Source organism: Chionomys nivalis, chromosome 18, assembly GCF_950005125.1.
Source record: "Chionomys nivalis chromosome 18, mChiNiv1.1, whole genome shotgun sequence".
Lineage (NCBI taxonomy): Eukaryota > Metazoa > Chordata > Mammalia > Rodentia > Cricetidae > Chionomys > Chionomys nivalis.
This window is the reverse complement of record NC_080103.1, coordinates 5,503,948-5,629,202: the sequence shown is the minus strand read 5'-3', so window position 1 is coordinate 5,629,202 and position 125,255 is coordinate 5,503,948. Positions and strand designations below refer to the sequence as shown.

Sequence of the window (125,255 nt, the reverse complement as noted above, 5' to 3'; positions counted from 1 at the left end):
AACCCATTTCTATTAGTCCATGCATTGCCACATGACCGTGGTGTTACCTCATTTTCTACGTGTCTTGTTTCCTTGGCAGCTAGCTGGAGTCTGATCTGACTTTGCCTTCTTTTTCTCTGTATCTCTGCTCAGATTACCCGCCTGGCTTTACTCTGCTAAGCCATTGACTTAAACAACTTTATTCATTAGCAAATACAAACAACACACACACACAGAACATCCCACATAACTTTATCCACCTCATTGGCCCAAAAATGACTATTTTAAGCCAGAAGTGGTGACACGCATCATAATCCCAGCATTCAAGAGGCTAAAGCAAGAGGAATGCAGTAAGCTGGAGCCAGCCTCAGCTATCCAGTAAAACTGCTTTCAAAAGCAAAAAGAAAAAACAAAATTAATACTTTATGAAAGGAAATTCTTCATTGAGTGCAGTGGTCGGCAATGCCTTAAAAAATAAGAGCATCCTCCTTTACTTACTTCTTATAGCTTTGGTTGTGAGTCTTTAATGGATGAGCCATCTGTCCAACCCTCCTTGATTTACTTCTGCATCTGATATCTAAAACTGCTTATGACTCTTAGACTCTAACTACATTTGGGGTGGGGGTTGAGACAGGGTTTCTCTGTATAGCTGTGGCTGTCCTGAAACTTGCTCTGTAGACCAGGCTGGTTTCCAACTCAGAGATCCGCCTGCCTCTGCCTCTCAAGTGCTGGGATTAAAAGTGTGTACCACCACTACCCTGCTCTAACTACATTCTTTTTTAAAAAACATGTTTTATTGATTATTTGGGAATTTTAACCATGCACTCCAGTCACACTCACTTCCCAGTTCTTTTAGGCCCTCCCTTTACCCTTGTGACCTCCTACACAAAAAGAAGAAGAAGAAAAAGTAGTAGAAGAAGAACAACAAACTCCCATAAGTCTAATTTGAGTTTCCCATATGTTCACTGGTGCATGGTTAAACCCCAGTAGCCATCCCTGTAGAGAAAACAGAAACCTTCCCCACTGGCACCCCACCAGAAGCCTTCAATTGTGGAGAGCTACACTTTAGTATCCTTATCACAATTATTAAGAGTTCTCTTAACCAGGGAGTGGTGGCACACACCTTTAATCCCAGCACTCAAGAGGCAGAGACAGGCGGATCTCCGTAAGTTTGAGGCCAGCCTAGTCTACAAAGCGAGTTCCAGGACAGCCAGGACTGTTGCACAGAGAAACCTTGTCTTGAAACAAACAAACAAACAAACAAAAACAAAAAAGAGTTATCTTCAATGGTTTCCTGTCTAGGCTGTTACTTTTTGGGGTTGGGGTGGAATGGTGGTCGTTGCAGAAACCTTCTATGTTATGGAATGTTACTTTAACTAGGCAAAGATATGCTACATTTGTTCATGCTACATTTGTTTAGCTATGTAAAGATGTATTATATTTGTTTAATTATGTAAAGATGTGTTGTGGTTTCTCCTTGCCTGCATAAGTCATCTGATAGGTCTAATACAAAAATGAACCCCCAATAGCTAGGTAGTAGTGGGATAGCTGGGGCTGGTAGGCAGACAGAATATGTAGAAGGAGGAATCTACACTCAAGGGGAAGGAGAAGAGAACAAGGAAAAAAGAGAAGAAGATGCTGGCCAATTAGCATTTATTGAAAACATAATTGACAGAATATAGACAATTGTCCCTCACCACTTCCCCCTCTTTTAAAAAAAATAACAAGGGGGCTGGAGAGATGGCTTAGTGGTTAAGAGCATTGCCTGCTCTTCCAAATGTCCTGAGTTCAATTCCCAGCAACCACATGGTGGCTCACAACCATCTGTAATGAGGTCTGGTGCCCTCTTCTGGCCTGCAGGCATATACAGACACAATATATTGTATACGTAATAAATAAATAAATATTTAAAAAAAAAAGAACAAGAATGTTACAAACTGCAGGCTTTAGAAAAAAAACAAGAATATCCATAGTTCATTTCTTGGGGAATGTGGGCATAGTTTTCCAGGCTACTTCTTGCTGATTGGTGGTGTTGATAATCTTATGGGGACCTAAAGAAAATTTAGATTTTTTTTTTTGAGACAGGGTTTCTCTGCAGCTTTGGAGCCTGTCCTGGAACTAGCTTAGCTCTTGTAGACCAGGTTGGTCTTGAACTCACAAAGATCCGCCTGCCTCTGCCTCCTAAGTACTGGGATTAAAGGTGTGTACCACCACCACCTGGTAAAAATTTAGAATTATGATCAAGTCCTGACTGGAGTATCCTGTGAGTCTTGATCATCTCAGGCAGCAGTCTTGAATCTGTTCTGGGTGTAGAACTCAGACATCCGGGCCATCTGTTCCTACTGGAGATTTCTCAGGTGATCTTCCTTGATCAAACCTGATTTTTCTTAAATCAGAATGAATCCACAGCCTCTCATTTCCTGTGGAAACAAAAGCAAAACCTCTTATCCAAAGTAACATACCTTTTGACTTCAATTTTGAAGTCAATGTATTTTCAAAATACCTATCTTGGATTAATTTAGCAGGATTTATAAACAAATATCTTTTAGCAGCTGTTGCTCCTTCCTCAGCATTCAAACAATTCAAAGAGAGCATAATAACACACAGTATCAAGATTCTCTGTGTATTTTTTATCTTTATGTGGCTTTATTTTAACCTTTATTTCTTTTATTTTTACTTTTTAGACAAGTTCTCTGTATATCTTTGGCTATTCTGGAACTCCCTCTGTAGACCAGGCTATCTTTGAACTCACAGAGATCCACCTGCCTCTGCCTCCCAAGCATTGGGATTAAAGTGTTTGCCACCACATCTTGAACTCACAGAGGTCTGCCTGCCTTTGTCTACAAGTGTTGAGATTAAAGGTGTACCACCACATCCAACTACTCTCTTTCTTTTTTTATTTCAAGGACTTTAACCTTTAGCCTGCATATATTTTTAACACACTGTAAAACATTTAGAGGTTTTCTTCATCTTTGACTCTCTCTTTATATCTTTCATTTTTCTGACCACATGAGTCTTTAATTTGCTAAGCAATATGAAGAGGATTAAAGCTGTGGCTTTGACAGCTAGATCCAGCCCATTCCTTAGCTTTCTGAAATTCCAGGCTATGGCAGAGGTACCTGCCAGAACCATGTTTATTGCCACAACATTTCAAGGTCCTTGCCAGCAAGCAAGCTGCAACAGTGTGTCCACAAACAACATTCAAATGCTCTCTTTGTAGCCGGACCTCCTGCTTCAAAGAGTCAGAGTTTGCACTGGCAGGATGGCCCAGAAAGCAGGCATTTTAAAACAGCGCTTTTTTCCTGCTATCACTGAAAACCAAAAAGCATGCGGTCAGCTTTTATCAACACCATTTAAGTGTTTCGTGGCAGGACCTCTTAAAGAGCTGCAGGGTTTTGCAGCTAAAGCTGAGTCAGGAAGCCTCTCTTAAATGAGAGCACTTTCCTCTAGCAAGCAGAGCAGACCTGAGAAAGTGCTGCTACCAAGAAGCCATGCTTTACTCTATTCTTTTCTGTCTAGAATTACTTCCCAAGCTCTCTCAGATTTTTTGTGGATATAGTTGTCCACATGGGCGCCATTTGTTGACTGAGTTTTCTGTTCTGCCCAGTTCCCACAGTCATTAGGTCCCCTGCAAAAAAAAAAAAAATCACACAGAAGTTTATATTAATGACAAACTGATTGGCCCATTAGCTCAGACTTCTCTTCTTATAACTCTTATAACTTATATTAACCCATTATTCTTTTTTTCTTTTCTTTTTTTTTCTTTTTCTTTTTTTTTTTTTTTTTTGTTTTTGTTTTTCAAAACAGGGTTTCTCTGTAGCTTTGGAGTCTGTCCTGGAAGTAGTTCTTGTAGACCAGGTTGGCCTCAAACTCATAGAAATCCTCCTGCCTCTGCCTCCTGAGTTCTGGGATTAAAGGCGTGTACCATTCTGCCTGGCCTAACCCATTATTCTTATCTATGTTAGCCACCTGGCTCAGTACCTTTTTTGGTGGGGCAGGTCACATCTTTTTTTCTTCTGGGTCTGGGCAGGACTGTAGAGGAATGGGCTTCCTCCTTCCCAGAATTCTCCTATTTTCATTGACCTGCCTTTATTTCCTGTCTGGTTGTCCCACCTATATTTCCTGCCTGGCTACTGGCCAATCAGCATTTATTTAAAACATAATTGACAGAATATAGACAATTGTCCCGCACCAGAGATAAATCCCAGTGCCACTGCCAGTGGCCCCTCAGTCTGCCCCAGACATACAACTGTCAACCACATTCAGAGGGACTAGTTTGATCCTATGCTTGTTTCTTTTCATTCCAGCTGGAGTTGGTGAGCTCCTGTTAGCTCAGGTAAACTGTTTCAGTGGATGAACCTTCATGGTCTTGACCTCTTTGCTCATATTCTCACTCCTTCTACTCTTCAACTGGACCTTGGGAGCTCAGTCCAGTGCTCTGATGTGGGTCTCTGCCTGTTTCCATCTGTTGTTGAATGAAGGTTCTATAGTGATATTTAAGATAATCATCAGTCTGACTACAGGACAAGGCCAGTTCAGGCACCCTCTCCTCTATTGCTTAGGGTCTTAGCAGGGGTCATCCTTGTGGATTCCTGGGAATTTTTCTAGAGCCAGGTTTGTATTTTGAAAATACCTTGACTTCAAAATTGAAGTCAAAAGGTATGTTACTTTGGAGAAGAGGTTTTGCTTTTGTTTCCACAGGAAATGAGAGGCTGTGGATTCATTCCAGGTTAAGGAAAATCAGGTTTGATCAAGGAAGATCCCCTGAGAAATGGATGGCCCAGAAGTCTGAGTTCTACATCCAGAACAGATTCAAGATTGCTGCCTGATAAGATCAAGCCTCACCGGATGCTCCAGTCAGGACTTGATTATAATTCAAAATTTTCTTTAGGTCCCCATAAGATTATCAGTGCCCCCAATCAGCAGGAAGTAGCCTAAAAAGCTATGCCCACTTTCCCAAAAACTGGATTATGGATATTTGCCTTTGTTTAGAATGTTGGTTACAAGTTGTTATGGATAATGGTCTGGAGTAAAGCTAAACAAAGGAAATTTGATTCAGAGTTTAAAAAAAGGTGGGAGGAGTGCTGTGGTACAATGGTTTGTACCCTATCAATTGTATTTTAATAAAACGCTGATTGGCCACTAGCCAGGCAGGAAGTATAGGCAGGACAACCAGGCAGGAAGTAGAGGCGGGGTGATGAGAACAGGAGAATTCTGGGAGAGGAAAGCTCAGTCTGTGGTCATGACCCAGCCATAGAGCAAGCAAGATATGACTGCCTTGCCAAAAAAGGTACCAAGCCATGTGGCTAACATAGACAAGAATAATGGGCTAATATAAGTTATAAATGTTAATAAAAAGCCTGAGCTAATGGGCCAATCAGTTTATATTAAAAAAACCAACAACAACAAAGAAATGAGCCTAAGCTAAGGCCGAGCATTCATAACTAATAACAAGTCTCTGTGTCATGGTTTGGGAGCTGTTGGTGGCCTAAAAAGAAAGTTACACCTCTATGTCCTACTTTCTCAACTGTGAGTCTGCAGTCTTTGATGCTACTGTAAAAGTAGCATCCCTGCCAGGCAGTGGTGGCACACACCTTTAATCCCAGCACTAGGGAGGCAAAGGTAGGTGGATCTCTGAGTTCGAGGCCAGCCTGGTCAGTTCCAGGACAGCCAAGATTGCATAGAGAAATCCTGTCTTGAAAAACAAAAGTCAGAAGAAAGAAACAGGCAGGTTCTTCCATCTGCCAAGCCTGTGCTAGGCCAACATCCCATTACCACCTGGAGACCAGAGATGGAGAGAGGAGGCCCAGAAAACAGCTCCCAACTGTGTACGCACTTGATCCTACATTTGTTGTGACTGTCTGGGGATTGCAGCACCAACAGCCAAGATGGACAGAGAAAGGTAGCAGGTGAGTTGAGTCTGTGGACAGGATAACTAGAGGCAACAAGAAGCCAGGCATGAAGCTCTAAGTCACAAGGCCTAGGCTTTGACTGTTGGGAACAGATACTTTGAGCACTTCCCACTGGGACAGAGAAGGTAGAGGTGTGAGGACATACACCTCCTAGAGTGGAGGCTCTGAGTTTTGACACTGGAGAGTCCTTACCAGACCCTGGCCGTGGCCAGAGGGAGAGGGCAGGGCTTGCTAGGCTGCAAGGAGTAATAACAGTCTACCCTGGTTCCTGGAATCAGGGGTGTGGACACGGCAAGGGACGGGAGACACGGGATGACCGCTAGCGCATGTTTCATGGGTTAAAGCCGCAGTTAGGTGACAGATGACGGTGGCTGAAGAACTCTGATCCTCGGCCTCTGCCTCTGAGTGCCGGGGATTGTGGGCAGGCATGTCTGGCTTCTGTTCTGACTTCCATAGTAATGGACTCAGGATATGTGGACAAAGCCAACAGTCAAAGCTGGTACATTTCTCTGCTTACATAATCCTCTGTAACTCCTTACAAACTGGGGATCTGATGGATGCCCTCTTCTGGTCTCTACAGGTACTAGGAACATACGTGGTGTACAGATTAACATGCAGACAAAACACATACACATAAATAAATGAAATGAAAAAAAAAAACCATTCATGTTATGGCCCAGTATCATCCTGTTGTAAACATAGACTACGTGTTTCCACGTTCGTGGACATCATGGGTTTCTGTTTTGACCGTTGAGCAACACTGCTTTGGGCAATCTTGTGCAAGTTAGTGTGTCTAGGTTTTCAGTCCTCTCAGGCATATACCTAGAGGTGTTGTTTGGTCATATGATGACTGACTCCACGTTTAGTCATGAGAGGAACTTCCACTGTTTGGGGCCATTTTGTATTCCCACCAGCAGTGGCTAAGTGTTCCCCTTTTGCACTTTTATTGGGTTGTTTTTGTTTGTTGGTGCTACAGAACCAGGGCCTTGAGCCAGCAAAGCACACCCTCTCCTGCTGAGTGTCCCCAGCTCCTATCTGACTGAGCTTGGCTTCCCACCCGACTTTTAGAGTGTAGCTATCTGAAAACCTCTAATTGCTACTGCACATCACTTCAAAGTTAATGAAGTTCTGTTCAGTATGACCATTTTATATGTCATAAAACTATAAAGTTCATTTAAGAAAGGCACTTCTGATATTGGTTAACTAATTTTTAAATAATGATCAATGCAAATTTTTTCTTTTGGTCTGGCGGGTATTCTTGTTTTTGAAGCTGGGTCCTGGCAGTCTGGAATGGCTGCGGCCTTGAGCGCTGGCATTAGAGGCTTGTATCGTCACACCCCTCTCCTTTGTTCATCTTGCTGGTATGGTAGGAACTGGCAAAACCACTGTTTGGAAAGTCGAAACTGGGAGATGCGGAGTTTAAAGTCATCCTCAACCACACTGTGAAGTCAAGGCCAGTCTGGGTTATACAACACCTCATCTCAAAAACTCATAAATAAATATTAGAAAATAAAGGGTTTTTTTTTCCTACAAGGGGAAATGATGATAAAAACTAGAGAGTAAATGCCACCCAACTTCTACTGTTTGCTGGAATGATTTTTTAAATTACTTTCTTTATTCTGTATTTATTCAGACTGGCATTTATTGAACATTTATTGAATGATGCCAGGACTGAGCTGGCCATGTTTCCAGTCATTTTCTAGAGACTCCTTACAGCACGTCCATGAAGGGAAGAGCCCTGACGATTTCTGCTTTGCAGACAGGAAAGTAAGGCTTACTGAGAGTCAGAGACGGATAGGCACGCCATGCAGAGTGAGGTTGGGTATTTATTTAGTGGGCTATGGAAGGGAAGGGGAAAGGGGAAAAGAAGGGAGAGAGAAGGGGGATGAGGAGAAAGAGGCAGAGAGAGAGAGAAAGAGAGGAGGGCAGGAGAGGAAGGAGGGAGAGGAGAGGAGCCACGGCAGCAGGGACCTCTTTGAGAGAGAGATGGAAAGGAAGGAACTCAGGCTGGAAGCAGAAGGAAGATCTGTTTGCCTCAGAGGCCTCTTGTTTCTTCCTCTCAAGGGCTAGGGTTACAGGTGTGAGGACCATGTCTGGTGTTCCTTTGTTGTTGGTTTGTTTGTTTGTTTGTTTTCAAGATAGGGTTTCTCTGTAGCCTTGGCTGTCCTGAAACTCACTCTGTAAACTATGCTGGCTTCCAACTCACAGAGATCTGCCTGCCTCTGCTTCCTGAGTACTGGGATTAAAGGTGTGAGACCCCCACCACCCGGCTTGTTGTTCTTTTCTAAGATAGGGTCTCACTGTGTAGCCAGAATATTTGGCCCTTTAAGAGGTCGGGGAAATCTATAAGCAAGTTTTGCTTGAGCAGTAAGTCCATCTATGTTTAAGTTTAAGTGTGATGCTTGGCTACAGCTAAAACCTTAACAGTCCAGGTCATCCAGCTACATAGTGCGACCCTGTTTCAAACAAAATAAAATGATAACAACATAACATTCCATAATTATTATGGGAGGATCTTTATAACAACATAACATTCTATATTATGGGGGGTGGGGTGCTTATAACTTCTTTTTGAGAAAGGTCTTAGCAGCCCCGTCTCGGGGTGGCCTCGGCTGGCGATGGTAGAATATGGGTCAAGATTGTTGAGAAGGCTACAGCCTCCATTGCGAGCTTGAGTCTCCTCGGCAGGCACTTGGAGCTCCTCTGCTTATGGGGTACTGCCCCCATATTTGTCTACACTGTCCCCTCCCAGGGAGAAACCCCAGAGAGGCTGTACCTCCTGTGCAGGGGCCGACCGCAGCATCAGATACCAGGGGACAGTTCCTCGGTACCATCTGGTCCCTGTGACAGAGAAAACACTGTCCCTAGCCAAGAATGGACCCGGACTGGAGGTCAGTGTGTGCTGTTATCAGAGCTCAGATCAGTTCTGCAGGAGGGCGTGGGGAAGAGATTTATTTAAAAAACAAAAAACTGGTGGAGTAGGGAGTGGTAATGCATACTTCTAACCCCAGGAGGGCCAAGTGGAGGCAGGATCTTGAATCAAAAAGAGCTCAAGGGCTGGACAGTGGTGGACGCAGGCCTTTAATCCCAGCACTTGGGAGGCAGATCTCTGTTAGTTCAAGACTAGCGTGGTCTACAAGAGCTGGTTTCTTGAAAAAACAAAAGCAACAACAACAAAGAGCTCAAGGCCAGCCTCAGCTACAGGAGAACCTGCTGCAAAAATAAACAAATAACAACAAAACTAAAGAACAACAACAACAACAAACAAAACACTGAAGACAGCACACCCACCTCCAGCCGGGACAGCTGGGATCTTACATCTATTGTCCACACTATCCCCTTTGCCATCTTTAGTTCACCTCTGGGATCTCAGTTTTCTTGTCTAGAAAGCAAGAGAAGTGGAGCCCATGACTACAAAGGAGCTTAGTTAGCCAGACCTGGGGTAAGCAACCTGAAGTCCCACCCCTGGGGAGGGAGCGGCGGTAGGGCTGCAAATTTGAGCCTGCCTGGGCTACCTGGTCCTGTTCTGTCCCTAAAAAGCAGGTTAATCTATTCAGGTCAAAGGTAAGAGAGGGCTTGCTTGCTGGTTGTCCGCCAGGGCCTTTCCCTCTAGGGGACAAGCAGGGTAACTGCAGCGACACTGAGGCTGGGGACCTGAAGAGGCCAGTGTTCCTAACTCAAGTCTGCCACTGCACAATCCCTTCCAGCCTGTGCAGCCCGTCAGTGTCTACTGTGATGGGGTAGACAAAGTTGGTCCTGGGTCTGCTGAGACCTCTCTCAGTGAGAGTCCTGGGCCAGACCTCAGCCACAGTTGACAGAGGTGAAATAACTTCACCTCTCTGAGCCTATTTGGCATGCAACAATGTTTCCTAGCTCTTAGGGCTGAGAATTTCCAAGGCGTTTGGTTGTGTTCTTGAGAGAATGTGCCGAGAGGAGCCTGGTTCAGATGTGAAGTCTTCCGTTCCTTTGCTGAAGCCGTAGTGGCTTGTCTGAATGCCCTGTTCTTCAGCCTCGGCTGCCACTCAGCTGCTTCCTGGAAGCCAGATGCCTCCATTCCCAAGTTGAGATTTGCCTGCTGTTTCTGCCACAACACCCATAGGGGCTCTTCCTGGGGCTGGCCGTCACACAAGAGGGGCTCCTAACTCAGTCTGATCTGGAGTGGGAGGTTGGGAGATTGGGGGAGTTGTCAGCAAGGCCAACACCCACAGATATGTTTTCTTCCCTGCTTATCAGTGTTTGTCCTGTCAACCTGGAATGTTGGCTCACAAACTGAACCTCCACTAAGTGTGGAGTTCAGGCAGGCCTACAGGAGATCCGAGTCCCGAGGAATCTCTTTTCTCACCTAGGACAAAGTGTGTTAGGCCCTGGTCAGCGAAAGGATGCAGGGTGGCAGAAACAAAGTCACGTGGGGCTTGGGAGGAGCACAGGGACCTGGGACCTAGTTTACCCTGTGGATGACAGGTGTTTTCTTGAGAAGACAGCCAAGCCCAGGCTTGAGGTGCCTGCACCACCTGGAACCACGGTCGGGCAAGGGTCTGGACATTAAAGAACACACAGGGACATGGGTCACTCTTGAAACAAGAATGCCAATTTTATTGTGTTCCAGGGCAGCTTATATGGGGCTCTCCTTGACTAATGGCCACGTCGGGATTTTTCAGATGCAAGCCCACCAGAAGCCACTCCCCTGCCATCAGGAACTCATGAGGGTCTTGTGCTCAGAGCAGCTGCAAGCACAGGACAACAAACCATTCACTCCAGCAGGCAAGGGGTCATAGAAAATTTAGGCTCTGAGGGTCCACAGTCCCCAACACAGGCTTGACTCTTTTTTCTTTCCTTCTTTCTTTCTTTCTTTCTTTCTTTCTTTCTTTCTTTCTTTCTTTCTTTCTTCTCCTTCCTTCCTTCCTTCCTTTTTTTACTGACTATGTAGATCAGGTTGGCCTCAAACTTGGGGAAATCCTCGCCCTCCCTCCTGAATATTGGAAATACATGTGCTCACAGCCACGCTTGCCTTTTTTTGTTTTTTTTTTAAAAAAATAGGGTCTTTTTTAAAAAAAATATTTATTTACTTATTATGTATACAATATTCTGTCTGTGTGTATGCCTGCAGTCCAGAAGAGGGCACCAGACCTCATTACAGATGGTTTTGAGCCACCATGTGGTTGCTGGGAATTGAACTCAGGACCTTTGGAAAAGCAGGCAATGCTCTTAACCTTTAAGCCATCTCTCCAGCCCCCTTAAATAGGGTCTTGTTCAGCTTGGCCTTGCCATGTTTCCCCCTCAACCTCTTAAGCACTAGGATTACAAGCATCCACCAGCACGTCTGTCGGAGGTGAGTGTTAAGGCTGAGTAAGGTGTAAGGCAAAGGGAGGGAGGGCCTGGCCAAAGGAAAAGCTTGAACAAGATGTGCAGATAAGAAGCCATGAGCAATACTGTAGTAACTTAAGTACATGCATGGCTTTGGTGCAGGAAAGAGTGGGAAAGTGACGGTGGTCTCACCTGGATGACCTCAACCTCACTATGTAGGCCATGTTGTCCTCGAACTCACAGAGATCTGCTTGCCTCTGCCTCCCAAGTGCTGGGATTAAAGGCAGGAGCTATCCTACCTGGCTTTGAAACATATTGCAAGATCTTCCTTTAGAAGTCAGTAAGGCTCAAGGAGATTAATGATAATTTGCCCAGATCCTGCTTGACTGTAGAACACAGTGCCCACCCCCCACTCCCTACCCCTTCCTAGGATCAAGACAGGGGGAAGCCACTTGGGCACAGATGCCAGGCCATTCCTGAGATGCTTGTTCTTGCCTTCAACATTCCTTTGTTATACTTTCCTATCTGGGCTGGCAGAGTCTGCAGCCTTCCTGCCTCAGACCAGCAACTTGTCTCTCCACAATTATTTTCAGGTCTCCATGTCCCACAGAAAGGAAGGGGCCACCACAATGAGAGCCTGCTGGAAATTAATTTTATTTTTGAGATAGGGAACATGTCAACTATGCTTGCCTCGAACTCTGGATCTTCCTGCTTCAGCCTCCAGAGTGCTGGGACTACAGGCCAGTATACCACCATGGCAGGCATGCCACCACACCCACCTGCAACCCATTTCTACCGGCGGGAAGAGAAGGCTTGCTTGGGTTTTGTTTGTTTGTTTTGCATTGTTTTTAAGACAGGGTCTCATTTGCTGTGTAGACTGGGCTGGCCTTGAACTCACAGATATCCACTTGCCTTTGCTTCCCAAGTACTTGCACTATCACAGGGAGAGGAGGACATGACTGAAACAAGGGCCATCCAATCCAGTCCCATTGTCCTGGGCATGGATTTGGTTCTGCCATTGCTTAAGCGTGCTTCACATCGACAGTGTGAATACATAGGTCTGAGGCCTCATATTGGATGTTGTCCTGCCTTATGTCTTATTTAGGGGTTCAATAAGGACACACCCGTTCCAATTGCCCCATGGATTCTAGTCAGTCTGAAGCCCAAAGTGGAAGAGCACATGATAGCACACAGGTGCAAGTCCAGGGATCTCTTGTCTAAATTTTATTTTCACTGTTTTTTCTTCCCTCCGCATTTGCATGTGAAGCTGTCCTGTGGCTTCAAGCTCTGTGGGGAACCTTGCCGGTACTGGTAAATACAATGCGCCAGTTCCTCTCTGTCCAGTCAAGTCGAGAGGGAAGCCAAGGCCCGACTCATTGAGTACTTGGAGTTCAGATACTTAGAGATGGTGTCTCCAGGAATCTTCATCATGGGCTTTTAAAAAAATCTCTATCTTCATGGGCCTAAGTAAAACAAAGCAAAGCAAAAACAAACAACAACAACTACAATTCTATCTAACAGGTGAGAAAACTGAGACGCCCGGATTCGGAATTGTAATCTTGAGGATGGTGGTCCAGGTCTGTTTCGGACTCCAAAGCTCACACTGCTTGGCTGCTTCTGCAGCAGCCTTCAAAGGGCTGCTGGAAGGCGAGAGGAAACCTTTTCCTCAGATAGGTTTCGGATGCCTAAGTCTTCCATCAGACCAATTAAATCACAGCCTCTGAGGTCGACGCAAACATCGGTGTCTTTCCGGACTCCCCATAGAGATTGTGAAAGCACGGGGAGGTGGGTGCTGCCCTGCACTCTACTTTAACCGCCAGAGGCACTTAACCTCCAGAGTTCTGTTAAGGAAAGCAAAACCTAAACCCCGAGAGCTATTTCCCCTGCGCTCAGCGTCACGAGCTGGGGAGGGGCCCTGGTGGGGGTCCCTCGCCGGCTCGGCTCAGGTGTGGCGTGGCTGCAGGAAGTTACCCCCTTTGGTAGCCCGGAGCACTGGGCGGTTGCGCCATCCAGCCCGGCTTTCGTAACAGCGAGCCGGGGCTGCCAAGAGGAGCTTCTGCACCGGTTCCTCAAATGTTTCGCGGTTGCCAGGACGGCCCGCTGCTCCGCGTCACGTGCGAGTGGGAAGTCGCGGCGACACCGAGCTGAGCCGCGCCGGGCCGAGCGCTCGCTCGCAGTCGGAGCTGAGTGCGGAGCCCAAGGCGGACGGCTACAGCTCTCAGGGCCCCAGCCGTCCCCACCCCCGGCCCCCCTCCCTCGGCCTCCTCCCCCAGTCCGGGCTGCCGAGCCGCCCGGCGCAGAAGGAAGCATGCTGACCGTCGGCTGCGCGCTGCTGGCCGCCCTGCTGGCCGCGCCCGCGGTCGCGCTGGTCCTCGGGAGCTGCCGCCCGCTGGGTAAGACATCCTGGATCGGGCAGAGGGGTGTGTGACATGGGCTCGTTCCGTGGGCAGCGAGAGCCCACGCGGACACAGGGTGCCCGCCCGGGGTTGGCCCACCTGTGCGGACGCGGTGGTGGTTCGCGCGCCCCCTGCTGCGTCTAGCACCTTTGGCTGCCCGCTCCTGTCTGGGCAGTTGCCTAAAGTCTGACTGTGTACAGGACTGTGTTTTCCCGAAACCTGACTCTGGTGTCTGGTTCCCAGTGTCCCCATGTGTCTTACTCAGTTGCATCCCGGGTCACTCCGAAGGGAGTAGTCCCTCTGGAGAGTTCTTTGTGCCACTAGCTCCGTCCTCTTTAGCTGTGGCACCTCGCTTGACTCCCAGTGCCACTGCTTGTCGTGTCGTGTGTACTGACAGTGACCTGATTGTGAAGGGTCTGACATCATGGGTCTGAGTCACGGGTGCTCCCGCTTCACTCCTTAGCCAGTACTAGCCCTAGCACGCAGAATGCCAACACCCACCCCCACCCCAATCCTGTGAGTCTGACAGCAAGGGATGTGGGACCTTTTGGAGCTGTGCACCCACCCACCCCCACCCCTCCCCCGCCCCATCCCTTCCGGATAAGCGGGTAGACCAGGCACAGGGTAGGGGCACTGTGCTACTGTGCTCGCTTCGTGGCACTCTGGCTCTAGGGTCTAGGCCTTTCTGTGGGCTCTGGCTTCAGGCCTAGCGGCCTGCCTGATGTCTTCTGGAGGAACTGGTCGACTGTCTCTCTACTCGTTATTTTAGGGGCTGAGGCCTTCTGCGAGGCGAGGACATGGAGTCAAGGGTCACTGGGGAGATTTCCCCTGTGCTGGTTGTGGAGACAGTGACTGGAGGACATACTGTTAGTTCGTTCTCTCTCTCTCCCTCTGTCTGTCTGTCTGTTTCTCTTTCTCAAGGCAGAACTTCACATGCTGGGCTTGACACCACTGCCTATATTTTTTTCTTTCTTTTTCGGCCAGACTGGCCTCAAACTTGTGTCCCTCCTGCCTCCATCTCCCGAGTGCTGGGATTTAAAGGCATGTTACACCTTTAAATCTACACATATTTTTAATCCTTTACTGAATTGACATAAAGCTTTGAGAGGAGCCAGAGGTGCAGAAGGTGCGTCGGGAAGCTGTCAGGCCAGTTGTTGGATCCCCAGCCCTTCACGATTCAGCATTCCCTAGGTACCTAATACTTCTCACTGTTGAGCTAGACCAGCAGACAGAGCCGAGGGCATCTGGGGCAAGCTGACCATCACTCTCATCTGGCGGGATTCTGGGGCAGAAGGCACCGATGGAAGAGAAGGTCCCCACTTGGCTTCTCCTAGTGCCAGCTAGGATTGAGGCCTTCTCTTCCGTCCTGGTCTTGGGAGAGCAGGAGTGGGCCCCTCTGCCTGCCTCAGTTTCTATTTCCTTGCCCACCCCAGCACCACACCATTCCCCTTTGTTCATGATGAGTCGCAAGGCACTTGGGGGCCGAGTTCTGTTTTCCTGTGGTTCGGAAAGGACCCCCAAGGGTGGGGTATCTTCTGACCTGAACAGCCTTTAGGAGGCAGAACTGGGAGTCTGGGGAGGAAGTGAAAGCTCCCATCTCAGAAGGAAAATGCAGAGAAGTACCAGCCCGTCTCCTACACCCACACTTGCACAGTACAGACCGGAGTGACAATCAAGAAACAAGCATCAAACAGGAAGTGTGAAGCAGATGACTGGGATGTTTGGCTTTGGAGAAGTGAGGCCAGCTGGGGCTGGCTCACAGGGGAAACCCATCGGTGGGATCCGGTCTCCCTGCTAGGGCCTGCCAGAACGCCTCAGGTGTCCTGCTACCTAGGTAAGGTCCTGGAGCACCTGGGATTGAGACTTCCACGAAGGTCAACATTCTAGGGGCTGCTGGCTAAGGACAGTCTGGGTATGGGTGGTTTCAGTTCCCCTTTCCTTCTACAGGGCAGGAAAACACACAGGCGCATAGAGGCCTAAGTATCTAAGCCACCTCCCGACTTCTGAATTCCCTTTGGAATTCCTCTTTCTGTCCATAAAACCCACCTGCACTCCTATCAGTGTTTTTTCTGAAGAATACTATTTTGTCTAGCCTTGGATTTTGACTAGGAAGGATGAACTTTTGTAAAAATGACAATTGAAACTTTGTTGTTGTTGTTGTTTTGGTGTTGTGAGGTAAGGTTTCTCTGTATAACCCTGGCTGTCCTGGAACTCACTGTGTAGACCAGGCTAGCCCCGAATTCAGATATCCACCTGCATCTGCCTCTGCTTCCTGAGTGCTGGGATCAAAGTTGTGCACCACTATACACAACCCAAAATGACGATTCTTGATCCTTGACCATTCATTAAGCTTGTATCAGAGTATCAGAGAGTAAGCTCTAGATTTTTAAAAATCAAACTGTTGCTCGTGATTCACTGCCAGGGTTGAGAACATTTGCCTGCATGGTTGAAGAGCTGAGTAAAGGCTCCCCTCCCTCAGAAGCCTCTCCCCACTTTGGCTCTCCCCTTGTTTATTCACTGGTGCACACACTTTGGATTCCCTTTAAAGCCCTTGGGGACTGTGTGCGATCCGTCATTCAGACTCCACCCTAAAAGGATCCTGAACACAGCCAAGAGCAAATCCTGGAGAGAGATGGTTCAGTCTCTGACTTGAGCACTGGGTACCAACTCTCCAGGGACACTGTCTCAGGAGGCAGCTAGACAGAGGGACCATCTCTGACTGGGACCCGAGGGCAACAAGAGCCTGCCTGTTCTCTGCCTCATCTGACCCTCATCAGACTGTAGACAAGTGTGGCCCTTGCTGTGTTACATAAGCAAAGTAACCCCAGAGTTCTGGCTGCAAACACATGTTCCCTCCCTCTGCAAGCCTTTCATCTGTCCCTGCAGGCCTGAGCGCCACAAACCCAGTCACCAGATTGAATCAAGGGCTAAAACTGTCTCAGATGGGCCAGTGGCCATTGATAGCTATTACAGTCTAAGTTGATAGAAAAGTCAAATGGGCAGGTGGAATGGCTCAGTAGGAGAGAAAAGCACTTGCTAGCAAGCCTGATGATCCAGGGACCCAGAAGGTAGCATTACTCCCAAGGGCTGTTTCGCTGGCTTCCACATGGGTACTGTGGCTTGCTAATGCACATAAACAAACAATAAATAAATGTAATTTTTAAAAAAGCTAATGAATAGTGGCATATTCCCTTAGACCCGGTACTCAGGAGGCAGAGGCACGTGGATCTCTGTGAGTTTGAGGTCAGCCTGATCTACAAAAATTCAAGAAAGAGAAAAAGTGATCTCTAGATGTGCTTGATGGTGCAATTCTAGCATATAGGAAGTCGATGCAAGAGGATTGCAAGTTCTAGTCCAACCTAAGCTACAGAGACAGAAACGGGGGTGGGGTAGGGAGAGGATCCTTAAAATAAAAAACAAAACAGAACAAGCCTGGACTTCTTCACCACCAGTCATTTTCAGTGTTGTGGCTAGCGGAGGCTAGCGGTGGCCAGCATGGCTTTGCGGGGCTGCTCTTGAGCATACCCATAATCAAGGAAAGTGGACCAGACAGTGCGGGCTAGAGAGCTGTGCGGGGTCTTCCACAGCTCTTTGCTGCTCTTGTCCTTCGTCCTTGACCCTGTCGCTCCTCCACTTGAACTCTCTGTTTTTGTGATGGCCGAGGCTTTGGAGCCAGGCAGATGTCACCCCACGATAACTGTATGTGGCTTTAAGGTTTGTTTATTTTTATTTTGTGTGTATGAGTGTTTTGACTGCATGTATATCTGTGTATACACGAGTGCCCTGATAGGCCGGAAGTGGGTGCTGGATCCCCTGTAGCTAGACTGACAGACAGTTGTGGGCCCTCTGGGAAAGTATCTAGTACTCTAAGCCACTGGACTGCCTCTCCAGCCTGAGACTTTGTGTTTTCATCTAGGAAAAATAAAGATAGGGAGATAGATAAAATTGGACTCGGAGAGGTCTGGAGGGATGCTCAACACTTAAGATCACCTGTTGCTCTTGCAGAGGACCAGGGTTTGGTTCCCACCACCCACATGGTTCATATTTATCTGTAACTCCAGAATCCAGGGGATCCAGTGCCCTCTTCTGATCTTCTCAGGCACCAGGCATGTATACGGCGTGAATACATACACACAGGCAAAGCATTCATACATGTAAAATAAAATAAATCTTAAAAACAGTGAAAAATGGGTTGTAAACCTGGGTGTGTTGTGAATGCTTTCAACCCTAGCATGTAGGAGGCAGAGGCAAGGCCGGCTTGGTCTACACAGTGAAATCCTGTCTCAAAATGGCTTACAGATTTGGCCTGCAGATTCTGCATCCTGACAACCCATGTTGAAGGTACCAGAGAGAGAAAAAAACTGTATGTTCAGGATGTACACGGACTTTTTCTCTTATTATTCTTTAAAGAGCACATGATGCCCACTGTTGCCCTGGCATTTACACTGTATTAGGCAGAGTAAGCACTTGAGAAATGATGGGGAAATAAGAGGATGTGCCGGCTACCCATAGTGACTGCGTCATTTTGTAGGAGGTCAAGAGCATCCTTGTGTTTTGGTATCTGGGAGAATGATGCTGTCCTGAGGCATCACTGTGGCAGTCCTGAGGACCACTGCTACCTTGCAGGTGGCTATGAGGATTAAGTGGGCTAAGTCAGGTGCTACACAGTGTCCAGAACAGTCTCTGGTACAGAGTGAATGCCCAAATGTGTGTGACTAAGGATCCATTTAGTCTTGAAATGTAGTTTGAATTCCTACTGAGTTGCAGTAACTATTGTAAGAAGTAAGATAGAGCAGTGAACAAGACAGACAGACACTCCTGGCTCACTGGAGCAGCCTCCTGGCAGAGTGACATGGGATGAAAGTGGCAGTGACTAATGTGGAGGGCAGAGCTGTGGGACTGTGCATGGCAGGTAGGTATAGGATGGATGCAGAACTGGTACTTTAATAGGAGTCCCCTGACAACATATCTCAGTGGATGCCAGAAGGAAGTAGGGAGCTATTTAGAGACTGTGTGCATCCCCCCAGACACCAAGATCCAGAATCTTGAGTCAAGTCTTGATTTCTATTTTATTCATTTATATGTTTTGCCTGCATGTATGTCTGTGCTACAGTGGCACGCATGGTGCTCAAAGAGGCCAGAAGGGGCCATCGGAGCCTGTCAAGGACCGGCCTCGACAAAAATACTTCTTACCAGGGTCGGGGCGTGGGAATTGAAGAAATAAGTAAAGAATATAAAGACGTATAAAAAATAACAGGACAGAAACCATAGAAAGTATCGGGAGGGCATTCCAGTGACTGAAATCCTGAAATTCACCCCCCCGTTTATTTTTCCACAGCTTTTATATTCAACATAAACCGGGGTGGGAGTGGGTGGGGGGTAACAAAAGACTTTATTAACATACTACAAAGGATAACTCAGGCAGTCAATGGCTCTATCACTCTGAGACATCAAGTCATTAGCGTTCTATTGTCTAGGTAACAAAGGTGTTCTAGGTCACAGAGTCTGAAGACCGGCCTTCCCTAGGTGACCTCATAGTAAAGAAGGAGCAGAAGTGTGTTTGCACATCCCTGACCTCCTATCGGGAGGGTACAGACTTGCTAGAATGAGCTCTCTTAATTTCAAAAGAACTGAGCAATTGCCTCCTGAGTTGGGATCTGCAACTGTGCTTGTCAATGGCCAGACCATCAGACAAGGTGGAAATGGGCCTGCATTTTTCGGCCTCCACAGGAGCCTCTGGAACTGCAGTTACAGATGACTATGAGCCATAGGTGCTAGGAATTAAATCCTGCTCCTCTGAAAAAACTCCCTCTTTTTAGAGACAAGGTCTCACAATGCAACCCTGGCTGTCCTGGAACTCTCTGTGTAGACCAGGCTGACCTCAAGCTCACAGAGATCCTCCTGCCTCTGCTTCCCGAGTGCTAGGACTAAGTGGATTTGGGAGGAACTCTGATCAGGGAGCTATCTCTCTAGTTCCAGCTTTAGCTGAACTCTCTCCACTCTGCCTGTCCCTTGCCAGCTCTGCCTGGTGGCTTCTAGCCAGTGTGCTCCAGAGGCCCCGAATGCAAGCTGTCTCCCCAGCGCCTGCTCCTTCCCCACCTCCTTCCAGAGAACCATTATTTGGTCTTCCGATAGTGGCTACAGTAACTGTGGCGATTTCATTCAAGAAACTGTCAGACCCTTGCACACAGCGTGACTTTAGGGGAGTGGAGCAGCAGCCAGCTCTTGCCTGGGCAGGGTAGCTACAACGGCAGGCACTGTAGGGTGAGTGGATCGGAGGCACTGAGACGCCTATAGCAAGCCAGGAAAGGACGCGGAACCAGGGCTGGTGCTCTACCTTTGCCATCTCAGTACTTGGGAGATAGAGGCAGAAGTGCAAAGCCTGTGAAGGCTACATGAGACCCCCGTGGTGAGGTGGGGAGAGATTGGGGGTGAGGGAACGACTGTGGATACTGAGAAGGAGTCGGCAGCTTGGGAAGGAAACCTGAACTTGAGAGCTGGCTACAGGCAGGTTCCTCCTCTCCCCACTTCCTTTTTCTCCCCCCCCCCCACCCCCACAGACTGGTCCCGAACTCACACAGATCTGCCTCTGCCTCCTGAGTGTTGAGATTACATGTGGGCAGACTCTAAACTTTTAGACTTGCCCAGCTACACCTGGATGACAGTGGAAAGAAGATGGTCCAGGGGCCTGAGCTGGGAGGCACTGGGGTTTCCTGTTCAGAGGAGACAAGATTAGGGAAGACGGAGAGCAGGAGGACAGTGTGCCCAGGAGTGGAGTACTTATCATTCGATACGCCTGGAAAACCAGGCAGGATGACCCGGGCTTGACCAGTGGATTTAAGAGCAGGTAGGACATTGGTGGTGACTTCAGCCTGTAGGGCTTTGGAGGCATGGTGGGGACCAAAGACAGGCAAAGAGACAACAGCTGATCTGGCCAGCTCTTGAGATCTCAGAGAGTACTTGTTGACTAAAGTAGACAGGAGTTTTAAACAGACTGTTGAAATGTGTGTGCTTGTACAAGTTGATAGTAAAGATCTAGAGACCATGTAGTAAAGACAGGTGGGCAGTGTCCTTGAATATGCAGGAAGGAGAGACCCACCCAGAGAGACTAAGAAACTGACCCACAGTTATACAGCAAGGATGTGACAGACCAAGGTATGTGTGCTGCAGGCAGATTGACAAGCACATGTGTGTACATGCGTGTGGAGAGCATACACAACACACATGTGAAAGAAGTCGCAGACATTAGATGTCTTCCTCTAATGTTCTCCAGCTTAGTTCTTTTGAGACAGGCTCTCTCAGACTTAGCGCTTCCCAGCTGAATAGACCTGGCTGGCAGCAAGCGTAGGGAGTCTGCTTGCCTTCGCCCTAGCCCCTGTACCTTCTCTTGGATTACAGACGCATACCCTGTGCCCAGCTTTTTACGTGAGTGCTGGGGACCTGAAGTCCCGCTTGTGAACCAGTTTTACTGACTGAGCCCCAATCCCCCTTTTATTGTATGTATTTGTCAACAATCCTGGGACACAGGGACAAGGTCACCTCTCTTCCCGGTGTCCTCATTCTATACTGACTAGTGTAACCAATGTCCCCTTCCTCCCTTCCTGCCCCTAGAAGTTTCCACTGCCTTCTAAGAGCTGAAGAATACTCCAGGCCATGGTGGTATTAGCCAACCCAGTGTAGTCTCTCTCTCTCTCTCTCTCTCTCTCTCTCTCTCTCTCTCTCTCTCTCTCTCTCTCTCTCCTCTCTCTCTCCCCCGCCCCCAGCCACCACCCCCTTAGTATCCTGTCACACCACTTTATCTCTCTCTTCCATCTCCTGAGTTTTAGGCTCGGCCATCCAGGAGCCTCTGGGGACATCACTTCATACCTTCCAAGACACAACAGTACTTTCTGATACAGACAAGGCTGCGGGCTCAGCGGCTGCTGATCTTAGAATCCTGTTCTGGTAGGAGGCGGAAGGCCACGGTGTGAAGGCTTTGTCACACAGTGGGAAAGAGGCAGAAGTACAGGAGATGGTCATGGCGGCTCACAGCAGCTCACATTGGTGGGATCAGGTGTGTTGTGAGGGCAGAGGGCTTCACCTCAGACATCGGTTGCTATCCTCACAGTAGCCATTCAAAGTGACAGCAGTCGTGGTTTCCGCTCTGAGCGGGAAGAGCCGTGTGTCCTTGCTGTGGAAACCAGGACAGCCTTGAACTTGCGATGATCCTCCTGTGCTTCCTAAATCTGGGGTTACAGATGTGCACCACCTAAACAGCCTTATTTGTTTATTCTCCTTGGCCATTTCATTATATGACTATACCCACCTTATTTGCCCGTCCCCTCTGCAGATGGAAACTGGGGCCTTGCTCACTTAGGACAAACACTTTGCCAACTGAGCTTTGTCCCCACACTTATTTCCTTTGGTAGACACCATACCACACCCCACCTCGCTGCTGCGGACAGTGTTGTGGGGAATAACTTTGGCAGCCTTCATTCTTCAGAAGCACATCCACAGGATAAAGTCCTCCAGGGTCAAATGCCATGAGTTTTGTAATTTGAGGGAGGGGAAGTTGTGCCAATTTATATTCCAGCAAAATACAAGCCTATGTCTGCACACTTGCCAGAATGCCATTAAAGTGACCCCAGCCAGGTATGGTGGGGCACGCCTTTAATCCCAGCACTCAGGAGGCAGAGACAGGCGGATCTCTGTGATTTTGAGACCAGCCTGGTCTACAGAGTGAATTCCAAGCCAGCAGTCTACATGGAGACCCTGTCTGAACAAAACAAAACAATAAAATCAAATAAACAAATGAAAAATGACCTCTGCAAAGAACAGTGTATCTGTGTAGGGTTAATTTGCACACAGCTTCTCCGAGTGAGGCTGGATGGGTATTTCTCTCTGAAACAGGCATTTAGTAATTTGCATAATCTGCCTATTTATACTGTTCATTTTTTACTGAGCTGTTGATCTTTCTCATATTGTTTACTGACGCTCTTACTATAAAAAAGAAATTAGTCTTATACCATTGGTAAATAGTGTTCTAGTTTGTCTTCTATTGTTTTGATAGTGAAATTGATTTTTTATACATGTTTGTTTTGCTTTGTTTTATTTTGTTTTTGAAACAAGGTCTTGCTGTGTAGCCCAGGCTGGCTTCAAATTCCCAAGCCTCCTATTTCAACCTCCTGAGTACTGAGATTACAGGAATATTTTCAGCAAGAGATTTTTTTTTAAAGCTGCAGCTGAATTTATATGGTCTCTGAGTTTTGTATCGTATTTAGTGAGGTCTTTGTGCCAATATCATCTTGAAAGGTTATTCTTTTACTTTTATGAGTTTAAAAATTAAAAAAGTTGAGCTGGGCGGTAGTGGCACATGCCTTTAATCCCAGCACCACACGGGAGGCAGAGGCAGGCAGATCTCTGCAGATCTCTGTGAGTTCGAGCCCAGCCTGGTCTACAAGAGCTAGTTCCAGGACAGGCTCCAAAGCTACAAAGAAACCCTGTCTCGAAAAACCACACACACACACACACACACACACACACACACACAATCACATATATACTCCTAGGACTTGGGAAACAGGATTGCTGGGAGTTCAAGGCCAGTCAAGTTAAAGTGTAAGACCCTGTCTCCGAAAACCTAACACACACACACACACACACACACACACACACTTATTTTAAAGGGACTGGAGAGATGGCTTAGTGGTTAAAAGAACGTACTGCTCTTGCAGAGGACCCAAGTTGCCAGTACCCGTGACTGGTGGCTCACATCTGCCTATAATGCTAATTTCAGGGGATCTGACCAGTGTCCTCTCTGGAGTCTGTGGGCACCTGTACTCGTGAGCATGCATCACACACACACTCAGACACACAAATACACAATTTTCTAAAAAATCTTAAAGAAAGAAAAGAATTTAGAGCCGTTGAGATAGCTCAGTGGGTAAAGGTACCAGAGACACAAACCTGGTGACTTGAGTTTGATCCTCCGAGCCCACATAGAAGTGGACAGAGAGAACCAACTTCACAAGAGTTGTCCTCTGACTTCCATACATGTACAATGGCAGCCACACACCAATGTCAGGCACCCCTCATACACATAATAAGAAAATGCATTTAAACCAGGCGGTGGTGGCACACACCCGAGGCCAGCCTGGTCTACAAGAGGCTCCAAAGCTACAGAGAAACCCTGTCTCGAAAAACCAAAAAAAAAAAAAAAAAGAAAGAAAATGCATTGAAAATAATAATGTTTGATTAATTTTGAATTAATCAAAGAATGACGTGTGAGGTTTGCCGTTTTTCCAGTTGTCACTGATATCCTTTTATTGTTTATTGACTATGCCGCTTTTCCTCCACTGGTTTGAATTAGTTAATTGCTGTACTGGGGATTAAGCTTTACAAACACTAGACAAGTGCTCTCTCTCTGAGATACAGTTCTTCTCTTTTGATCCCTCCCTCCCTGCCTCCCTCTCTTCCTTTCTCTCGTTTAAGACAAGCTGTCATGTAGCACAGGCTGGCCTGGAACTTGAGGTATCCCCTTAACCACTTTTAAGTGAGCCTTTCAGTAGCACACAGTAACACCCCACCCCCGTGCTGGCGTTGAACCCGGAGATTTGGTATTTTGAGCATGCCGGACAAGTGATCTGCCGTTGATCTATAACCTCAGCATTGAGTTCTGTGTTTCTCATCACTTCCGCAGTTTAGGTCTCCAGTCACGTGACACGGCCACACTTTTAATTGTTATGCCGCTATAGATTGGGCAGGATTACTCTCAATCTCACTTTTTCTTTTTCAAATTTCCTGGCCATCTGAACTTGTTTACTTTTCCATGTGAACTTTGTAATCAACTTGCCTACTTAACTACCTTTTTAAAATGTCCTGTGTGTCCTCTCCACCCACCCCCACAGGATTTCATTCTGTAGCCCTAGCTTGTCACACACTGTAGAGCCAATGCAGGAGCACGTGACTATAATCTCAGCACTCAGGAGATGGGGACAGAGGATCAGGAGTTTAAGGTCATCTTTAGCTGCATAGCAAGGCCAACATGAAATCCTCGATGTCTAAACAGACAGAGAACTTACTTTATAGACTGACCATGCTATCCTTGTTCCTTTGCTGGCTTTAGGGAAAGCGTGTGGCCACAGTCCGCCTTTTTATTAGTATAAACGTTGGAGCTCAAGGAGCATTACTGTTCTGTAATGCAATGTTCTTGCTTTTGGAGCCCCGCTGGGACTTATCATAAAGAGGCTGAGTTGGGGCCGCAGAGCCGGACACCTCAATTCCACCAACAGCAGGTGTCCCACTGTTCCTTTCTGGTGACGGGGAGTGGGTGTGTGCACATAAACTCACACGTAGAGTGAGGGACATAGGGTGTGGTGGGGACTTGGAAACCTGTATGCAGCTGTGTGGTGGTGGTGAGTTAGGATTCTGGAAGAGCAGAAATCCAGCTGTTCTTGAATCCTCACAGATGTACTCACAGAACCACGCAGAACCAAAGGTAGCTGCAGAAGCACCTGAGGGTTGGGGGAGGAGCCCTTTTGTGTTTTTTTAAGGACTGGATCTCACACTGTAATCCATGCTGCTTTGGCCTCCTAAGTGCTGCTGTTATAAATGCGATCCTTTGTTGTTGTTTAAGTGTGTGTGTGTTTGTTGTGTGGTAGATGTTACTGTAGGTGTGTGCACATATGTGTGCAGAAATGTGTACAGTTGTGCATGTAAAAGATGGACTGGTATGTGTCTTTCCTCAATGATTTTACACATTTACTATTATTATTATTTCAGTTTTTTGAGATAGGATTTATCTGCATAGCCCTGGCTGTCCTGGAAACAGCTTTGTAGATCAGGCTAACCTCAAACTCAGAGATCCGCCTGCCTCTGCCTCCCGAGTGCTGCACTACCACGCCTGGCTGATTTTGCACCTTTTTTGAGGTGGTGGTTCACTGAACCCAAACTCAGTTCTGCTGGGCTGACTGGGCCCATGAGCTTCAGGTATCCCCCACCCAGTGCTGGGGTTGCAGGTACATGTCACCTTGCTGGCTTTTTATGTCGCTTCTGGGGATCGAAACTCATGTCCTTATGCAAACACTTTACTGATTGAGCCATCTTCCTGACCCCAAGGCTTTTTCTTGTGCCCCCCAATATTGTTCTTTATTGAAGACCTACAACCTGGTGACCTTTTGTTTCCTTCTTTTTTTTTTAAAATACTTTTTAAATATTTATTTATTATGTATACAGTATTCTGTCTGCGTGTATGCCTGAAGGCCAGAAGAGGGCACCAGACCCCATTACAGATGGTTGTGAGCCACCATGTGGTTGTTGGGAATTGAACTCAGGACCTTTGGAAGAGCAGGCAATGCTCTTAACCTCTGAGCCATCTCTCCAGCCCTTCCTTCTTTTCTTTTTATGAAATAACAGGAAGAAAGGGAAATGCCCGGTGTATATCTATCTTGCAATGGGGTTGGATCGGAGGGGACTCTGGAGATGGACACTGAGCTGTGGCTCCCTCTGTCCTTGTAGCATCTTGGGGAAACAACAACAGGCCCCAGGTCAGCAGACCAAGGGAGCTGGGCAGAGGCTCCACCTTCAGATCAATGGAGGTTATGGAGTGTCACAGCCACCGTGCTCAGAAACACTGCTAACTCCCTTGTTTGGAGACTGTGGATGGAGCACAGCCGGGCCTGCAGAGGCTCCGTAGAAGGGAGGGCCACTGAGGGAAGGGGCTGTTGTTGGTCTTTCTTTTGGGACCTCCAACTCTCAAATAATGACAGAGACTTCTTATTAATTGTAAAAGCTCGGCCTTAGCTTAGGCTCATCCCCAACTAAGTTAATGTATAACTTAAATTAACCTGTCTCTCTTAATCTACATTCTGCCACGTGGCTCATTACCTCTTCTCCATTATGTACTTCTGACTTTCCATGTGTCTCACTGGTGAATCCACCTCTTTTCATCCCCGAGTTCCTATCTCTGACCAGATGTCCTGCCTATTCTCTCCTGCCCAGCTATTGGCTGCTCAGCACTTTATTAAACCAAGTGCCTTCGGCAGGCAAGGTAAAACAGCAACACATCTTCATGCAGTATGGTAAAATATCCCACAACATGGTGAGGACGTTTTATCTGTGACTTTGCCTATGTTCCTTCCTAAATAGGTTCCATCTGGCAGCCCATTAGAAGGCCTCTGTCCTTGATGAGGACCCAACTGTCCCCAGCACAGTGTGTTGTGGTCAGTGTCTATCTTAGCCACCACCACCTTCTTTTAAAAAAAAATTATTTTTAGTTTATGTATATGAGTGCTTTGCCTGCAGGCCAAAAGAGGGCATCAAGTCCTATTAAGGATGGTTGTGAGCCACCATGTGGTTACTAGGAATTAAACTCAGGACCTCTGGAAGAGCAGCCAGTGCTCTTAACCTCTGAACCATCTCTCCAGCCCTCCATCACCACCTTCTAAGGCTGCTTGGCTATTATCCTTCCTAACCTTGGGCCCAGGGTTTTCCAGGACCACACACTGGACAGAAATCCACAGCCATTGTGTAACTCCATCCTGGATGTTACAAGAGTTTTGTTTTTTGACAGTCCCATGCTGTGTATTTTCTGAGCTGGACTGAGTGTTATTGTCAGCCTACAGGACTACTCTGTGGGGTCCGTGGGGCCCTGGAGGTGAGGGGAGCCTGCAACCCTGAGGGAGCTTTCTGGAGCTGATGGGAGACAAAGCCCTTCAGCAGAAACTGCAGTCTGAGCAGAGACTTCCCCTTCAAGGGCACTCCTATCTCTAGAGCTGGCTTCCTCTTTCCAAAAGGGGTGGGTGTGGGGGCTGGGGGGGTGGGGTTGGTGGATTTACCTTGGGATGGCCTTAGGGAGGTACATAAGGTTCCTCCTTACCACTTTCTTCCCACCCTCCAGAAATCTGAAAACCCTGACTTGTCAGAATTGGAAGAGCCCTTTAATGTACTGCTGGGAAGGCTGACAGGGACCGAGGCCCGGGAACCTGTGAAAGCTGAGAGCTGTCGCCGGGTGGACGTGGACCGAGAGCTGCGAGCCCAGGACTTAGTTTTAACCACGCTGAGACTTCTGGGTCTGACTCTCTGTGGAGCGAGCAGCAGGCCTCCTTAGGCCTTGAGTGGTGCCTGTCCCAGCATCTGCTTCCTGATGCAGCTCCTCCCCACAGTGGCTTTCTAGACAAAGTCCCCAGAGGCCCTGTGAGGGGGAAGTAGTGCCAGGGCCTCCCCTGGCCTCTGAGTTCTTCATCCCTTAATATGCCTCAGGTGGGGATGTGGCAGCGACTGCTCTCCTCAGATATCTTTCCTCTAGTTAGTTCATAGTCTTGGAGAGATAGCCTGCCCAGACCTTCCTGGCCTGGGGCCTTGTGATTTTCTCTGATGAAGCCTGGGAGGACCCAGTGTTTTTCTGTTTTGGAGCTGGTCACACCGTGGGCCTGAGTCAGAACCCACCCAGAGTTACTTTTCGGTGGGACCAGAGGAGTTTCTCTCACAGGCCTCCCTCCCATGGGGGTATGGTCCACTGGGTAGATGGGAGGAAGGCCTAGCCAGCCAAGGTAAATACTGACTCTGCCAAACACAAGGCAAATACAAGCAGGTACAAGGAGTACAGCCCATTAGTGGGCAGCAGGGCTGGTGTCCTGCCAGAAGCCATTCATTTGAGAAGCATCTGGGAGCTGACTCAGGTCGGGGGTATGAACTATGACACAGAGCCTGGAAGTATTGTCTGGCTGTGATCTGTGGGCCATAAAAGCCTCTCTTGGCATGTGTGTCTTAGAGAAATCAAGAGGCGCAGGTGTGGGGCAACTAGGTCGAGCAGGAGATCCAGAGGTAGAAGGGGGGGGGGCATCGCACAGTCGCTGTTAGTACAGGGCAGGGAGAGAGAGCCTGAGCCCCACTCCAGGGTCCGCTTGGTGTGGCGCACAAAAGGCCTCCCCCACCAGCTTCCTTAGAACTCAGGCCTGCACAGATGCCGAAGCTGGGAAGGTGTGAGGAGAGCTGACAGGGGAGGGGAGATTAGGGGTGTGTGTGTTGGGGTCAGAGAGAAGCCCCTGGGGTACGGTGGGAGGATGACTGCCCCCCCATGCCTAGTGTGTATGTCCCGCTCACTAGCAGTGGGATGATTTGGGGCCAATTCCTTAATCCTATTTCATTTTTTGAGACAGGTCCTAACTATGTTTCCCAGCCTGGACTTAAACTCGTAATTCTCCTCCCTGGGCCTCCTGAGTGTTGGGTTTATACGCTGTACTATTCCTTGCTTGGTTCCTTACCTTCTCTGATCCTCGCTGCCTCAACAGTGTGACCAGGGATGGGGATGGTATGGATGGCACCCCCTTGCCCTACAGGCCTTCTGAGAGCTCGGAGAAACACCCAGCATGCAGCGAATATTCCATAAAGATGGCTTAAATGTCATCACGCCGAAAGATGGGTGATGGGTTCTAGCCTTAGTGTGAAAAATGCAAGGACAGATGGGAACACTGTGGGAGGGGGTGTGTGCCTAACCCCTTGAGACCTAAGTTTGCATTTGCTTCTGCTTGAACGTGAGTTGCCCACAGCCTGCTGGCACCCCAGTCACCTACCAACTCCTCCACTCCTACCTTCCTTTTATTTTTTTTTTCTGTTGCTCTGACCCTTTTCCTTTTTTTGTTTTGATTGAAAAAAGAATGTTTTCATACAATATATCTGATCATGCTTTTCCTCTTTCCGGGCCACTTTCAGATCCTCCTACCCACCTAACTCCCTTTTTTCTCCTCCCTCCTTAAAAAGCAAATCACCTGCCAGGTGGTGGTAGCCTTTAATCCCAGCACTGGGGAGGAAGAGGCAGACGGATCTCTCCGACTTCGAGGCCAGCCTGGTCTACAGAGTGAATTCCAGGACAGCCAGGGCTACACAGAGAACCCTGTCACAAACAAACAAACAAATACACACACAAACAAAAGCCAAGAAAGCCCAAACAAACAAAACAAATAACCAAGAAAACAAAACAAAAACAATGCACACTCAAAATCTCAAAAACACAAAATCAGAAACCAAATATGGAAGCATGAAACCAATAAGAAACAAAACAAAGCCAAAAACCTCAAGCAGAGCTAACTATGTAAGACAAAGAGTTCATCTTGTGTTATCTTGTTTTTTTTTTTTTTTTTTTTTTTTTTTTTTTTTTTTGGTTTTTTGAGACAGGGTTTCTCTGTGATTTTGGAGCCTGTCCTGGAACTAGCTCTTGTAGACCAGGCTGGTCTCGAACTCACAAAGATCCGCCTGCCTCTGCCTCCCAAGTGCTGGGATTAAAGGCGTGCGCCACCACCGCCCGGCTCGAGACAGGGTTTCTCTGTGGTTTTGGAGCCTGTCCTGGAACTAGCTCTTGTAGACCAGGCTGGTCTTGAACTCACAGAGATCCGCCTGCCTCTGCCTCCCAAGTGCTGGGATTAAAGGCGTGCACCACCACCGCCGGGCCTCATCTTGTGTTATCTATTGCTGAGCGTGGACCTGTCCTGAGGTGTGGTTAATATCCCAACGAGACTCCCCTGGAGAAGACTAGTTTTTCCTTTGCAAGAGGGTACCGGAGGCAGGAGTCCGGTCCACTTTCCCCTCCCAGCACTCCAGCACTGGGACCTATCAGGCTTGGCCCCATGCTGGCCTGTGCCTGCTGCCGCAGTCTCCGTGAGTTCAGCAGTGCCTCAGTCCGCTGTGTCCAGACTGCACTGTCTCCTTGGAGTTATCTGTCCCCTCCGGCTCTTCCCCTCTCCACTTCCTTTCTGCACAGCTCCCTGAGCCCGGAGGGGAGGGCTTTCATGAAGGTGTCCCATTTAGGACCGACTGCTCCAAAGTCTCTCACTCTCTGACGCTGTCCAGTTGTGCGCCCACGCCCTGCAGATCAAATGCTTTAGTGCCTCTAGAGGACTTTCAGTGTTGGGTCCCACACCCAAGAGGCTGGAGGCCACCCAGGGCTGCCTGAGGTGGGGCAGTGGGATGGGATTAGCAGGCACATGCTAAGCCCTTGTCCTCCGTGACAGGCCGGCAGTCGGTTTACTGCTTACATAAACAGGGTCAGGAAGCTGAACTTGTTTTTACTGGCAAGAGCAGCTGTAGCTTCGGGAGAAATTGAGAAATATGTCGTCGTGTGCATACTTCTCTCTGGCTATTGACATTTGCAAGTTTACAGGAGCGGGGACGAGGAGCGGGGCAAGAGCACCAGCAGAGCTCTGGCTTTCTGGAACCAGACCTGAGGTCGTGCTGCAGGAGAACTCCACTTTCCAGAGCTGGGGTGTCGGTGTGGTGGTGGGGCTAGTGCCCCAGAGAGTAGGCTGATGGAGGCCACACAGGTCTGGTTCCAGAGGAAATTTCCCTGCTCTAGAGCTGTCCAGGGAGGGAAAAGTATCATTCTGAGGCCCCTGGGGTGACCTGACCATCAACCATCCCCCGACCCAGTGGTCACCTGAAAACCATCCACAGATGAAGTGTATGTTTCAAGTTGGGCATTGCCCATGGGAAACAGAGCTGCTTCCTGCCCTCTGGGAAGGGATGGGTACCAGACTTCAGGAGAGGAACTCCCGGAGGCCTCCTGACCACAGTCTGAACTCATTTTGCTCAAAGAAGGCAAGTGGGTCCTGCCAGGAGTACCCACACTCCCTGTAACTCATGGGTACTACATGCTTATAACTTCAGCCCCTTGAAGTCTGAGGCAGGAGGATGACTATCACTTTGGGGACAGCAGCTTAGTCTTTATGAGTTCTAAGTCAACCAGAGACACATAACAAGAACCTGTTTCAAAAATGGGCAAGGCCAGGCAAGGCACTATGGAAGCCTAACTCCAACCAGCCAGCCGGCAGCTAAGCTTACGGCTAGGTCAAACACCCAGTGCCCCTGACGGGCAAGGCCACACTCTGGGAGATTGGCAGGGGCATTCTGCCTTCTTTCCTGATTTTACTCCCAACTTCTGTCTTTCTGTCCTCCCTGCAATGTCTTGTCAAGTGTCAAGAGCCTGGGATGAAGGGTCCCTTTCTGCATGTGACACACCTTGGCAAGCCCAGGAAGACCACTCCTTGGCTGCTTCTCCTTCCTCCTGCCTGTGGTACTCGCGATGCTCTAGGAGCTGGGTGTGGGGAGCTGGTTACTTCTCAAGGTTATTGAAGAAACAGGAAAAAAAAATGTGGCTGCTGGCGTGTGAGGCAGGATGGCACCAAGCTTGAACGTTTTGTATCTTAGCCGGGGCGTCCTTGCCAGCAGGGCCAGTGCTGAGCCTCTTGGAGGCTACTTACGCACCCCACTCCCCGTTCCCTGTGGGGCTCCCTTGCTTCCTTGCTGTATAAGGAAGCTTCAGACCCCAGCCACCCCCAGGACTCACACTGCTTAGATGTACTGTTTCTTTCTGTGAGCTGATATTCTGGCGTCTGCTTATCAAACTCCTGGCGATTTCTCAAGTTTCTCTTTGCCCCTTAGAACAAACGACTTCTCTCTCCTCTGGTCTCAGCATCAGGAACATTTTATTTCAGTGTAGCTGGATTAGGGGTCGTTTTAAGGAAACTGGAGGTTAAACAAGATAGTGGTATGGAAGAGGTGGAGATGGCGCGGCTCAGAGCAGGTGTCCGGTAGCTGCCGGTTCTCTCTCCTCAGGGAACCTGTGGTCTTACGTGTTGTGCTGCACAGAAGTTTTTGAATTCTTCAGGAGACAGGCACAACCTTGCTGCGTGACTCTCCCAGGCTGAGCTATTGCTTAAGGGCAGATGCTGTGTGCTCTTTACAGAATTTCAGTCTGTGGAGCAGCACCACACCCGGCACTGCCTTCCGGGTTTGGGAGGAGCCTATGGTCACCGGGCAATCTCACAGGAAGGGTGTTCCCCGGGTACCTACCCACCTCCAGTGAGGCCTACTCAGGCAGAGGCCTGGTCACCTTCCTAGGATGAGATGCTCAGATGGGGAAAATGGGGGCTGTTTCCCCTGGGGAGTCAAACCTGCTGGGAAGGGTGGGCTTGGGGTGCAGTCTGAAAAGAGCTACTACATACAAAGGTGGGGTGGACACTCCAGTCTGAAAGTGTTTGACTCCACTCTGTCACCGTCACTCCGCACATGCCACACCCCTCAACACCTAATAACCCAGATTAGTTTAATGTGCTTTTGGTTCTTTTCTTTCCTTTTTTCTTTTTTTTCTTTTATTTTCTTTCTTTCTTTTTTTTTTTTGGTTTTTCAAGACAGGGTTTCTCTGTAGCTTTGAGGCCATCTAATTCTAGCTCTTGTAGACCAGGCTGACCTCGAACTCACAGAGATCCGCCTGCCTCTGCTTCTCGAGTGCTGGGATTAAAGGTGTGTGCCACCACCACCCAGTAATGTGTCTATTTATTTATTTATTATGTATATAATATTCTGTCTGTGTGTATGCCTGCGGGCCAGAAGAGGGCATCAGACCCCATTACAGATGGTTGTGAGCCACCATGTGGTTGCTGGGAATTGAACTCAGGACCTTTGGAAGAGCAGGCAATGTTCTTAACCTCTGAGCCATCTCTCCAGCCCAATGTGTCTTTGTTTAAAGAAAAAAAATATGAAAGAGTAAGGCAAGACACTGGTAGAACTTTAAAACCTGGAAAAGTCAGGTTATGCCCATTGTCCCAGCTCCTGCTGAAGCAGACGGATCTCTTTAGCCAGGGATTCAAGGCCAGTTTGGGAAGTTTAGTGAGGAGCGAGCGTGAGCAAAGCTGACTGGAAGTTAAAGGGAAGGGGAAGAACTCACTGGTAGTCCATCCTCTGGCTAGGCAGACAGAGGTCCAGGGAGGATGCTTCCAAGACCATCACTTCCTCCCCTTCAAAAAGCCACCACCGAGGATGCCGCAACACTGTCCATGACCTGGGCACTGGCTGAGCTGGGTCGGGAGGCAGAGCATTGGTGGCGTGGGGAGGTCAGGCTACCCCTTAGACTGGCAGTAGGCTCTTTTGTCCCGGCCTCCTCAGTAAGAGCGTCTTTTGGTCGTCAGGTATGACATGCTTCTGAAATCACAATTCACACAGCCTTTTTCATGGTCCCAGAAGAAGTATGTTTTGAAGCAGGGTTGTCTGGCACCACTTACAGATGGGTGTTTTATAATGAATTGTTCCTGATTTTAAAAAAAAAAAAAAAAAAAAGGAAAATGCAGTGGCTGGGCTTAAAGACGCAGGAGACCATTAGTCAGGTTTCTTGGCAGAGGAAGTGGCCATTATGTCGCTCCTTACATCTGCCCTGCTTTTGTGGAGGAGAAAATAAAGGTTCTGGGGAAGGGGTTGGTGTTTCTCCAAGTTGCCTAAATATATTAACCATTGTCTGCAAGTGCGGTAAGCGAGCTGCTCACCCAGCAGGCAAAGGTTTCTGTTGGAAGGAAAAGGGACAGGGAAGAGGCCAGAGCAATGTTTTTCCTGGAACTGACAAGGACAGAAACAGGAGAGAGCTCCCTTCCCCCACACCCATTCTGCTGCTGCTGCTCCTGACTGGTCCCCAGTGCAGGATCTGCCCGCTGCACCTCAAGAAGGTGGGCCACTTTGTCATCCACCGCTGGTCCTCCTGGAAGTGCGGTGGGGAGACCTGCCTGTGAGAGTCCTATCCCAGACAGGCATCTAACAGGCACCCATTGTGTTTGCTGGAGCTTACAGTCTTGTAGCCATGGCCTACATATGCCATGTATATGTAGTTTATGAACCTGTGTATGCGGTTATGAGCACTTGATAATGGGGACATGTTCTGAAATGTCTGATGGTTTTGTTGATGAGCAGATAGAGTTGCACAATCCTAGAAATTATGTGCCAATCACCTGACGTAGTCTCTTGATAGTATCAAGAGATGCGGTAAGCAGATGTGTCTCCTGCAAGCATAACATGACATTGTTTTATAGTAGAATTTTATCTTATTTAAAATAGTATGTGTGCACATGCATGTGGAGGCCAGAGGGTGGCGTAGGGTGTTTTCTTTAGTTACTTTTCACCTTATTAATTTATTTTTCATTAAAAAAACTACATCTAGCCGGGCGGTGGTGGCGCACGCCTTTAATCCCAGCTCTCGGGAGGAAGAGGCAGGCAGATCTCTGTAAGTTCGAGGCCAGCCTGGTCTACAAGAGCTAGCTCCAGGACAGGAACCAAAAGCTATGGAGAAACCCTGTCTCGAAAATCCAAAAAAAAAAAAAAAAAAAAAAAAAAAAAAAAAAAAAAAAAACCAAAACTACATCTAATGCTGGGCAGTGATGCAGTGATGTTGTAGACCTTTAATCCCGGAGCTTGGGAGGCAGAGGCAGGCAGATCTCCGAGTTCAAGGCCAACCTCATCTACAGACTAAGTTCCAGGACAGCCAAGGCTACACAGAGAAACCGTGTCTCAGAACAACAACAAAATCACGTCTGTTTTTATTTAGTGTGGGGTGCACATATCCCGTGGCGTGAACATGGAGGCAAGAAAATAGCCTTCAGGAGTTGGCTCTCCTTCCACCACATGGATTCCAGGGGTCAAACCAGACTCTCAGGCTTGTCAGTAAGGGCCTTCCCCAGCTGAGGCAGCTCGTTGGCTCTCGCTGTCTTGTTTTTTGAGACAGCTTGTCTCACTGAATCTGGAGCTTGCCAATTCAGCGAGGCTGACTAACTAGGGGTTCTCTTCCTTCTGCCTCCGTAGCACTGGGTTACAGACTCTTGCTGCCATGCCCAGCTGTCACATGGGTGCTGGGTATCAAACTCAAGACCTCCTGCTTGTGTGGTAAACATACAGATGGAGCCATTTCCCCAACTCTATTTTTTTTTAAATTGTATGTTTTATGCACACAGATACCCACACATGTAGACACTAAAGGACAAACCTTGAGAAGTCAGTCCTGTCCTGCCAAATTGGATCCAGGGATGAAGCTCAGGTTGTCAGGACTTTGTGCAAGCGTTTCTACCCACTGAGCCCTTTTGCTGGCCTGCGGTTTCTGTCTTACAGAGTCAGTCTCTGATAACCCAGGATGGCCTTCGGCTGGATCCATAGGTGAGCAGGGTCTAGAACTCCTGGTCCCCCTGCCTCCACCTCAGAAGTGCTTGGATTACAGATGCAGTGGAACTTGAATGAGAATGACCCCATTGGCTGGTGTGTTTGCACACTCAGTCTTCAGTTAGTGGCACTGCTGGGGAAGGGTTGGGTCACACACATATTCCTAAGGTGTGGCCTTGGAGGAGGTGTGGCTTTGGTGGAGAAGTTGTGTCATCAGGGGTAGGTTTTGAGACTTCAAAAGTCTACACCAGGTGTGGCCCCTCCACCTCCCCTCCAGGTCAGTATAGGAAGCTCTCAGCTGCTGCTCCAGGACCTGCTGGTATGATGGTAATGGATTAACTCTGAAACCTTAAGTAGGCCCTCAGTTAGATGCTCTCTTTTATAAGAGTCTCTGTAGCAATAGAGCACTATGCCTGGCTAAAACTTGGAAAGGAGATGGGGGGTAAACACACCATAGCCTACACTCAGCCAGACCTGATCCCCAACCACCTTTATCTGACTCAGCAGCTGGGGCACACCAACAGCACTGCAAACATGTACGTATTGTGTATGGTGTGACCTCATGATGGCTACATCCCTGGCCACGAAACACTCTAATTATCTTACAGAGTCTTTCTCTGTGTGGCCTGTGGTTGACCAAGACATCTTATGACTAGTTCAGGACAGTGGCGTGTGTAAATGCCAAAGAAAGCATGAGCTGGCCATGGCTGGCCATGGCTGTCCATGGCTGTTGGACTTCCGTGAACATGACTTTGCGTCTGTTCTGCCCCGGCACTGCCAGGCTGCCCTGTGAATTATGTTTTCTCTTCTGCTAGCAGAGGGCTGTTGCTGGCTCTGCAGCAGAGCCCTCAGCCAGCAGGGAGCTCTCTCTTGTCGGCGTTTCTACCTGAGCTCCTGCATGTGGAATATAAATGCATGAACTTGATGCCTGTGCTAAGTTTTATCCTTATAGCTGCTTTATCCAATGGAAAATGGAAGGCTGAGAAGATTGATATGGTAATTTGGTGGGTCATTGGGCCAGCTAAACATCACCTTGTTCAGGCCAGGTGTGGAAGTACTTGCCTATAATCCTAGCCCTCAGAAGGTAGAGCCCTGTGTCAAGGTCATCCCCAGCTGCTTGAGGCCAGCCTGGGCTACAGGAGACCCTATCTCAAACACAAGACAAAACAAAGCCCAGCGATTTTGTTTAGGAAGCTCAGAGGGTTACTTGTAAGAGCCGTAACAGCCATACTCTGTCTATGACAAAATGCTTGCATAGTTACTGTTCTGTTGCTGCGAGAAGACACTGTGACTAAGGCGACTTAGAGGAGGCTTAATTTAATTTAATTGGGGCTTGCTTACAGTTTCAGAGGGTGAGTCCATGACCATCACGGTGAGAAGTGTGGTGACAGACCAGCGTGGTGCTGGAGCAGTAGCTGAGAGCTCACAGCCTGATTGGCAGGCGGCAGGGAGGAGCCTGGCCGGTGTTGGCTTTTGAAACCTCACAGTCTACCCTCAGTAACAGAACTCCGCCAACAAGGCCACACCTTCTGATCCTTTCCAAACAGTTCCACTAACTGGAGATCAAGCACTCAGACACAGGAGCCTATGGGGCCATTCTCATTCAAACACCACAGCATGTGGGGTGGTGGTGGCACACACCTTTAATCCTAGCAGCCAGGAGGCAGAGACAGATCTCTGTGGGTTCGAGGCCAGCCTGGTCTACAGAACGAGTGCCAGGACAGGCTCCAAAGCCACAGAGAAACTCTGTCTCGAAAAATCAAACCAAAACAAAACAAAGAAACACCACAGCGCTGGAAACAACTGGACTTCCACGCTGAGATGAGAGAGGTAAACTACACCCACATGCCGTGGAAACGTGACTGAAAAAAGCACAGCACAGATCACATAGAAACCATTTAGGAAGCTCAGAGACCAAGTCAGGTCACAAAAGAAGAGGCCTGTGGGGAGGAGGTGGGGGCTTGTCTCTTAAAGGGGCAGGACAGACCATTACGCTAGCTTCGAGGGACGTTCTGGGTGTTTTATGCTTTATAACTCTCATGGATACTGCACATATTAATTTGCATATGTACCCTGTGTAAATGTGAAATGCTAAGAGTATGTCATTGAAGAGTATGCATGAATGTTTGCTAGAACCAAGGCCTTTGGAGACTCTGGGAAGCCTTCCCTCACACTGTCAGAGGGCTTGAGCTCTTGTGGCTCTGAGTGTCACCACTCAGGTAATGCTGTGGGCGCTGTGTGAACCCTGCCGCAGAAGCTGCATTTCCCACAGGTAGAGGCTCTCTGGTGCCCAGGCATGCCCGCCTCCCAACCTGGTGTTGGAACCTTGAATGCTGGTTGGCACAGGGAAGGCTTCCTTACTCACTGTGGACCAGAGAGGTCTAGGGAACCTCCTCAGACTCACCTGGCTACAAGGTGACAAGCTGCTATTTTTAAAAATTTAATTTAATTTTATCTCAGTGAGACAAGGTCTGAGACTTTGAAACCCTGGCTGTTCTAGAGCTCACAGAGGCCCACTTTACCTCTATGAGAGGTTAACCTGGGTAGTGTGGGCCACGCCTTTGATTCCAGCACTCTGGAGGGAGAAGGCAGGCGGATCTCTGAGTTCCAGGACAACCAGGGACACAAAGAGACTGTCTTAAAAAAATCGAAGAAGGTAGAGGAGGAGGAGAAAGAGAAGGAGGAAGGAGGAGGAAGGAGGAGGATGGAGAAGGAAGAAGATTAACGGTGTCCTCCTATTTCTTTAAAATCATTTATTTTATTTTTATTCATGCATACATGTCTATAAATGTATACCGTGTGTGGGGGGGTTCATTTGAAACTGGCTCAAGTTATAAGCAGTTGTGAGCTGCCCTGTGTGGGTGCAAGGAGAACCTGGGTCCTCAGAAGAGCAGCCAGTACTCTTAACCGCAGAGCCATCTCTCCAGCCAAAGTCTTAGACTCAAGAGGTAAAGAGAGAAAAGCAAAGTGTCCTACCATCTTCCAGGTGGTAAAGTTGGAAGGAGGCATGAACGACATCCGTGTAGCCAGGCAGAAGCCCTGATTCTCTGATGCAGGGTACTTGAACATGGCCACTGGCTGCTGGGGACAGTCAGGTGGCCCTGGCTTGACAGTTGTAGTTTACTTGTGTGAGAAAGAACAGGCCGAGCAACAGAGAAAACCTCTTTCCAAGGAAGAAATCTTTGGAGGTCAAAGAGAGACTCTTGTGTTTATCCACAGTGTCTGGAACACGCGGAGGGACATGAGGTCAGGCACTCTGGCAGTGGGAGGCTTTTTTGAATCCTTGGCTGTTGGGAGCTATAGATCCCTGGCCCTTGACTTTCTCTGAGCACGAAACCCTGATGGCAGGCTAGTGGGCCTGCAGCTGAAAGATCTCTGTATACGCTGAGCGGTCTTGTGTAAAGGGTGACCCGTGTCCCTGTCTCACCCCCCTTGTCTGTGTGTGTGTGTGTGTGTGTGTGTGTGTGGTTAGTTCCTGGCAGTCCTGTAGTGGCGCAGGAGCTACACGACCGTCTTCTTTTGGCGTTTTACACTTGGCCAGATGTGTTGCTGCTGCTTGGTGATATGACGTTAGACATTTGGTTTGAAGAGTCGCACATGCCTAACCTGAAAAGGCCACGTTTCCTAGACCCCGTCTCCTTGGCCAGTGCGGTTAATTTACACCAGGCACTTGGTCTCATTTTTATGTTAGATTCTCTGAATTCTTAATCTGAACTAAGGACTAAGTGGGCAGAGACTCCCCGGGCTAGCCTTTGGCGCTCTCCCTGCCTCAGGCTCCCAACTGTGCCTGCCTGACAATGTTTCTTGAATCTTTAATCTCTTTTTTTCCTCGTGTGCAGCCCCTGCTTTTCTTTTCTCAGGGAATGAAAGATGTGTTGTTAGTTTTTACTTCCCAACTTGGTTCCTAGAATAAAAACAGCTGTGCCCAGATGTTTATAAGATAAGTGGGTGTTTAGATTCCTGGTTGGAGCAGAGAGTCCGAAGCCTGTCCGAAGTCTTGGCACTTTTCTCCTTGCCAATACTGATTCTCTATGTTGGTCTCCACCTATAAACTGGGCCCATGTGCACCCTGCGACACTGAGACTTCTTTTGCGTTTGTGCATGCTGGGTTCCTGCTTGGTATTCTTCCCTAGGTGAATTCATTTGTGCATTTTGTCAGTTTGCAAGAGGGTGACCACTGTGTGCCTTGCACTATTCTAGACACTCACATAAAAGGGTGCTTGTTTTTGTGGTACCTGGAGTCTTTCTTTTTTTTCTTTCTTTTTTTTTTTTTAAGTTAGGGAGTAGTTTTCTTTTCTTTATTGTGTGTGTTTTGTTTTATTTTGTTTTGAGACAGGATTTCTCTGTGTAGTCCTGGCTGCCCTGGAACTTACTCTGTAGACCAGGCTGGCCACTGGCCTTGAACTCAGAGATCTGCCTACCTCTATCTCTTGAGTGCAGGGATTAAAGGCATATACCACCACAGCTCAACTTATTTTTATTGTTTATTTAATAATAAAACATGAATAATATTATTGTGTGTATGGGGTGTGTGCCAGCCATGGCGCACATGGGCCCAGGGGCGACTTTGGGAGTTGCTTCTCTTTGTCCATCTCAGGTCCTCGGGCTTGCATGACAGGCGTCTGTACCTGCTGCACCATCTTGCTGTCTCTGTGGTAAAGTCTTGAGGTAAAGACAGATTTGCATTTGGTTGTGTGACCTGTGTGATGGGTGACAGAGTGGGGAAGCCGATACAAATACGGGCTTAGGTCCAGCTAGGACTAGGGAAGGGTGTGAGGCTGAGACCTGAAATACACAAGATATTCTGCTGTGGAGATGGCGTGGGACAAGGAAGGGGAGTATTAGGACCCAGGCAGAGCACAGCAGAGAGAGCTACACTCTGCACCTTCCCAGTTGGTGGCGAGAGGAGGCCCAGAGGCGAGGAATAGATGGAAGGCGCCCTAGGCCCTACGGAGCATCTGGATCTTCCTTCTGTGGGCAGGGTCATGCTCTTGTTTGTTGGTTTTCTCTTTCAAGAGTAGCTCTGACTGACTCAGAACTTGCTATGTAGACCAATTTGAGACCTCAGCCTCGATCTCACAGAGATCCACCTGCCTCTGTCCTCCAAGTGCTGGGATTAAAGGTGTGCCACCATAGCTGTCTCCATGAAGGGTTTTCTAATCAAGGGAGCAGGGTTGCTGGGTCATGGCTTGAGAAGGTACACTCTCGCAGACAGCTGGGTGGTCTGGGAAGCCAGGCAGAAACGATATAGACTGGACCAAGGGAGGCCTTTGACTTCTCCAAATCACAAGCAACGTCCCACTTTCAGGTTGCTGTGGCTCATTCTGTGTATTTTCTTCTCCAGAGATGGCAAACGATACGGTGATTAGCCTGCCCGGAGCCACCGTCACCCTGATCTGCCCTGGGAAGGAAGCAGAAGGCAATGCCACCATTCAGTGGGTGTACTCTGGCTTGCAGCACAGACGGTGGACTACCACGGGGAACTCACTGCTTCTGAGGGCAGTGCAGCTCAACGATACGGGCAACTATTCATGCTTCCTGGATGATCACCTGGTTGGGACTGTGCCCTTGCTGGTAGATGGTGAGTTTTGTCCTCAGTGACCTTGGAGTTGGCTCCATGGCAGCTCCAGTGTCCTTAAACACACTCCTGCATTCCAGAGAGGCTCCCTGATATATCCTTTAAGTTAGTTGCTCTGGGAAAGAGGCCACTGCTCTGCCTGTGATTTGAGGACGTGGCTGGTGGTGGACTCTGGCTGGCAGATTTATTAGTAATGGACTTGCAGCCAGGCATCCGGGCTCACCTCCTGCTGCATCCCTCAGATGCCTCTGGCAAAATAAAGTGAACGTCATCATGTTTGTGTAAAGTGTTGACAAGATTAAGAGTGTGAGGGTGAAAATTCTGCCCAGCCACACATGAAAGCCTCAGATGGCACACCCCGAGGGTTATCAGGCTAGGGACTCCCTGGCCTCCAGTGGAGACGGTAGGGCACATGCTCTCTGTGCAGGCCCTACCCTCAGTCATGTTCTCCCTTGCATCTCATGTAATCCTTCCAGTGTCCCTGTTCATGTTACGTCAAAATCAGATAACTTCAGGTGAGGAAACTGAAGGGACTGACTGAGTCTGTGTGAGGCTAAAGGTAAAGGTTCTGTGTCATCTTCTCGACCCTCTGGAGCAGTGCTCCCAACTTCCTGATGCCGAGACCCTTTAACACAGAGCAGTGCTCCCAACTTCCTGATGCCGAGACCCTTAACGCAGCTCCTCATGCTGCGCGAACCCCCAACCATAACGTTGTTCCGTTGCTACTTCATAGCTGTAGCTTTGTTACTGTTATGAATCGTAATGTTAGTATTTTTGGAGATAGAGGATTGGCAGAGGGGCTGTGACCCACAGTTTGAGAACCACGGCTTTATCAGAAGCCCCAAAGGAGATGGTGCCTTTCTTCTCTCGCCGGGGATCTGCTGGCCAGTGTGTCCCTATCTGTGGCTCCAGGGTGAACGAGGTGCCCCTTCAGGCGGGAGGAGTGATGTGCGTATCAGATGTGCCCAGGAAGCCTCGCACCCCCTTCATTCTGCTGAATTCTCTTTCAGTTCCTCCAGAGGAGCCTAAACTCTCCTGCGCCCGGAAGAACCCCCTTGTAAGTGCTACTTGTGAGTGGTTCCCAAGCAGCACCCCCTCTCCTACGACCAAGGCTGTGCTGTTTGTGAAAAAAATGTAAGTGATGGCGCGGGGGGGGGGGGGTCGCGCAAAGATGAGAACACCACCAAGTCTAATAAGCCAGAAGCAAACTTTATTTCAGAAACCAGATCCTAGGAAAACCAGAAGCAAACTTAAAAGTGAAAAATAAAAAACAAAACAAAACAAAACACCACGGGGCACAGAAGGTTATCAGCTAGCTGAGACCACAGTCAGAGATGGTGTTCGTTAGGCTGTGGCAAAAGGCTGGTTTCTGAACCCACTTTTTATAGTAGGGGCACCAAGCATTAGCTCTGAACAAAGGAATTTTTATGATCTAGGGTCAGTCAACAGAGACCCTAAGGAGGGGAGTGAGTTTTAACGTCAATGGGTAACTAGGCAGCTATCATGAAATATGTTTTAGAGTAGATTACAGCGAAAGTCACTAATTGCAAAAAAACAGATGTCTTTAGCAATTAGTCATAAAGGGACTGCCAGTACTACTAGAAGGTTGATAAATCAGAATGATTGGTTCTTAGGCTGGGAACTTAGAAGATAGCATGAAGTTCTTCATGGTAAAACTCAGACAGACCGCCATACTTTACAACCTCCATTATCAGAGTTCATTAGTCAAACCCGTGTTTCTACCTTGTCCACTGTCTCTCCTGGTACCTCCAGGCAGTGTGTACTGAAGCCCTGTGCCTCCCCTTTGATGGTGCCAGTTTCCCATAACAGAGACAGTGCCTAACCCAGAGGTCAGCATCTCTGTCTCCTAAAGGTTAACTCAGTTCACATCTGTCGTTCATCAAGGATGGCCAGGACACTACTCTCAGTTACAGGTAGAAGCTCTGGCCTTGTAAATAGAACAAGTTGTAAAATGAAATGACGTCGGCTGATGGAGGCTTCCCAAGCATCTGAGAAAATAGCTCACTGTGAGTGACTGATCCTTGATCTGCTGAGAAAGCTGCCGACACTCTGTTCTCATTCTCCTAGACTTATAACTTTATATATCTCTATTTTTACATTCTTATTTTTGGAATCTACATTTTTATTTTCTTATTCTTGAACTCTTCACCGTGGAACTGGGGTTATAGACAGATGTGAGCCACCATGTGGGTGCTAGGAGTTGAATCCAGGTTCCTCTGCAAGAGCGACAAGTGCCTTTAACCACTGAACCATCTTTCCAGCCCCAGGACCAATGTTTTAGCAGTAGAAAGTTATTCCAAACCTGTCACATGACCTGTGTAAGGCCTTGTCTTTGATCCTCACTCCAGAATTTAAAAAAATAAATAAATAAAAGAATTCCTCTGGAATGATGGCACTGAGCCCTCTGCCGGACATGTCTTCATTCAGTTTAGCTAACCCATCGGTTATGGGAAACGGGTGCTGGAATTCAGTGGTGTGGATTTATTTGCTTAAAGTTGTCTAGCTAGTGGTTCTAGGTGGTCAGGAAGAGAACCCAGTCTCAGGATGGGCTGCCCAATTTCCATCAAGATCCAAAGGTTTGGGGCATTTCCCTAAAGAAAGTGCAAATGGCTCCAGGGGGTGAGGGTGGTAGGGTGTGGGATGGAAGGCTGTTATCGAAGCCTTGACCCTGTGAACCTTATAAAGGCAGAAAACAGGGAGTGGTCATGGGTGGGAGGTGGGCCGCTACCCATCCAGGCGAGAAGTTGGAACCTGGACTGGTGTCAGCCAGGGAGGCAGAAGTGTGATCTCCCTACCTGAGTTGATCTGTTAAATCCAGATATTTGTAATAAAATTTGAGTGCTCAGAGTATGGTCCTCTATTTATTGGTCCTTCTGTGGGCCCAGTTGCCATTGGTCAACTACGGCCCCAGAATATTAAGTGGAAATTCCAGAAGTAAACAAATACATGTTTTAAGTTGTGTCATTCTGAGTAACCTTATGTAATCCCTTGCTGTCCCGCCCAGGGTACCTGTGCTATTGCACAGAGCTGTTAGTCACCTGGTTGTCAGTGTTTGTGATCACCAAGCCTGGCCCCAACAAGAGCAGCAAGAGCAAGCAGTGATGGGAGCAGGCAGTGGTGGGAGCAGGCAGTGGTGGGAGCAAGCAGTGATGGGAGCAGGCAGTGGTGGGAGCAGGCAGTGGTGGGAGCAGGCAGTGGTGGGAGCAGGCAGTGATCGGGAGCAGGCAGTGATGGGAGCAGGCAGTGGTGGGAGCAGGCAGTGGTGGGAGCAGGCAGTGATCGGGAGCAGGCAGTGGTGGGAGCAGGCAGTGGTGGGAGCAGGCAGTGGTGGGAGCAGGCAGTGATCGGGAGCAGGCAGTGGTGGGAGCAGGCAGTGGTGGGAGCAGGCAGTGGTGGGAGCAGTGATGGGAGCAGGCAGTGGTGGGAGCAGGCAGTGGTGGGAGCAGGCAGTGATCGGGAGCAGGCAGTGGTGGGAGCAGGCAGTGATCGGGAGCAGGCAGTGATGGGAGCAGGCAGTGGTGGGAGCAGGCAGTGGTGGGAGCAGGCAGTGATCGGGAGCAGGCAGTGGTGGGAGCAGGCAGTGGTGGGAGCAGGCAGTGGTGGGAGCAGTGATGGGAGCAGGCAGTGGTGGGAGCAGGCAGTGATCGGGAGCAGGCAGTGGTGGGAGCAGGCAGTGGTGGGAGCAGGCAGTGATCGGGAGCAGGCAGTGGTGGGAGCAGGCAGTGGTGGGAGCAGGCAGTGGTGGGAGCAGTGATGGGAGCAGGCAGTGGTGGGAGCAGGCAGTGATCGGGAGCAGGCAGTGGTGGGAGCAGGCAGTGGTGGGAGCAGGCAGTGATCGGGAGCAGGCAGTGATGGGAGCAGGCAGTGGTGGGAGCAGGCAGTGGTGGGAGCAGGCAGTGGTGGGAGCAGGCAGTGATCGGGAGCAGGCAGTGGTGGGAGCAGGCAGTGGTGGGAGCAGGCAGTGGTGGGAGCAGTGATGGGAGCAGGCAGTGGTGGGAGCAGGCAGTGATCGGGAGCAGGCAGTGGTGGGAGCAGGCAGTGGTGGGAGCAGGCAGTGATCGGGAGCAGGCAGTGGTGGGAGCAGGCAGTGGTGGGAGCAGGCAGTGGTGGGAGCAGGCAGTGATGGGAGCAGTGATGGGAGCAGGCAGTGGTGGGGAGCAGGCACCAGAGCAGAGTCACTGGGAGTGTGGCTGTACTCCACTACATCAGAAGCCGCAGTGTGCCAGGGCAGGGCTTTGTACTCTCTGGTCTCAGGTCTCTGACTGAAGGGCCTGGAAAACCCCAGCACACGTGAAGAACTGCCATACTACAGAACCAGTGTGGTGACCAGCAAGGGCGGTCTCAAGGTCCACCTGAATCAGAGTTGGGTACCAGTTTTCAGGTGGCAGGGAAAGAGGAAGTGGGGGGAGGGGTGTCTCAGGTGGAAGGTCTGACCTTTATTGACCTTCTTCAATCTTCAGAATTCTTTCTTATTCTATCTTCTCCCTTCTGTTTTGTGATTTTGTGAGCTTTGGTAACCTGAGAACACATCCAAAGCCTGCTGCATGACCTGAGGGCAGATCTTTTGAGCCTTGGGACAGGGAAGGACTTTTTTTTTTAAATTAGATTTTGTTTCCTTTATAGTGTGAAGGACAAGACCCAGGAAGTAATTCACACTGACTAGGGAGGGAAGGAGAGAGAGAGAGAGAGAGAGAGAGAGAGAGAGAGAAAGAGAGAGAGAGAGAGAGAGAGGAGAGAGAGAGGTGGGAGAGGAGAAGGGGGGGGACAGAGCAGGCTCTAGAGAGTCCCTCCCCTCCCCCCTCCTGCGTTGGCTGGGCTCTGCCTTAGACCTTATCAGATGAGATGGGTATTGATGCCATTAGCATTCTCACTTTCTAGGGAGAAAAACAAACCCTGTGTAGAAAAACTAATAGGCGCAGACCTCAGCTGAGTAGAAGCCTGGAAGCTAACCATCAGTTCCCAAGCTTTCAATCCTGGGCCAGACTTACTTCTCTTGAGAAAGAACAGAACTTACTAGAATGTTTGTGCCCCTTCTGTTGTACCACACAGCAACACCACCAACCCGAACAGTGGCTTCCAGTTGCCCTGCCAGTATTCTCAGAAGTTCAGAAGCTTCTCCTGCCAGGTGGAGATCCTAGAGGGTGACAGAAATTACCACGTAGTGTCGCTGTGCGTTTCAAACAGTGTTGGAAGCAAGTCCAGCAGCAACGTGGCTTTTCACAGTTTAAAAATTGGTAAGCAAGTCCCATCCCCGCAGCTACTTCTGTCTACCTCTGGGAGAGGCAGGGGAGGTGTGCAGAGGGGCTCGGGAACTGGGTTTTTAACTGCTGACAAACGAATGGGGTCTTCTCAAGATGAACATAGGAGTGATCCATTGAATGAGTTCTTGCCTTACTGGGCGCAAGCCTCTAGGGTCCATTTAAATAGATACAATTTAAACATTTCTGGGGAGTGGTGTATGCCGTATGCCTGGGGGGGGGGCGCAGGTCTGCAGAGCCTTTGAGGGTTTCTTCTGTACCATGCTTGCTGCTGCTTAGAAGCCCTGTTCCCACTCCACAGTGCGGCCTGACCCCCCTGTGAATCTTGTGGTGTCCGCCATACCTGGAAGGCCTCGCTGGCTCAAAGTCAGCTGGCAAGACCCTGAGTCCTGGGACTCACGCTACTACATGTTGAAGTTTGAGCTTCGATACCGACCTGTGTGGTCGAAGACGTTCACGGTGTGGCCGGTAAATCATTCTCTTCTAGCCTTGAACCCATGATGGTGCTCCCGCCCTCACCTCCTCTAATTACTAAAGTGCCCAGAGAAAAACGATTTCTAAACAGAAAAATGTCCCCTACATCCTTGGGGAAGTAGGACACTAGAAAAGAAATGGGTTCTGGGTCTAACTTCGTACCTTTCTATTCTTCATAGTCTTGGCTGTGTCCTTATAAAATGAGGTAATAATGCCAGACCAGACCCTGACCTGTCTACTCGTGAGGACTGTACAGGCTCTATGTAAAGCAAGACTGCAGCTTGTAGGGTTCTGGAACCCACAGTGACTTCAGCCTGTGACTGAGAACAGTTCCATGTCACTGAGCCTCCCGGGTGGTGTGAGCCTGTCTGCCAAGTGGAGCGGGCAAGGGTGCTCTCTCCCTGTAGGGCTGCCCCACCAGGCCGCTGGGACTCACCGTGTGTCTGTCCTCTGCTCCAGGTGGCCCAGCACCAGTGCATCATCCATGATGCCTTGCGAGGAGTGCAGCACGTGGTGCAGCTCCGTGGGAAGGAGGACCTTGAGACCGGCCAGTGGAGCGAGTGGTCCGCGGAGGTCACCGGCACTCCTTGGATAGGTACCTGGGGCTGTGTGGAGGGAGGTTGGTGCGCGCGCGTCTCAGCTCCCGAGTTTAATATGGCAAGCCGTGCTGAATCAGCCTCCCCACCCCTTCATTTCATTGAGAGAGTGCTTCATTTAGTCCTGGCAGACCTAGAATTTACAATGTGGTCAAGAAAACCCTGAATTTCTGATTTTCCGGCCTCCATCTCCCAAGCACTGGGTCACTCCGTGTGCCGCAATCCCAAGTTTGGAAGCTTGTCTGCACCTCTCGCTAACGCAGCTGCTCTCAGGCCTGGAGGGTCAGGGTGTAGCTGCACTCGTGTGTTGGGAGCGCTCATCGGAGTCCCGGCCCTTTTCTCCTTGCGCTCCCTCCTTCCTCAGTTGACGGCAGCAGGGAGGGGGTGAGGGCAGAAGGATGGGAGGCTCTCCAAAGAATTACGGGCATGATGCTATTTATCTTTAGGAAATGACCAAGGTGATAATGCTTTGGGGGAATTATTGAAAGCTCCCAAAGCAAGTTTGTGAGTCCCCACTCCCTGCTATGACCAAAGTCTGAACAAATCAGCTTAAGGGAAAAGGAATTCTTTTGATTCAGGATTTCAGAGAACTGGTGCCCGTTGGCTTTGCTTTGGGTCTGAGTGGGACAGACCTGAACTGCGGACCTCTGGGCACGGAAACAGGAAGCAGGAGAAACGGACTAGGACAGGATGTCCTCTTCAAGGGGGTACCCAGGATTGCTTCCTCCAATTAGTTCCCACCTCCCACTATTATCACGTTATGATTCCAAGTCAGGCGTGTTGGTGCATGCGCGCCTTCAATCCCAGTACTCGGAGGCAGAGACAGCTGGATCTCTGAGGTCAGCCTGGTCTGCAGAGTGAGTTCCAGGACAGCCAGAGCTGCATAGTGAGGCCCTATCTGGAAAAACAACAGTAATAATTTGAAGAGGTTAAGACAGAGGCAGAGCCTCAGCCATGCTTACTGCACTGTATAGAGACCAAGCCCGCGGCAGCTGAGTATCAGCTGTGCTTCCTAGTCAGACCTAATGTCAGCTTCCCATAAACTCTAGGAAGACGTGAGGGAGACAGTCACTATCAGCAGTTTGTTGCTCCAGGACTCAATAGGTAACCCAAACTGGGCTCAAATTCAGACTCAGCCTCCCTATTTGAGAGGTTACAGGCAAGTGCCACCACTCCCATCTCCTGAGATTTTTATCAATTAGTACATGCCCGTGGGAAAGAGTTCAAAAGGACTCATGATTCTGCCCTTCAGCTGGTACCTGCTTTCCTGAACCAGTGCTGTTTAGAGTGCTTCTGTATCTGCTAATGTCCTTATTAACGCCATACCTCAAAAGCCATTACTATAACCAGAGAGAGAGATCACCCTACTTCTACAACGACACTTCCCAGAGATGCATGGCTCTCCATCCCTTGCAGCAGGGCATCTTGTTGTCCTCAGCATTTGAACTAGAATGGGTCTGGGCTCACTTTGGGGTTACATCTCCCCAGTCCTGTAGCATACTTGAACCGAACTAGTCATGATTACATTTTAGCCAGAAAACCCTTATCTTCAATGTCACTGATTAGCAATTTCCCAACCACGGCTCCCACCCTCCCTACCCCCACCCCACCCCACCTTTTTTGTTTGTTTGTTTGTTTTGGGTTTTGTTTTGTTTTTCTAGACAGGGTTTCTCTCTGTAGCTTTGGAGCCTGACCTGAACTCACTCCGTACACCAGGCTGGCCTTGAACTCACAGAGATCCAGAGTGCTGGGATTAAGGGCGTGCGCCTTCACCTCCCGGCCCTGACTGTCTCTCTTGTGAATGTGGGCACAATGTCGTCTTAGTCACTTTGTTAGGGGTGTAGCTTATGGCGCTGTGCAAAGGCATTCCCGTACAGGCCAACAGTCGTTTTGCCTTCTGTCTCAACAACTTCGTTTGAGACAGTCTCATGATCCAGGTTAATCTTGAACTCACTTTGTAGCTCAGGGTGATGTTGAACTTGTTTCTATGCCCAAAGTGCTGGGATTACAAGTGTGTCTCACCACACCTGGTTCCTATGGTGCTGAACATAGGGCCTCACGTATGTTAGACAAGGACACTACAGCTTATGCTACACTCCCTGCCCCAGTCATGAGCTTTAGATAGTCATAAGCAGCTTTAAGAATTCTTGTTTGCGGGCTGGAGAGATGGCTCAGGCATTAAAGGCTAGGCCCTCAACCAAAAATGTAAGAATCCTGTGTGTTGTTGTACGCCTTTAATCCCAGCACTTGGGAGGTGGAGGCAGGCGGATCTCTGTGAGTTCCAGGCTAGCCTGGTCTACAGAGTGAGTTCCAGGACAGCCAGGACTACACAGAGAATCCTGTGTGGGAGAAAAAAAAAACTTCCTGTTTGAGGACTAGAGAGGTTATTCAGTGGATAAAGAAAGCATTTGCTTTTCTAGAGAATTCCAGTTTACTTCCAACACCCACATCTGGTGACTAACAGCCAACCTGTAACACCAGTGCCCTCTTCTGGCTTCTGCACAGCATGGACACACACATGCATGCACACACGCACACGTATGCACACACATGCACATACACACACATGCACACATGCACGCACACATACACATATGCATACACATACACACACATACACATTCACGTGAACACAGGCACATGCGATTTTTAAGAACCTTGACCCCTGTTGTTTTCTTTGCTGTGCTAGGAGGTCCAGGGCTTTGATTTACCACTGATTTACATCCCTGGGCTCAGTCCACAAACAGCTTCTTCAAAAAAAAAAAAAAAAAAAATTTGGCTAGGTGTGGTGGAGGCAGGGGCACTCTGTGAGTTCGAGGTCAGCCTGATCTACATAGTGAGATCCTGTTTCAAAACAGCTACAATCCACAGCTTTTTCTTGATGGTGGCACAAGGTGCATGGCATAAAATTTACTTGAAAGCTTTTGCAGGAGATTTTTGAGGTTAGGGCCTCGTGTGTTCCAGGCTATCCTGAACTCTAGCTCTGTGATCCTCCGAGTACTGGGATTGCAGGCGCACGCCCCACCCCTTGTTGTTATAACTCTGTGTGTGTGTTTAGAGGCCACAGGTCAACCTGCTGTGTTCTTCCTCATGTACTGCGCCCCCTCATTTTTCGCTATAAGTTTTCTCGTTGGCCCCCATGCTCACTGAGTGGGTTATGCTGGCAGAGCAGAGAGCCCCTGGGATTTTCCTGCCCTAATCCCCTTACCCCCAAGGCATGCCCCCACACCTGTTTTAGTTTTTTCTTTTTTCCTTTTTTTTTTTTTTTTTTTTTTTTGAGACAGGGTTTCTCTGTAGCTTTGGAGCCTGTCCTGAAACTGGCTCTTGTCGACCAGGCTGGCTATGAACTCACAGAGATCCGCCTGCCTCTACCTCCTGGGTGCTGGGATTAAAGGTATGCTCCACCACCGCCTGGCTCGGTTTGGTTTTCTCTAACATGGGTTCTGAGGGATTGAACTCAGGTCCTCGGGCTTGCAAGGCCAGCGCTGATCTTACCCGTTGCTCAGCGCGTTAAATACATTCATAAGGCTGCCCACCGGTCTCCACCACCCACCTCCAGACCCCACTTCCCACTCCCCTCTCTCTTCCCTAGCTGCTAGCAATGTGCATTCTACTTTCTGTTTCCGAATTTGACTATTTTAAACACTTCAAGTAAGTGGGATTGTAGGAAACCTTTTGTGTCTGACTTATCTCACTCAGCGCTGTGCCTTCAAAGTCCTCTCAAGCCGTGGGTCAGCCTTTCCTTCCTGGTAGAGACTGGGGAGCGAGTGTCTTGTTTCTCTGAATTTGACAGTGGACGCGTGGTGTGTGATTTATCTGCCGTGAACAGTCTGCTGACTGCTGGAGTTTAGTTCTTCTGTGTATGTGCCCAGATGTGGGATTCCTCACTGTGTCCACGGCGACTCTGTTTGCAGCATTTAAGGAATGCCACACTGCTTTCCATAGTGGCTGCGCCACTTTAGGTTACTTGAGAGTTCACAACAGTTCCCCCACTCTTTTTGAGACAGGGTATAATTCTTTCTCACTTAGAATGCATGATGTAGACCAGGCTGGCCTCAGACTCATAGAGCTCCACCTACCTCTGCCTCCCATGTGCTGGGATTAAAAACCTTCCATGTTCCCTTTAGCTTATTGACACTAGTGTTCTGCGTATGCGAATCTCTCTCTCTCTGTCTCTCTCTGTCTCTCTCTGTCTCTCTCTGTCTCTCTCTGTCTCTGTCTCTCTCTCTCTCTGTCTCTGTCTCTCTCTCTCTCTCTCTCTCTCTCTCTCTCTCTCTCTCTCGTGTGTGCGCGCGCGCACGCTAGTCTGGCCTCTGTCTTCTTGTCTCAGCCTCTCTAGTAGCTAGGGCTTAGGGCTACAGGTACCTAGTATACCTAGTGCCCATTTTTCTCCAGTCGTTGCCATTTCTGATTTATTTTGTTGAGACGGAGACTACAAGCACGTACCACCACACCCCACTATTATCGCTTTTAGAGAAATGTCTGTTCAGGCAGAAAGGCCTTTCTTGTGTGAGCCCAGCATTGGCCTGGTTGACCTCATTCTGTCCTTGGGAGTAACTGCAGGAAGCCGCCCTGTACACTCTGCTCTCTGAACTCTCCTGGGGTTCCTAGAAAACCTGCATCTGCTTGGGCTGCTCCCACTCACGGGCTGTTGGCTGCCTGGGAGGGTTTGTGGGTTCCTCACCTGTTTAGCCTTGAATCCCTGGTGGAAGATGGTGTCCAGTGATAATGTCGGGGGTGGAGGCCACCTGGCCGGCTCTGGGTCTTGGACTTTCCAGCTTTGGGCTCCAGCACAGGTGACCCCATGAGCTTGTTCAGAGCCCACGCCTCCTCACTCGAGCCAGAGACTGAGCTCCTGTCCTGGGCGGGAGTGGGGAGCCACTCTGACCTGGCAGTATGTCTAAGAGAGAAACCTTTGCCATCCTGTACTGGGGTACAGTGGAGAGGCTCGGGGGGACTCCGGTGCTTCTCAGGCCAGAGGGGTTAGGTTGGAAATTGGCGATTGGTTCTATAAAATGAGACAGAGGCTGGAGCGGGAAGTGAGGCCCAGCCGCGGTGCAGAGGCTCCTGGCGGTTGAGCTGCACTGAAGCCTTAGGTGCTCCCTGTCACAGTCCCCAAGAGGGGAACCACACAGGCCAGAGGCTTGTACTTCAGGACACGTGGGGGTGGGGGTGTACTTCTTAGGCTATAAGCCCACTGCCTCAGTGTCCCTGCATTAGGAAATAAAAATTGACCCAAAATGGAGAAGGGGGAGTCTTAAATCACACAGCCCCCATTTGTAAAGATTTTAAATGCCCACTTTGTTTTTTTTGTTTTTGTTTTTTGTTTTTTTTTGGTTTTTCGAGACAGGGTTTCTCTGTGGTTTTGGAGCCTGTCCTGGAACTAGCTCTTGTAGACCAGGCTGGTCTCGAACTCACAGAGATCTGCCTGCCTCTGCCTCCCGAGTGCTGGGATTAAAGGCGTGCGCCACCACCGCCCGGCTTAAATGCCCACTTTGGATCTCGAGATGTAACTCGGATGGGCCCAGCACTGCTGTGGGGTGGGACTGGCTGAGGACGCTCCCGTAACCCTACTGGGGAGGTTGGCGGCATGAGAAGAGAGGAAGATGTCTTGGAGCCCTGGTGAAAGCCAGCGCCCAGCCGGCCCTAACTGCCACTTTCCACGTCACTGGAGCCTCGAGGCGCTGGGAGGCAGGTGCTGGGTTTGGGGTTCTTAGGCAGGTGTCAGTACTCCTAAGTGACAAATAAGCTAACTGGGGCTGAGCTAGGTACTTCCCCAAAGTCGTACTAGCAAGGGACAGAGCCAGCGATCAGACCCAAACCCAGCACCTGCCTCCCAGCGCCTCGAGGCTCCAGTGACGTGGAGAGTGGCCGTAAGGGCCGGCTGGGCGCTGGCTTTCACCAGGGCTCCAAGACATCTTTTTCACTTCTGTTTTTTGTTTTTTGAGACAGAGTTTCTCTGCAGCTTTGAAGCCTGTCCTGGAACTAGCTCTTGTAGACCAGGCTGGCCTCGAACTCACAGAGATCCACCTGCCTCTGCCTCCAGTGTGCTGGGATTAAAGGTGTGCGCCATCACCACCCGGCATCTTCCTCTCTTCTCATGCCGCCAACCTCCCCAGTGCTAGGATGACAGGAGCGTCCCCAGCCAGTGCCACCCCAAGCAGTGCTGGGCCAATCTGAATTACATCTCGAGATCCAAAGTGGGCATTTAAAACCTTTAAAAAATGTTCGTTATTGGAAGCAAACAGCCTTGGTTTAAATGCCTCTTTGGGAGCTGAGGGGATGCTTGCTGGGAGAGACAAGGGCACTGTTGGGGCTGCTGTCAGCCTAGCTCCGGTTTCAGTGAGGGACGCTGTCTCCAGGGAAGCAGACAGTGGCAGAACAGGGAAGGGAGGGAGTAGGAGGTGAGAGAACAGGATGCTTGATGTTTTCTGGCCTTCATACACTTGCATGGGCAAACACACGGGCACACACACACACACGGGCACACACACACACGGGCACACACACACACGGGCGCACACACACACGCACACACACAGGCACACACACACGGGCACACACACACGGGCACACACACACACGGGCACACAAACACAGAGGCACACACACACGGGCACACACACACGGGCACACACACGGGCACACACACACAGGAGCACATATAAAAATTACAGCCTTGCCACTTTCTACTAACTTTAAGAAAGTTATTTTCCTTTTTCTTGCCTCAGTTTCCCCATCTTTAAATTTTTTTAAAAAATGTTTTTCCCTCCAGTATAGGTTGTGTATGTGAAGAGTAGGCATGCTTGCCACGGCACACATGTAGAGGTCAGAGGACAACTTCAAGGAATTTATCCCCCCTCCGCCCTCCCCAGCTCTGTAGATGGAACTCAGGTCTTCTGGCTTGTATTACTAGCACTTTTACTGAGCAGTCTTGCTGGCACACTCCAAACTACGTGTATGAGTGTTTTGCCTGCATGTATGTATGTGCACGATATGGGTGCCTGGTGCCCTGGGAGGTCAGAAAAACGCATTGGATTCCCTGGAACTAGATTTACAGCTGATTTGGGGCTGCTGTGTGGGTACTGGGAACTGAATCCAGGTTCTCTGCAAGGACAGCAAGGGCTCTTAACTGCTGAGCCATCTCTCCAGCCCACCCCATCTTTAAATACCCCAGCCAGGTGTGATGGCTCACGTCTATAATTAAGCACCTGAGACTGAAACAGGAGGATTGTTCTAAGTTCCAGGCCAGCCTTGGCTTCAGAATGAGACCCTGTCTCAGAGATCCAAACGATGACAAAACACAGGCATGGTGTCCTCTGTATTCCCAGAGGCGGAGCAGGAGGAGCAATCCAAGCTTGCGGTCTGCCTGAGTTATATCGTGGGTTCCAGGACAGTTGAACCAAAATGTGATATTTTGTTTCAAAACCAAACAACAACAACAACAACAACAAGCATCAGAGGAAATGGTGTGATGGTTCATACCTACAATCCCAGCATGCTAAAACATTAATTCAGGGTCAGAGGTCAGCCTGTCATCTAATATAAATTTCAAGCCATCATGGGCAACAGAGAGACCCTGTCTCACAAAGCCAGTCCATCCACGCACACATGTACAGTCTCTGGTGGGATTCGATGAGATTATAGGTGTGCCCCACCACCGCCCAGCTGGGAGGTGCACACAGGTAGGAGATACTGAGTCCTTGCCACAGTTTGAGGTTCGCTTTTGAGTTAACTTGCTGTGTGAACTTAGACAAATTGCTTTCCCTCTCTGGGCCCGTTTCCTTTTTATACAATGAAGTGGGTGAGTGGGTTCTTTTTCAACACCTCCAGTGTTGCTGTGTGGTTTTCTCTCCTTGGAGACGGCATAGCCATTGAAATTTCTCTCCTGAGCAGAAACAGGCTCACCCTGTCCTCCACCCCTTAGTGATTTGTTGGTCTATTCCTGGGTTTGGGGTGCTTGATGTCTTATACTTGGTGATATTTTTAACTTCTTGGTGGAAAAAATGAGACGACAAGAAAATCTGAGTCGTTTCGCCGTCTGCCTTCCGAGGGTCAGAGCCAGGTCTCTTGGGTCCCAGCTCAGCTTCGATTCTGGGCTTGCTCTTGGGTCAGCCATTTCTGTAGAAAACAGTTCCCAGGAGAGCATGACCTCTGCCACCCTGTCCCCACCCCTCTTTATCAGGGTGCCCTCCACCCGTCCCAGGCATGATCCTTAAGGAATTATCGTTAATAGTGCTTATATCTTGTGGTATCATCCTTCTGACCTGCCCTCCCTGCGTGTATATTGTAATATGTAATATATGATAATATAAACACAAGTTTTAGAAACTTTGGATCAAAACATGTCTTCCTTCTACACAATACATCGTATCTTCAACATTTCTCTAAAATATACATTCTGAAGTTTTATTTTTAAATATTTATTCCACCTCTTCTTATTTTAACATTCTAGTTTCTGTTTTATGTCTGGGGGTGTTCTGCCTGCACCTGTGGCTGTCCACCACACGTCTGCGGTGCCCACAGAAGCCAGAGCTGCAGACAGGTTGGAGCTGATGTGGGTGCTGGGATCAAACCCGGGTCCCCTGGAGGAGCAGCTGGTGCTCTCAGCCTCTGTGCTGCCTCTCCAGCCCGCTTGAAGTTTTAATTTTTTATTTTTGTTTTTAAGTCCTGGTTGGCCTGGGATGCTCTGTGTAGATCAGTCTGGCTTTGATTTTCCAAGGTCTGGGCTTAAAGGCATGTACCCTGAAATTTTGTTTTTAGTAGATACAGAGTACTCAGGCACATTGTGGGTACGTGTAATGCTTTGATACACATTTACATTGTGTAACATAAAATGGATTTTTCTCCAGGCTACTCTCTTAAGTGACTATCAGGATAGACATAGCTAGTCCTCTGGTGCTGGATAATTCCTTATTCCCAGCATCCTGGTTTTTAAAGATAACATTGTTTACCAGTGGTGGTGGCACACGCCTTTGATCCCAGTACTAGAGAGGCAGAGGCAGGTGGATCTCTGTGAATTCGAGGCTAGCTTGGTCTACAGGGCAAGTTCCAGGACAGCTGAGGCTATACAGAGAACCTTGCCTTGAAAAACTCAAAACCAACCAACCAAAAAAAAAAAAAGATTTTTTTTTCCTTCCTTCCTTCCTTCCTTCCTTCCTTCCTTCCTTCCTTCCTTCCTTCCTTCCTTCCTTCCTTTCTTTTTCTTCTTTTTGAGACAGGGTCTCCTAGTACCAGCCTTGAACTTGAGATGCTTCTTCCTCCTCAGGTCCGAGTGTTAGGGTTCAGATGGGCTCTTTGTACTGCTCTGAGCTGACTGGATTCCCCGGTCCACCAGTCACCCCTAACATAACCCTTCTTTGTACCTGCAGAGCCCCCGAGCACTCCCACAGGGATCCTGGAGGACCCCACACAGGTGAGCTTGCCCCCCCCCGCCCCCCCCCCCCCAGGGCCAGGGCTGCACTGCTCCAGGCCGGAATCTGGTTCCTGCCGGCTGGATCTTCTAGAGTGTGACTGTGGGCCAGTTCCCTGTCCCTGGAAGCTGTAAGGCGCCATCTGCCTGGCTCTGGTGGCTACTGTTTCATCCTGAGCTGTTTGGACACCGCTGTTGGCTTGGTCTGAGACCAGATTCAATTTATCCATGGCCTCCCCTGTGGCAGCCTGGTATCATGGAGTATTGGAAAGAGGATTACGTCTGGAGCTGCTTAACAAATCCCTTTACTAATCCAATTTCCCACCCAACTCTTTCTCCTTGCGTGGTCCTTAATTCCCTCAGTACTGAGCTGGGGCCTTTGTACCTCTGCCCCCCAAGCACAGAGAAAGAGGCAGAGGTATGGGCCTCACATGCTGGCTTCACAGGCTGTTCTAGAAGGGATGTCTTCAGGGGGCTGTCCTTGTGGGGCTTTAGGGCAAAAGCAGCTGAGTTCTTGCCTCTCGGGCCAGAGAGTTCCAGGCGGGTCCTAAGGAACTGACAGTAGCCGAGGACTGGGCACCTCCACTGTGTGGGTAAAATCTCAAAATTGGATCCAGAAGCAGAACTTAAGTCTATCTGAACTCAGGGATCGGCCCATCATGTAGCTAGCTAGTGAGCAGTGGAGTTGGGATGCTGGGACGAGCTTTTCCCAGGAGGCTACCACTGCACCTGGCAATAGACGCGTGGACAACTGCTTTGTTTACCGACCACATCCTCTGTGCCTTTGGCAGAGCCATGGGCACCTGGGAAGGGGAAGAGAGCACACGAACAGTGCCAGCGACAGGTAGATGGTTGACAAAGATCGGCTCGGAGAGGCTCAGGAGACAGGTGGTGGCTTTGCAGAAGTGTGTATGGATGTTGAACAGCTGATGATGGTCATTTCATGTCTCCTAGGTCTCTGATGAAGACTATGATGATGAGGAGGATTTGTACAACCAGCCTGTAAAAGCGACAAGCTTCCCGGGTAAGCGCTAGTGTCTCGGTATTCCTCTGTCTGCAGAAGATCTAAGAGCACGCTCGGACACTGAGCAAAGGCAGCAACAGCCTTCCATTGTTTTACTCGATGCAGCATTTAGGACTGAACCCAGGGCCTTGAGCATGCTAGGCAAGCCTCTGCCAGTGAGCTACAGCACAGCTCTTCTTCCATTACTTGTATGCTCGTTTGATCTTGTCTGCTAAGAGGCAATGAGGCCTATGAAAAGAGTGGCCAGGTCAGGAAGGCAGCTACAGTCTGTCTGAGCATGGACATCATTGCTAGAGACTGCAATGGAGGATCCGCCGAGGAAGCCTGCTTAGGGAGCTGCTGGCCCAGCCAAGAATGTGGGCAGCAAAGGGGCTCAGCAAAGGGAGACAGAACATTCTAGGCAGGAAGGGAGGTCAGGGAGAGCCCTGCAGGAGAAGGGACATGGCGTGTCTGGAGCTTGAACGCCATGTTGGGGATAGGGAAGCGATGACACCCTGGTGGAGAAATGGCTCCAAGGTACTTGTTGGAAGTCCTCGTGCCTCGCTCACCCAGTCATAGCGGATCTACCACCACGGCGTACTCAGAGCCATATCTCTCGAGTGCCCGCTGCCTGATAAAGGGCACAGGAAAGTTACTGTGAGAGTAAATGGCCAGAGAGTTGGCTGCCGGCTGAGAATCAGCCCGTCTCAGCCTGTGAGTGGTTATTACGCTAGGCACCTGCACACGGCTCCAGGAGCCTGGCCTTGGCCCGCAAGCTGGCAGTTTTGCTGCTTTCCAGAGCAGCATCTGCTTTTGTACTCGCTGACTGACTTTATTTTCTCTCCTCCCTTCTCTCCTTACCTCCCTCCTTCCCATTTCTCTACCCCACTCCCCACAGCCTCAGGACAAGATCCTTCCTCAATATCGCTGCCCACATTCCTGGTGGCTGGAGGAAGCCTGGTGTTTGGGTTGCTCCTCTGTGTCTTCATCATCCTGAGGTGAGATGGGCCCTAGGGCTGTGTCCTGCACTCTGTGTCTTAGCTCTCATCTGCCCTCGTGTTGTCAGAACTTCACTCATTTCTTTATTCAGCAAATGAGTGCACACCACACACACATACGCACGCATGCATGCACACACATACACACCATACATGCACGCACACACACATGCACACATGCATGTGCACACGCGCACGCACACACCACGCATGCGCACACACACACACACACACACACACACACACACACTCACAGCTACTCTGAGCCCTGGGTTGGGCGCTGCAGGAGGCAGGGGATAGGCCAGGTACTGTCTAGTGAGGATGCCAGTCCCTGACAGGGAAGGGCTGACATGGCCATGGTAGGGAGGAAGAGGAGGACTTTTGGCAGAAAGCTCTCTACACGCTAGCTCCCGAGGTCCTCACAGTGGCCCTGAGCCGGCTTGACTGAAGCTGACACAGCGAAAGCGTCAGGCTGGTCTTGTTTTTATCCTTCCCTCCTTTCCTTGTTTTTAGTGTTGGTTCAAATCCAAGGCTAGGCAGGGCTCTGGCACTGAGCTGTATCCCTGGTCTCAAACAGCGACTTCCAGGGAAGTAGGGATCAGACTGTCCAATGACTGCGCAGAAGACAAGGGTCTGACCCAGTTGGGACAACTAACAGGAGTGTGTCAACACTTGGGGACTGCATACTTTCTCCAACGAGGCCACACCTCTCAATCCTTTCAAAGAGTGCTACTCTCTGGTGACCGAGCATTCAAATATATGAATCTATGGGGGGCTGTTCTTATTCAAACCACCAGTCATTTTTAGGGTATTTCCTCGGAGCATGAATTCCTGCGTCAGAGGGGCTGAGTGCTTCGCAGTGCATGGGGCAACAAGCGGTGGGAGAGTTCCCTCCGTGGCCAGCTGGGCTCTCTCCCTGCCTCCATGCACAGTCTGCAGATTGTTTATGCCGTTTGGCTAACAGGCCAAGCGCCAACGGCGGATTCAGAGCCAGCTGTCAATCATCGATCATATCAAGAACAAAAATAGTCTGCTGGTACAGAAAGCCCAGGAAAATGCCCAGATCTTGTTTTTGGTGTTGGCTTCTGCTCCTCCCTCACTGCCCTTCCTTGGGTAATTGACCTGTAATGAAATTGAGGGGGGCTCAGCCATAGAGAAGGAAGTCAAAGGGAGAAGAGGAGGCCCTGGTCTAGCACACCTAGCAAAGGCCCTTTGGGAAGGAGCCCCCCCACCCCCACCTTCGCAGATCAGATCGGTATCTGTAGCTCAGCTTTCTTCAGGCCGTCAGCTGACTTTCCTTGGTTGCTGAGTCTGGCCTCAGGCCCAGCCAGCACGCTGAGGAGCTGTGATCTGAGCGATGCCTATCTCCTTCCTGCCCAGCGTCCGCTTTCCTGTCAGATGAATCAACACGTGCCCAGTGGGGCCTTTCTCGGAGCAGGGCGGCTCTCCCTCCTGGGGGTGGGGTGGGTGGAGACCTGACTGCATGGGACGGGGGAGGGTACAGGGATCACACAGCCTGTTTCTGCCATCCATGGCGGGCTGTGACCGAGCTGCCCCCTGCCTGCCTTAGTTGGACCAAGTTCCATTTCCTCTCCCCACGGAAAGAATATTCTCCTTTTTGTGTGTGAATGGATGGGGAACTGCAGATGCATGCCTCACATCTGGCACAAGGCTGATCACCGGCCGTCAGGTGACATTTGGAGTGCGTAGAGGAACACACACGTCTTTCCCTTTGTAAATGGGGCCAATGAGATGCGGTCTTGTTAGGACACCTCTGGCGATGATAGGAGATCTGAGTCATCAGCATTTTTGTAAGCTGAACCTGGGCACACCTAGCAACCAGGGCAGACAGCTGCTGCTGGTGTTTTTCGCCGTGACATTGACCTGAGAGGAAGCTCACGGCTGTGTGTTTGTTTTTGTGTGTTTGCATAAAGGCTCAAGAAGACTTGGAAGTCACCGGCTGTGCGGGAAAGCAAGACGAGTTCTCCCCCTCCATATTCCTTGGGACAGCTGAAGCCGGCCTTCATACTGGTTCCTCTCCTCACCTCAGCAGGGTCCCACAACAGCTCCAGGCCTGACAACACCTTAAACCACAGCTGCCCGGGCGTCAGAGACCCGCAGAGCCCTTACGACACCAGCAATAGGGACGGCTTATTCCACAGCTAGTTGTCTGGATGGGACCTGTAGCTGGTGTCAGATCAGCACCGCCACTCCAGCTCACCTGGGCCAGCAGTGGTGGGTGGGGTGCAGCTTCCCTTTCGCACAAGAGCCTTGCAGAAGGTGTGGAGGGGTCAGGACTGTCTGCTGCACATGCTCTGAAGGCAGGGGTTGTGAGGGACGCAGGCCACCATGAGGACATAGCCTCCACACCCTCAGGATAGCCTCAGGTAGGGGTGCCAAAGGTTACCCTAATTGCCTAGCTCTGACTCACTCCCCCAACCCACCTTTTAGCTGAACTCTTGAAATCCAAGCACCTTTGGCCTTCTCTTTTCCTAGGCCGCTAAGGCTGGGGAGGAACTCATGCCCACTCTCCTCAATACCTGGAAAGCTGCTGGAAAAGCAGCTGGCATCCCGCTTGTGACGAATCTCTCAGGGCCTGATGGTTTAAGCAGAACGATATTAATCTCTTGTAATAAGTTTCAGATGTGAATGATAATTCTAGGCACTGCTGACTGCAGAAGTTTTATTTTCTTATTTGAACTCAGGACTTCAGGAGAAGAGAAGCAGGAAGGAAGGGGAAGGACGGGTCTCCACTGTGCCCGTTGTAGTCCAGGGGACACAGCCTCTGAAAACGTGTTTTCTGTCCCCCGCTACTCTCCCAGGGGAGGGTGCTGTTAGTGAGTTCCTCTGCTGGGGCAGAGAGTATAGCTACTTTACTCCAGCCTTGCTCATACTGGTTTCAACTGGACCTGAGCTACTGGGAAAGACAACATTCATGAAAAAAGAAAAACTTAAGTAGCAAGAATGCATTTCCATTTTGCTTTTACGAAACTGTTGCCTGAACCGGGTGGTGGCACACACCTTTAATTCCAGCATGTGGGAGGCAGAGGCAGGTGGATGTTTCCGAATTCAAGGCCAGCCTCTAACAGAGTGAGTACCAGGACAGCCAGAGCTACACAGAGAAACCTTGTCTTGGAAAACAAAACAAACAAATTAACAAGCAAGGAAAGAAATTGTTGCCTGTTTCTCTTGACCCTGGAAGAGGCCACTCACTGTGTGCTGGTGTATGAACCGCCCAGGAGGCGGGAGATGATAGTGGGGTGGGGGATGGCAGGGTGATACAGTAGCTTTGTTTAGCACAAAAGCCAAGTCAAGTGAAAATCAAGAAAAATGTTTCCTGTAACAGAGAAGACTTCGGTTTCGTTCTGTGTCTTGTTTCTGTCTTACAGATTGTCTGTGCTTGGCTTCAGGGAATCAATGTGTGCCAGGCTTAGGAAAGAAGGGTGTCCACTTCCTGTTACCCCTCACTGCCACCGTGGCCTTCCTCACTTCACATCCAGTTCCCGCAGAGGCACTGGTCCCCTCCATCACTTTCCCTTCACTGATGTTAGTAGTCACCCAGGAGACCGCAGAGTGGTGCTGGGATTAAAGTGAGCCTTGCAATCGTTTACCAGATCCCAACACTTTGCTAGTAGCTTACCTTTTCAGAAAGTGCCACCCTCAGGGGATAGGAGGTGGAGCCTGGAGGCCACGCTTGTGCTGTCTGCTCCACAGATCCAGGTGCCACTGCCCTGGGCTTTGTATGTTTCAGGGTCTGTTGCTGTCATAGAAAAGGGTTTGTAAGTTGACAAAAACCAGGCAGGTATTCATGTTTTCCCCCTTTGTTAAATTTCTGGGACTCAGGCCGGGCGATGGTGGCACACGCCTTTAATCCCAGCACTCGGGAGGCAGAGGCAGGCGGATCTCTGTGAGTTCGAGACCAGCCTGGTCTACAGAGCTAGTTCCAGGACAGGCTCCAAAGCCACAGAGAAACCCTGTCTCGAAAAACCAAAAAAAAAAAAAAAAAAATTTCTGGGACTCAGTAGTAGCAAATGTGCTGTGAAAGGGAGTGTTAGAAATAGTGGTCTGCAAGGAGCAGGCGACTGAGCCCACGCGAGGCTTAGTTCTTCACCTGGCTTTGCCTGCATGCCGGTACCAAAGCCAGGCAGAACAAGCTGGTGGAAGATTGAAATCCAGATAACTCATTATCTCCGAAAGCTGAGTAGCTTTAATCCCCAAGTTGCTGTTGCTTTCACTATTATTATAAAAGGCTAGCCCCCCCTTTTTCCTTTTGACTTTTAATAAGCTAATGTCAATGAAGTCTGTTTCATCTGAGCCCCAGCTTTGCTCAAAGACACAGGTCTAGGCCCTCAGCTGCTTCTGGCCTCCAATCTGTGTCACTGGAGTTTCTGCAGCCCACAGGCTGCCTGTCAACAGTCACTTGACACCCGCAGTCAGGGATCCGGCAGGCAGATGTGGCGGCTTTAGACAGGGTTTAAACACGACCTTCGCTGCACTGTGGGAAGAGTAGAACTGGTCAAGTTCTAAACTGAGCTTTGATTCTTAAGGCATTAGTAAAACAGCTTTAAAATATTTCAAGGGAGTAGCTGGGGCTGTACACCGAGACGTTTGGAGACCGAATGCTTTCTCTTCGTGAGCGTGGTCTCTGCAGTTTCTCACCTGGTTGTACGCTTACACTGAGTCTTTGCCATGTCCCCGATGTTTTGGGAGAAAGGAAGCTGGTGTGAAGTTCACGGCTGGAATTGGGCTGGAGCCAATGGGGCACAGAGCCCAGCAGGGTAGGCCAGCTGTGGCCGCGCTCTGCAGGTTTAAGGATGCTTGGCTTGACCTAGTTAGAGAGGATTCCCAAACTCAGCTGCAGGTGGAGGTGCTGAGAAACCTGTCTTCAGGGTTACAGGGTTACAGGGTCACCTTTCCCATGCTGCAGCCTACGACAAGGCTGTGGCTGGAAGTGGCAGGCCAGCTGGCTCTGGTACTGGTGCTGGGGAGGGTCTGCCAAAGGTCTTTCCAGCCTCTAGTCCTCGCGAGGTTGGGTACCAGGAGTTTTTATGGCAACCTCGATGCTTATTAAGGAAAATTGTCATTTTTGTGAGTGTATGCTCAGATGGAGATCTAGTTTGCAGGGGAAGGACTGGGACTGTGGAGCAAGCTGGAACGACAGAGATTTTCTTGGCTAGAGATCATATCCGTTAAGCAAAATACCTCAATGCTACATGTTTTGTTTTGAGACAATGTTTTTAAGGTTTTTTACCCGTGTTACCAGCAAGTTGATACCTAAGCTCTTTCTGCAAAGTAGTGTAATATGTTTTTTCAATGTTTTTTTTTTTGGGGGGGAACCACTGTTTTTTAAAAGTGAAAATTGTAACTGAAATAAATACTTTTTCAAACTGCACTTGATGTATCTTGCTTTGGGAACCTTTTCATTGAAAGGAAAACCTTGTGTGATTAACGGGAGTACAGAGTGCAGAAGGTTAAATGATTAAGTGTAATAAAGTAGGCGTATCCGAGGGGCATGGTGGCTCGCTCCAAATCCTGACACTAGAAAGGAAGAGGTGTGACGATTTCTCCAAATTTGAGGCCAGTGAGACCCTGTTTCACTTACACACACACACACACACACACACACACAAGCAAACAAAAAACCAGGACCAGAAACTAACAATTTCTCAAAAGGCTTTATTTAATAAGTTTCTCCCATACCAAGCCCTGAAATTTCTGGAAGGAGGCTCGTGTATCTGTCGCGTTTATAACGCTCGTCGTTACCGGATAGTGGGCCTGTTGAAAGAAGGAAGACCCACGACTTAGGCGTCCACTGGATCGTGGAGGTGACAATGGCATCCTGAGAGCCACCCTGAACTCGTGGTTAGCAGATGACTGAGTCTGTTCCACACTGAGAAGGGTCTTGGACCAGGAAAACCTGGGCCCCAGTCATCCCAATGTTCTAAACGGAAGAAAAGACATCATGCGGACGCTTTGTAGGTGGAGGGAGAGGCCCCCACTCAGGCAATGCCAAATTGGGAGTCACTGCTCTGTCCCCCTCCGCAGCCTTCCTTCCCCGGAGGCCGGGAAACCAGCACAGGAACCACGTGTTCCCTTTGTGGCCAGGTTACCTGGGTGGGAATGGAGAGACCAGGTGCCCCCCCCCCCAGCCCTGTGCTCTCCAGATGACGCAGGGAGCAGATGATGACTCTCCACAAGGAGCAGTTGCTGGAAGTCTCTAAGAAGCATTTTTTTTTCCTTGAAGGCACAAGGAAGTAACATTTTCTGTAGATCTATGGGAATTGCAGGCCCCACTGCAGTGGTCACACTTGTGTGTGTGGGGGGCAATGTGCTGTGTGAGGGCTTAGGTGGGATGGGGGTGGAGCAGGGTGAAAATATACAACTGAAGAAAATCGGGAATGTGGCTCGGTTGGCAGAATGTAGTCCCAGCATGCCCAGGACCCCGGGTTTGACCCTTGGCGCTGCATACATTGGTAGTGGTGGCACAAAACTGCACAGACACCTTAGTGTGTGTGGGGGGGTCAGTAAGGCCATGAAATGCTCACACCCAAGTCTAGGAAATACTCTATCAAGATCAGTTTGAATATTCCCCTTGAGGGCGAATGTGTGTCTCAGAAAGCCGCGTGAAAGCTCCAGATGGCTCTCCTGGGGCAATGACCGGCTATAGAGTGAAGCGAGCCTTTCCAGGTGTGGCTGGTTGGGGGATGCAGGCTCACCCCCCTGTAAGTACCCCTCCCCGAGACCCTGTAGGGAAACCCAATAAATTAACTGGTCCCCAGACTCCTGCCTGCCTTGGTTTGGGTTTGTGGTGGGGACCTTGAGAGGGGGGGCAGACATTGCTTTACTCTCTGCCAAGGAAGGAATTTTGGCCACAGTAGTCAATAGGCAGGAAACACGCATGGGCACTGAAAATGTCCATCATCGACCCTGTTGGTATCCAGAATCTACAGCTTTCGGCAGAGCTGACCTATCAGAATCCACTTAGGAGGGCTGGAGGTGGCAGAAAGCCTTCTCAGCACACACCTTGGCTTCCATTCCCAGCCTTGTAAAATATCCAGAAAGTTAGCTGATAATCATGGCTGCCCTGTATCAGCCTCAGTCTGGGGCTGCTTCCAGATCAACACTTCACACACTTCAAGATGGGGCAGTTGAGACTCATTTCAGGTTAAGAGTGGTCCAGGAGACCCAGGCTAGTGAGGAGGACTAATAAGACCCCAAAGTCAAGTCTTCTCCACCCCAAGGCAGGTGCTGCTTCCTCACCACGGGCTCAGGTCCCACAGGGTTGGTGACTTTGATAGGTCTTTTCTGAAGGCCATGAGCGCTCCCATTTTGCCACGGTCGAGGCCTGGACCATTTATTCCAGCCAGTGTCCCTGGTCTCTTACTTGGTCTGTCAAGATGAGGCCAACAGCTGAGCTACTGGAAGTCTAGTCCCACGGGAAAGGCCTGGCCTAGGGTTGACCTTGAAGAGTCAGAACCAGAGAGAAGGGGCGGAAATCACTTCCTTAAACTTATTAAGGGTTGCCAGGGGCTTCCCTTTCAACTGGATTTGTCCTGGTGAGATTTGCTCCTTGCTAGCTGCCTATTTTGCATATACTTTATGGACTTTAAAAACCCTCCAATTCTGCTCTGGATTGCAGGACTCCATCACATGGCGGCACCTAAGAGGCCAACCTGAACATCTGAGTTGAACTTCATACAAGCAGAAGACAGTTTTCGTTTTTTTGTTTGTTCGTTTGTTTTGTTTTGGGTTTTTCGAGACAGGGTTTCTCTGTGTAACAGTTCTAGCTGTCCTGGAACTAGCTCTTGTAGACCAGGCTGGCCTCAATCCGCCTGCCTCCCAAGTGCTGGGATTAAAGGCATGCAACCACCAACCACCCGGCAAGACAGAAGTTTTGATTTGGAAAATTTCTATCAATTTCTCTAAGTCTGTCCCCAGCACTCCTGGCCTCTTTGGGGACATGCACATATGTGATAGACCACACACACACAAATAAAATAAAATGCATTAAAATCTGGGACTGGAAAGGCGGCTCCATGGCTAAGAAGCACCAGGCGCTCTCGCAGAAGGTTAAAGTCATTCACAGAAAACCCAGAAATCTCGGAAATGTTCACACGGAGCACTCAGGATCAAATCACAGCCGTTTCTGAGAACCATCTCTGTTTCTTGAAACGCCTTACTGAGAAGGAGGGGAAGAGCCTTCACCACCGGCTTCCGGTGGGTGGGACTCACGCGGGGACTTACAAACTTGGGATCTTTCAGATCTCACAAGATGAAAGCAACCGAGCGCCCCTTAGGAGGCTTTTGTTTTAGTTCCTCTGAGACAGAGTCTTTCTACGCAGCCCAGGCTGGCCTCCAGTTCACCGTTCTTCCCTCGCAGCTTGCCCTATTTTGGAGTTACACCCAGTTTAAAGACAACAAGCGCTTGGCTTTAAGGGCTTGTCCCTCAACTCACTAGGCCGCTTCTAGTCTTAGGGGTTCCCCACTCCCCTTTAAACGATCTCTGTTTCTATTTCTAACCAACTGTCCCTGATGCAATCCTTTGGCCTAGGCTGCAAGAGCCTGAACTCCCGTGTCCTCTTAACTCTGATATGCCGTCTGGAACTAAACATGGTTTTCTTATCTCGTTTTTGGATTCAGGCTAAGGCTAAATATAATTTTCCCTGATGTGCTGGGTTTCTCAATGTTCTCTGACCTCTAAGCCTAATTTAAGACCAGGACTTCCTCCTCCTGGCAGCAGCTGGGACTTCAGCTTCCCTCCTTTTTCTTTCTTTTTATTTTTATTGAGACAGAGTCTCTCTACAGAGTCCTGGCTGTCCTGGAACTTGTTATGTAGACCAGGCTGGTCTTGAACTCACAGAGATCCGCCTGCCTCTGCCTTCCCAGTGCTGGGATTAAAGGCGTGCACCACACCTGGCCTGGCCTCTCTCCTCTCTCTCTCTCTCTCTCTCTCTCTCTCTCTCTCTCTATCTCTCTCTCTCGCTCTCTCGCTCTCCCTCCCTCCTTCCTTTCTTCCTTTCTTCCTTCCTTCCTTTCTTTCTTTCTTTCTTTCTTTCTTTCTTTCTTTCTTTCTTTCTTTCTTTCTCTTTCTTTCTTTCTTCCTTTCTTCTTTCTTTCTCTCTCCCCTTCCTTCCTTTCTTTTAAAAGATTTATTGGGCCGGGCAGTGGTGGCATACACCTTTAATCCCAGCACTTGGGAGGCAGAGGTAGGCAGATCTCTATGAGTTCAAGGCCAGCCTGGTCTACAAAGTTAGTTCCAGGAAAGCCAGGGCTACACGTAGAAACCCTGTCTTCAAAAACTGAAAACCAAGCAAACAAAAAAAGATTTCTTTATTTCTGAATGCTATGTATAATGATACTTTCTTAGCACACCAGAAGAGGGCATCAGATCCCATTACAAGTGGTTGTGAGCCACTATGTGGGTGCTGGGAATCAAACCCAGGCCTTCTCAAAGAGCAGCCAGTGCTCTTAACCACTGAGCCAGCTCTACAGCCTGTGAGTATGAGGTTTCTGTAGCTTTTGAAACAGCAAAAACCGAAGCAAGTTCCCTAAATGTGTCACCCCCACCTTTCTTTCTTTCTTTTTTTTTTTTTTTTTTGAGATAGAGTCTCAGGTATCTCAGGCTGGCCTCCAATTTGCTAGGAAGTTCCAGACGGCCCTGAACCCTGATCTTCCTGCTTCTGCCCTGAACCCTGATCTTCCTCTTCTTGGGGACACCTGCCTTGGACCTGAACTACATCCAGCGAAGTCTCTAAGAACACTAGGATGTCACAGAGGACGTGTGCTTTCTTTCTCCCTTTGTGTCTCCATAGCGACATCTTCCATGAGCATTTTGTTTTTACAGTGAAAGGAAACTTTTCATTTAGTAGCTAAAATATCATCTCTTTGTTTTTGTTTCTGTCTTTTGCTGTTCTCTTATTGGTTTCTTTGTCCTGGAACTAGCTCTTGTAGACCAGGCTGGCCTTGAATTCACTGAGATCCGTCTGCCTCTGCCTCCCGAGTGCTGGGATTACAGGCATGCGCCACCACCGCCCGGCCTTGTTTTTTGGTTTCTTGAGGAGAATCTCCCTCTATTATGTAGCCCATGCTGTCCTGGAAATCTCTCTGTAGACCAGGCTGGCCTCGAACTCACAGAGCTCCGCCTGCGTCTACCTCCTGAGTGTAGGCGTGCACCCCATGGTTTTATAGGTTGCATGGTTGCTGACCAGTTGTCTATTAAGTCCAGTACAATAGTGCACACTGTGGTTCCGACTGAAGCAAAGAGATTACTTGAATCCAGGAGTTGCAGGCTAATCTGGGTACCATAGCCAGACTCAGTATCTAACCTAGAGTGCCCACCTGGCAGCACACGTCCTAAAATAGGAACAGTACAGAGAAAACTAGCATGGCCCCTGCCTGAGGATCACATGCAAATGTACAGCCACCTGTGTTTTTAAAAACTAACTGACCCAAGAAACTCAGCAGGGAACCAAGTGGTTCGAGCCAGATCTCCTAAAGTAGTCCCAGAGGCCGTGGCAGGTGCGAGGTGACACTCTGCCCTCTCATAAAGCCTGATGTTCGGTTTCTTAAAGGATGAGGGTTGTGGAAACAATGTTGCAATTGGAAACCCAGTTTAAAATAATCCAAAACAATACACTTTTGTTAACTCCCTCTATTCTATTTACTTATTTTTTTTTTTTTTTTTTTTTTTTTTTTTTTTTTTGCAATAGGATCTCACCATGTAGCACAGGCTGGCCCGGATCTTGTTCTGCAGACCACGCTGTGGGCTAGCCCCTTGGTGGATGCTTTTTCTTGTCACTAGCCCTGGTTCATTCTTCAATAAATCAGCTGGGTTTTCTTTGCAAGTGAAGTAACACATCTTTTACTATAATGGTTTCAAATGAGCAGTCTCGTTGATTGAGCCCGTGCATCAGAAGGCGAGCTGAGTCACTGAAGAGTCACGCAGGAGGCATTTGGAGTCAAGGGTGACTCCGTTATGACTCACAGTGCGGGGAAAGAGACTGGTGTCACTTGTGGAGTCTGGAAATGACCCTCCGGCCTCCCAGCAGGGCTGCCGCTTTGGGGTGACCCTGCACTGACTTCAGAGCTTCTCACAGCTGTCCGGGTCCCTGGGGGCTGGGAAGGGGAGGGGCTCCATGAAGGCGCCTGTCAGCCCCAGCTCAGCTTCGTCCTGTGGACAGAGCCTTCTGCCAGGCCTAGTTCACCGCCTCAAGTCTGCAGGATGTAGTCCAGAGCTGTGATTGAACACAGAGGGTGAGCACCTAGGTTTAACTCTAAGGGAGAAGTGCCTTTGGCCCACGTCACTGCTGGGCTCAGCCATCGTGGGCTTCCGGAGAGAACTCTGTGGCCACCCAACCTTCATGTCCTGTTTGCCTGATACATTTCCATTGTTAGAGAATACAGACGTATAATTGAAAACTACGTGGTTATTCTTATTTTATGTGTGTGCATGTTTGCTTGGCGTATGAACACAGTGCCTGCAGAGGTGTGAGGTCTGCTGGAGCTGGAGTCCCACATATGGGCGCTGGGAAAGGAACCAGGTCCTCTGTGAGAGCAGCAAGTGCTCTTAAGCCCGAGTGTTTCTGCAGCCCACTTTACCAATTCTGTTCTCCAGATGCGAAGGGTTTTGTAGGCTGGGAAGCAGAGGTGGCAACTAAAAGTCACACCTGGTTGGGCATGGGGGCACACACTGTACTCCCAGGACTGGGAAGGCAGAGGCAGGGGAACCTCAGGCTGAAGCAGTTTGTGCTACATAGACAAAAGCCCTGTCTAGGCAATGACAAATCCCTAGATTTGAGGCAGACCTGGGCTGCCTATGACCCAGGAATCTCATTCTGAGCATCAGGTCCTCATTTGAAAAATGAGGCTCCCACCTGGCTTCCTGACTTGTGAGGGGTTAAAATAAGACCACGTGGATGGAAACCAGTTGCTATGTATCGAGCCTGTCACGTACCTACTCTGTCTTACTACGTCACAGGGCCAGAATTCAACATCCAGCACCCAAGTCTGGATTATGAAAAATGCTACTCTGATTCTCTAGATGGAGCAGGGGAAACACTGCCCCATGTAAACATCCTTAAAAGTACAGAGAAGCAGTGGGGACTCATACCACCTGGTGCAGATCGGGCAAACGCTCAGCGTAGGGTGGAACATGCCTAAGAGCAGAGCCAGACTCCAGCTCTCAGCAGCACAACTGCCGGTACCTCCGGCTTCAGGGTGTCCAGCGCCCTCTTCTGTCACCTGCAGATACTGCACTCCTCCACACAGATAAAGTAATCGGGGCTGAGGAGGAGGTTCTGCAGGTAGGAGCCCACACATGCTCATCAGTAACAACTGCCTGTAACTCTCGCTCCAAAGGATCTGGTGCCTCTGGTCTCTGCTGGCAGGTGCACCTGCAAGTCCCTCTTCAGATAACTAAAAATGAAATAACTATTTAAAAAACAAAAAATAAGCCAGGTGGGTGTGGCGTACACCTTTAATCCCAGCACTTGAGAGGAAGAGGCAGGCGGATCTGTGAATTCGAGGCTAGCCTGGTCTACAGAGTGAGTTCCAGGAAAGCCAGGGCTACACAGAGAAACCGTCTCGAAAAAAACAAAACAAAATAACAGCAAAAATCATGTGAAAAATGCTGGGCTAGTGGTGCACCTGCCCGAGGCCCTCAAATGGCTGTCTCATGTCTCCACATGTGCAGGGGCAGTTTCCAGCCAGGACTGTGTGTCTAGATGACCTGCGGACTTTATTCCTTTTTTCAAAAGTAGTGAGGTAACTTTATTTAGAGTGAAGTAGTCAAGACAGTATTAAGTAGTGGTTCTCAGCCTTCCTAATGCCATGGCCCTTTCTCAATTTTAGTGAAGTGATCTCCAACCATAGAATTGTTTCATTGCTACTTCATAACTATAATTTTACTACTGTTATAAATCATAATGTATTTACTCCCAGCACTCGGGAGGCAGAGGCAGGAGGATCTCTGTGAGTTCAAGGTCAGCCTGGTCTACAAAAGCTAGTTCCAGGACAGGCTCCAAAGCTCCTGAGAGAGCCTATCTTGAAAAACAAAAACCATAATGTAAATATCTGTGTTTTCTGATGGTCTAAGGGAAACCCCTGTGGAAGGGTCATTCGAGAGCCACAGGTTGAGAACCATTGCTCTAGATTTTAGAGGGATGACAATGAGCCACATGAGTTACAGTTCCCAGACACCCTGCCCCTTGTTGAGACAAGGTAGCCCAGGCTGGTCTTGAACTCCAGTAACAGAAGACAACCTTGGACTCCTGGTCCTCCAGCCTTCACCTCCCAAGGGCTGAGGCTCTAGCCCTGTGCCCGTGCCTTATATGTAAATTTAAACTTTACATTTTTTTTTAGCTTCACAACCGAGTTTTAAGTGTGAAATCCCACAAATGGGAGGCCATGGTTGTACCAGTAAAACATACACACACACACAGACACGCAGAGACACACACAGACACACACCCAGAGACACACAGACAGACACACCCAGACACACACATATACAGACGCAGACACACACACACACCCCTTCTGAAGCTCAGAGGAGGAGAACAATGAGACATGCTGGCTGCTGAAGTCACGTGCTAAGTCACGGAGGAAACCTGCGCTGTTACTGTATCCCGGGGGAAAGCGGAGAAGCAGGCTCTAAGGCTGGCATGAGGGACGCTCGGGCTGTGGGCTGACCCCCGTGTTGGCATACTCCTGCATCAGCGCTTTCACAGAAAGGGAGGTGACTGATGGGGGCAGCTCAGCCCTGGTCATGCAACCCATCGTCACAGTGCAACGCAACGCAACGCAAACAAACAAACAAACCTCAGCTAACTGAACGGAGCTAAATGGCTGTTTTTCCTGGCGAAAGTCACACCAGAGTAAAGCATCTTTTGGAAGGCACGCAGCTACGCTGGCCCATGCGAGAGCACCAACAGTTTATAAGATTCCGATACAATATGGATTGCTACGCCACCTGCATTACAATCTCTTAAATATTTTAAAAAGTTAAAACAATGTATCAATCGACATTTAAAATGTCAATCCTCCTGATAACATGGGACAGCTAAGAACTTGACATAAGGAAGCCAGTCTCAATGATCTGTTGACAGCGTGGTCTTCAAAAATAGAAGATTGTGGACTACATGATCCAGCCCGGGTTCAGGGGCCTCACGGGTGACTGTCATAGTAGGAGACAAATCACCCTTTCCTATGGGAAGGTTTAGTTCAAGACGACAATTGTCATGTCGTCATTTATTCTGGTTTATGAACTATATCAGAAATCCTTTAGACAAACTACCCTGAAATGCATAGCTTAGGTCTCATCTGCAGTTCTCCCTTAGTCCAGTAGATGGCAGTAGCACACCACCTTTCATCGCAAACTGCCCACCAAGACGGAAAGGCTCACAGCTGTTCAACGTAGGAAGCAGCAATGAAAATAAAGAAGAGCAATTCTGAGGGGGTGTAAGGTTAAACTGCTGCTGGCTATAGAAGACAGGAAGACGAACAGATGTGGGGTTCTAGGGCGAGATCAGTGAAGTCCTAAGAATCATGGAAGCATGTGCAGGAGGGAGGAAAGCTCGAATGCACTGCTTTCTTCTCAACAGTGGCAAGGGAAGATAAGGCATTAGCTTGCAACTGAAAGGGCATTTCAGCAGAAGGGGCAGACTCGTTTAGCAAGCGACTAAAGAGAGTCTTACAGTTGTTGCTCTGAATCAAACATTAAGATCTGTCCAACAGCAAAGGCTAGTCATTGAGTGTGAACACTAGTAAACCATCAAAATAACAAACAAGAACTACGGGTTCTCTGCCCAGCTCCCCTCCTGGAGGCAGAGGCCACTCACCGAACTCCAGGACAGTGGGAGCAACTTTAAATGGCTAAGAGTAAGGCTGTGTTGGTTGCTTGGTTGGATGGCTGGCTTTTCAAGACAGGGTTTCTCTATGTAGTCCTAACTGTCCTGGAACTCACTTTGTAGCCCAGGCTGACCTCGAGCTCAGAGCTCCTCCTGGCTCTGCCTGTAAGGCTGTCTTACAAGGGCCTGCTAGGGCACGCACTAATGACTTGAAAAGATGCTTGTCCGCTTAGCACCACTGTCTTTGTTGCGCACACTAAAATCCCTCCGTTGTTTTATTCCTATTTTTCAAGCTTTAAAAAGAGTTTATGTGTGAGTGTTTTGCTTGTATATATGTCTGTGTACCAGGTACAAGCATGGTGCCCTCAGAGGCCAGAGAGGCTCAGATTCCCTGGAACCGGGCAGCATGTGTGTGCTGGGACCTGAACAAGGGCCCTCTGCAAAGAGCAGTGAATGCTTTCAACCTCTGAGCCATTTCTCCAGTCTTAAGTACAACCCAGGAAGAAGCTCAAACCCAGAGCCTCTGCCTCTTCAGCATCTTCCAGGCCTGTGCAATTCCTACTTACATGTGCAGACCCTGGGGTCAAACACATCCTAATAGAAACCACTGAGGCATCACGGGAGTAGAAATGGCATTTGCCTGTTTTCTTTCTGGAAACCCTCTCCCTCCGCTGCCCAGGCGAGTCTTGAACTCTTGCCTCCATTCCCCAGGTAGCTAGCTGGAACACATGGGGCCCTCTGTTCTCAGGGCCCCTCTCTAAGTCAATGCCCTGGGACAGAACAGTTTTACAAATACGTTTTTCTAAAGAAGAAAAAGTGGACAGCTCTACAAGGCATCCTGAGGGTTTACCAAAACACGATCTTTGTAGAAAAAAAATTTCTGGGAGACACAAACAACTCAAAGAAATAAAGGAAACAGGGAAATACTTTCTCAGGAAAAAGAAGGAAGAAAGCCCAAGGGTTCGGAGCTCCGAGGACGAACTCCAGAGCTCCAGATCAACTGGCCCAGACTCACAGTGAGCGCTTAGGACACCCTGCTGGGCCTGTTTTTAGAACATAGGGTACTTTATGCCACAGCCCAGCTGTGAGCTCGGTGGCATCTGTCACCTTATGTCCCGACCTAGGCAGAAAATAGCAGCTTTAACCTACTCCCTCACTGGCCTTCCACTAATCTGCAATAATATTGCTTTTTACAGCCCCCTCTCCTGCTACTGTGAAGACTGGACTCTCTCCTCCACTTCCGATCACACAAAGTATACCTGGGCGTGCAGCAGAGCCCAGGAGACACTGACGGCCAGGTCCGCAAACATGAGATCGCTGGGTGTGGACCCAAATTCTTCCACACACAGAAATATTTTATAATTCTCTCATTGTTTATTAAAGACAACAGCTCGGTTTCCTTTGAAGAGTAAGGAAGACTAAGCAAAAAATAAGTCTTTGCGGCTAGATTGATGAGCTAAAAATAGGCTTAACATAGCGAACAGTGCACACATACAAGACAATAAATGATAACAAACATTTGCTGAACGAAAACCCCGCGCTGCATGCGATCGTCGGTACTGTGAGAACAGCCTTTGGGAAGAGCACCCGGCTCCACTGAGAAAAACCCTTCACCTTTTTAAAACAGAAAGATCACACCACCCTCTGGCTCACACCCTCACTGAAACATCCTGTTTGTCACAGTGGCCCAGTGACGGATGCTAAGTTCGGAGCTGTATTTTCCTAAGCAGTCTGATCAGGTTAGTATTTCTTGTGCACCTGAAAGAAGCCACAAACATTCACTGTCCCCTGAGGGTGGTCAGTGCATTGCCATGGCAACGGTCTTGAGGCCCAGTTTACACACCTGAGCAAGAAACATTGTCCAGTTTGGTCCACCCCATTCCTCACAGCGCCCCCTCCTGGCAGACCGCCCTGATCACAAGGCTGCAAGTATGATGTATCTTGGAGGGCAGTGGAGACAATGTCAGTCCTTTCAAAATGTTTCCATAGGCACAAATTGGTTTGTTCTGTACATGGGGGGGACTCTTCCCAGACTCAGTTCCTACAACTGGATCCCAATTTTGTTGTAAAAAATTTACTAAAACTCCAGAGTAAATCTAATTTTAGAAAGAAAACTTAAAAGATAATTCCATCTTCGTGCAACTGAAACGCACGAGGAGAAAACAAAGGTGTTTGAGTTGTGTAATCACCCTGGGACGAAACAGCTGCTGAGCTCTGTGCGGGTCTTAGAGTCAGAAGCCAGCTCCTCGGAGCACATTTTATAATAATCAGACTTCCACGGAGCACGGCACTGCTCAGTCAGGCAGCACTTTAACTTGGGAGCTTCCATCCAGCTTCTGCTTGCATTACTGCTTGACTGGAAACGGATGTCCAGAGAGAAGGAGAAAGCAAACCCTTAGGAAGGTTGACCGCCAATAATCCTCTGCACAGTCCTTACGTTGTGCATGTGTGTGAAGGCCACAGCTGTGCCAGGACACGGAGAAAGACAGCTTTCCTGTCCATTGTTCCCACTTCCCACTGTCCGTCCAGTCCCCATGAGGGGCTCACACTGCAGGATCTTCCACGTGGCCACGGGATTTTCTGTGGTTCAGAGGCTAGGCACTCTGGAGAACAGCACTGAGGGACGAGTTAGTGCTCCCGAATTCTAGATCTACCCCAAACAGACCTCCTATTCCAAGGGAGAAGGCAACAGGCAAGGGATACTTTTTTTTACAGTATAGCTACTTGGCAGGAAAAGAAAGAACAGATCAGACCATGGGTCCTGGATTTAAGGCCAAAAACTGTTTGACTTTTAGGTGCCAACTCCTGGTCTGCAGCAGCAGAGAGTCCTGTCCACATGATGCTGGGTGCCAGCACCCTTGAAGGTGCCTGGGCTCCTGCTGGCTAAAGTTTAGTGAAGCTTGTGCACAGGGTGGAGTAGGGTCATGTGCTCTGCCCCCTTGAAAGGCAGCTGTGCACTGGAATAATAGTGTACCACTTCAGGGATGCTGTCGAACACAGCGCTGGTCTGATTCAGCGTGTACTTGTTGTCTTTCGTCTGAGCCACTATGATGTGGACACACCCTTGACTGGTCCTAGAGGAGAAAAACAAGGAGACATGAATGACTGAGCAGATAGTCTGTCCCCTCTGGAAACCGTCCCAGCCAGACTCACAATGGGCGCATGGGTCCTCTTCTTGTCCTGCAATTGTTCTAAAAACACAGAGAAGCATTCAACAAGCTGATGGCATGTTTGGAAGTTTCTAGGCCAAAAGCCATGGCACCCCAACTTGTTTATCATTATTACACACCAGTGGTCAGGACTGGAGGGAAAAGCTAAATAAATCCTTCTACTGCCCAAACTGTAAGACTAGTGAAGCCCAGCCACTGTAGTTTATACTCAACCCCTCCACTGCTCAAAAGGCATGTGAGGTTACTTCTCCTTTATTTTTCCCCAAAGGAACACATTAATAATAATAACAACAATAACTGTCCATTGGCCCTGCCCCATGAGGAAAGACCAGTCCTAGCTGCACATCATGGCAGTTGGCCCTGAAGGCTCAGAGATTTAATCCCGAACACTGCTTTCGGGAGCACAGTGGCTGTTCCTGGTATTGTCTGCCTGGCCTACCCCGTTTTCTGAGCCAGATTGCTCTTGTGCCCCTCCCCCTCCCTTCCCTTCCAGTCTGATTGTTTCAGCTGCAGGGGCTCAGCTTCCTCAGGAAGGAAGTGCTGTTAGGGCTTCTGACAATGATCTTCCGATATAATGCCACTGAATTCACAGAGCATCGAGAATTTCCATGAGGCACGTTCTGCCAAGCCCACCAGGCAAAAGTGAGTTTTCTGTGCACAATTGGAGAGAGCGAGACAGGCAACTCAGCATTTCCTCCTTCACCAGAAGAGACGAGTATCAAATGCAGCTGGCATCTTGACAATCAAGGATTCAATATTCATTGAGGTCCCTCGTACTAGGGAATAAGGAAAAATGGCCGAATCTGGGTGTGTTGGCACACGCCTGTGGTTCTCCCACTGGGGAGGGAGGAGGAGGTCACTACGTTAGAGAGAAACCTGGGCTACACGCGAGTACCAGGCATGGTGGCACCATCTCACAACTCTCTGTAACTCCAGTTCCAGGGGATCTGATGCCTTCTTCTGGACTCCATGGGTACCAGGCATGTATGTGCTATACATACATACATGAAGGCAAATACTCATTAACATAAAAGTTTAAATCTTAAAAAGACTATAGAAGAGATTGAGCTGCTCTGTCTTTTTAATTTTATTGACTGATTTTTTGCACTATTGGACAAACTCAGGGCTTGTGTGTGCTAGGCAAGTACCCTCCCGCTGTACTAGAGCCCCAACCCTAGACGCGACTTCCTTCCTTCCTTCCTTCCTTCCTTCCTTCCTTCCTTCCTTCCTTCCCTTTCCTTTCCTTTCCTTTCCTTTCCTTTCCTTTCCTTTCCTTTGAATGCTGTGGGTGTTTTGCCTATGTATGTGTCTGGGCGCCATGTGCATAGCTGGGCCCTACAGAGGCCAGAGACAGCACTGGATTCTTGGGAACTGGAGGTACCGACAGTTGCTGGCTGCCACGTGGGCGCTGGGAATTGAACCCTAGTCCTCTGGGAGAGCAGCTAGTGCTCCTAACCACTGAGCCATCTCTCCAGCCCTGGCACCATTTCTTGTTTTGTTTTGTTTTTTGAGACGGGTTTCTCAGTGTATCCCTGACAGACCAGGCATTCTCTCTGTAGACCAGACTGGCCTCGAACTCACAGAGATCCACCTGCCTCTGCCTCCTGAGTGCTGCTGGGATTAAAGGCGTGAGCCACCACTGCCCAGTTTCACTTTTTCTCTATTTTTTTAAAAAATATTTATTTATTTATTTATTTATTTATTTATTATGTATACAATATTGTGTCTGTGTATATGCCTGCAGGCCAGAAGAGGGCCCCAGACCCCATTACAGATGGTTGTGAGCCACCATGTGGTTGCTGGGAATTGAACTCAGGACCTTTGGAAGAGCAGGTAATGCTCTTAACCACTGAACCATCTCTCCAGCCCCCACTTTTTCTCTAAAATCAGGAATTATTTCTCTTCTAAGAGGCCTTAGATATGATAACAGAAGGTTGAAAGTGGCTAACGTTCAATGATAACCACCACGACTGTACTAGACACCAGAGTTTTTATCCGGTGCCAATTCTGCATCCTGAGCAGTGTTTCGCCATCTACTGTCCAAGTAAATGCCTCACACTCCGTGACCCAGACTGCCCGTCTACCCTCAGGGAGGAGAGGCTCTTTACAGCACACCCCTGCCCTCAGACAAGGATGCCCATGGCGGGAGGACTTACTTCAGTGCGATGGAGTACCTGCTGGTGCCTGACTCACTGTTTCGGACCAGGTAACCAGCTTCTCTGCAGGGCTGTAGTCGGCTCTCAGCCTCAGCTCGGGTAATGGTGCCGTGATACCAACTGAACAGGGGTACAAAAGAAAACAGTGTCACAGTGCAAACCCAGTGGGCCTGCACCCGTCTGTGAGCATCACGTACAGACCACTCCACTAAAGCACAGTTCGACAGCCTCTGTTGCATATTCAGGACAGACACCACACAGATTCCGGTGGTCCCAGTCACGAGCCTGTCAACCCTACACAGCCAAGTCCAGGAGGGTGGTGCCATTTGAAACAGTTCCCTCTAGGCCTGGAGGGCGGGCTCCGTGGTTCAGAGCACTGGCTGCGCTGCAGAGGACCTGAGCTCAGTTACCAGCATTCACGTGGTGGATCACAACCGCCCAGAACTCCAGTTCCAGTTTCAATGTCCTCTTCTAGCCTCTTCGGGTATCAAAACACTCACAAAACAATCATTCAAAATAAATAATTAAAACAAAATAAAGCAAACTTCCCCTCTGTATGGAAGGAGGCGTGTGCAGAATTCTTAGGATTCTGTAGCCCTTCCACCCTGAGCAAATGCACTGTGCTTAGAAACCCTGCTGGACAAGAACTCATAAATGAAAGGGGTCTCCCCAAATGGGCCGGGGACCCCATGCAAGGCTGTGACGAAGTCACTGAGGGAGACTCACGGCTGCTTTTCCAGGGCCAGGCCCGGGTCCACCTTCTCCCTGTCGCTGTGGTCTGACAGAGTCGGTTTCAAGGTCTTCTGCCAGTGGTGGGGTCTGCCTGTGTCCTCTCTCCCAGGAGATCGATCAGATCCCTCAAACTGGACTGGAAGGAAGACGCCACTTAACACCAGAGACCACGGAGGCCTGCCATGCACCCTCAAAGGGAAATACCTCACGCCTGCTTTAGCCCCTCCTCAAAGGTCAGCTCCAGTGCACATCAGGGTCTCTAGACAGCTGCCGAGGACTTCTGACACACTGCCAGCGTCTCCGAGGACCACTGTGCTTGAGGGCGCTCCTCAGTTTAAAACAGCTTGGGAACACAAGAGGAGACTCCTGTTTCAGCATGACTTTCATTCTAAAAGTGCTTACAAAAAGTTGTGTTTGTTTGTTTGTTTGTTTGTTTTTTAAAGACTAAATATAAATTTCGAGCATGACTGTAGAACACGCTGGCCTGAACAGGACATCGGTTTCTCGCCCTAGCCTCGAGGCTCAGGGATCTCCACAGACACGGGGCAGAAAGATTGTCAGAGTCACGTGTGGTAGGTGGTGTTAATGAAACAGTGCTCTGCAGACACAACAGGCCGGACACACATGAACTCACAGAGGCTGGGACAGCTCACACAGACCCACACAAGCCCAAGCCAGGGAAGAGGGGATGTGGGCACAGAGTCCCACCCCGGCCAGGCAGCTATTCACAAGGTTAGCTGCTAGGACAGGGAAGGAGCTGTCTTCCACTGCACTCGCCACAGACACCACATCAGCCCAGGAGCAGCTGGCCAACACAAATAGGACTCGGCGTTTTTAGTGGCTTTTCCCCCCTTTCTTTTCTTTTCAGAGAGAAGCTGTGTGGGTGCAAAGGGGGTAAGAGCTGAGAGGAGTTGGAGGACAGCAGAGCACATGATAAAAATACACTGCATGAAATTCTCAGAGAATATTTTTTCAAAAGACTTCAACATAATTTAGTGAAATTTAGTGAGTCTATCTCTTTCTATAAAATCAGTGGCAACTTTCACTATGAAATAATAAGCAGAAGGATAAGACACTCAGACAGAGGAATCATGAAATGACACCGAGAGCTGCTGAGACGCCCAGGGTGGGCAGAGGAGAGACCAAACACAGCCGCTCCAGACTGGCTTTGCTTTTCTCTCTTTTTAGCTCTCACAGGGCCTAGGGTGGCCTGGAACTTGCCATCTCCGGCTGCTGTGTAGGAAGTGCTGGGATTATTGGCACGCGCCGTCACCAACCAATACGCCGTTTCCACTTCTAATTGGATTTACTGCTAACAGGAAAGATGCCTTGAAAATTCTAAATCAAGGGCAAGACAGAGTCTGTGAAAGTTAAATGGAAACGTTATGTCTTGAGATTAGCAGCTACAGACGGCTGTGAGCCTCCATGTGGGCGCTGGGAACTGAACCCAGGTCCTCTGCAAGAGCAGGCAGTGCTCTAATCACTGAGCATCTCTCCAGCACAACCCCACCTATTCTCCCTATTGTTTTGAGCCTGCTTATCAATTTTCCCTTAAATTACTTAGAAACCCTCACACAAGCAAGGTTCGGTATCCCAGCGACTCGAGGTGCTGAGCCAGGAGTTTGAGGCCAGCCTGGGCTAACTAAATAGGAAACATTTTCTTGGCCCACATTTGAAGATGTGACTCTACCTTAAATCTAGGCTTCACTTTGGAATAGCTTTCTAAAGGAACCAGTTTTAGCGGGGAATCGGGGCGTATGACTCCAACACTCTCACTAAGGAAACTGAGGCAGGAAGAAAACCAAACGACAACAAAAAGTCTAGTTTTCACAGGTGTTTGCAGCCCCAGCGGCCGGCCCACTAATCTCTCTCACCCAGGCGTGCTCTTTCACAGTGAGCATCTCACAGGCCTGAAGAGTAAGCAGGGTCAAGATCTAGAAAAGCCATCTCCAGTTTGATAGCTTTGGTGATGGTGACCAAGAGGCTTTTCCAACAGCCCTTGAAGGCGTCTCCGCAGCTAACTACAGCAAGAGAGGGGGAACGAGCAGTTTTAAGGGCACAATTGCAGGCTGGTTGTCGTTTTGATCACACAGAGTATTGGGCAGTTCAGACTAGCCTTGACCTCCTGGTTTTCCTGCCTCCCAAGTCCTGGGAACGCAGGCAGAACGAGTGCCTAATCCATAGCTGTATTTCTCCACCTCAAATGCCTTGTTAAAAAGGGGACTTGTAGGATGGCAAGATGGCTCAGGGGGTTAAGGTGCCTGCCACCAAGCCTGGCAACCTGGGTTCAAGTCCTGGGGCCTACATGGCAGAAGGAGAGAAGCAACGCCACAGGCTGTCTTCTGGTCTACCATGCTAACCTCATTCTCACCAACAACCAGATGGAATCAAAACAGACGTAGTGAGGAAACAAAGCAAAGGACTTGATGCAGCATCAAGAGTAGCCTCTCAGTACCGTCTGCAACGGGTCACTAGGGCCAAAGCTCCTCTGCAGGTGGGCATGGGTGGCCAGCTCGCCCTTCCTCCGCTCCTCCCTTAGGCTCCAGTGACCAGTACTCTGCTCTGGAATTCCGAGGACTTTTTCAGAGTGTCCTCAGATGAACTCATGCTGGGTGATAGGTGTGTTCACTAACTGCACTAACCAGTATTCAACAGACACATGTACTGAGGGCTGTGTACATGTACTGAGGGCTGTGTACATGTACTGAGGGCTGTGTACATGTACTGAGGGCTGCGTACATGTACCAAGGGCTGCGCACGTGTACCGAGGGCTGTACATGTGTACTGAGGGCTGCACACGTGTACTGAGGGCTGCACCCACGTACTGAGGGCTGCGCACATGTACTGAGGGCTGCACACATGTACTGAGAGCTGTGTACGTGTACTGAGGGCTGCACCCACGTACTGAGGGCTGCGCACATGTACTGAAGGGCTGCACACATGTACTGAGGGCTGTGTACATGTACTGAGGGCTGTGTACATGTACTGAGGGCTGTGTACATGTACTGAGGGCTGTGTAATGTACTGAGGGCTGCGCACATGTACTGAGGGCTGCACACATGTACTGAGGGCTGCACACGTGTACTGAAGGGAGATACACATGTGCTAAAAGCCACATTTGTGCCCAGTGAACCTGGACCATTGCCGTGCCAGCTCTGAAAGGCAGTAAGTGCTAGCTAGGAGAAGGCCTTGAGTGGCAGGCGCTGCACCCTCACCTGACAGGGCCCGTGCGATCTGCTCCCTCTTCCACTCCCAGGGCTGCTCGTACTCGGCGGCAGGTCGATCATCCTCCTCTGGCAGCCTGCTGTCTGCTGGCCGTGCCTTCACTTCTGCCACCCGTTGGCCACCCTCTGAGGGCTCATAGGGGGTGTCATAGAGCTGAGGCGGCTTCCCCAGCAGGTCCTTAGAGTTGCGTCTCTTGGCTGTGGCCTCCACCTTCATGCTCTCCCCTGGCTCACATGGGCCATCAAGCAGCTGGAGGGCCTTCACCAGGGGGTCTTTGGAACCACGACGTCTGATTTCTGAAAATCAGGCAGACATGGACAGGTGTCACGAGGCCTGTGGGTAGCCCACGGGTAACCTTGGCTAGGCAGTAGAATGCTCTAGATCTGTTCTGGTGTGGGCTGACTACTCTCCGGCCATGCTGCTGAAGCAAGAGGAGGCACAGCGCTTTCCTGGCCACTGCACAAGATGCTGTGCCTACATGAACTCAGCTACCACACTGTCCCTAGACAGGCTGCACAGCTGCTGAGAGCCAGGCTTAAGAAGAATGCTTCTGGTGGTGGAGCATGCCTTTAATCCCAGGACTCGGGAGGCAGAGAAGGAAGAAAGGAAGAAGGAAGGAGGGGGGGAGGGAGGGGGGGAGGGAGGGAGGGAGGGAGAGAAGGGGAGGAGGAAGAGGAGGGAGAGGAGGGGGAGGGGGAGGAGGAGGAGGAGGAGGAGGAGGAAGAAGAAGAAGAAGAAGAAGAAGAAGAAGAAGAAGAAGAAGAAGAAGAAGAAGAAGAAGAAGAAGAAGAAGAAGAAGAAGCAGCAGCAGCAGCAGCAGCAGCAGCAGCAGCAGCAGCAGCAACTTCTCAGCACAGCCAAATGGGCCGAGGCCAAGAAGAGGGTTGATACCTGCAGGCAGGAGTCTCCAGGTCCCCTGCCAGGGGCGTGAAGAAGAGTCCTCTGGGTAGGAGTTTTACTTCCTTGTCCTAGTGTTTGCTTTAAGTAAAATTTACCTTCAGATCTTGTAACCCTTCTTATTCAGAAGCCCAGACGAAAGAGCGCATTTTAAGGAAAACCAACTGCTATGTCCTGAAACATTGCTCACAATACTCCAGGGAAGCTATCTGCCTTAGTCAGGCTTGTGTTTGCTTCAAGACAGGGTTTCTCTGTGCAGCCCTGGCTGGCCTGGAACTCGCTCTGTAGACCAGGCTGGCCTGGAACTCACTGGGCTCCAACTGCCTCTGCCTCCTGAGTGCTGGGATTTAAGGAGTGTGGCAACATGCCCGGCTTCCATCCACATTCTTAAGATACAGACACTTTCGGAGTAATGGGAGCCAGACACATTCACAAAGTAGACTGAAGATAAATCTAAATAAGAGGTGTCACGGCAGAAAATCAAATCATCTAACACAGCCCGGCAGCAAACACTGCTCTCAGTGCGATGCTCAGTCTGTGAGATAGACACGGCGGCGTCCCCATGTTAAAGAGATCAGAAGCACAAGGAGCCTGAGGAAGTGACCCAGACCCCCAAGTGGCAGGGCCCAGTGGAAAGCAGGAAGTGGGGCTAGAAGCCTTACTCTCTGACACACATTTGGATGGACTCCAAGTGGAAGAAAAATGGAAGATGAGCTGACTCTGACGGCGAAGGTCACTTCCAGCGGAGGAAGCTGCATGAATGAAGATAGGGAGGTGGGAAACAGAAGGGGTGAGCTGCCATCCCAGGAAGTGGAGAGGAAAGTTTCAAAGGCAAAAGTCCAGAGAAAAGGAAGGGTTTGAGAGCTCTTAGCTGGAGAAGGGTAAGGCCCAGAGGAGCAAGCTGTGGGGGTTTCCTTAGTTTTGTTATCATCTTTTTAAAAAAGATTTACTTATTTATGTATACAAGTGCCCTGTCTGTGTGCATGCCTGCACACCAGAAGGGGGCGCTGAGTCGTGAGCCACCATGTGGGTGTTGGGAATTGAACTCAGGACTTCTAGAGAACAGTCGTGTGCTTTTATCTGCTGAGTCGTCTCTGCAGCTCTGTCATTTTTTTAAATACAAAATTTAAAGATTTATTTATCTTTAATTGCGTGTGTGTTTCTGCAGAAACCAGAGGATAGTGCCAGATCCCCTGGAGCTCCAACTACAGACAGTTCTGAGCCAACAGACTTGGGTTCTGGGAACCAGACTCTGGTCCCTGCCAGAGCAGTAAGTGAATCTCCTGCCCCATCTTTGTTGCTTTTTAAGACAGGGTGCCATGGAGGCCTGGCTAGCTTGGAGACTCATCTGAAAGTGGGGATTCTTCCAATAGCAAGAACACCAAGTTTGGATTGTGCTGTGTACAGTGAAAAACCACTTAAAAATCTTCTCTTGTCTATTTTTTTCTTTTCTCTTTTGGTTTTTCAAGATCTCTCTGTGTAGCCCTGGCTGTGCTGGAACTAGCTCTGTAGACCAGGTTGACCTCAAACTCACAGAGATACTCCCGCCTCTGCCTCCCAAGTGCTGGGATTAGAGGCGTGCGCCATCATGCCTGGCCATTTAAAAATCTTAAAAGCAGGCAGTAATAATTCTATCTGTGAGTCACTTTGTGGTAACTCTAACAGCCTTGTATAGGATGAAGGAAGTGAGATCTGGTCTGAAGTGACACACAGGAGTGCACACATAACCCCGACATAAACTGGCCAATCAACAGTTAAACAACTCGCCACCGTAGGACAGAGTTGGCAGTGTCTGGCGACAGACCAACCTGGGTGCAGGTCCTTACCAGATGGAATCTCTGAAGATTCCTACATATTACATTTATGCCTATCAGCATCTGTGGTCTTTTAGTCCACTGACCTCTAACCAGGCATCTCTTCCGTGGAAAAGCCTCTTGTGCCAGCTGGCCCTCTGCTGGCCCTCAGAGTTCACCAGCTGCCATGGTGTCCTGGCCCGCTCTCACTGCTGTGTACTTAGTTTTTGGCATACACGTTTCTACTTTGGTAGAGATGGCTGGGGCAGGGGCCAGCACGCCTTGCTTATGCTGGCAGAACACATCGCTGTGTGGTGATGACGGGGTGGTGTTCAGGCAGAGGACACGTGACCTGCAAGTGTGCGTCAAGGAGATTGTTGCCGTGGACAGCTGTTGGCACTGCAAGGATAAAGGCAATGCTAGAGAAGAGGACGCTGACTGAGGGGATGGAGAGGACAAGGCAGAATCCTGCTCAGGGGTTCCAGGCGAGGTGGCTGACAGAAGCAAGGAGGGGAGAGACAGTGAAGCAAGCAGGAAAAGGGTCGGAAGCCTGCGATGCTGTGGGAATAGACCTGAAAGGGTTCCCTATAAGTGGAAACAGACGGAATTCTGTTCCCTGGAGAGTCACCAGCTCAGTGAGAGCTCTGTAACAAAGAAAGGACAGCGGGTGGAGAAAGTTGATAAAAGGAGGCCACAAAATTAAAGAGAGCAAACTTCAGTCAGGCTTGGAGACGCACGCCTTCAATCTCAGCACTCAGGAGACAGAGGCAGGGCAACTTCTGTGTCTAGACACATTCTGAGTTCTAAACCAGTGGTGTGTGTGTGTGTGTGTGCATGGTGTGTGTGTGTGTGTGCATGGTGTGTGTGTGCATGGTGTGTGTGTGTGCATGGTGTGTGTGTGTGTATGGTGTGTGTGTGTGGTATGTGGTGTGCGATTGTGTGCATGTGGTGTGTGTGGGGGGGTAAGTGGTGTGTACATATGTATGTGGGTGGTGAGGTATGAGATGTGTATGTGTGTGAGGTATGTGGTGTGGGATTTTTTTGTGTGTGTGTGTGGTGTGATGACTTATTTCGAGGGTGAGGTTTCGGATCTGTGGGATTTAGGACCCTGTGCAGCAACCACCTCTGTGCCTCCAGTCCCATGCAAGTCTATGCCCACTGGAATTACCTGGGCAAAGTGTAATACACATTTATTCATCTGGTCCTCACCTTCACAGGACCTGACTTTACTGGTGGATGTAGCCTGCAAGCCAGATGGCGCAAAACTACTAGGGTGTTCTGATGAGCAGCCAAACTTGAGGATATCTCGTACCCACCTCCTCCGACTCTCTGTGGCTAACCTGTCCTGGCACCATCCCAAACAGAAGGACACATCACAACGCAAGGCTGTGAACATAGCTGGCAGGACTGGCCCAGCTGTCTGAGGCTAGAGCTGTGTCTTTGTCTTAGACTCCTAACTTTCAACCCCACGACTTTTTCTTCATTGCCTATTTTAGATGTAGTTATGAAAAACAAGAAACAAAAACATATTCTGTTCTTGGTTCAGCTGAGATAAGGCTGGCATTTAAAAAAAAAAAAAAAAGAAAGATCTTTTCTCAAGGAAGCAGAACACACAAAGGAACCCAGGGGATGGATTTAGAATTTTTAGGTTTCTAATCGTAACTCATTCCTGCTCAGTTTAGATAGTGTTTCCCAAGATCCCAGCTTCAGGACTGGAGAGACATCTCAGTTGTTAAGAGAACTTGCTACTCTCACAGAAGACCCAGGTTCAGCTCCCAGCACCCATATGGTGGCTCACAATCACTTGTAACTCTGGTTCCTAACACCTTCTTTTGGCCTCTTCAGGTACACACATGGTTCACATACATACATAATACATACATACATACATACATACATACATACAAGCACTCATACACATAGAATAGAATAAGAGAAAAAATCCTTGCTTCAACTCTGCTCCAAGTGAGCTATATAAACCTAAGGTGGAAGACTGAGTCTATCTTAGGTAGAGATCCTGAGTCCATCCTTAGGTAGAGATCCTGAGTCCATCCTTAGGTAGAGATCCTGAGTCCATCCTTAGGTAGAGATCCTGAGTCCATCCTTAGGTAGAGATCCTGAGTCCATCCTTAGGTAGAGATCCTGAGTCCATCCTTAGGTAGAGATCCTGAGTCCATCCTTAGGTAGAGATCCTGGATCCATCCTTAGGTAGAGATTCTGGATCCATCCTTAGATAGAGGTTCTGAGTCCATCCTTAGGGTGGAAGTTCTGCTCACAGGGAAATTTCAATAGACTGGCATTCAAATGAGATACAGTGATTGATATACATATGTGTGTAGTATATCTTTGCAGTGACATTCTCCTGTTCCCTTCGTTTGAAATGGACAAGGAGCCTGCCGGAAAGCACACAACTGAAAATGCTTCTTCTTTGCATGGCCCAGCAATGGAGAAGTCGGTAAAACATCTTCTGAAACAATGTTTAATTAGGTGAAAAAGCGCCTAGATGCCTCCCCCTTCCAGGGCATTAACCTTCCAGTCCATTCCAGCACCTGGCTGTCCCTAACCTGAGGCGCCATAGAAACAGAAACAATCACAGGGCTGCAAGCCGACCCTTCCTGCAGGGAGAATAGCCCCTGACGTGCAGAGCTGGTTCCAAGAGGAAATGAGCCTGAGAAGGAGGAAACGGCAGAGGAAGCTACACCCTGGCTGCCGATAGAGGCCATTTACTGTGGCAGACAACGGGGTGCTGTGGTTGGCAGCAGATAAACACTCATTTGCAGCCTCTCTGAGATCCAGGGCTGCCCCACACCAGTGAAAACCGCAGCTGATATGTACAGAGCCCAACAGGGACTGGAAAATCTCCCTTTCCAGCCCACAGTTCTCATTACACATAATTCACATTCAGCACACAGCAGAAGGCCAGTGTCTTTAATTAAAGCTTAACAATTTTGATTTTGCAGGGTTTCACTATGTGGTTCATGTTCTCACTCTGACTTCTAACTTGCAGTGATCCTCCTGCCTCAGTTTCCTAGAGACTGGGATTACAGGAGTGCGCTACCACACCTGGCAACAAATTTAACTGCTATTTTCACCCTGTATTATCTAGGAGTCTCTTTAAAAATAGGGCTCTCTTCGTCCCAGCACTCGGGAGGCAGAGGCAGGCCAATCTCTGTGAGTTCGAGGCCAGCCTGATCTACAAGAGCTAGTTCCAGGACAGACAGGGCACACGGAGAAACCCTGTCTTGAAAAACCAAAATAAATAATAACTACAAATAAATAAAAACAGGGTTCCAGGGTTCTCTCTCAACAGTCAGAGTGGCTATGTTTGCTGGGCACATACATCACAGGTTCACATCACAGAAGCCCTGGAGCTTACTGACAGGTGCTAGGCCTCTGCCCTGCAGGCCACTGAGTGGGCAGCCCAGACTTCTCTACCATACCTTACTTTGTGTGTATCTTTATGAAGAATTCTTCCTGCCATTTTTTTTATTAAAAAAATTAGATTCACTAGATGGTGGTGGCACATGCCTTTAATCCTAGCACTCAGGAGGCAGAGGCAGCGGATCTCTGTGAGTTTGAGGCCAGCCCGGTCTGCAGAGTGAGTTCCAGGACAGGCACCAAAGCTACAGAGAAACCCTGTCTCAAAAAACAGAACCAAAAACATTATATCCATTTACTTTTGTTTTGGTTTTGTTTTGCCTGCACGTGTGTCTGCACCATGATTGTGCAGTACCTGTGTAGGCCAGAGGAGGGCGTCAGATTCTCTGGAATGAGTTACAGACAGCTGTGAGGGCCATGTGGGTGCTGGGAACGAAACCTAGACCCTCTAGGAGAGCAGTGAGAAATCAGTGAGCCGTATTTCCAGGCACAAATATAAATTTTAATTGTAATTCTAAATAACATATCTTTCCCCCTAATCCCTTTCACGTTTCCAAAGCAGTTAAACACGAAGCCTCATGAAGCTCAGGAATGGGGCTTCTACCAGTGCTCAAGTTTCTAATCTGAAGTTAGTATTTCTATCAGATAACTCGGGATACTTCAACAAAGGCAGATACAATTCAGACGCCCTGAAATGTACCTAGGAGAGACAGATTAAAGACTCAGCAGGGTGCAGTTCAATGGCAGAGCTCTTCTGGGCAGGTATGAGGCCCCGGGACCAAGCTTCAGCACTAAGAACACAAGAATTCGCGTGGAGTTTTTTCTAACATGCTGGAGTTGTCTTTCAGACATGACTATCTAAACAAACCGATAAAACCACTTGGAGGCAAAACAAAAATTTAAAAACAATCTTTGACAAGAGTTCAACTGTCAAAGCTGCCAGCTGCCCTGGTAATGCCTTGCTGAGTGATGTGGACAACTTATTTCACTGCCTGGACCTAGGTTTCCTTGACTGGTGCTGGAGCATTTGGTAAGGTTATTTGGCAAGTCTGGAACCTCAAAGCCCTTGATGAGCAGCAGTGTAATGCCTTCTGGGGGAAGAATCCTCGTGCTAATTGACAGCTGTCTGAGAAGTCTCCTAAAGACCTGCCTAGTGTGTAACTTTCAATTTTGTGGCTAAAGGCCACATTGCTGAATTACATAGAATTCGTGTATCAGCTGCTCAGGGAAAATGCTCCTGTAATTTAGTGGAAGAGTGTCAGGCTTCTGCTAATCTCCTGCACCCAGGCCTGCATTTTTATGCACATAAATGAGTGCTCTGTCTCCAGTGCCACACGGCCTAGACATACTTAAAATGATACCTACACAGACACCGCAGACTTGACCTGACGTGGAATGTGAATTCCGTATGCTGTGAATGACACTGGTTAGTAATAATAATAATAATAAAACCTACTTGAGTCTGTGATAGGGTAGAATAGAGCTAGGCACGTGGCGGTGGGGACACTAAACTGAATGCTGGGAGGAAGAAGGCAGAGTCAAGATAAACCACGGAGCCCCACTGCAGACAGACACCGGAACTTTACCAGGTAAGCCACAGCCTTGTGGCGATACACAGATTAATGGAGATGGGTTAATTTAAGATATGAGTTAGCCAAAAATACGCTTAAGCTATTGGCCAAACAGCATTGCAAATAATAGGGCTTCTGTGTGATTATTTTGGTTCTGAGCAGCTGGAAACGAACAAGTGGCCTCCTACAACATCGACCCAAGGCCAGGCTGTCCCGCTGCTTGGATTCACGTGATATAACAATGTCAAAATCGAGCCTAGGATAGCAGCATGTACTCCAAGACTTGAGTATGTCTGGGTCATGTGGCACTGGGGACACAGCACTCACTCTGGAGTGGGAGATCTCAACTCGAATTCTTCATCTATTCTGAAAAAAAGCTTGTGAAGTCAAGGGAGAGACTGTAATCTCAGCATTTGGGAAGCTGAGGAAGACAGAGAACAGTAAATTCAAGGACAGCATCACTGCATAGCAAGGCCCTTGCTCAAAACAAATCAATGAACGAAAGTCAACAGGAACCAAATAGCAGGCATAGTGGCTGCCGTCTCTATCCCAGGATTTGGGAGGCTGATGCGAAAGGCCAGCCTGGGTTACTTAGGAAACAGACCTTGCTGAGTGTGGTGGTAAATCCTTAACATCAGCCAAGGCAGGCAGGATCTCTGAGATCCAGGCCAGCCTGGTCTATAGAGCAAATGCCCGGACAGACAGGACCACACAGAGAAACCCTGTCATGAAAATCAAACAGAAAACTTTAAGAACTATAGTGAGTAGACCTTGTCTCTCAAATAAAAAAGTACACTTTTTTTTTTTTTTTAAAGTATGTGTGTGTCTGAATGGTTCAGCAGGTAAAGGTGCATGCTCTCAATTGACCTGGGTTCAACACCCAGAACCTACATGGTAGAAGGAGAGGATTAACTCCTACCGGCTGCCCTCTGATTTCCACACAAGAACCGTGGCAAGTGCTTGACCCACACACCAGATAGATAAAGTCTTGCAAGTGGGACAAGCCTGGGGTCCTCTATGCTTGCTTTCACTTGGTAAAACGGGATGGTTAGTCCCTTTAGAGAGCTTTTGAGGCGACAAATCAAAGAAAATGAAACCGGGGATGCAGTTCATTTGCGACTTGCTGATGCTGACTTACTATGCTCAAAGTTCTGGCTGGGTTCAAACCCCAGCACGGGGTGGGTGGGGGATGGGTGGCGGCTAGAGGGAAGCATTAGTGGGCAGCTGCACTCCTGGGCTTTCCTAATTGGTGCACTTCTCGCCCCCTGCAAAGAAACTACTTCCCTATCCTTTTCTTTGGCCGGGGTGTGTGTGTGTGTGTGTGTGTGTGTGTTAGTGTTTTCAAGACAGGGTTTCTCCGTGTAGCCCTGGCTGTCCTGGAACTTGATCTGCAGATTGGGCTGGTCTCAAATTCAAAAATCCTTGTGCTTCTGCCCCCCTCCCCCCAAAGCTGGGATTAAAGGTGTGAGCCACGCCCCCCTCAAATAAAGAAGCTACGTTTTTTTGCATCCAGTGGAGATTACTACAGAGAGTCACAACTGGTCAAACACAAAAAGTAAGTGACTGTGGATACGCACCCCCCTCCCAAAGGGGCATCTCTAACAAAACTGCTACAGCCAAGGTTTAGGGGACACCGTGGAAGAAGGGGAGGAGGGAGGGTACGAGACGGAGGACCAGGAGGAATGCTGTAACCATGTCTTCTGGACTTGGCAAGCCCAGGATGCCCGTGCCCCAGTGCTCAGCCCTGCACCCACATGCATGTGGCAAACACTAGTGGGAAGCAGTAGGCTTTATGTATATTATATTTATATAGTTATACGTATGTGTCATGTATTATATATGCTATAGAAGAAGATGCCATGCGTTTGAGAGAGGGTGGGGTAGGGATGCAGGAGGAGTTGGAGGGAGGAGTGGGTGTGACCGTAATGCATTATACTTACGCATGAAATTCTAAAAATAAATAAAAAGGAAATAAAACATTTTCCTTGGTTATATGTGAAAGTCAATCCTTTCCCTTGTTCCGTTTAGGCCACTAAAACTTTGTAAAAGTGACTCCGTTCTCACTTCCTTTCATTCACAGACTTCATCAGGGGCCACAGTCCAGTGACCTGCAGGGTCACAGCCTGGCCAGGGCACACCCTCCCCAGCATGGTACCTTATCTCTGAGCAGGGAAGCAGGAAACAGAGCCGAGCTTTCCTGTCTCTCATTCTTGCCTGTCTTGGTTTTCCAGGGTGTGACAGTCACCTCTCTGCTAGCCTCTGCAGGGACAGCTCATCCAGCCTGGGCTGGAAAGCTCGTCCGCACAGAAACTATATTAATTAAATGTCAAAAACGAAGGGCGTGAGGCCAGTGAGACAGCTCTGTGGGTAAAGGCACCAGCGTGGTGGGGCAGCCCGAGGTTGATCCCTGAACCCACAAGGCAGAGGAGAGAACCACCACCCACAAGCTGACTTCTGACTCCCACCCTCACTCGGTGGCACGAGAACACCCGAATAAAATGTAATAAATTTTTTAGAAGGTCAAGGCTACAGACTGAGCAGACTCTCAAATGCCATCTTGTACAAAACCAGAAAAACTTAAAAACAAAACTCTTCAAGTTCTTACAATTCTGAAGGACACCAAAAGACAATGAGAAATTTTTCCTTTAAGATTTGAATCTAATTTCTGTTTCTTCCATTCAGCAGAATCTGATTAAATTGTTCTCTTCCACATATATCATCTATCTATCTGTCTGTCTGTCTATCTACTATCTACCTACCATCTATACATCTACTCTCTATCATTTATCTACCATCTATCTATCTATCTATCTATCTATCTATCTATCTATCTATCTATCTACTATCTATCAATCATCTATCTCTCTATCATCTATCTACTATCTATCTATCAATCATCTATCAGTCATCTATCTCTCTATCATCTATCTCTCTATCCATCTATCTATCAATCATCTATCTATCTATCTATCTATCTATCTATCTATTATCTATCTATATTTCTCTATTTTTTTGGAGGCAGGGTCTCTCTACGTAGCCCTGACTGTCCTGGTATTCACTACACAGGACAAGCTAGCCCTGAACTCACAGAGATCCTCCTGCCTCTGCCTCTCAAGTGCTGAGATTAAAGGGGTGCGCCACCACAGCCACCCGATTACCATTCTCCAACACTCTGAATGAGGACGATATTTCTGTCCTCGTCAGGCAGACCCCAGTCACACACCTGTTATCATCTGCTGCGCGTCGTAGGGTTCCATGTAGCCGTCATTTTCACCCACTCTCTCTGCGTCCCTTTGACCTTTTGTCCGCTTGGCATCATATGGGTCAGCGTAGTCTTCTAAAATGATGACCTGTCCAATGAGAAAGGACAGTAGTTATGGATTTCCCAGATAGGAAAATGGCAACAGCATCAAAATAGCTGCTGAATGCTCCCACAGGTCCAACGAGTCAAAACCTCTCATCAGTTCTGCCAGCTTTTTTCTGTGCCTCGCTTGTGTGTTAGAGAGCGGCAGGGTAGACAGTGGGTAGGGGAGGGTATCTGGGGCCTCCGTGCACAGAGAAGAATTGTTCTATCACAGACTGGGAGCTTCGAGTCTCCTGCCAGCTAAGCGATACAGACCCAGTGAGCCGGTCACTTCACAGCACCAAGGTGATTAAAAAGGAGTCCAAGACCCGCTTCCTGGCCTCAAGGATTTTTACAAGCTCCAAAGAGACGGGCATCACAGGTTAGCACCGAACAGTACCCCAGAAGTTTCGGGTTCCATAATCCACAGGGAGAGTGATTTAGCAGCTACGACAGACAGAATTTTGATGGCATTTGTGTGCAAGAGCATCTGTCGTTCCAAACCACGGGGTGCATGGAGGTGTTCTGTGTGCACAGCAGTTCTCTTCTGGAGTGGCTGCATGACACTGCAGGGCTGAGACCCCGACTCAGGGAGGAAGCCTGGTCCCTGCTCCACAGTCTCTAGAAAGCTCACGAGGAAGTAATTCAGACAGTCAAGGGAGAAGTGAAGTGAAGAGAAGAGAAGGGGACAGACTGGAAGAATCTGTCACCTGGGAGAAGACAGCCTAAGAAATGCCAGTCACCCACAAGTGACACCCACAAGAGGGGCTGTGACTGCCACTAACTCCATCCCACCCTCCTTGAAACCTGCTCCACATGCTGTAACTCGGATACATCAAGGAAGGTAGGGGTGACACTCAGTCCTTGCCCCAACAGTGAGGTACGCCACCCAGTTATATATGAGATGCTTCCAGCTCCATCTTCCCGTGGCTCTGCTCAGTGCTTGGAACAGGACAGGCACACGGATCTCTGTAAACTCTTGAACGGAGCAATGGACAGAGGCACCCAATACATGACACCACAGAGGCACCCAATACATGACACCACACACAGGTCCGCGGCAGTCTAGGTCAGCTTGTTGAAAGGCAAGAGGAAATCTAAGCCCCTCACCAGGAAGCGGTTGCTTGGGCTGAAGCCTAAAACCTGGGTGGGAGCTCTTCTCTCTCCCCATTCCTCACAGGGCAGAAAGCCCAGCTCTGCCCTGCATGTATGGAGAGTTGGCTCACAGCCCCCCCCCCCCCCCCCCCCCGCCCCTTACCTTTCCCACACTGGACAGCACCCAGAAGCCCTCTGGTGACTAAGATGCCGGAAACACCTTCTTCTCTCCTGATCTGCAATTTCCTTAAGGGCATTTCCTCGTTAAGGACGTTGAGCCCCCCATCCTCCCACAGTGCCATGGCCCTTACTCTATAGCGCAGCAATAATCACAGAATGAATGGAAGGCCTGTCTTCTTGGCGATGCTGGGAGATGGGAACTCACACTTTACAGTTCCTCTGTGTGCTCAGGAGTCTACAGAAGTCTAGCCTTGGTACCCCTTGATGACAAATTCAAAAACAAGGACCAAAGTACACCACACCTATAAAAGGGCTGATTTCTATCCCTTCCCTTCAATTGCCCTTCTAAACCACGAACAAAAACCAAACACAACAAACAGTGAAGTCAAGGTCTTGAAGCCTGGGCAAAAATCTTTCCAAAAGAAAATAAGTCTAATGATTTTTAAATGGTCACTTGGGAGTCAAAATAGACTCAGGGGAGGACCTTGGAAAACATCTTGAACTTATCTTACGCATAAGGAATATTGGGGTTCAACGGGCTCCCGTGTGCCCCCAGCACTGAGAGGTAGGTAGAGACGCTGGCTTCCTACCGTGTCTTGCTGTTTCATTATCTTGGCCTTGTCCAGCTCGGGGCCCAGGGAGGACGGTGAAGAGGACGCAGAGGAAGAGGAGCTGCTAGAGCTGCTGGTGCTGCCGCCACCCGGGTAGCCGCTCTTACCATTCTTCTCCTGTGTGTCCACCTTGATGAGCCTGCTGATGTAGGTGCTGCAGCCCGCGCTCTTGGCCACCGCACCCCGGTGGGGCTCCTCCTCAGTGGTGGCAGCGGTGGCGGTGACCCGGGAGTTCTTACGACCCTTGCCGGCCGCGGCCTGGATCAGACCCTGCAGGCTGTCCCGGGACAGCCGGCTGTCCTTGAGGGGTCCTCCGCCCGCCCTGCTGCCCCCCAGCTCGGCCGCCGAGTTCTTCCGGCTCTTGCCCGGGGCGGGCGCCGCGCCGCCGGTCTCCGAGTTCTTGCGCGGCTTGCCGCCCGCACCCCCGGGCCTGGCGCGCTCCGACGCGGTCTTCAGGGTCAGCGGGAACTCCTTGAACCACTTGGCTGCCATCAGGGGACCCGGGAGCGTCGAGGCCCCGGAGCAGACGAGCGAGGAGGCCCAGCTGAGACACCGAGTGGCGCCAGGGGCCGGGGGCCGCCGCATTCCCCGGGGCTGGGCGCTGGAGGCCGCCGCGAGCCCCTGGCCGTAGACGCGCGCCCGGCAGGGCGGGAGCCTGGGCACGGAGCTGGACGCGCGGGCGGGCGCGGGGGCGGACTGCCCTGTCCTCTGCGCTCCGGTTCGCGGCCGCCCGGCGCCGGGGCTTCCCCTGCTTTTCCTCGTGAGGTGGGCGAGGCCGAGCCCACGGAAGCCCCCGGCAGCCCTGCCCACACTCCCAGCGACGATGGCGGCCGCGGCGCCCGGGCGTCCGCCTCACGGTGGACGCCCAGGACGGACGGGCGGACGGCTGCGCCCCTCCCTCGGCAGCGCCGGGGCCCCCTTTCTGCGGACGGGACGGGTGCGGGGAGAGTGGCCTGGAGTCGCCTCCCGGACGACTGTGGCGAGCGCCCGCGCTGCTTCCCTCGCTCGCCCGTCCCGCACGCGTCCGGGCGCGGCCGTCCCTGGGCGCACGGAAGCGGCGCGAGGGGCGAAGGCTCGATGCTCGGCAGGGGCCCGCGCACGGCTGGGCTGCGGGGCGGCGACCGGGGTGACGACCGCGGTGACGGCCCTCAGGGAGCCCCGGTGGAAGGAAGAGCGTGGTGACCCTGACCGGATCCCGACAGAGACTGCGTTCTGCGCGCCCTCTCGCTGGTTGGGGCTCTCAGTCTCGCTCTCTCCTCAAATCGATTTCAAAGCTTTGGGGGTAGAAAATTAAGTATGAACGTGACATGAAAATTTTTCGTTTAAAAAATGAAATGCGGCAGCTGCTTACAAGCCTTCATTGGTAGACCTGAGTAATTTTGAGTCAGAAAATGGATCTTTTTCTTTTTCCCGATACAGGTCAAAATACCAAGCTCTCTTGACCCGACACAGTGGCAACATTCTTGTGGTGCTGCTCTTCTTCCTTCCTCTTCTTCCCCGCCCCGCTCCCCACCTTCTCCCTCTCCTACCTAACCCAAATTTGCCTCCAGTTCTGTGCATTGGAGGATGACGGTGGTGAACTTCTGCTCCTCCTGCCGCCACTTAGCACCTGGGATGGCAAAGGGTGTGCCACCGCTGCAGATTTCCCTTGGTGCTGAGGATGGAACCTAGGGTTTCATGCACATTAGACAAGCACTCTACCAACCGAGCGACGTCTCCATCTCTGTGCAGCTTATGACAGACGTCAATTCCTGGTCTCAGAGGTGTAACTTTCTCTCTCCCTCCGGTTCACCTTTATCTTAGCTGCAAGAGTTTACCATTTGCCTGCTCAAACTGTAATATAATCGTCTTCGAATCACAACGTAAAAATAAAACAATACCACATACAACAATAACAAAATTCCTAAATGTACTACAAAGACAGGCCGCAGGTTCGAATGTCCAAGCTACAAGCTGTGGGAGCCGGATAGCACCTGCCTCCATCAGTTTGTGGGTGGTGATTGGTCAGGTGGAAGAAAAGCAGGCTCAACCTGACCGTTCAGATGCTAAAAATTCATCTTAACTTAAATTGAGGTATAATTTAGATGCCACAAAATTCAGCTACTTCTGGGATTTTTAATCTGCTGAAGGCTCACTCCTAATCTGATCTGAAGACATATCCGTCTAATAGGTGTGGAGATAGCTCGGCTGATGATGTGCTTGGCATGTTGGCATGGGAACCTGAGCGGGAAAAGAAAGCCCTTGGGAAGCACACGCGTGTAAACCCAGTGCTGCAGAGGCGGAGGGAGAAAAACAGACCCCAGGGCTCCATTGCCAGCTAGCCCACCCTAATGGGCAAGCCCCAATGCAATGGAGACCTCTCAAGAAACAAAGTAGGCATTGCTGAGGAAGGACAGTCAAGGTGGACTTCCGGCCTGTATGCACGCACAAACATGTCCCCGCCATACTTGAATATCACACACACACACACACACACACACACACACACACAGGCAAAAAAAAAAAAAAGATATCACCTTCCAAGAAAGAAACTTGATATTTACATAGCAGCTTTGAATACTGGAGAAATTTATTTTTTCAGGCTTGACGGGGTGGTACATGCCTGTAATCCCAGCCCGTGGGAGACTGAGGTAGGGGATCATGCCAGTTCCTGGCCACTGTATTAACATATTAGCTAATTTCTCTTAAAAAAAAAAAGAAAGAAACTTAGTATTTATTAGCAACTCCTCCTCAGCCCCCCTCCATAGGCAATGTAGTATCCGCTGTGGTTCTTCAGTCTAGAGGAACAGAAAACACACACACACACACACACACTTGTTGGCTTACAGAATAGAGTCTCACACCAGAGGAGCCAAGACCCTGGTAGATGCTCAGTCCATTATGCTAAATGTCACACCAGTCCCAGGCACAGAAGGCCTGGAAGAGTCCTGGAGACTTAGGGTCTTGAGTCTGTGTTGGAAGCTGGAGAAGATGGTTCTGATACCAGCAAGGGGTGTAGTCAGAAAGGCTAGATGAACTTGCCTGTAGGGTGAAGGCAAGCAGGCAAAAGGCAGGCTTTCCTCTTCTATGCCCTTTGCAGCTGGGCTGCGCCAGAATGTGCCCACAGTTAGCGCTATAAAGAAAGTCCCTCATAGATGGGGAGAGAAAAATGAGAAGGGGAGGATGGGGAGAACTTGGGGGAATGGGATGGTTGGGATAATGGAAGGTTGGATATGAGAGCAGGGAAGTATATATCTTAATTAAGGGAGCCATTTTAGGGTTGGCAAGAGCCTTGACTCTAGAGGGTTTCCCAGGGGTTCAGAGAGATGTACCCAACTAGGTCCTTGGGCAGATGAGGAGAGAGAGCCTGAAATGGCCCGATCCTATAGCCATACTAACGAATATCTTGCATATCACCATAGAACCTTCATCTGGCGATGGATGGAGATAGAGACAGAGACCCACATTGGAGCAATGGACTGAGCTCCCAAGGTTCAAATGAGGAACAGAAGGAGGCAGAACATGAGTAAGGAAGTCAAGACCGTGAGGGGGGCACCCACCCACTGAGACAGTGGGGCTGATCTATTGGGAGATCACCAAGGCCAGCTGGACTAGGACTGAAAATGCATGGAATAAAACCGAACTCACTGAATATGGTGGACAATGAGGGCTGATGAGAAGCCAAGGACAATGGCACTGGGTTTTGATCCTACTGCACGTACTGGCTTTGTGGGAGCCTAGCCTGTTTGGATGCTCACCTTCCTAGTCCTGGATGGAGGGGGGAGGACCTTGGACTGCCCACAGGGCAGGGAACCCTGACTGCTCTTTGGACTGGAGAGGGAAGGGGAGGGGACTGGGGCATGGGGAGTGGGGGGAGGGAAAAGAGAGGCGGAGAGGAGGCGGAAATTTTTAATTAAAAAAAATTAATAAAAATTAAAAAAAAGAAAGTCCCTCATAAGAGTGTCCGGCAGCTTGCCTTCTGCTTGGTTCCAGATCCAATCACGTTGACAACCAAGTTTGGCCATCATTGCGATCACCCTCTGTTTTGTTTTTACATATTTGTCTGTTCTGGAAGTTTTATGTTATTGGAATCACACGTGTGGCCTCTTCTATCTGTCTGTCCTCTTAGCATCCTCTCTGAAATCCATGCACGCTGCACGCATGTGTACCCTTCATCCACTTTACATTGTCCAGTGATATTCCATTGTACAGTGCCCATGTGCAGCTGATGACATCTGGATCATTCCCACTTTTGGGTAGTTACAAAAATGCTGTGAATATTGGTAAAAAGTTCTTATGTGGATATATGTTGGACTTTCTCAAGACTGAGATGACCAAGTCACGTGGTAACTCAGTTTTAACTTTCTGAGGAAGTGCCAACCCCTTTTTCCACACTGTCCGTACCGTTGCACAGCAACAGCATGCCAGGCCCTCCACACCCGGACACTGCTGGAGTTGGGTGTCTTGACTCATAGCTCCGATGCAGGCTTTTGTGTTGCATTTCTCCAGCAGCTAAAGATGTGGACCGTTAGCTAGGTGTGAGAACATGTTGGAAATCCCAGAAGCAGCAGGGCCAGGGGTTTAAGGTCAGTGACCTGAGAGACCGTCTTAGTTACTGTTCTATTGCTGTGAGCAGACACTAGGATCAGGAGCTTACTAACAGTTTCAGGGAGTTAGCTCCCTATTGTCGTGGTGGGGAGCACGGCAGCAGACAGCTAGGCACAGTGCTTGAGCACTGAGACTTGGTCTGGCATAGACTTTTGAAGCCCCTAAAGCCAACCCCAGTGACACAGCTCCTCCAGCAACTACCCACCCACTGCAACAAGGCCACACTCTTAATCATTCCCAAACAGTTCTACTAACTGGTGACTACGCATTCAAATATATGAGCCTACAGGGGCCAGTCTCATTCAGAGCTTTTTTTGTTTGTTTGTTTAAGACATGGAACATTCCTTTGCTATTTGTATAATTTTGGAGAAATATTTCAGATTGTTTACTCCTTTTTGGTTTATCTTGTTACTGACTTGTAAAGTTCTTTCCATATTCTTACTTTTAAAAAGCAAGTAAGGACCAGAAAGATGACTCAGCAACCACCATGTCTGAGAACCTCAGTTCTGTCCTGGGGACCCACAGTAGAAGTAGACAACTGATTCTTTCAACACACACCACTCTACATAAATAAGGGTAATTAAAATTTTAGTAAATAAAAATTAAGAAGTGAAACATTTAAGAAACTTCCTCAGACCCGGCACTGGAAGTGGAGGAGCTCGGCACTCAGGACATTGGGTTAGATCACCGACTTCAGCAACAGCAGCAAATCTCTAGTCTCCCAAGTCTCTAAGACTCCCGGGCACTGGTTCTCGCACCTGTGGCTCGGGACCCTGTTGACAGGCCTCTATCTCCAAAATTACTTATATTACAATTCATAACAGAAGTAAAATTACAGTTATGAAGCAGCAACAACAATGTTACGGTTGGGGTCACACAGCATGAGGGACTGTATTAAGGGGTCACGGCATTAGGAAGGTTGGGAACCAGTATGCTAGGGGATCATGGAGAAATGACCAGGTTCTGGTCTCTGAGCTTTGGGGCCTCCTTTTCTGATTTCTGCTGGGGACTAAATGAGGTTGTGTAAGAGCCCTCTCATCGTGACCCCAGGCAGGCCAGTGAGGCACCTTTGGAAGTTTCGGCTGAGCCTATGCCTGGGAGGTCTTTGTGCCTACCCCTGTCCGAAAGACTGTATGCATTCCGTGGGCCAACAGGAAGTTTGAGCAGTCTATGCCCAGATTCCCCATCAACTTTTTCATGCACTCCAAAGGGTTTTCTTGGCTGCTTTTGGCTTTATTTAGATTTCTTTGCCCACAAAGCTGTTGTTTCTCCCCACAATTGGGAACATTTTAGAGAAAAATGTTTCTCTTTAATATTTAGCATTTTAGCTGGGCCTGATGGTGCATGCAAGTAATCCCAGAACAGGAAAGGTTGAGGATCGGAATATTAAGAATTTAAGAGCATCTTTGACTATCTAGTGCATTTAAGGCCATTCCACACTACAGGAGACCTGGTCTCAAAAAACCAAAACAAATCAACAGCAATAATATTAATATGGATGGTAATACTAATAGTAATACAAATATCAATACTAGTTTTAAGGCAGCTGTTAACTTGAGCACTGTGGTGGCAGAGGTAGGTAGTTCTCTATGTGTTTGGGGCCAGCCTGGTCTACACATGAGCTCCAGGTCAGCCAAAGGTACGCTGACTTTATCTTTAAAATTAGTAAATAAGCAAATAAACCAAAAACAAGTAGATTACTAATATTGTTTTATCTCCTAAAGTGGAGGAAAAATAGCACTGTGGCATCGGGTTGACAGCTTTCTCCTCTCTAGGAGCAAAGTGAGGGCTGTGGTGGCTCAGGGCTGGAGTTGTTCAGTTTGGTGACATGAACTGTGATTGCCCACCCACGTGATTTAGCTGGGCTGTAGCTCAGTGGCTGGGCACGGGCTCCACCTCCGCCATCACAGAAACCAAGCAAAGATAAAGCCTCACAGACTGGAAGGAGCCACCAACAGAAGGCTCCAAAATGCCCAGGTATCTGTCCTGCAGTCGCCGTAAGTGCCCGGTCTCACTACACTCTCCTCTCTGGGACCGGCTTTTATTTACTTTTTGCTTTGATTTTTAATTGCATTTATGGGGCTAGAGAGATGATTCCGTGGTTAAGAGCTCACGTTGCTCTTGCAGAAGGTCTGAGCACCTCCATAATAGCTTACAGCTGTCCAGAACTTCAACCCAGGGAACCCAGCACCCTCTTCTGACCTCCAAAGGCCAGGCATGAACACAGTATGAACACATATGTACAGGTAAAACAACCATAGGAATACAAATAAGCAAATCGTTAAAAAAACATGTGTGTATATGAATGTGTACATATGCCCTGGTACGTGTGTGAGGGCCAGAGGAAAACTTGGGAAATATTCTCTTTACACCATGAGTCCTGGGGATTGAACCCAGGTTGTCAGGCTTAGTGGCTCTTGTCTTTATCCACTGAGCCACCCCACAAGCCCTATAACAAAGCTTCTAAACAGGGTTATGATGAGCCAGAAAGGTGATGATGAGCCAGAAAGGCAATGACCTAAGTTTGATCCCTGGAACCGTCATGGAGAAGCCAGATGTGGTGGCCTGGTGTGCACAGTGCAGCAGCAGAAACTGGGACGGTCATGGAGAAGCCAGATGTGGTGGCCTGGCGTGCACAGTGCAGCAGCGGGAAGGAAAGAACTTGCCGCAAGAAGGCGGGCAACAAGAACTCTGCTCCAGAAGTTGTCTCTGACGTCATAGATGCTCCGTGGCATAATTCACATGGAGCTTATAAAAAAAATTGGCAACAATCAGAAATTTCTAAATAGCAAGTCATAAATTAATTAAAAATTAAACACCATGGCTATGTTGCTTTGCACACATAAATAAACCTTGCTTCTTTTCTCCTTCTTCTCTTCCTCTTTCTTCCTTTTCTTTCTTTTTTTTTGTTTGTTTGTTTTTGGTTTTTGTTTTTTGAGACAAGGTTTCTCTGTAGCTTTGGTGCCTGTCCTGGAACTAGCTCTTGTAGACCAGGCTGGCCTCGAACTCACAGAGATCCACCTGCCTCTGCCTCCCGAGTGCTGGGATTAAAGGCGTGCGCCACCACCACCTGGCCCTTCCTTTTCTTATTGGTTTTGTTAAGACAGGGTTTCTCTGTGTAGCCCTGGCTGTCCTGGAACTCTCCCTGTAGACCAGGTAAGCTCAAACCCAGAGATCCCCCTGCCTCTGCCTCCCGAGTGCTGGGATTCGTGGCTGTGCCACCACCGCTCAACTGAACCTTGGCTCTGAGCACACAACATACACACTTTGCACTACCAATGCCATCTTACTAGGCAATGCAGTGCCAGGGAGCATGGCCTGAAACTGCAGCTTGGACTTGCATTATCATATCTCCCAAACTGTGTATTTTTACTGCACACGCATTGCTTTCTACTCATAGGGAAACACAGCAGTCTGATTGTAGAAAACAAAATGCAACATCTTCCCACTGCCATTCCTCAGCAGGTAAGCATCAAATCAGTGAGTCTTTGGACCATATCATACTAGAACGTTTATTTTTTAAAATGCTTTTGACGGGGAAATGTAGCTCAGTTGTAGAGCGCTTGGCCAGTATGTAGGGGGTCCAAGGCTTAAGCTCTTGTAGCCAAGAAACAAGATGGTTTGGGGATTGCTGATCTGAATTTCATCTTTAAGGACGACAGGTTTCCAGCACTCTCTAAAATGTCCCAAAGCTACTGCCATTTGGGTATGTGCTTCTGTGAAGTGTCATTTTTAGCACTGGTGATCGTAAAATCAAAATATTGATCAACTCTGCAGAGCTCTGAAGATGGTGTATTCCTTTGGTGTCAAATCTTCATCCCAGATCCAATTCTTTCTGCAAAACCAAGCAATCCATCTCATTACTATACAAACTTGTTTTCGTCAGTTTTTAAAGTATATTTGTTCATCTGTTTTGTGCATGGGTGTGGGTGCACACATGCCACAGCATGTGTATAGAGGGGACAGAGGACTGAGTTTCTTCCACCGGGTGAAATCTGGGCCTCTAACTCAGGCAGTGAAACCCGGCAGTTAATGCTCTTACTGGGCCATCTCACTGGCCTGACTTTCATCCTCAATAAATGGCAAAATTGAGCTGGTTCAATGGCCCACTGGGTGAAGGTGCCTGCCTTGCAAATCCAACAACCTGAGTTTGGTCCCCAGAACCCACTGCGGGAAGGAGAGAACTGACTCCCTATCCCTGTCCTGACTTCCACATGCTGGATGTAGCAAGAATGAATGCATCTCCACTCATATGTACCACAATGTAATAATAAAAACAATGTTTTAGCCGGGCGGTGGTGGCGCACGCCTTTAATCCCAGCACTCGGGAGGCAGAGGCAGGCGGATCTCTGTGACTTCGAGGCCAGCCTGGTCTACAAGAGCTAGTTCCAGGACAGGAACCAAAAGCTACGGAGAAACCCTGTCTAGAAAATCCAAAAAACAAACAAACAAACAAAAAAAAAAAAACAAAAAAACCCAATGTTTTAGAAAATTTAAATAGTAACACTATATATTTACCAAAGAATTGTTTTCAAATAGATTTCTTCATGATTTACTATCAATAAGTCCTTGATTTTATTGTTCTGTTTTGTTTCATTTTCTTGAAACAGGGTTTGTCTGTGTGGCCCCAGCTGTCTTAGAACTCACTCTGTAGACCAAGCTGGCCTCAAACTCACAGAGATCCATCTGCCTCTGCTTCCTGAGTGCTGGAATTAAAGGCATCTGCTGTTACTGCCTGACTAAATCTTTTATTTATATATCCATTTTATATACTTTTTACGTCAATTTGAAACAAGTAAGGGTGACAAAATTTAGGGGGGTGGTGGTGGCACACGCTTCAATCTCATCACTCAGGAGGCAGAGGCAGGCATATCTCTGTGAGTTTGAGGCCAGCCTGGTCTACAAAAAGAGTTCCAGGACAGCCAGAGCTGTTACACAGAGAAATCCTGTCTTCCTCACCAAATTGGTCTATGTGCAAGCCTCTGTGGGACAGTTTCTTGATTGATGATTGATGTGGGAGGGTCCAGCCTATTGTGGGTGGTGCATCTCTGGCTGGTGGTCCTGGGTGCTATAAGAAAGCAGGTTGAGTCAGCCCTGATGAGCAAGCGCCCCTCCACGGCCTCTGCATCAGCTCCTGCCTCCAGGATCCTGCTCTGTCTCCCCTCAGTGATGGACTGGTACCTGGCAGTGTAAGTGAACGAAACCCTTTCCTCCCGGGTCATTTATCGCCGTGGAGTTTCATCACAACAGTAGAAACCTAACGAAAACACCTCTTTAACTAGAACCATGCAAAACTTTCTTAGGCAAAAGGATTTTCCAACAGAAAGTTTCAGAAGCCCTCTCTTTGGTCTGAATGCGTTAGTTCCCATCTTAGAGAAAATGCATGCTCAGGGGCTCTGCTTGGAGCTGCAGGTCTAGCTTCCCAGGTCTTGCTCTCACAGGCCAGCTTTTCCGGAGGGGTATATGGAGCTTAAAGGTTGTTCGTGGTTTGGAGGACTGGAGAGAGAGCTCAGCAGTTAAGAGCACTGGCTGCTCTTGCAGAGGACCCAGGCTCAATTCCCAGCATCCACATGGCAGCTCACAGTTGTAACTCCAGTTCCACAAAATTTAATGATTTCTTCTGACCTCTGCAGGCCTTGCATGCATGCGGTACAAACACCTGCAAGACAAAACGCCCGTATTCATACAGGGTGCCTTAATCCCAGCACTAGGGAAGCAGAGGCAGGCGGATCTCTGAGTTTGAGGCCAGGCTGTGTTCCAGGACAGCCAGGCTACCCAGAGAAACCCTGTCTCAAAACCAAAAACTAAAAAACAAAACAAAAACAAACACCCCCAAGGCGCCCAAAACAAAACAACAAACAACAACAAAATCTTTTTCCTTAAAAGTTGTTACAAACAGATTCAACGCAATGCCCATCAAAATCCCAGTAAAATTCTTCAAAGACCTCAAAAGAACGGTATTCAACTTCATTTGGAAAAGCAAAAAACCCAGGATAGCCAAAACAATCCTGTACAATAAAAGAACATCTGGAGGCATCACAATCCCTGACTTCAAACACTACTACAGAGCTACAGTACTGAAAACAGCCTGGTATTGGCATAAGAACAGACAGGAGGACCAATGGAACCAAATAGAAGATCCAGATATCAATCCACACATCTTTAAACACCTGATTTTTGACAAAGAAGCAAAAAAAAAATATCAAATGGAAAGAAGAAAGCATATTTAATAAGTGGTGCTGGCATAACTGGATATCAACATGTAGAGGAATGAAAACAGACCCATATCTATCACCATGCACAAAACTCAAGTCCAAATGGATCAAAGACCTCAACATAAAGCCAGCGACACTGAACCTTATAGAAGAGAAAGTGGGAAGTATACTTGAACACATTGGCACAGGGAACCACTTTCTAAATAGAACCTCAGCAACACAGAAACTGAGATGTGATCCAGCTGCCCTCACGCCACCTGACTGAAAGCAGAACTTCTTTGTGGTCTGTAATTGACAAGGATGTTTGTGTTCTTTCTGGCCAGTGGGTCTCCACAGAAGGAGTAGAGGTATAAAAGGTTGCTGGGAAAAATAAAGCTTGCTGTTTTTCCACCTGAAGTCTCCATGTCTCGATCCTGGCACACACACACACACCCCGCCAGTACTGGCTGTACAGGCTGCGCTTACTGCAGCACTGAGAGAAACAATTAATAAATGGGACCTCCTGAAAATGAAAAGCTTCTGTAAAGCAAAGAACATGGTCAACAAGACAAAACGGTAGCCTACAGATTGGGAGAAGATCTTCACTAACTCCACATCACACAGAAGTCTAATCTCCAAAATATACAAAGAACTCAAGAGATTTGACACCAAAAGATCACATAATCCAATTTAAAAAATGGAGTACAGGGCTGGAGAGATGGCTCAGCGGTTAAGAGCACTGACTGCTCTTCCAGAGGTCCTGAGTTCAATTCCCAGCAACCACGTGGTGGCTCACAACCACCTATAACGAGATCTGGTGCCCTCTTCTGACCTACAGGCAGGATACTACATAAATTAATAAATAAATCTTTAAAAAAAATGGAGTACAGACCTAAACAGAGAACTCTCAACAAAGGAATCTAAAATGGCTGAAAGACACTTAAGGAAATGTTCAACATCCTGAGTCATCAGAGAAATGCAAATCAAAACAACTCTGAGATTCCATCTTACACTTGAAAGAATGGCCAAAATCAAAAATACTGATGACAACTTATGCAGGAGAGGTTGTGGGGAAAAAAGGAACACTTCTGCATTGCTGGTGGGAATGCAAGCTGGTACAACCCCTTTGGATGTCAGTGTGGCAATTTCTAAGAAAATTAGGAAACAACCTTCCTCAAGACCCAGTAATATATCCAAAAGATGCTCAATCATGCCACAAGGACATGTGCTCAACTGCTGCAGCCAGCGCAACCTGGATAACCAAAACTGGCGGGGGGGGGGGGGGGGCTGGGGGGGGTGCTGGGATTGAGACTTGGAGGCTTCTTTTCAGGTGGAAGAACAGCAACCTTTATTTTGCCCAGCAACCTTTTATACCTCTACTCCTTCTGTGGAGACCCACTGGCCAGAAAGAACACAAACATCCTTGTCAATTACAGACCACAAGGAAGTTCTGCTCTCAGTCAGGGAGAGTGAGGGCAGCTGGATCACAACACTCAACTATGTTCATAGCAGCTTTGTTTGTTATAGCCAGAACCTGGAAACAACCTAAATGCCCCTGGAGCAAAGAATGGATTAAAAAAAAAAAAAAGTGGTACATTTACACCATGGAGTACTACACAACAGAAAAAAATAATGACAGCTTGAATTTTGCAGGAAAACGGATGGAACTAGAACTCATTATTTTGAGTGAGGGTAACCCAGATATAGAAAGACAATTATCACATGTACTCACTCATAGGTGGTTTTTAAACATAAAGCAAAGAAAGCCAGCCTACAAACCACAATCCCAGAGAACTTAGACAACAATGCGGACACTAAGAGAGACTTACATAGATCTAATCTACATGGGAAATAGAAAGTAGAAAAAGACAAGATCTCCTGAGTAAATTGGGAGCATGGGGACCTTGGGAGAGGATTGAAGAGGGGAGGGGGAGGCAGGGAGTGGAGCAGAGAAAAATGTAGAGCTCAATAAATATCAATTTAAAAAATGAAAAAAAAAGTTGTCACGAGCTCTGTGTTACTTTGCTGCCTATAACACAGTGGCTTAAATGACACATTGTCTTAGAGTTCCGCACGTTTTCGCTGTCCACCCGGCTAAAGCCAGGCTCTCAACGGGGCTGGAACAAAGGGGCCAGATTGGAGAACCCCGTTTCTTGCCTTTTCCAGCTTCTTCGGGCTGTCCTCACTCCCTGGCTGGCGGACCCTCTTGTCTCACCAGCAGCTACGGCTGAGGTCCCATTCACATCACTACCAGCCTTCAACTTGTCTAAATCCTCTTTTCTGTCCCTCTCTTCTATTTCCAAGGGCCACCTGACTACATTGGGCCAATCTAGAGAATTTATTTTAAGGTAAGTTGCTTAGCACTCCCCGCTACCCCCAGGACTACTATATGTCTGGGTTCTGTAGATCAGGATGTGGCGGGCCAGGAGATGTTACTCTGACTTTGCCCAGCCTGTCTCTAACTGGCTGCTGTGCTCCTCAGAGCTCTCTAGAAAACAGCTACTGCATGTGAGGGTCTTACTTTGCTAGCATCTCCTCACCCTTCTCACAACCTAGTCCTTAGGGGTAGCTTTTGCGGGGCTGGACCCACGGTTCCCCAGTGAAGAGTACTCGCTGCTGCTGCAGAAGACTAGAGTTTGGTTTCTGGTACCCACGTTGGGTGGCTCACAACTGCTTGTGAGTCCAATGGATCCAGTGCCCTTTTCTTGCCTCCATGGGCACCTGTACACATCTGGTACACGCACAGAAACACACAATATATATAGATAGACTTTTAAAAAGAATCACCTTTGAACTAGGTGTGGCATTGCTCACCTGCAATGGCAGCTCTCTAGAGGCAGAAGCAAGAGGACCACCTGGAGTTTGAAAGCAGCCTGGGCTATGAAGAAGCCAGCCTGGGCTACATAGCATGACTCTGCCTCCAAAAGTGCACCCTTCCTTCCAAATCACCTTCAATATCTTTTACCTGTTTATTTCAACCACAGTGGGTTTTGACTGGTTAAAAGACCTGGAGAGGCTTGCTCCCTGCCTTTGACTGTATTGCATGCTTCTGCTACTGTTATGGAACTCAACTGTCATATGAGAGGGTTTGGAATACTGCTTTTGTTAATTTTACCACCCAGTTAGTGCATGCTAGATGGTTACAGCACTGGTCTGGCTCCCTGGCACTGTCAGTCCTGGGGATACTTGGTTCAGGGCTATGTGTCTGGGTAGCCATGGACGGGCAATACTTTGGGGGCAAGGTATTCTACCCAAAGTAATAAAATTAAACCGGGGGAGTTGTTGTATCCAGCTGCCCTTACTCCCCCTGATGGACAGCGGAACTTCCTTGGGGTCTGTAATTGACAAGGATGTTTGTGTTCTTTCTGACCGGGGGGTCTCCACAGAAGGAGTAGAGGTATAAAAGTTTGCTGGGCAAAATAAAGGTTGCTGTTCTTCCACCTGAAAAGAAGCCTCTGAGTCTCAATCCCAGCACCCCCCACCAGTCTCAGCATCCAGGCTGCGCTGGCTGCAGCAGTACAGTCTGTAGAGACCCTTGCCCTTCCTTTTGATTGAGCATCTGAGTTCCGCGGACAGGACTGATGCTGTGTTTGACAGCTGTCTGATCAGCTTTGACTGTCTTCTGATAAACAGTCAGGGAGAACAAGGGGCTCTGACTGCAGTCTCAGTTACGAAGGTCGCCATACCTAGTTTCTGTTGAAGAATGGGCCTTGTCCTCTGTCTGGAGTCTGTCCATCCTGCCATCAGTGGCTGTGCGTCTTCCACGTCCTTCCTCATGGCGGTCCCGTCACCTCCACTGTGCCTGGCCGCTCTTGCTACATTGCAGTTTCATTTTTGCCGGCTTCCATCATACTCCCTGATATCTCCATAGTGCTCTTTCTGACATGGGGTGTCACCACTCTGGTTAAGTCTTTCTCAGGAATGGATTGTGGCCGCAGAGGCACTGCTTTCCTTGGCGACTTGCTGGCTTCTCTGGCATCCTACCGCACCTAGTGGCAAGTGCGAAGTCCAGCCATTTCCCTGGGAGCCTTGGTGGCCCTTCTCCTTAATGTGGATTCCTTCTGGCCTGTCTCAGGTACTTGCCCTTGTTCCTGACCCCATTGCAGCAGCTCTTTGAAGCAGAGTTCCATTTGTTCTGAACCTTCCTGAGAGCTTGGATCTCTTCTTCAGTCTGTGTCACCCATCCCCCACACTCCCCTAAAGCTCCTGCCTAGACCAAGGGATGTGTGTGGCCAGCACTGGGCTCCCTCCATGCCTGTTTGCCGAGGGCCATGTTACCAAGATTGCCCAGGAGAAGGCAGGGAGTGTCGTATGTGTAAGACTGTCTTCCCTTTCATCTTTATCTTTTCTTTTTCTTCTGGAATAGCCTCGCTCTTTAACACCCCCAACTCACCGCTTTAAAGGGGGTGTTAGTCCTATATAGCCTAATTACTCCCTACTGCGCCCTACCTCTTAAAGGTTCTCCCACCTCCCAACGCCATGCATGTTTTGGAGATAAACCATATCAAACTGTAGCAAGCCCATGTTGCATGCCAGACATTGTTAAAAACTTCCTGGCCTGCACGCCTTCTCGCCAGCCTGTTATACCCAGACTTGAGGGGCACTTGCTCCCCATTCTTCCCCAGGTCGCCCTGGCTTGGCTGTCAGTCCTGTTGCAGGAAATAGGCTAAAAGTTCCACTGGTGTAAGTTTGTTACTGCTGTAACTCAGGTAGGACAGGGGTGGTGTCCCAGACTTGGGGATGAGGCAGTCAAAAGTCCCAAGAGCTCAGATCTCTCAGTCAAAGACAAAGACCAAGCGAGTAGTCAACTAAAAGCTGGACCTAGGTCCGGCTGTCCCTAAGTCCTATGTTCTTCGCCTTGTACCAAACTGCATAATTGATTATACATGGGAGGCCTCACCAGGATAGCAGGGACATCTCCTGTGTTTTATTTGACAAAGGGAAAAAAACAGGGTTTGGGGGATGGAGAGTTGGTTCAGTGATAAGAGCACTGGCTGCTCTTCCAGAAGACTCAGGTTCAATCCTCTGAAACTCATGCGCTGGCTCACTGCCATCTGCAGCTCTAGTTCCAGGGCTCCAACGCCCTCTTCTGGCCTCTGCTGTCAGGAGGCATGCACATGGTACACAGACATACATGCAGACAAAGCATAGACATAAAATAATATTTTTTAAAGAGAAGAAAATGACATTGTGTTGGGGGCTGTGGACCCCCAGACCCTGAATTTCCTGTAAACCACTTGTTATGCTTGCAGCTGCTCTGAGCAAAACAACTTGTTTTCCTGTGTTCGCAGCTGCTCTGAGCACGAGACCCTCAGGAGTTCCTGATGGCAGGGGAGTGGTTTCTGGTGGGCTTGGCTGGGGCGTGGCTATCAGTTAAGGATCCCTATATAAGCTGCCCTGAAACACAATAAAGGGAGCATTCTTGTATCAAGGATGACCTGTGTCCCTGTGTCTCTGTGTCTGTTTTTAAATCTCCAGCCTAGTTCCCGACTCACATACCGTCCCCGCGGTATAGACACTACAACATTGAGCACCAAGAACTAAATAATTCACTTTGAATCATTAAATCATAGTCAAAGAGGCAAACTGGAGGCCCTAGCGCCTGACAGAAGCGGCTTGTCCTGCCCATCTTGGGAAGGCTGGCACAACTCAGTCCTTGCCAGTGAAACAGGCAGAGGAGGCCCTGGGCTCTCTTCCTGCAGTCGCTCGGGGTGTCCAGATGTGGAGCCGCTTCCCATGCCGCCCATCCCGCTAGGAGACTTACTCCGATTAGAAGACACCGAATGTTGAGGATTTTTTAAAAGCATGTTTATATGTGTGCATCTGTGTGTATGATATGTGAGTGCTGTGGTTCTGTGTGGAGGTCAGAGGACAACTTTTAGGAGTTGGTTTTCTGCTTCCACTGTGGGTCTGGGATTGAACTCACAGCCCCAGGCTTCTATGGCAAGCCCTTCACCCACTGACGCCGCCCAAATGCAGGACTTTTGGAACAGAGTTGTGTGATGGTCTATGACTTGCAACAATAAGGTAGCTATCTACCTCAACTCCCTTTCTTTCTCTCTTTAGAATGCATCTCATCTACTAACATTTTTGTTTGTTTTGAGACAGTCTTTCTACAGAGCCCTGGCTGTCCCGGAACACACTACGTAGACCAGGCTGGCCTTGAACTCACAGAGATCTGTCTGTCTCTGCCTCCTAAGTGCTGGAATTAAAGGTGTGCACCACCACTGTCTGGGGCCATCTACTAACTTTTAAAAGAAAGCTATGGTATATTTTGCATGCCGTAAAATTCACCTTTAGAAATGTACAGTTTGGAGGCTGGGGAGATGGCTCAATGGCTAAGCACATGTAATGCTTTTGCAGAGGACTCTAGGTCAGTTCTCAAGGCCCAGGTCGAGCAGTTTACATAGGTCTGTAACTCCACATGTAGGGGAGCTGATGCCTTCTGCTGGTCTCTGAAGGTACTGCACCATCATTCACTGTGGCAGTTCCTCTCCATTTCTGGATAAAACACCATAGCCATGGTAGCTTATAGAAGGAAGAGTTTATTTGGGACTTACTGTTTCAGAGCCATGAATGCCTATCATCACCATGGTGGGAAGCATGGCATGGCAGTGGGCAGGCATGGTGATGGAGCAGCAGCTGGAGGCAGAGGCAGACCAAGTATTTAAATGCCTGAGACTTATGGGGGACATCTCATTTAAACCACCACGTGCACATACGCACACACAGATACACATGCATACAAATAATTAGAAATACAATACTTTAAATGTGCAGTTCAGTGGTTTTTAAAAAATTCACGAAAAGTAATATATTCATAAACTTCACTAAAACATTTCATTAATTCAAAGATAAGCCCTGGATTGTCAACACCCCCTCTTCTCCCCTTGTCTTCTCAGCCCCCAGTGCTGCAGCCAGCGCAGCCTGGATAGCTGAGACTGGCGGGGGTGGGGGGGTGCTGGGATTGAGACAGGGAGGCTTCTTTTCAGGTGGAAGAACAGCAACCTTTATTTTGCCCAGCAACCTTTTATACCTCTACTCCTTCTGTGGAGACCCACTGGCCAGAAAGAACACAAACATCCTTGTCAATTACAGACCACTAGGAAGTTCCGCTCTCAGTCAGGGGGAGTGAGGGCAGCTGGATCACAACAACTCCCCCTCTTTTATTTTATATCTTGCCTGTCATGGGGAATAGCCCTCTAATATTCCCTGTCTTAAGTAGCATCCTGCCCCCTAAGTATTGCCCATCCGTGACTACCCATACACATAGCCCAGGACTGACAGTGCCAAGGAGCCAGACCAGCGCTGTAACCATCTAGCATGCACTAACTGGGTGGTAAAATTAACAAAAGCAGTATTCCAAACCCTCTCATATGACAGTTGAGTTCCATAACAGTAGCAGAAGCATGCAATACAAGCCATGAGTAACACACTTAACATGATAAACCGTTGAAAAGTCCAAAGATAGTCCACTTGCTCCTGAACCAGAGCCACTTGATGGTTCAAGGACAATATGTCCAATTGAATATGTCCATTAAGATCATTTTGAATGTCCAAAGCATTGCTGACCCTTTCAGCCTGCTGGTTGACAGTCTCAGCCGTCCGCACAGTCTGTGAACTTTTGCCGATCTTCTATGACTTGCTGATAACTCCTGACACAAACATCCTTGTCAATTACAGACCACAAGGAAGTTCCCCTGCTGGTCAGGGGAGTGAGGGCAGCTGGATCACAACACCCAGCAAAGTCACTGGTTTACTTTTCCTGCACACAGGAGCCAACTTTCATGTGTATTCAAGAGTTTGGGTTATTCTGTACTCCACAGAAATAGGCTCAGACAATTCACACAACTGTGCTCTTTCACTTTTTGTGGTGGCTCAAGGGTCATCCTCGGAGAAGGGCAGCCCGCCCTGCATTCCCGTCTGTGGTTCAAGGGTCATCCGCGGAGAAGGGTAGCCTGCCTACATTCCCGTCTGTGGTTCAAGGGTCATCCGTGGAGAAGGGCAGCCCGCCCTGCATTCAAATCTGCGACTGAACAGTATTTTGTTGTATAGACAGGCTGCACTTTGTCTACTTGTCAGGTGAACATGTTGGTCATTTCTACATTTGGTTAATAAGAATAATGTGCATGTGAGCATTAGTGTATAATTTTAAACATTTTAAAAGAGTTTATGTGTGTGAGTGTCTTGCCTGCATGTATATATTTGTAGAACATGTATACCTGGTGCCCTCAGAGGCCAGAAGAGGGAATAAGATCTCCTGAAACTGGAGTTAGGGGTGGCTGTGACCTGCCATGCGGGTGTTGGGAATTGGTTCCTCTTAACCTCTGAGACATCTCTCTAGCCTTACCTGTAACTTTTTGTTGTGTAAATACATGTTCTCTTGGCTTATAACTAAGGTACTTTCTGAGTCACATGGCAATCCTGTGCTTAGCTTGGTGCAAGCTCTCACTTTCCCTAAATAGCAGCACCATTTACAAGCAGAGCAGCAACCAACGAGATCCTGCTACGCAAACTTGCTCTTGCCTGTGTTGCTAATATTAATAATAATACTGTTATAAAACATGCTTCCTTCTTGCCTTCTCGGGGAAGCTGGGGAGGAGTCCTTCCATGTACAACAGCGTTAGGACCCTTCGTTGTGTGTTCACGGGAAAGGTGATTGATTTTATTTCTGTTCCTTACCCCTTCTCTGTATTTATCTCTCTCTCCCTCCCTAATTAGAACCTTCCTGGTTTCCCCATTCCCCATCAGATTGTCTCTCTCCTTTCCGAGATGTCTAAGTAAGAAGTTGGGAGATTGCTGGGGGCTGAAGACCCCAGACCCCTTGACTTCTTTCCTGCCTCAGACCCTTTGCCTGCTGGAGTGAACCAAGCAAAACACCTGTGTCTGCAGCTCCTCTGAGCACGAGACCTTGATGGCAGGGGAGTGGGTTCTGATGAGGCCTGCAGCTGAAAGACCCCAGAGCTGGGGCGTGGCTGTCAGTTGAGGATCCCTCTATAAGCTTCCCTGGGGCACAGTAAACTTGGCACTCTTATATCAAGGATGACCCATGTCCCCGTGTCTCTATCTGTCTGTGCCTGTTTTTAAGTCTCCAGCTTAGTTCCCTACTTGCGTACCATCCCACAGTGCAGGCGCTATGGGAGATTCAATGAATACAACCTTTAGCTTGGTATAAGAGCCTTAATAAAAACTCAGATCTGGAAAGTATACAATATTAATTAGATATTAGCAGTGTGTTATCTCGGGTGTTGAGCTTTTCCTTCCCGGATAACAATGCACACTGTCTTGGCCTTCTGCTCAGCCTGTCTTGCTGGGCACTTCTGCTTGTGTTCCTAATGAGTGATGCTTTGTGAGGGTTATGGTAAAAGTTCCCCGAGTGGCTGCAGCGGGCAGTGGGCCACGAGGAGCTGCAGTGGTAAAACCCTGTGGTTCCCCGAGTGACCTGCGGACCATGAGGGCCAGGGGGTCCCGGGCAGGGAGCCTCATAGAGGCACATAGACACGCCATGCAGAGACAGTGGGTATTTATTTAGTGGGTTATGGAAGGGAAAGGGAAAAGGGGTAAAGGGAGAAGGGGGGAGAGAGAGAGGGGGGGGAGAGGAGAGGAGCCATGGCAGCAGCTACCTCTTCAGGAGAGAGATGGAAAGGAGGGAGCTCAGGCTGGAAGGGGAAGGAAGATCTGCTTGTCTCAGCAGACGGGGGGAGTGGGCAGGGCTTGTCTCTTAAAGGGACAGGACAGACCATTACAGTGAGGACAAGCCAGCACCCTGTTAACTAATTGTGGTTTATGTTCTTTCCACTCTTCTCTTTAAGTCAGGAACACAATTTCCTGTGTGGTAGCTCATCTCTAATGCAGAAAAAGTAACTTACCAAGTTGAAAATTTTACTCCAAGGATGCACTTTAATTCTAAATTAACAAACTTACTCTACTTTTGAAATGCTAGTCCAAGTCCCCTTGATTGATCTCACTTGACAAACCCCTCTCAGTTCCAATCATTGAATTCCATCTTGAATTACGATGAAAAGAATGAATAGTCCAAGTTATAAGATGACTTCACTTTTAAAAATTGGTGTGTATATAACGAGCATTCATGTGCATGTGTGTTCACACATGTATGGCTGTACGTGTGTACAAGTGCATGTTTGGATGTGCATGCCTGAGGTTTGCCTGAGGTTTATAGCAGGGGTCTGTTGTTGTTGTTTGAGACAGGGCTTCTCTGTAATTTTGGAACTTATCCAGGAACTAGATCTGTAGACCAGACTGGCCTCGACCTCACAGAGATTCCCCACCCCCAGCCCTGAGTGCTGGGATTAAAGGCGTGCTCCACCACCGGCCACCAGCAGGGGTCTTTCTTGGTTGCTTTCCACCTTATCTTTGAGGCAGCATCTCAATTGAACACAGAGCTCTTTGAATGCTCATCTAGCTGCCCATCTTGCTCCCAGGATCTGGCCCCCACCTTCCAAGGGAGCAGGGGAGTTACAGGTGGGCCACCCACCAAGCATTCAAACCACCATCTCCCCATCCCATCTCCCTGGCCCAAGACGACTACACTCAAACTGCCAAAGAGTCAGGACAATCCTGAGCAAAGCAAAAATTTCCACCACTTATAGAAGGTTATATTTGGCACTCAAGGGAAGAGCCAAATAGAGACAACCACAGGGGCTCATACAGAACATTTTAACTATTCCCATTGAGAGAAATGATTTAACTGATTTCTTGGAAGCTCTAAATACATCCTTTAGAAAATTAACATTTAAATTTTTATTTTAAATCTCTCTCTCTCTCTCTCTCTCTCTCTCTCTCTCTCTCTCTCTGTAGCTTTATGGAAGTCAGTTTTCTCCTTCTACCACGTTGGTCCTGGGGATTGAACTCCAAACTCAGGTTGACAGGCTTGGCGGCAGGCACCTTTACCCATAGAGCCATCTCACAGGCCCCTTTGGGAATTTAGAGAACCCGGATATCATCTTCCACGTGGGGCACCTTGAAAGTATTTTGATTTCAATTACTTACATCAGTGCATTTCCAGTCCTCATTCATTAAATGGGTCTGTGTAGCGACTGTGGTAAATTCATTGTTTAGATTAGCAGACTTTATAGAGAAACCACAGCAAGGTGACTGTGTATGCATGTGTGTGGTGTGTGTGTGTGTGTGCGTGCGCACTATGGCATAGGTGTGGAGATAAAAGGGACAACCAGTGGGAGTCTGTTCTCCTTCTACTGTGTGGGCCCCAGGGGTCAAACTCAGTTGTTCCTCTGCTTGAGTGCCACCTTCTGCAAAGATGAACTCAGGAATGAAAGGTTTTGCTTACTGGTGATCCCCCTTTCTTTTGGGGGGGTTAATAACACATTTCATTTGGCTTGACTTGCTGTTCTAGACCTGGTCTGCCGTTTGGACTACTTGTGGTTCCCAGTGCTCTGCTGACCACGGGGAACATTTGTTAACAGAGTTGGCACGCATTTGTTGCATGGAACAAAGCAGGCGGCATCACCAAAGGACTGGGGTGTTGTTGGAGAGTGAGCAGGGGCATAGTAGGAGAGGTGGCGCCAAGGCTGTTCTGAGAGTAGGGAGACCTGGTGTAGGGCGGGGAGACCTCTTAGGAGCAGAGGGCTCGAGAAGACCCGAGGGTCTTCAGGTGAGCAGAAGCAGGGCATGGGAAGCACATGTGGTTTGTCTGGGGAAGGTGGGAGCCTGGTGGTGAGTGACAGGCCATAGGAAGGCCGGGAAGAGAAAGGGAGTGATAACTGGGCGGAGGACAGGAAGGACATCATGTGGGGCTGGGCAGAAGACAGAACAAAGCTGAGGGTCTCAGGAGGATGGGTCTGCAGAGTCCAACCCCAGGAGTGAGCTGGTAGATGGTAGGGGTCAAAGGGCAGGGCTCCAAGGTGGCATTGGGATGGGATAGGTCAGCCTGTGCCATAGAAAGTGGGTTACTGAGAGGATGGACAGGCAGCTTCCGTTCTCTGTCTTCCAGTCTGACTCATTTAAAAAATCATTTCACAAAACTGGGGTGTGCGGCGTGTTTGCCCGCCATATACATTCTTGGGCTTACAAATATTAGACCAGTTTTGGTCTGCAAAAATATTAATTTCACTTGGTTTGAATTAATACTTCCCCAGGCTTTGTTGTCTCCAACAGTTTTGGTGAACTTACTTATATGCATGTCCGGGCACATGTGTGTGCTTAGGGCTTGTACATGGTGGGGGACCTCAGAGCCACACAGCTGAAGCAGGAGAGGGCATGGCTTGCACTCAGCTCAAGTGTTATCTGTCCGGCTGTGGATCATGGCGGCCCTGATGAGTGTGAGATACGGTGCCTGCGGTTGGCTGCTGTGACTGCCTACCTGACTGGCACACTGTCAGTGCTGATGCTCCAGTTACGAGCCAGCTGCAGATCCCTTGCCAAGGCTAGCTGGTGATAGTGGCTGGAAGAGCCGCGTTGCTAAGTGAACTATGGTGTTGCTGCGATGGAGCTCTATTAGCTCTGCCGTTGGTGGGTGTGCTGTGCTCAGATTTTGGTGGGAGGATGGTGAATGGATGATACTTCTATTTTTTTTTTGTTTGCATCTTTTAGTATTTCTTCAATAAACATTTAATATCTAATTTTAAAAAACCCTAACAGGTTATTTTTATTATTTAAAATGAGATATAAGTGAATTCCTTGGGGCATAAGAAAATTTTAGCTTAATATACCAAACCTTCTGTGAAATCTATAATCAATGAAAAAATTTTAAGCACTCAAACTATTAATGAGTATCAGAAGAAAAATGTTACTTAGAGCTTATCCTGTTTTTGTTTGTTTGTTTGTTTGTTTGTTTGTCATCTGGACACAGGCAAGAGCCACCTGGAAAGAGGAACCTCGATTGAGGAAATCCTCCATTAGATTGGCTTTAGGCAAGCCTGTGGGGCATTTTTTAATGGGAAGGCCCAGCTTGGTCTGGGTAGTCCTGGGGTGTATGAGAAAAGCAAGCTGAGCAAGCCACGGGAAGCAAGTAAAAAGCAGCAGCCCTCCCTTCAGTTTGTGCCTCCAGTTCTTGCCCTGACCGCCAGGGATGCGTAAGCCACACAGACCCTTTCTTCCCCAAGATGCTTCTTTCTGCTCATGGTGTTTCTCGTACCAATAGAAGGCAAACTAAGATGGGCATGTCTTCTGATATGGGGGTACCGACAATAGTGGCGTCATTCTTTGGGTGAGAACAGGGCAGCAGGCTTTCGCTTTACTTTGTATTCTGTGTGCTGGAGGAAAGGCAGCTTGAGGGGTTTTCTCTCATTCTCAAGCACATGGGCCTGCCTTCTGCTGCCAAGCGGTGACTTCTGACCTCAGGCAAATAGTAAAGTCATCTAGGAAGTGCTGGGTCTGCTTTTAGGTAGCTTAGGCTGGCCTTGAACCTCTGCCTCCTGGATGCTGGGATTACTGATGTTCTCACCACTTACCGGTGGAGAAGTTTTAAAATAATTGATACGTTCGTTAGTCCTACTCCGGGTTCTGATTTTGTTTTTCTGGGCTGGGCTAGGCAGGCATTTCATTGACTGTTAAAAAGGAGAAAAATGGTGATTTTTCCATCTGAATCTTGTCAGAAGCCAGAATAAGAACCATTGTTAGGGGCTGGAGAGATGGCTGATCGTGCAGAGTTCCACAGCTGGGTTCCCAGCACCCACATGGCGGCTTGCAACTGAAAGGCTAGTGGCGAGGGATCTGATGCCTCTTCTGGCCTCCTGAGCACTGCGTCCACACGGCGAATAGACAGCATGCAGGCGAAGCACCCATAGACATAAAGAATGAAAATAAATCTTGTCTGAAGAGCTATAAGGAATCACACTATTGTCTAGTTACATACAATTACATACAATACAGATAAGTCTGCCTATATGTATACATTACATATGCATATAATATACATATACCTATAATAATACATATACAGTTTATTTTTTGTTTTTTGTTTTTTTTTTTTTGTTTTTTGAGACAGGGTTTCTCTGTGGTTTTTGGAGCCTGTCCTGGAACTAGCTCTGTAGACCAGTTTAAAAGAAATATTACTATTTGGTCTGATAATATTATTTCCCCAAAAGAGCTCACCAATTCATTACCCAATGGTCAACACTGAAAACATATATATATATATATATGTGTGTGTATAATACATAAACAGACTGAGCAAGTTGTGCTTATATATTTAGAAATACACACACATAAATATGTTTTAATATTTTTTATTTGGGTTTTTTGATACAGGGTTTCTTTGTGTATCCCTGGCTGTCCTAGAACTCTCTCTGTAGACCAGGCTGACTTTGAACAGATCCACCTGCCTCTGCCTCCCAAGTACGGGATTAAAGACATGGACCACCACTACCCGGATTATGTTTTAATTCTTTTTTTTTTTTTTTTTTTTTGGTTTTTTGAGACACGGTTTCTCTGTAGCTACGGAGCCTGTCCTGGAACTAGCTCTTGTAGACCAGGCTGGCCTCGAACTCACAAAGATCCACCTGTCTCTGCCTCCCGAGTGCTGGGATTAAAGGCGTGCGCCACCACCGTCTGGCTTATGCTTTAATTCTTAAAAAATTAATAAGTAAATCTGAGAAATGAAGAACCATTACTACCGAATAAGTGTTGGCAATCTTTCTGTAAAGGTCAGAGAGTGAAGATTTTAATTTTACACTTTCAGTGCCATCTGCTTCTGTGAGTATATAGAATACAGGCTGGAGTGAAGGATCGTGGACAACAAATAACGGAAGTGTACGGCTATGATCCCATAAACTTTATTTGCAAAACGAAGGGTAATGGGACGGATTTGCTCAAGACTGAGACGCAATAGAGAAGATACAGAAATATTAAATCCTCTTCTATTTTATTTCAATACTGGTGAAATATGAGATAAACTAAGGGTTTTTAAAGCTATGTGTTTTTAACTATGCATAGACAAAACTGTCTTACCATGCATCTGCATGTATGTGGGGGTAGTACAGGTACATGTGTGCCCTGAAGTCCAGAAGAGGTCATCAGATCCCCGGGAGCAGGAGTAAGAGACAGTTGTGAACCTCGACCCTCTGCAAAAGCAGCAAGAACTCTTACCTTCTGAGCCATCTCTCCAGTTTTTTTTCAATTCCTTTGTTTGTTATTTGAGGCAGCATCTCACTGTGTAGACCAGGCTGGCCTCTGGGATGACAGGCATGTACATTATGCTGGGTACATTATGGTTTGATGATAAAATGGAAAGACTGGGCTTAGAAGCCCTCAAGTACAAATCCTAACTGTAGTTTGGCTGTGTAATCTGAGGGAGGTCACTTTATGTCTTATCCTTATTTATATGCGTCATTGTGATGAGAATCATAATAATGTGCCCATCACAGGTGGCTACAATGAGTGCAGAATAAAGAATATGCAAGCTCTCCTTCTTCTTCTTCTTCTTCTTCTTCTTCTTCTTCTTCTTCTTCTTCTTCTTCTTCTTCTTCTTCTTCTTCTTCTTTCTCCTCCTCCTCCTCCTCCTCCTCCTCCTCCTCCTCCTCCTCCTTCTTTTGGTTCTTTGAGACAGGGTTTCTCTGTAGCTTTGGAGCCCATCCTGGAACTAGCTCTTGTAGATAAGACTGGCCTCAAATGCACAGAGATCCGCCTGCCCCTGCTTCCCAAGTGTTGGAATAAAGGTGTGCGCCACCGCGGCCCGGTGCAAGCTCTTCTTAAACAGATAGTACCGAGTTGTCCTTGCAGGTTTCTTGTTGCTCAGCATCTCATAGATTCAAGTGTAAAAAACACCAAGTATTTAGAAGTAAAGCAAACTTAAAAATCTGAATTTAAATGCATTGGAAACACATAGCATGGGAAGTATGAGTTACCCGTCGTGCATATTTAGTTTTCCTCACCAACATGGTGACTTCAGGTTGGTACAATGTGCTTTTATAAATGGCGGCATGAATAACCGTTTTTCAGAACAGGACTTTCCAGGGACGAGTGAGTCGTCATCACGGTTGGTTGGGAAATGTTTAGCAGCATAACATGAACGTGGCTGAAGGAAGCAGGAAGCATGGCGGGTGTTCAGGTACGAAATGAGTAAGCCAGGCTTGCCCGAGGCAAGCTGTCACAGCGACACCAGCACCTGTGACCTTCAGATGCTGCTGCAGCAGGGCAGGGACCACAGCCAATTGGCAGAAAAGGGAAGGGCGGGATGGCTTTTCCATTAGCACAATAGTATTGCTCACAGGGGCACCAGGGTAGCTGGGATGGTATCAGAGCAGAGGAGTGGTTCAAAGTAGCCTGGGACTGGGGGCTGGGGCTTCCTAGTGAAGGAGTGGGGATGGCTGGGTCAAGGGGCTGGATCTCAGGACAGTAGAGGCCAGGCTGTGGTCAAGAGCAGTGGGAATGCCTGCAGAGGTGTGCAGACTCCCCTGGTGCCCATTCGCCTCTTGCCTTCAAATCTAGACGCAGCCCCGGTCCTACACACTCACAGTGGAGTTTGTCTCTCTGTGATGTCTGCCCATTGCCCTCACATCCATCCCCACTCAACTGCTCAGGCTCACTGAGTTCAGTCTTCATCCCTCTGCCTGATTCTGTGTTCTCAGCCATGGCCACGAAGCCTGGCTCATAGCGCATGCGGCAGATTCTCCCCGGATGTGTTTGGCTGGCTGGGATCCGAGGCCTCAGGAGCTCACTGTTGAGTGACGCTACTTTCTCCCTTTCTGTCGCTGCTGTAGGAAGGGATTCTTTCCCTTCTAAAGGACTACACAATCCGCAGACTCTAAAACAGCTGAGGTGGCAGAGACTACTTCCTTTGTCTGCCTGGGGAGCTGCTCCTCCCCTGTCCGCTCTGCTGATATGCGGATGTTGCAGATGAGAGACACTTTGGCAAAGCGACATCTGGAAACTCCCCTCTGGCTCAGCAGCCGGTTCTGTCTGCTCCACCCAGCCCCGGTGTTGGCATCCTGTGGCCAGGGTCACTTTTGCTTCTGTACATGTGCTGTTTTCTGCTCTCAGACGTAGCTGCCCACTAGAATGGCTACTATACGCTCCGCGCCCCTTTTCTGAGACAGGATCTCACTATGGAGTCCTCCTACTTCAGCCTCCCCAGTGCCGGGATTTCAGGCACATGCAGTTACACCCAGCCTAGTTTTTATTTTTTTTCCTTGTTTTTATTTTCAAAGTATTTTAAAGTTCTTAGAGTTTTGTCGGTGGGTATATTAAAGAAATAAAAAAATAACAGATATGCTATTTATGGTGAAAAAATTCTTCTAGTTCGGGGGACATGACCCACTCCTGAGTCTGACCTGATGGGGCGCTCTCTTCTCAGGCCTTGAGCTGACCCTGTAGTCCAGGCCTTGAGTTCACCCTGTAGTCCAGGCCTTAAGCTCTCCCTGTAGCTCAGGCCTTGAGCTCTCCATGTAGCCCAGGCCTGAAACTGCCATCCAGGCCTTTCAGTAGTGAAAAATCACAGGCCTGTGCCACCAGGAGCAACTCAAGTCTATGGCTTTGTTGGCTCACAGGTGCTTCCCTTGTCTTCCTTTACAGTTCAGATCGGGGCTGCCTGCCGGAGGGGGTACTTTGGTCCAGTTAAAAGGCAAGTTCTTCCAAAAGCACGACTTATAAACACAAACAGAAGACTCTGGAATGTTCCCAGGTGGCTCAGCCTCCCCAGCAGCTTCTGGTAAGTCTTGTGGCCTCTGCTCTGGTAGCTTTGTTTTCATTCACCAGGGTGGGGGGCTTTGCTTTAAGATTGCTCACCTGGTGAGTCCGGGCTAGATGAACTCGGAACCTTCGGCGCCTCTGACCGCCTTTGACGGTCAGCAGCCTGTCCCGGCACAGGAAACGCAAACGCTGTGTTTTAAAATAAAGGTGTGTCTGTCTTCTTGGCAGGAACAGAAAGTCATGTGACAGTTCCGTCAGGCTTTTCCCACTGGGAATATTGAAATTCTTGTTTTTATTTGCTTACTATGACAAATATCAATTGCTTATTATTTGCATAGCCTGGCTCTGGCTGCTGGTACAGGGTGAATAAAATCTGGTTCCTCTGGTCAGGAAGACAAACACTGCCAAACTGAGGCATGGGAAGAGGTTGATCAGTGGTAGTGCCTCTGTGGACAGAGAAGGAACTTCCAGGAGCTTCCCTCTGTTTAGGGGGTCATGTTCAGTGTGGAAGGGTGAATCAGGAGCAAGGGATCCCGTTTCAGAGCCTGAATGTCAGGGTTAGCTGCACCCACAGAAGTCCAGGCTTAAACCTGTGGCTCCCTCCCTGCCTTCCAGAGGAAGTAGTCAAGAGGTATCCAGGCTGTTCTGGAAGTCCGACCTGTTATCTGGGTCCCAAGCAGGAAGCAGAGACAAAGCAAGTCTGTTGCGGGAGCTCCTTCCGCTCCTTCAGCCAATAGCCACTGAGATGCCAGCCCACTGGGGCGTGGTCTCGCAGATGCTCAGTGGTTAAGAGCACCGGCTGCTCTTCCAGAGGTCCTGAGTTCAATTCCCAGCAACCATATTGGTGGCTCACAACCATCTGTAATGAGATCTGGCACCCTCTTCCAGCATGTGGGCATACACGGAGGCAGAATGTTGTATACATAATAAATAAATAAATCTTTAAAAAAAAATAAAAAAGTGGCCACTTCCCTCTGCTCTCACTCTGGCTTTCGGC

The 125,255-nt window shown here is 48.8% G+C and overlaps 2 protein-coding genes and 1 non-coding gene across 5 annotated transcripts; 2 read left to right on the top strand and 1 right to left on the bottom strand.

Moving 5' to 3' along the window:
- Positions 1 to 13,291: 13,291 nt before the first annotated feature.
- Positions 13,292 to 62,710, top strand: Il6r (interleukin 6 receptor). Of its 2 annotated transcripts, XM_057794144.1 has the most exons (11): positions 28,099 to 28,119; positions 40,131 to 40,201; positions 40,878 to 41,114; positions 42,122 to 42,245; positions 46,182 to 46,366; positions 46,692 to 46,858; positions 47,324 to 47,459; positions 56,832 to 56,875; positions 57,827 to 57,896; positions 58,774 to 58,873; positions 60,808 to 62,710. In XM_057794144.1, the coding sequence occupies exons 3-11, from the start codon at positions 40,880 to 40,882 to the stop codon at positions 61,037 to 61,039; spliced, it is 1,293 nt and encodes a 430-aa protein (XP_057650127.1). In that variant the 5' UTR covers positions 28,099 to 28,119; positions 40,131 to 40,201; positions 40,878 to 40,879; the 3' UTR covers positions 61,040 to 62,710. The 2 variants fall into 2 exon arrangements, with proteins under 2 accessions (XP_057650126.1, XP_057650127.1); XM_057794143.1 differs by lacking the exons at positions 28,099 to 28,119; positions 40,131 to 40,201 and adding an exon at positions 13,292 to 13,588.
- A 6,493-nt stretch (positions 62,711 to 69,203) lies between these two features.
- Positions 69,204 to 69,307, top strand: LOC130890310 (U6 spliceosomal RNA). Its single transcript, XR_009058743.1, has one exon. It is a non-coding gene; the product is annotated as a U6 spliceosomal RNA (small nuclear RNA).
- A 5,774-nt stretch (positions 69,308 to 75,081) lies between these two features.
- She (Src homology 2 domain containing E) lies at positions 75,082 to 96,911 on the bottom strand. 2 transcript variants are annotated; one of them, XM_057792865.1, is made up of 6 exons: positions 95,850 to 96,911; positions 93,865 to 93,991; positions 82,993 to 83,298; positions 79,772 to 79,913; positions 79,046 to 79,165; positions 75,082 to 76,793 (listed from the first exon to the last, which is right to left on the bottom strand). In XM_057792865.1, exons 1-6 carry the CDS (start codon positions 96,453 to 96,455, stop codon positions 76,610 to 76,612), a joined length of 1,485 nt encoding a protein of 494 aa, XP_057648848.1. In that variant the 5' UTR covers positions 96,456 to 96,911; the 3' UTR covers positions 75,082 to 76,609. The 2 variants fall into 2 exon arrangements, with proteins under 2 accessions (XP_057648848.1, XP_057648849.1); XM_057792866.1 differs by lacking the exon at positions 75,082 to 76,793 and adding an exon at positions 77,408 to 77,665.
- Between the last annotated feature and the right edge of the window lie 28,344 nt (positions 96,912 to 125,255).

What these genes read in the sequence shown, in the direction of transcription:
- Il6r (XM_057794143.1), top strand. Translation starts at nt 13,504, where the DNA reads ATGCTGACCGTCGGCTGCGCGCTGCTGGCCGCCCTGCTGGCCGCGCCC. An exon ending in CACCGGCACTCCTTGGATAG is followed by an intron (nt 47,460 to 56,831) that starts GTACCTGGGGCT and finishes TTGTACCTGCAG; the next exon opens with AGCCCCCGAGCACTCCCACA. An exon ending in AAAAGCGACAAGCTTCCCGG is followed by an intron (nt 57,897 to 58,773) that starts GTAAGCGCTAGT and finishes CACTCCCCACAG; the next exon opens with CCTCAGGACAAGATCCTTCC.
- She (XM_057792865.1), bottom strand. Translation starts at nt 96,455, where the DNA reads ATGCGGCGGCCCCCGGCCCCTGGCGCCACTCGGTGTCTCAGCTGGGCC. An exon ending in GATCGCACGGGCCCTGTCAG is followed by an intron (nt 79,914 to 82,992) that starts GTGAGGGTGCAG and finishes TCTTCCTTCCAG; the next exon opens with TCCAGTTTGAGGGATCTGAT. An exon ending in AGGTACTCCATCGCACTGAA is followed by an intron (nt 76,794 to 79,045) that starts GTAAGTCCTCCC and finishes TTTCTCCTCTAG; the next exon opens with GACCAGTCAAGGGTGTGTCC.